The sequence below is a fragment of the Pristis pectinata genome, chromosome 21, assembly GCF_009764475.1.
Source record: "Pristis pectinata isolate sPriPec2 chromosome 21, sPriPec2.1.pri, whole genome shotgun sequence".
In the NCBI taxonomy this organism is placed as follows: Eukaryota; Metazoa; Chordata; class Chondrichthyes; order Rhinopristiformes; family Pristidae; genus Pristis; species Pristis pectinata.
Window position 1 is genome coordinate 1,968,727 of NC_067425.1, and position 135,643 is coordinate 2,104,369.

At 51.4% G+C, this 135,643-nt stretch overlaps 4 protein-coding genes across 7 annotated transcripts; all 4 read right to left on the reverse strand.

The window, feature by feature from the left end:
- Positions 1-8,656: 8,656 nt before the first annotated feature.
- On the reverse strand, positions 8,657-19,290 carry unc119a (unc-119 homolog a (C. elegans)). Its single transcript, XM_052035489.1, has 5 exons — positions 18,390-19,290; positions 14,129-14,242; positions 12,012-12,114; positions 11,083-11,255; positions 8,657-8,802 (listed from the first exon to the last, which is right to left on the reverse strand). Exons 1-5 carry the CDS (start codon positions 18,559-18,561, stop codon positions 8,690-8,692), a joined length of 675 nt encoding a protein of 224 aa, XP_051891449.1. The 5' UTR covers positions 18,562-19,290; the 3' UTR covers positions 8,657-8,689.
- A 4,036-nt stretch (positions 19,291-23,326) lies between these two features.
- Positions 23,327-60,557, reverse strand: pigs (phosphatidylinositol glycan anchor biosynthesis, class S). Its single transcript, XM_052035468.1, has 11 exons — positions 60,430-60,557; positions 55,356-55,495; positions 51,112-51,226; positions 50,617-50,706; positions 48,221-48,547; positions 46,728-46,870; positions 45,256-45,370; positions 32,261-32,406; positions 28,288-28,388; positions 27,364-27,574; positions 23,327-26,666 (listed from the first exon to the last, which is right to left on the reverse strand). Exons 1-11 carry the CDS (start codon positions 60,461-60,463, stop codon positions 26,403-26,405), a joined length of 1,686 nt encoding a protein of 561 aa, XP_051891428.1. The 5' UTR covers positions 60,464-60,557; the 3' UTR covers positions 23,327-26,402.
- Positions 60,558-71,540: 10,983 nt separating this feature from the next.
- Positions 71,541-91,174, reverse strand: aldocb (aldolase C, fructose-bisphosphate, b). 4 transcript variants are annotated; one of them, XM_052035479.1, is made up of 10 exons: positions 91,022-91,130; positions 85,979-86,143; positions 84,802-84,941; positions 80,743-80,954; positions 78,580-78,634; positions 77,402-77,562; positions 76,627-76,710; positions 73,954-74,128; positions 73,175-73,374; positions 71,541-72,389 (listed from the first exon to the last, which is right to left on the reverse strand). In XM_052035479.1, exons 3-10 carry the CDS (start codon positions 84,911-84,913, stop codon positions 72,294-72,296), a joined length of 1,095 nt encoding a protein of 364 aa, XP_051891439.1. In that variant the 5' UTR covers positions 84,914-84,941; positions 85,979-86,143; positions 91,022-91,130; the 3' UTR covers positions 71,541-72,293. The 4 variants fall into 4 exon arrangements, with proteins under 4 accessions (XP_051891439.1, XP_051891438.1, XP_051891440.1 ...); XM_052035478.1 differs by having other exon boundaries at positions 85,979-86,167; positions 91,022-91,118; XM_052035480.1 differs by having other exon boundaries at positions 85,979-86,041; positions 91,022-91,090.
- A 6,155-nt stretch (positions 91,175-97,329) lies between these two features.
- Positions 97,330-126,796, reverse strand: spag5 (sperm associated antigen 5). The gene is made up of 23 exons (XM_052035933.1): positions 126,636-126,796; positions 126,047-126,123; positions 124,204-124,353; positions 121,168-122,792; positions 120,100-120,292; positions 118,892-119,011; positions 118,557-118,649; positions 117,710-117,844; positions 116,408-116,501; positions 115,170-115,317; positions 114,278-114,337; positions 111,555-111,729; positions 108,615-108,727; positions 107,977-108,151; positions 106,128-106,221; positions 105,652-105,741; positions 104,923-105,046; positions 103,728-103,860; positions 102,754-102,855; positions 101,911-102,063; positions 101,294-101,368; positions 99,536-99,616; positions 97,330-97,964 (listed from the first exon to the last, which is right to left on the reverse strand). The coding sequence occupies exons 1-23, from the start codon at positions 126,649-126,651 to the stop codon at positions 97,878-97,880; spliced, it is 4,113 nt and encodes a 1,370-aa protein (XP_051891893.1). The 5' UTR covers positions 126,652-126,796; the 3' UTR covers positions 97,330-97,877.
- Between the last annotated feature and the right edge of the window lie 8,847 nt (positions 126,797-135,643).

The window sequence follows — 135,643 nt, forward strand, 5'->3', positions numbered from 1 at the left end:
TGAACCTGCTTCAGGGCCACTTGCTTCACCCCGATGGAACACCTTTGACCCCTGGGCTGGAGGCCTGGCTTGGTCTCAGCTAATTGGAGTCAGGTGCTCCCAATCCACCAATCAGTGAGCTGGTGGGGGGGGGGGAAGGTCACAGTTCCACCATCTCCCTTGTAGTGGGGGAGAGGAAGGAGGGGCTTCCTTCTGAGGTGAAGGACCCTCCTTGTATATAATGTTGGTGGGTGAGGGCAGAAGACTGGAGGCCAAACAGGCTGCGAGGTTGCTGGGGTGGGGTTGCAAACCTACGTCTCTCCCCTCAGCAAGGACTGTGTATCTAAGTTCAACACCAGAGAACTCCCGGCCCAACCATGGCCTGGCCCAGGTCAGCTGGGTCTGTCGGTGAACAAAGCTTTACTTGCCCCTCTGCCCCTCTGCACTTAGGCCTCGGCAGCCTCCAGTTGACCTGGATGAAGAGGCCTCCATGCCTGACCACCCCCCCCGCGCCCCCCCCCCCAATCAAGGAGCTTCCCCAACCCCATCTCCCCTCTCCTGTCTTTGTCATAGTCACACGGCATGGAAATGGCCCTTCAGCCCAACTGGTCCATGCTGACCAAGATGCCCCATCCAAGCTAGTCCCATTGTCCTGTGTATGGCCCATAACCTTCTAAACCTTTCCTATCCATGGACCTGTCCAAGTGTCTTCTAAAAGTTGTTGTTGTACCTGCCTCAACCACTTCCTCTGGCAGCTCAGTCCACACACCATCCTTTTGTGTTTTTTTAAAATTGCTTATTAAATCTCTCCCATCTCACAGTAAACCTATGCCTCTGGTTCTTGCTTCCCCAACCCTGGGAAAAAGACTGAGTGCATTCACCCTGTCTATGCCCCTCATGATTTTATTCACCTCTATAAGATCATCCCTCAGTCTCCTTTGCTCTAAGGAACAAAGTCCCAGCCTGTCCAACCTCTCCCTATAACTCGAGTGCTGGCAACATTCTCTTAAATCTCCTCTGCACTCTTTCCAGTTTAATAACACCTTTCCTATAGCAGAGTGACCAAAACTGAAGACGTGTGGCCTCACCAGCACCCTGTACAACTGCAACATAACCTCCCTACTTCTGTACTCAGTGCCTTGACTGATGAAGGCCAGTGTGCCAAAAGCCTTCACCACCATCTCCCTGTCTCTGTACTTCCAGGGGACCATGTACCTGAACTCCAAGGTCCCTCTGTCCTACAACACTCCCCAGGGACATGCTATTCACTGTGGAAAGTCCTGCCTTAATTTGACTTTCCAAAATTTAGCACCTGGTACTTATCTGAATTAAACACCCTTTGCCATTCCCCGGACCCCTTACCCAGCTGACCAAGACAGCCCTATAATTTTTGAAAACCTTCACAGTCAATGTTTGGGTGTCATCTGCAAACTTACTAACCATACCTTGTACATTCTCATCAAGTGATTGACAAATGACAAACAACAATGGGCCCAGCACCAACTCCTGACGCACACCACTGGTCACAGGCCTCCAGACTGAGAAGGAACCTTCCACCATCACCCTCTGCCTCCTGCCATCAAGACAACCGTGTGCCCAACTAGTTAACTCTCCCTGGATTCCAGGCGATCTGACCTTGGAGCAGCCTACCATGTCAGAACTTATGAAAGGCCTTGCTGAAGTCCAGAGAGGTGACATCTACGGCCATGCCCTCATCGACCTTTGTCACTTAATCAACCGAAATGAGTTTGTAAGAAGTGATCTTCCATGCACAACATCGTGCCGACAACCTGGAATTAACCCCTGTCTTTCCAGATGAATGTTTATCTTATTCCTCAGTCTTCTCCAGTGACTTGCCTACTACAGATGTTGGGCTTGCTGGTATATAGTTCAGGTTTTTCTTTGCAGCTCTGAGGCACAGAATTTCCCACCCTCTGTGGCACCTCCCCTGATGCAAATATCTTGGCTAGGTCTCATTCAATTTCTTTTCCAGCCTTGGTGTTCTTGGAAATACCTGATCTGTCTGCCCTCATACCATGCACAGGGTCTGTACAGGGCAAGCTCATGTGCTGGGTCTTCTGAGGAGGGTAAGTTCACATGCCCTGATGGCATCAATCTCAATATTAAAAGAAGCAAGTCAGGAGATTGCTGGGGCTTTGACAAAGATCTTTGTGTCCTCACTAGCAACAGGCGAGGTTCCAGGAGACCGGAGAGCAGCAGCAACTGTGCCTTATTTCAAGAAGGGAAATAGGGATAATCCAGGTAACTATAGCCCCGTGAGCCTCAGGTCAGTGGCAGGGAAGCTTTTGAAGAGGTTACTGAGCGATAGGATTTCTGCACATTTGGAAAGGCATGACCTGCTTGGGGACAGTCAGCATGGCTTTGTATGGGGCAGGTCATGTCTTTGAGGAGGTGACAGAGGTGCTTGACGAGGGGAAGACAGTGGACATTATCTACATGGACTGTAGTGAGGCATTTGATAAGGTCCCTCGTGGTAGGTTGACTCAGAAGATAAAGGTGCAGGGGATCCAGGGTGAATTGCAAGTTTGGATTCGGAACTGTCTTGTCCACAGAAGACAGAGGGCAGTGGTGGAGGGGTGTTATTCTGGCTGGAGGTCTGTGGCCAGTGGTGATCTGCAGGATCAGTGCTGGGACCTCTGTTGCTTGTGATGTATGAAAATATAGACGGGTGGATTAGAAAGTTTGCAGATGACACCAAGATTGGTGGAGGTGTGGACAGTGTAAAGGACTATCAGAGATTACAGCGGCTTATAGATCCGTTACAGATATGGGCAGAGAAGTGGCAGATGGAGTTTAATCCAAGCAAGTGTGAGGTGTTGCACTTCGGGAGTGCAAATAAAAGGAGAAGGTATACAGTTAACGGTAGGCCCCTTCATAGCACTGAGGTACAGAGGGATCTTGGGGTCCAGGTCCATCATTCACTGAAAGTCACTACGCGTGGATAAGGTGGTGAGGAGGGCATGTGCAACACTTGCCTTCATTGTAGGGTGTCGAGCATAAGAGTAAGGAAGTCAGACCACACTTGGAGTGTTGTGTGCAGTTCTGGTCACCCCATTACAGGAAGGATGTGGAGGCTTTGGAGAGGGTGCAGAAGAGGTTCACCAGGATGCTGCCTGGATTAGAGGGTATGAGCTATAAGGAGAGGGTGGACAGACTTGTTCTTAGTGTCAGAGGCTGAGGGGAGATCTGATAGAGGTTGTTAAAGTTGAGAGGCATAGATAGGGGAGGCAGTCAGAGTCTGTTCCCCAGGGTAGAAATGTCAAACACCAGAGGATATACTTTTAAGGATAGAGGGGGAAGTTTAAAGGCAACGTGAGGGGCAAGTTTTTTTATGCAGAGAGCGGTGGGTGTCTGGAATGGGTCACCAGGGGTAGCAGTGGGAGCAGGCAGTTTGGTGAAGCGTAAGAGGCTTTTAGACAGACACATGAATAAGAGGGGAATGGGGGGATGTGGATGATACACAGGAGGGCATTTAGTATAAATTGGCATCAAGATCGGTACAAAGCAGCGTGGGCCGAATGGCCTGTCCCGTGCTGTTCTATGCTGCGCTGGTTGATCGGGGCCTGAACTGTGGGGATACCAGTGCGGGTGTGTGAGGGAGCGCCGAGCAGCGCTCCGGTGCTGCCGCTCCCTGCGGATCCGGCAGTTTGTTCTCCACATTGCAGCAGCGGCCGTCTCTCTCTCCCTCTGTTGACCGTCTGTAGCCGCACCGAGCCGTGCTGGCGTGTGATGTAGAGCAGCCAGGGCAGAATGTTCCAGAAGCCGGGGCTGCCGGCATCTCACTGACTGCACTCAGCCCACCTTCCACACGTCCAGCCAGTTAAACCTGCCCCTCCTCCGACAAAGGGCTGGAACACGGAGGGTGGCGGACGCAGTAAACTGCCGCCGCACACTGTTGTACACCGTGGGAGCGGCTCCACCGCGCCCTGTGCGGGCACGATGCATTCACCCGTGCTCAGCGACAGTGCTTCTGTCAGAGCGTGTGACACCGTGTGTGCCTGTGTGTGTGTGTGTGTGTGTGAGAGAGAGAGAGAGAGTGTCAGTGTGTGTGTGTGTGTGACACCGTGTGTGCCTGTGTGTGTGTGTGAGAGAGAGAGTGTCAGTGTGTGTGTGTGTGTGACACCGTGTGTGCCTGTGTGTGTGTGTGAGAGAGAGAGTGTCAGTGTGTGTGACATCGTGTGTGCCTCTGTGTGTGTGTGAGAGAGAGAGAGAGTGTCAGTGTGTGTGTGCGTGACATCGTGTGTGCCTGTGTGTGTGACACCGTGTGTGTGTGTGTGTGAGTGTGTGACACCGTGTGTGTCAGTGTCCCTGTATGTGCGTCAGAGTGTCAGTGTGTGTGTGTGTGAGTGTGTGTCAGTGTGAGACTGTCAATATGCGTGTGTCTGTGACTGGTGTGTCGGTGTGTGACTGTGGAAGACTGTATCGGTGTGAGACTGTCAGTGTGCCGGTGTGGGACCCTGAGTGTGAGGGTGTGTGACCGTGGTGCGGCGTGTGACGGTTGAACCAGAAACCCCCCCACGCCCTGGGCTGCCGGGCCGAGGTCTGAGACCCGCCGCTCGGTTTAACGTTGATCTCCCCCCGCGGGAGGAGTGAATCACGGGCGGCAGGAGCCCGCAGCCTCCCCCGGTCGGGCACTGATACCGGGGGCTCCCCGTGCGCGCCACGGGCGAACGGTGCCTCCTTCCCCGGGTCGGAAGGGAGCGGCGCCCCGCTTCACGTAGAACCGGCACCGGAGGCCATTCAACCATCCAATCTGCGCCTAGCAATTGTGTCAGTCACATCCCCGCGAAATGCGGCGAGGTCAGGAAGAGGGGGGAGGGTCAGTGAATGTGGGGGGGGGGGTGAGACAGAGGTCCGGGAGAGACAGTGGGGGGGGGGGGAGACAGAGGTCCGGGAGAGATAGTGGTGGGGGGGGGGGGGGAGACAGAGGTCCGGGAGAGACAGTGGGGGGGGGGGGAGACAGAGGTCCGGGAGAGACACTGGGGGGGGGGGGGGAGGAGAGACAGAGGTCCGGGAGAGACAGTGGGGGGGGGGAGACAGAGGTCCGGGAGAGACAGTGGGGGGGGGGGGGAGAGACAGAGGTCCGGGAGAGACAGTGGGGGGGGGGGGGGGAGACAGAGGTCCGGGAGAGACAGTGGGGGGGAGGAGAGACAGAGGTCCGGGAGAGACAGTGGGGGGGGGGAGACAGAGGTCCGGGAGCGACACTGGGGGGGGGGGGGAGGAGAGACAGAGGTCCGGGAGAGACAGTGGGGGGGGGGGAGAGACAGAGGTCCGGGAGAGACAGTGGGGGGGGGGGGAGACAGAGGTCCGGGAGAGACAGTGGGGGGGAGGAGAGACAGAGGTCCGGGAGAGACAGTGGGGGGGAGGAGAGACAGAGGTCCGGGAGAGACAGTGGGGGGGGGGGGGGAGAGACAGAGGTCCGGGAGAGACAGTGGGGGGGAGGAGAGACAGAGGTCCGGGAGAGACACTGGGGGGGGGGGGAGGAGAGACAGAGGTCCGGGAGAGACAGTGGGGGGGGGGGGGGAGACAGAGGTCCGGGAGAGACAGTGGGGGGGGGGGGAGAGACAGAGGTCCGGGAGAGACAGTGGGGGGGGGGGAGACAGAGGTCCGGGAGAGACAGTGGGGGGGGGGGGAGAGACAGAGGTCCGGGAGAGACAGTGGGGGGGGGGGGAGGAGAGACAGAGGTCCGGGAGAGACAGTGGGGGGGGGGAGAGACAGAGGTCCGGGAGAGACAGTGGGGGGGGGGGGGGAGAGACAGAGGTCCGGGAGAGACAGTGGGGGGGAGGAGAGACAGAGGTCCGGGAGAGACAGTGGGGGGGGGGGGGAGAGACAGAGGTCCGGGAGAGACAGTGGGGGGGGGGGAGACAGAGGTCCGGGAGAGACAGTGGGGGGGGGGGGGAGAGACAGAGGTCCGGGAGAGAGGGGGGGGGGGAGACAGAGGTCCGGGAGAGACAGTTGGGGGGGGGGGGTGGGAGGAGAGACAGAGGTCCGGGAGAGACAGTGGGGGGGGGGGGGGGAGAGACAGAGAGAAGGTCAATGAGGGGAGAAGGATTGGGGTCTCAGCCAATGGTTGTCCGGTGCGGGACGAGCTGGGGACGCGACTGGTTCCGTTGGAGGTGGAGCCCCGGGGCCGCTCTCGGACTGTTACAGAAGAGTTTGGGAGCCCCTCCGCTTCCCCCCCCCCCTCCCTCCCCGGACACGCGGCGTGTGGGGCGGCGGCTGTGGGCAGAGCGGTGAATGCGGGTCCGCCAGAGGCGGCAGCGACCGACCACAGGAGACCCGGGCAGTGTGAACACGGCGCGTCTTTATTTGTCCTAATTCCACAATCACCGTCTGTGTCCACGGCAGGACCTGCCCGCGACACCGGGGTCCCCGTGCACCGTGCCCGTGGAGCACTCTCCCCCCCCAACACCGCCATCCCACCCACCCCAGGACACAGGGCAGCCCCTCCCCCCGGACACGCGGCGCAGAAGGTTCGCCCGCCCGGACCCCGGCCCGTTCTAGCGGGTTACATACTGTGACACTGTTTGCAACGCGTGAACTAACGCGCCCTCTAATTTCTGCTCCCCACCCCCTCCTCCCGCCACCCAGTCCACCCCCAGAGGGGGCCGGGAGCCGGGCAGGTTCACTGGTTACGTTAACTTTCTAACCGAGCGAATCGGTTGGCCGGACCTCTGCCCCGCTCAGTGGAGCTAAAACAGAAATAGGCGCAGATACTGCCCTGGTTAATCGGGGCTTGAAAGGTGGCGAACCCCCTCCCCTCCCCTCACCACCCCCCCCCCACAACCCCCCCCCCCCCCAACCCCCGGCTACCTGAGCCATCTCCCGATGCAAGTATTTGGATGAGGGGGCGGGTGTGTGAGGGAGCGGGGTGAGAGGGAGCGCGGGTGAGAGGGAGCGGGTGTGTGAGGGAGCGGGGTGAGAGGGAGCGGGGTGTGAGGGGGCGGGTGTGTGAGGGAGCGGGGTGAGAGGGAGCGGGTGTGTGAGGGAGTGGGGTGAGAGGGAGCGGGGTGAGAGGGAGCGCGGGTGAGAGGGAGCGGGGTGAGAGGGAGCGGGTGTGTGAGGGAGCGGGGTGAGAGGGAGCGCGGGTGAGAGGGAGCGGGGTGAGAGGGAGCGGGGTGTGAGGGAGTGGGGTGTGAGGGAGCGGGGTGAGAGGGAGCGCGGGTGAGAGGGAGCGGGGTGAGAGGGAGCGGGTGTGTGAGGGAGCGGGGTGAGAGGGAGCGGGGTGTGAGGGAGCGGGGTGTGAGGGAGCGGGGTGAGAGGGAGCGGGGTGAGAGGGAGCGGGGTGAGAGGGAGCGGGGTGTGAGGGAGCGGGGTGAGAGGGAGCGGGGTGAGAGGGAGCGGGTGTGTGAGGGAGCGGGGTGAGAGGGAGCGGGGTGTGAGGGAGCGGGGTGTGAGGGAGCGGGGTGTGAGGGAGCGGGGTGAGAGGGAGCGGGGTGTGAGGGAGCGGGGTGAGAGGGAGCGCGGGTGAGAGGGAGCGGGGTGTGAGGGAGCGCGGGTGAGAGGGAGCGCGGGTGAGAGGGAGCGGGGTGTGAGGGAGCGGGGTGAGAGGGAGCGGGTGTGTGAGGGAGCGGGGTGAGAGGGAGCGCGGGTGTGAGGGAGCGCCGAGCTGCGCTCCAGTGACTCGGCGACGCTCCGTTGGGGCTGACGGTGAGCAGAGCCCCCGGCGAGGGCACGGGCTCGGGGGTGGGAGCACCGGGAACTGGAATGGATTTCAGGGGCAGGTTGAGAGGTTTCTGCACCGCGGGGGTGTTCAATCCTTCACAACCCACCGGTGGGGCCGCAGCTGGAGCGGCCCGGACCCGCTGCCTCCTCGGACTCAGCGGCCCTGCCCGAGGAGGTAACTGCGCCTCAGGCCGGGTAACAGCGAGGGTCCGGCCCTACAACACCCCCGACACCGCCAGAACTGGGGTCACCAACAATTTAACGTTTGTGAAGCTGCCCCTGAGCCCGTCGGCCAAGAACCTCACGAAATGGGCCGTCAGACTGAGCACCGTGACCCGGGTGGGGCGGGGCGGGGCGGGGGGGGGGGGACCCGAGGGGCAACTCTTTCACCTGGGGGCAGGGAACAAGCTGCCGGAGGAGGTGACGGAGCGGGGTACAGTTACAGCGTGTAAGGGACATTTAGACAGGTTGGGGGATAGGAAAGTTTTCGAGGGATATGGGCCAATCGCGGGCCAATGGCACCTTGGTCAGCATAGACGAATTGGGCCGAAGGGCCTGGTTCTCTGCTGTGATTCCCCGGCCCCGCCCAAGGGCAGACACGGCGGGGCGCTCGGAGGGAGCCGCTGAGTGTTCAGGGTGTTACCGGGCACCGAGCCCACAAGGGGACACAGACCTCGGGATGGAGACGTCTCGGGTTTACACGGCTGAAGGGAGGGAGCGTGTCCCAGATGTGGGGGGCGAGGGGAGAACGTGCCCCAGATGTGGGGGTGTCGGTCCCAGATGTGTGTGGGAGGGTCCGGGCTCAGGGACCCGGCCCAGTGCCGGGGGAACCTCACCTCCAGCCCGGAGCCGATCACCGGCTAACGGAACAAGGCGGGCGGCCCGGGAGTGATCGGTCGCGCCCGGTAACTCCCGGTGCGTCCCCGGGCCAATTCCCGAGCAGCTGCAGCCGGAGCGGGGGACGGGGTCGATCACCGAGACTCCCCGCACTGCCGTGCGGTCTGGCGCCGGGCTCCCGGGCACCTCAGGGGCCGTTCCCGTACGAGTAGTCCGCCTTGTTGTGCATCACCAACTGGTTGTCCACGAAGTAGAAGCTGTCGGAGCGGGTCTGGTAGGGTCGGCTCACCATGTCCCGAACTGCGGGCAGGAAGGAACAGCTGCATTTAGAAAGCGCCTCTGACTCGCTGAAGCCACCTGGTGGAATCGACGGGACACGGGAGGCCATTCGCCCCATCGAGTCTGTGCAGAGGGGTCCGGCCCCCGGAGATCACCCCCCCCCCGCCCCGGATCCCTGCCCCCAGTCCCACCAGCCAGGCCACAGTTGGATCATTGCGTCCCATCCCTGAAAGGGGGGGGGGGGGGGAGGGTTCACTGGACTGGGGGAGGGAGGAGCATCCCGCCGTGGAGAGGGGGACAGAGGGGAGCTGCTCCCAGGGGAGAGGGTTCAAGGTCAGGGGACAGAGGTCTGAAGCTCCGGAGGTGAGGGAGATAGCTTCACTGGGGCTGTGGAAGGACCCAGAGGACGGGGGCGGGGGGGGTGGGGGGGGGGGGGACACAGAATCAGCCGGAACTGTCCCAAGGAACCAGACACCCCGCCGACACAACACTTCACAGGGAAAGGGACCAGGCCCCATGACCTTCTCGCCCGCCACAACCGGTCACCGACCATCCAGGGGCCACAGAAATGACAGCTGCTGGAACCGGGAGCAACACCCAATCTGCTGGAGGAACTCAGCGGGTCGGGCAGCGTCTGAGGGGGGAAATGGACAGTGGGTGGTTCTGGTTGAGACCCTTCATCAGGACTGGAGAGAGAGAGGGGAGGGGAATGGTGTCAGGAGCTGGCAGGTGATGGGTGGATTGGGGTGAGGGAGGGGATGGGCAGTGGGGAGGGGAGGGGATGGGTGGATTGGGGTGAGGGAGGGGATGGGCAGATGGGGAGGGGAGGGGATGGGTGGATTGGGGTGAGGGAAGGGATGGGCAGTGGGGAGGGGAGGGGATGGGTGGATTGGGGTGAGGGAGGGGATGGGCAGATGGGGAGGGGAGGGGATGGGTGGATTGGGGTGAGGGAGGGGATGGGCAGATGGGGAGGGGAGGGGATGGGTGGATTGGGGTGAGGGAGGGGATGGGTGTGGAGGTGACAGAGGGCTGAAGATGGTGAAATCTGATAGGAGAGGAAGGTAGAGTGTGGAGGGAGGTGGGGAGGGGAACTGGTGGGGGGGTGGGTGACGGGCAGTTGGAGAAGGTGGGGGAGGGGAAAGAGACAGGGTGATGGGGGCCGGTGGAGGGAGAAGAGGGACAGGGGGGAGCAGTTACTGGAAGTCGGAGACTTCAGTGTTAACACCGCTGGGCTGTCGACTACCCAGGCAGGATATGTGGAGCCCGTCTATTCCAGGCTGGGACCCTGACACAGTCACTCTCTAGGTCCAGGGAGGGGTTGGACAGGCTGTTCTCCCCCCCACAGGGCCAGGATATCACCCAGAGGGTCAACCACCTTGTTGTGGACTGGAGTCACGGTGAGGGTGGGGTTCTAACACCCCCCGGGCTCATTCCGCACTGACACCAGCAGTTTAGTAAAACCTGAATTGCAGATTTGGAAATGGCCACAACGGGTCAGGGGCTCACTTTCTCGGGACCATTGGACCCCAGGAACAGGGGGCACCGGGCAGTAGGCACTGTCTGCACTGGCAGCTGCTGGGAAACTTCTGAGGCAATGAAAGGGTTCAGCTGCCTGGATGGGTTTCCCAGGACTGGGTTTGGGATTTCTGGAATGTTGAGAACAGGAATCAAACTCAGGTGTTGTGAAATATCCCAGGAATTATCTCCTCCAGGGGTTTATAAACTCATGATGGGCTTGGATAAGGTGGGTGGTCACCATCTTTTTCCCAGGGTCGGGGAGTCTAAAACTAGAGAGCACAGGTTTAAGGTGAGAGCGGAAAGGTTTAAAGGGGTCCTGAGGTCAACTTTCTCACCCAGTGGGTGGTGGGTGTGTGGAACGAGCTGTCAGAGGAAGTGGTAGAGGTGGGGACAATTACACGTTTGAACAGGTACCTGGATAGGGAAGGTTTAGAGGGACATGGGAGTAGGTCAGGTAAGCAAATTGGTCAGCACAAACAAGATGGGCCAAATGGCCTGTTACCCATGCTCCCCACTCTATGCTGAGGGTTCAGGTGCACCCTTGCTGGAAACAGAGAGTCTCCCTCAACAGGAGGGGAGGCTGGTGGCCAGTCAATGACCTTTGTTGGGCAAGGGGGCAAAGGATGAGCAAACCAAGTGTAGGCCGAGGGTACAGGTTGAATGCCCGACCAAGCTGAGGGGCTGAAGGGCCTCCTCCTGGCTGACTGCTCTGCCATCTGCACTAGACTGTGGGCAGAGTGAGGGGGAGGTGCCGGAGAAGGCAGACAGCCCAGACATACTCACTCAGCTCCTCGGACAGCGGGGGGAAGTCGTAGATGTGCTCACACGTGTTCTTGCTGCTGGGAATGCAGAAACCAAACTCAAAGTCAAAGCTCTTGAGCAGCTGGTCCTGGAAGTAGTGCCTCTCGATCATTCGGAAGTTGTTGATGGGTTTGTCACCCACAGTGAACTCCACCCTAGTGAGAGGAGGAATAGAACGGTCACCCGGCAGAATATCACAAGGCCAGCACCCACCATCTGATGCTCTGAGCCCCTCCCTGGGGTGGAGCTCCAAATCCCGAGCTGGGTAGCGCCATACTGCAGGAGGGGCGGCCCTCCCCGTGGAGCAAGGTTAAGGAGCATGTGTGAATGTTAGGTAGGACACCTCCATACAGTCCAGAGTGGTCCCAAGTTCATGTTCTCGCTCCAGCCCAGTCTGTCCCTGACCCTCTAGTCAGGTTGAGATGACAGTCATGTGCACAGGTACAGTGAGGTACAGGCACGGTGAGGTTCAGGTACGGTGAGGTATAGGTGAGATGAGGTACAGGTATGGGCAGGTACAGGTGAGGTACAGGTACAGTGAGGTACAGGTACAGGTGAGGTACAGGTGAGGTACAGGTACAGTGACAGCATCACAAACACATGCATTCAGACAACAACTGTCTGTGGCCTCCTGCAATGAGCTCCAGAATTGGCACCTCGTTGTCCCCTGGACAAGTTACAGCCCTCAGGGCTCCGTCAGATACCCAGCTGTTGCAGTTTGTGTCGCACCTGGTGAGCAGTCTCTCCCTCCAGCGTGCCCACCAGCCTTGCCTCCTCCCACACTCTGTCCTGTTTGGCCAGCCCATATCCCCCTGCTCCCTCACAGAGAGCTGGAGCCACAGGTCAGTGATCCTATGAGGACCTTCCTCCCACGCTCTGGGGTCAGGGGTCGGCGGTCAGCCTGGACTCACGTGGCTCCGACCTGGCGCAGCCGCAGAAAGGCCGGCGTGAACTGGTAGCGCACAAACCGTCCCGCGTTGCCATCGGCCTCCTTCCGGTCGCCCTGCTCCCGCTCTGCAACAGACCACAGCTCGGAGTTAGCAGGAGATCTGCAGTGTGTAATGATCCTGAGGGGAACCCAGCCCCAGACCGGGGAATGGGCAAGGATTTACTGCAGAGGGCAGGGTGGACCCAACTCCCCCTCCCAACGGCAGTGCCCCAGGAGCGGTGCTGAGGGTCCGGAGCAGCTGAGGCTTCAGGTCCTGGGCTGGTGACGTGGTAGGAGGTACCACACCAAGAAGCTCGACACCATAGCAGCCCACTCGACAGACACCCCATCCACACCCACTCACTCACTCACCCCACCACCCACACACAGCAGCAGCAGTGTGGACCATCTACAGGACGCACTGCAGCAACTCACTGAGACCCCTTAGACAGCACCTTCCAAACCCACCACCTCTCCCAGCTGGAAGGACCAGGGCAGCAGAAGCCCGGGGGACACCACCCCCTGGGAGCAGCCCTGCCACCCACACCCCATCCTGACTTGGGAATATATCACCATTCCTCCACCATCACTGGGTCAAAGTCCTGGAACCACCCCCCCCCCCCCCACGAACAGCACTGTGAGTACACCCACACCTCAGGGACTGCAGAGGTTCAAGCAGGCAGCTCACCGCCACCTTCTCAGGAGCAACTAGGGACGGGCGACTAACGCTGGCTCAGCCTGTGAAACCCACACCCCTTGTGTGAATAGTTAAAAAAAAGGTAATGATCCACAACCAATTTGTTTTTGCTCAGGGTCTTTTATTTATTTAGTGTTTGCAATCCAGGCCTCAGTAGCAAGGGCAGCAGTTGTTGCTTCTCAGAGAGTAGGGGTGAGCTACCTTCTTCAGCCACTGCGATCCGTTTGGTGCAGGTGATCATTAACGATAGGGAAATGGAGGCTATGTGGGAGGGAAGGGTTAGGTAGATAATGGAGCAGGATAAAATGTCGGCACAACATCATGGGCTGAAGGGCCTGTACTGTGCTGTAGTGTTCTATGTTTAAGGTGTTCCCACAGTGTTCTTGAGTAGAGGAATCCAGGAATTAGACCCAGTGATGAAGGAATGGTGATATGTTTCCAAGCCATTGAATGTTAAGGGTAGATGGTTAGATGCTCTCACGTTGGAGAAAGTCACTGCCTGCCATCTTTATGGCCACTTATCACCCAGTGCTGGAATGCTGTCCAGATCTTGCTGCGTCATCTGCTGAGGAGTTGTGAGTGAGATTGAACAATGTGCAGTCTTCAGTGAACATCCCACTTCTGGCCTTCTGATGGACGGAAGGTCAGTGATGAGGCGGCTGAAGATGGCTGGGCCCAGGACACTGCCCTGAGGAACTCCTGCAGTGATGTCCTGGGACTGGGGTGATTGATCTCTGACTCCCACACCCACCTTCCTCTGGGTGAGGTTTGACTCCAGCCCCTGGAGTGTTTCCCCTCGATGCCCACTGACCTCAGCTTTACCCGGGGCCCTGGGTACCACACTGGGTCAAACACTGCCGGGTGTCGAGGGCAGTCCCCTCACCTCACTGCTGGAGTTCAGCTCTGGTCCGTGATTGGACCCAGGCTGTGACGGGGTCTGGAGCCCAGTGGTCCTGGTGCATCGGACAGCAGGTAATTGGGGAGCGGTCCCGCTGGATCACATTGTCGGTGACACGCTGCATCACTTTGCCGAAGATGGAGCGTGCACTGATTGGGCAGTGATTAGTCGGAGAGGCTTTGTCCTGCTTTTTGTGAACAGGTTGTACCTGGGCAGGGTTCTACGGTGTCGAGTAGATGCCAGTGCTGTAACTGGACTGGAACAGGCTCCTGTATGGGGGTGTTGGGAGGGAGCGGAGATGGATCCCTCATGGTGCTCCTGGCTCGCCGTGGCTCTGATTGTACCTGGGGAGTGAGCAGAATCCCACACTGCCTTTGGCCCACTGTCTCATCCCAAGAGACTGCCCACCCAGACATGGCATCTTCAGGGAGAGGCATCCCATCTCCTGCCAAGTGGTGTTGCCGTGACGACAGCCATCTCTCGGACGGGAGCAGCCATGACTCACCTGAGGAGGGGGGCTTGGTGATCTCGAACAGCACGGCACCCGACTCCATGTCCCGTATCTTGAACCTCGTAAAATCAATGTTGTAAACGTTGTCCTCAGGGGCACACAGGTACCCTGAGGGGTAGTGGTGGGGGGAGGAGGGTGAGGTGGGGTGGGGATGGGGATGGGGATGGGGTGGGGGGAGGAGGGTGGGGGTAGGGGGGGGAACAAACATCAATCAACACTGGCAGCCAAACAGCAACAATGCAGAAACCCAACCCCAGAGTCACTGCCCTGTCCAGGCCCGTCACTCTCGGACTCCAGCCCCAGCCCAGGACCTCCCAGACCCCAACCAGGACCTCCCAGACCGATAGAATATAGAACGGCACAGGAACAGGCCCTTCGGCCCACCATGTCTGTGCTGACTGTGATGCCACTCTAACTGACCCCATCTGCTGGGTTTCAGATAATTGGTTTAGCAGCGATTTAACTCGGGAGGATTTCATCCATCCTAGATTGCACGGAGGGACAGGAGGATCTTGCAGTGCACATCCCCAGGGTGGGGATACAAGCAAGAGAGGTGGTTACAGCAGCACAGCAGACACGTGTGTACTGGTCAAGGCTCAGCACAGAAGAGCAGAGTAGACCACAGCTCTCACCTCTCACAAGACAGAAGCGAGGGTGAAAGGAGGTTCCGAGGATCAGTCCAGGGCTGAGGTACAAGGAGAGATGTCCAGGCTGGGGTTTTCTCCGGGCCAGGAGGCTGACGGGAGGTTTCACTGAGGTGAGAGAGTCATGGATTGGGTGAACAGCAGGGGGCACTGCCCTCAAACGGGGCTGTAGCTCTGAGACAGATGGAAGAAGGACTGAAGGAGCTGAGAAAACCTCCCAGCCAGCATCGCAGCCTGGAACTCACCAACTGAAAGGCTGGTGAGGCAGAAGCTCATCATATGTACTGGGACCTGCAGGGGTACAGACCCAGGGCAGGAAGGTGCGGTTCACCTGAAGGTTGTTTGGTCGGCGTGGACGCAGTGAGGTGGCTCCTCCTACACCAGAAACATTCACAGCTCCACCTTCAGTACCACAGCGGGGGTGTTGCCCAGTCCCATAGCCTTTGCTGTGTCCAATGTCTCAGCTCTTCAGTGATATCACATGGGGTGAATCAACATGGTGGGAGACTGGATTCTGTAGGGGTTGGGGGTCTCAGGAGGGAGCTGGGATGGATCATCCACTCGGTACATACTTGGCTGTGAATGCTTCCAGCTCCTCCCGAACTCTCCCAGACGGCCCACCACCCAACACTAGGGATGATCTCCCATCATTCACAACCTCGTGCAGGAGTGTTGCAGAACTTTGATTTAATCCAGTGGTTGGGAGACGAGCCGGCTGCCAGTGGCTTCAGCACTCCCAAGGGTTAACCAGCGGCAGGTATCACTCTCAGCTCCAGCCCTGCTGGGACACGGCCTAATCTCACAGCTAAGTAGCTGTTATTTATAACTGGTGATTACACACAGCTTTATCCAAACTCTGTCCTCCAGCAGTGACGGAGCTGTCTTCAAACCCTTTGCACAGTCCCACGGTTCCACAGCCTGACTGACCACAGTTTCAACCTCTGCCACTGAAGCTGAGTTTGGGTGGCTTCCACCCCCGCTCATCCTGACTTTTCCCTCGAGGAGTCAGATCCCCCCTCTCTCGTGGGGGGTGGGGTGGGGGTATCCACATTCCTATTGGATAGACCGTGCCTGGTACTGGGTAACCCTTTCCCTTCTGACCCCAAGACCTTGTTCTGGTGCTACTAGAACAGACATGACCCACTTCACCAGAAGACCTGACACTGAGCACACTCTGGTCACCATGCAGTCTGCCTGCGCAGTCAGTCGGTCGGTGTGTGTTGGCCTTCCAACAGCCACTCTTGGAAAAGCAGTCCTGTGTGCATTTGCCACAGTAGAGGATGTCTCTATTCAGTGTCCACTTCCACAGAGACACACTCACACACACAGACACACACTCACACACACAGACACACACACAGACACACACTCACACACACAGACACACACACAGACACACACACAGACAAGCACAGACAGACACGCACAGAGACTCTCACACAGACAGACACAGACAGACAGACAGACAGACAGACAGACACACACACACACACACACACACAAGATCAAAGCGCAAGATACTGCAGATGCTGCGAATCCAAAGTAAAGCTGTGAAGGCTCAGCAGGTCAGGCAGCAACTGCAGGGATGGAATTAGAACCAACCCTTCACGTCGATGTGTTTTCATCAGAACCAGGACGTTAGAAATTGAAGACAGGGGAAGAGACAAAGAAGGGGAGGTCTGGGGAGAACAAAGGGATGTCTGTGCAGGGCAGAGATGGAGTGAGACTGGATGGCACAAGTGGAGGTGGTGCTGGCTGAGGAAGGGAGAAGGCTCATTCATCACAGACACACACAGGGCTTTGTTCAATTTCCTCCCCAAACTCTTTCCTTCCATTGTTGGAAAGTCAGCTGACTCCAGCATCCCTGGACACAACTTCCATTGGGATGAAGATGGACCTTCCCTCAGCTGCATCGCCAGGAGCCGTGATTCCTGTGGCTCCTTGCCTGTTGTTACACACCTGTCACAGGACCACACCTTTACTTTCCATTTACACCGAGTGGGGTGATCTAAGGGGAGGGCATCTGGCCTCAGCACCCTGGACATCGGCGGTCAGTGAGGATGAGTGGCCTGGCTCCTGTGGCTGATCACTTTTCTGTAGCAGTCAGGGTGTGGGCATGGACTGTGGGCAAGGCTGTCCACCATGAGGGACTACTCTTGGCAAAGGACCCTTCCAGTGACCTTCCAAAGGGCAACCTGACCCCAGCAGGAATAATCATTGGACTGGGAACCCTGGCTCTGCCCTCAAAACTCCAGCAGAGGGGCTGCAGACACTGTGGCAAGTGTCTCACAGTGTCACATGCACATGTAACCCAATGTTCCTGTTTCAACCAATGATGTCACCGCCAGCTCCTGGCAGTGAGGAAACTGTGGGAGAATCAACTGGCATTTGTTGTCAAGCAGAAACTAACCAAGTGTTTAACAGATTCACGACTCATAGACCCGTCCCCATTATACAGAGACAGTCTTGTCCCCACCTGTACTGTACCCCAGTGTTATACAGCGACAGACCCGTCCCCACCGGTACTGTACCCCGGTGTTATACAGCGACAGACCCGTCCCCACCGGTACCATACCCCGGTGTTATACAGTGACAGACCCGTCCCCACCGGTACCGTACCCCGGTGTTATACAGCGACAGACCTGTCCCCACTGGTACTGTACCCTGGTGTTATACAGTGACAGACCCATCCCCACCGGTACCGTACCCCAGTGTTATACAGGGACAGACCCGTCCCCACCAGTACCATACCCCGGTGTTATACAGCAACAGACCCATCCCCACTGGTACTGTACCCCAGTGTTATACAGTGACAGATACGTCCCCACCGGTACCGTACCCGGTGTTATACAGCGACAGACCCGTCCCCACCGGTACTGTACCCCGGTGTTATACAGCGACAGACCCGTCCCCACCGGTACTGTACCCGGTGTTATACAGTGACAGACCCATCCCCACCGGTACCGTACCCCAGTGTTATACAGTGACAGATACGTCCCCACCGGTACCGTACCCGGTGTTATACAGCGACAGACCCGTCCCCACCGGTACTGTACCCGGTGTTATACAGTGACAGACCCATCCCCACCGGTACCGTACCCCGGTGTTATACAGTGACAGACCCGTCCCCACCGGTACTGTACCCCGGTGTTATACAGCGACAGACCCGTCCCCACCGGTACTGTACCCCGGTGTTATACAGCGACAGACCCGTGCCCACCGGTACTGTACCCCGGTGTTATACAGTGACAAACGGTATCTGCGCTGTAGTTAGGTGGGGCAAAGCACTAGTTTAACCAGGATAAATTGTGCCCTCCAGCCGCTGTCACTTTATCGAGTTTCATGTATGGGTGTCAAGCGTATCCCCAGCCCCACCTTGACACCCAAATCCCAACACTCCCTAAACCCGGGGTCTCCACGCTCCCACTGCGCCTGGGACAGTCCCTCAGACCTATGACCCGGAGCCTGCTCCCTCGGTCCCGTCCCCCGGACCCCCGCTCCCTCGGTCCCATCCTCCGGAGCCCAGGTCCCAACCCCCGGAGCCCCGGTCCCATCCCCCGGAGCCCCGCTCCCTCGGTCCCATCCCCCGGAGCCCATCCCCCGGCACTCACTCTGGGTGATCCTCTGCAGCCCCAACACATCGTCGGGGGTGACCCTCTCCTTCTTCAGCAGCTCCTCCTCTGTGGTGACCCGGAGCCCCTCCGGCGCCGACTTCACCTTCATGCCGACCGCCTCCGGTGTCTGGGCGCCGCTGTTCGGGGTCCTGGTGCTCGAAACGCTCATGTCCGAGTGTCGGCCCGGAGCCGAGCCCCGCCGCCGCCGCTCCGGCTCCGCTCCCCCCGGGCTGGGATCCGGTCCCGGCTCCGGATTCTGGGATCCGCTCCCCCTGATCCACTCCGGGCTCCGCTACCCCTAGTCCAGGCGCTGCTCCCCCTGATCCGGTCCAAGCTTCGGGTTCTGGCCTCCGCCCCCTTCGACCCGGGCTCCGCGTTCTGCTCCCCCTGATCCGGTCCGGGCTCTGGGTTCTGCTCCCCCTGATCTGCTCCCCCTGATCCGGTCCGGGCTCCGGGTTCTGCTCCCCCTGATCTGGTCCGGGCTCCGGTTCTACTCCCCCCGATCCGCTCCGGGTTCTGCTTCCCCCTGGTCCGCTCCGGGCTCTGCTCCCCCCTGGTCCGCTCCGGGCTCTGCTCCCCCTGATCCGCTCCGGGTTCTGCTCCCCCTGATCCGCTCCGGGTTCTGCTCCCCCCTGATCCGCTCCGGGTTCTGCTCCCCCCTGATCCGCTCCGGGCTCCGTTCGGCTGCTCTCCGGAGCGGCCCCACTGGCTACAATGTATCGAGCACGGAGCGCCGCACTGCACGGGGGGAGGGGGGAGGGAGACGCTCACCTACCCACGCACACAGGCTCTCCTCCCAAATCATATTTGCAAATTACTACCCACTGCCTGGTTCTTGCACAGTGGGTGGGGGTTTCACAGCTGCCGGTTCCCCGCCCCATGAGACGCGGCACCTTGTCAGTCCTCTGGTCCCGGTCCCCCCCCCCCGAGCTGGTGGCGATGGTGCCGCCCGCAGGCAGCGGCTTCATTCACACAATCGGGTTTGGCGCGGCCGCCGCTGCAGCGCCGCTCGTCATCCATGCGGCAGGCGGCGGCCTTACACCGGCTCGGCAGCCAAGCCCGCAGCCGGGGAGCAGCTCCTCCGCACAGCGAGGCAGCTCGACTTCCAACCGGCCATTCAGCCCCTCAACACGTGCTGGTGTACTCCCAACCCCCAGCCCGGGGCCACCCCACACACCTGTTGGACACCCTCGACCCACATCCAAATCTGGCAGAAGCGAGGGCTGGAATCCGGCGGAGTTGGTGGGAACGAGGGGCGAACACACTGGGGTTGGTATCGGATGTGTGGTTGATGGTCGGCGCGGGTCCCGTGGTCTCCGACCTGCAGCACTCTAGAGCAAGCTCTCAATTCGAAATAAAAATAGAATATACATGGGTGGAGGGAGTAACACTTTGACATTAAAATTCACACCTTTATTATGAACCCTTCCCCCTGCAGCCCTGCACCTTCTCAGGTCTCTGTTCACCCCAATTCTGGTTCCATGATCAGGTCCGAATTTAATCTCTACAGCGAGCGCTGTCGTAGTTTGGAATTCACTTTCTTTCTTAATTTCTTCCTTTGAGATGTCCCTCAGTCTCTGCCTCTTTGATCAAGCTTGTCTAGACTTCCAGTGTGACATTAAGGACCCTCACCACGCGGGATACGCCCTCTTCTCGCTACTACCGCCGGGGAGGAGGGACAGGAGCCTGAAGACCCACACTCAATGATTCAGGAACAGCTTCTTCCCCTCCGTCATCGGATTCCTGAACGGTCCATGAACCCATGAACGCTACCGCGTTATTTTTTTTGCACTATTTATTTCTTTCTGTAATTTATAGATCCTTATGTCTTGCACTGCACTGCTGCCGCAAAACAACACATTTCACGTCATATGTCAGTGATAATAAAGCTGATTCTGACCCGGCTGGAAGCAGGGTAGGAGTGTGTGGCTGGACCAGGCCCACAGCAGGAAGTTTGTGTTAAGTACAGTCACACTCCAGTGCAGAAATGAGGGAACAATATTACCATCCGTAACTGCATTTCAGTCAAGATGTTAAGCTGAAGTCTTGAATGGCTACTACAATTAATATTAATGTTCCCTTGGCGGTATTCAAAGCTCATGGTTCCCCGCACCACACATAATTTCCCAACCAAATCCATTCTCAGCTGATCATTGTACTGTACAGAGCTCTGCCCTACTTCGATTTGACAGCAGTCATCCTACCCTCCTGTAAACCTCTGGATGACCTACAGCAGACACCAGAAAGGTACCATCACCATCTGTACAACATTCCCCAAATCCTCGGGAAGGATCAGTAAATCCGTGTCAGCATCCGCTCCCCGGTTCTCACTCGACTACGGTGAGCAGGCCACAACATTTCCCATAACTGACACCAAACTCCCGAACTGTTCCAAGCTCTGTCGTGGGAAGAGTTCACCAGACAGGAAAAGATTCAAGGGTGAATTCAAAGGCCCCTTGAACAAATGCGGCACCCCTACTGACGGGCTCGTGGGAATCCCATAACCGCTCACAGTGGAGGAGCATTCGGTACAGCGCTCAGAAGCTGAGTCCATGCACTGGCCACACACGCAATGAGTGAACGGCGGAAGGGCCACATCACTCCCACACTACCCACCCCAACAGCTTACTTCTGCCCTACCCGTGGCAGTCCCCACAGTAACATCACCCACCTCAGAACCCAGAGTGGAGGTTGGGTCACCCTCCGTCCCGAGGAGATGGCGTTGTCTGGGAATTGATTCTAATTCCAACACCCTTCCTGTTTTCCACAGGACCACATTTATGTCCGGTGGCAGGTTCTCCTCTCACTTGAAGCCCGTACCAAAGTCAGAGTGAGAAGCCCCCAACCCCCCAAGTCTCCTACAATACAGCTGAGCACCACCCAATCTCAACCCAATCTGCAGCATGAGGAGCTGAGCACCACCCAATCTCTCGTCAAACCATGATCTTCCACGATCTAGGGACTTCCCAGAATGTGTCATTACTGCTGTGATGTGGGCCACACAGGAGGGCAAATGTTGGCTACTCATTCCTTTAACCTGCTTCCCTATTCAATAAGGCTGATCTGATTTTGAACTCAATTTCACATTCCTGCCTGCTCCTCATGACCCTTCATCCATCCGTAACCTTCGTTTATCAAGAATCTGAGCCCAACAGTCTGCTTCCTCCGCCCTTTGATGAAAACGTCCGAAGATTTCCGACCTCAGAAAAACCTCACCTCCTCTGTGTATTAAATGGGCATTCCCTTATTTTTACACCATGGCCGCACTGATATGTGAAACAAATGTTTTGTTCACCAAGTTGGTTCCCGAGCTGGCAGGTTTATCCTCTGAGGAGAGGTTGAGCAGAATGGTCCCATACCCTTCTGGAGTTTAGATGAAGTCACCTCATTTAAATGTAGAAAAATATTTTGGGGCTTTGCAGGTAGATGCAGGGTGACGGTTCCCTGGATGTGGTGTGAGGCAGGGGCCATAGTCTGAGCATAATGGGTCAGTCATTCAGGACTGAGATGAGGAGAGATGCCTTCACCGAGAGGTTACTGAATCTGGAGCTCTCCACCGAGGGGTGTGGAGGCTCTGTCACTAAGTAGATTCAAGATTGGAACTGATTGATTTTTGGTGCTGGGCATCTGGTTCAGAGGGGCCGGGCCGGGCCGGGCCGTGCAACAAAAACTGGCGGGAGCGGATTGGGAAGGTGAAGCAGAAACTGGGACTGTGGGAACGGCGCTCCCTATCAATAACTGGGAAGAACCTGGTCATCAGGTGTGAGGTGCTCTCAGGGCTGCTGTACTTGGCGTAGGTGTGGCCTGTTCCTTGCTCCTCCAGCTTGGAAATCACCCTGGCCATTTTCCGGTTCGTCTGGGGATCCAACATGGAGCGGGTCCGACGGGTCACCATGCACAAGTCCCTGGACAATGGGGGTAAAGGTGTCCCCAATGTCTCCCTCATGCTGATGACCACCTTCGTCTGTGGCTGCATCAGGCTGTGCGTGGAACCCGAGTACGTGGGCACCAAGTGTCACTACGTACCGAGGTTCTACCTGTCCTGGCTGTTGCAGAAGATGGGCCTGGCCCCATGGCCACACGGCGTCCCAGTCAGCTGGACGCTGCCGCGCTACCTGTCCTTCATGGAAAAGTTCTTCCGGACCAACCCCTTGGACCACAAGTCCATCAGGAAGTGGTCAGTACGGAACATGCTGCAGACACTGCAGAAGGACTTGATGGACACCGTGGGGTGGTTCCGAGCAGACTGTCCAGACCATCTGGCAGAATGCCTCATCACCAGAGCTCACCAACAAGCACCACGACCTCGCTTGGCTGGCAGTGAGAGGGGCCCTCCCAGTCAGATCTGTCCTGCACAGTTGGGGCATCACCCCCAGCGCGCGCTGCCCCCAGGAGGACTGCGCCAGGGACGAGACAAGTCGCCCACCTCTTTGCGGGCTGTGGGTTTGCGAGGAAGGTGTGGCGAAAGATGCAGGGGTCCTTGTCACGTTTCATCCCCAGCAGCAGTGTAACAGAGGATTCTCTGATCTACGGGCTGTCCCCGGGGACACACACAGAGACGGACATCAACTGCTGCTGGAAGGTCATCAACTTGGTGAAAGACACCCTTTGGTCTGCCCGAAACTTGTTGGTCTCCCAGCACTGCGAGATGTCCATAGGGGAATGCTGCCGGCTGGCACATTCCAGGCTGCAGGAGTACGTGCTGAGGGACGCACTGAAGCTGGGTGCAGCCAGCACGAGGGCTCGGTGGGGAAGGACTACAGTTTAGGGTTCTTCTGCCACTGGAGAGGCAGGGGCGGGGTCAGGCGAGGAAGCCACTCAACTGTTGTAAATATGGGATTGGGGTATCACCCCAGGGAGCCACATGTGTGGCATCGGTGCTGTGTTTTTTATATATAAAAAGGTAACACTAAGAATTGAACTCTACACGAATGTAAAGGTTTGAACAGTTTTATTATTGTATATAGTGTCTTTTATTATGAATAAAGTTTATTTTGAATTTAAAAAATACTAATAGAATGAAACCATGAGATTAGTGAAGGAAAGTGGTGCTGAGATGAAAGATACTGAATGGTAGGACGGACATGAGGGGCTGAATGGCCTCCTACAGCTTCCACTTTGTGCGCTTTGTCATATTGAGGACTGAGTACTAGCCAGGAAACCAGCCGGAACTTCCCCCTTCTCCTACACAAACGTCCTCGGGTCTTCTACCTTACAGAGCAGCTGGGAGATAACGTCTTGGCCCAAGGTCATTAGGGGCAGTGGATAAGTCCTTCTGTCAGCCAACAGAGCGCACCTCTGCCTGTTGTACAGTCCAAATTCTCCATTAGAGGGTCTAGAGTGACTAGAACTCACAGCCCTCAGAAGCCAGAGGCAGCTAACACTATAACAGGTACAGAGTTACTGTCCTGCGGCCCAGTCACCACTGTTTGCAGCTGGGATTAGTGTGAGGAATACCATTTCAACTGCACACTCCTGAAAAAGTACAATACATAGGAAGCTACAATTGTACAACAGGGGCTTGGTGCGAGTATGTTCCAGTCTCACACTGTCCCTGGGCTGAGTTCACCTTTAACCGGAATTCAGTGCAGAAGGATGGCGGGCCGCTCCCACCAATGTGGCCTTCACTGCCCCCTGCTGACAAGGGCACTGACAGGGAGAACTGGCCGTTTAACTGAAAATCCATCCTTTTTGCAGAATCAGGTCTGCCTGGAGAAAATATGGTGCAATAAAACATTCACAAGAGAAGCCAGCCCAAAGCTGGTGTATTACATGCACAACAGCAGCAGCTGACCCTGAGTATAATAGACTATATACTCCAAGGGGTTGCACTGTCTGGGATCAATATTTTCATAAAAGAATTCATAACTTAAAGAAACTTTACAGCACTGGTGTTTTTGAAGTGTGGTCATTGTTGTAATGTAGGAAACTTTGCAGCCAATTTACACTCAGCAAACTCCCACTCCTGTGGGGTAATGAGATCTTTGCTGAGGGGACGGGAATTGTGGTCAGCATGGACCAGTGGTGCCGAAGGGCCTGTTTCCATGCTGTATTACTGTACGAGGGATAAATTGGAATCTATCAAGGGTCCTTTCCCACCCACCTCAGAGTTCAGGCAGGGACTTGTTTAACATCTCAACCAATGTGCAGCAGCTAATCCAGGTAAAACAGACAGCACCGTCTCCTGCTCTCTCTTCACACTGGTGATTGGCAGCAAAGCTCCAGAACTTGGAGCTGTAATTACCACTTTCGAGTTATCTCACACACAAAACTTTAAATATATTTGCAATATCTCCAACCGGTGATATGAGACTGCTTGGAATAAAACACACACACATACAAGGAGTGATGGGCAGGGCAACACCCAACAGCCCAGCAAGCCAGTGCCTAGTGAGACGAGTGCTGGACCCCACATCCCAGACCCCCGACATCACCCCCCCCCCCCCCCCCCCCAACCCAGAGAATCCATCTCTTTGGACATCTCATTCGGGGAGACCTGGTGCATTCGGGAGGGAACCACCTGTAATGTTCCTTCCTGCCCCCCCTCTTGAAGTGATCACAACGAGAGCAGATCAGTGGGTTCCTGGCCTATGCTGCAGTGCCACACTGCTGGCAGTGATTGCTGCCCTGGCGAGGAACATCTCGCCTGAAGGAATTCAGGGGCCCAGCAGCCTGTTCCACGGACCCACTATTGCCCCAGGAAAAGAACTGCCCACCATCTACGCTGCAGCCATGGTGAGTGGGGGACAGCATGTACAATGGGCCAACTGGTCCTGTCCTGAACTTGTCATCAATACTCAGCTCCAAGCTGAAATACCTGGGCCACAGCAGCACAGTTTAGGCTTTTTGTTATTTTATAGACCTTGATCAGATTGGACAAATGTACACTTTCTGAAGAATACAGAGCCAGTTTGTTGAGCGTGCTGGGTAAGTTGCCTCAGACTGGAGAGCAGTCCAGTGACTGCCCTGTGCAGTTTCCACAGCTTGCAAACCTCCCATCACGAGGAAAGCGAAGCTGCAGAGTTCTAACTGCCTAAACAAGGTCTGCTGCAAGGACAAATGGTAATGCTGTTTCATAAATCTTAATTAACACCTCCGTCATTACAAAGTAATTAATTGTGCTTGCATCTACAAAGCTACTTCATACAGCAGGAATTCATTAATAATGAGTTGATTAAACACAGCAATACAAGGTAGTATTTACAAAGAAGAACAAAACATTTACTATAGAGCAGCTCCATTTAATTAAAGGGCTTGCATCAGGGAGTTGGACAGATATGGACACAGGGGGTGAAGACGAGTGGGAGTGGGAGGGACCCGGGACGGGAGGGATGGGCAGATCAATGTAGTAGAGAGAAAAGGGAAGAGACACACAAGAAGAAACAAGGGCAGAGGAGAGTCCACAAGAGAAAATGACAGGTGCCAATGCGCTGTGCTTATAAAGGGCAGAAAGAAGACGAGTTGCAATGTTTAGCAGGCCTCTATCCCGGGTATACCACAGCACTCACTGTACAAAGTTGGGCTTCTGTCTGCTGTGCATACGATGCAGGCTCTGTCACAGCTCTGGACACACAATGCCAATGCTACACAGAGCTGAGTGTAGATGCGTGTTGGCCAATGGGAGAAGGATCCAGTGTAACAAACACAGATGTCAGGAGGGACCTGCCTTTGTCCTGAGTTTCCTTGGCCTGTCTCTTGTGCCAGGCATGACTGCTGTTGAGCCTCGACCTTTGGCTGGGTTTTGGGGGCAAGGAATCATACAGATCGAGCTTACAAGATCTAATTTGGTGGTGACACCTCCTGTAGTTCAATATAGAAAAGAATGTTTGAGGTAACAGAAGGCTGCATGCACTCCAGTCCAGCATGATTTCATTGCATTCAGAAGAGGGGACACCATCCCAATAAATTACATTGCACAAAATTTACAAAACCCTTTGAGCACTAACATTTAACATTCTTCCATAATTGAGATGTTGCAAGTCTGTGAGGAATCCTCAGAGTGCCTCCCCCTCAATCCACCTTCCGCCTCCACTTACAGTCCATTCCCGTCTTCAGCAGGGACAACACAATGGGGACGCACATCGGGAGGAACAAGGGAATGTAAATGGCAAACTTCTGATCATCTGGGAAATAGAGCAGGTGGAGGAGTGAAGGATCGAAGAAGGCTTTCTCTGACGAGGTGATGGCCTTCTTGCTGGCCTGAAAGGCAGGCATGAGCCTCCCAGCCTCCAGCTCCTGAAGTGATCGCTGCACAGAAGCCACAGCACTGTACACCTGTAGTTACAAGGAGAGAAAGACAAGCTGGAGATTACCCGAGGAGGCAGAGTGCTAATGCTGGAGTACATACACATGCTCTCAGTAGACGACAGGGCGAGACCATTCACTTGTGCCAGCTATTGAAAGAGCTCTCCAATTAGACAACTCTTTGCTTTTCACCCAGATTTTGCCTTTTCTTGCATTTGTTCAATTCCCCTTTGACAGTTCTTCAGTTCGGTTCCACTAACCTTTCAGTGTATTCCAGATCCCTGGAAAACAACACTCTCCCTTCTAGATGGTTTGTAGATTATCTAGGATTACCAGCCCCTTCCACCACCAATTACCATCCCTTTGGCAACAATATTCCCTTAATTACTTGATCAAGTCCCCTCATAACTCACTCTCCCATTCAGAACACCTTCCTCATCCATCCACAACCTCACCCCATCTGGAAACACTGATCCCTGACTAAAGCGGCATCAGTAACTCGGTCCTCCTGGTTCTTATCTCCTGGGACAACTGAAGAGTCTAGGGCACTGCCAGGGGCCAATCTCCACCCCACTATAATGGCAGATAGCAGGTGAGGGCAGCAGTGGCCCTTGCACCAAGACAGAGTGGAGAGTCAGGCAAGGTACGAGAGGACGGTTGGACACCAATACAACCGCACTCCAACACACAGTGATGAGAGAGAACAGCTGCTCTCTGCCCAACCCACCTCAGAGGCGATGTTGTCATTGATGACGATGTTTCCAATTTCATCGATGAGTTGCACCAGGGAAGTCAGTGTGTTTGTGGCCGTGGCGATGTTCTCCACTGTTCTCACCCAGAGGAGGCGATCAGTCTCCCAGTCAGTGACCACCATGTTCCCGGGGCTTTGGATGACTGTCTCAGGAGGGGGCTGCACCTTCTGTATGCCCATCAACAACCTGGCAGCGGGGAGAAGCGGAAGAATGAGAGTGTGCGTGTGAAAGAAGAAAGAGAAGGAAATGCAGGAGGTCATTTGGGCCTCACGCTTGTTCTGCCATTTAATAAGATAACGGCTGATATTTTACTCAGTGCCACTTTCATGCACTAACCCCGATACCTTAATATTTAAAAATCTATCCAGGTCTTGTATGTACTCAGTGACTGAGCCTCTTGAAGAGTGTCCGTACCTACGTGCCTGTGATGCTGCTGCAAGCAAGTTTCTCATTGTACCTGTACCTAAACGTACTTGTACACATGACAATCAACTCAACTTGACTTTAGCAGCAAACAATCTGCCAGAACTCAGCAGGTCAAGCAGCATCTGTGGGAGGAAAGGAATTGTCAACATTTTGAGTCGAAACCCTGCATCAGGACATCCTTGACTCTCGTGTAGAGAATTCCAAAGATTCACCACCTCTGGGAAAGGAAATTGCTTTTCATCTCAGCTCAGTGCAGTTAACCCCCGGTTCTAGATTGCCCAGCCAGGAAAAAGACAGACCAATATCTACCCTGTCAAACTCCACAGGATTTTGTACATTTCAACAGGATCACCTCTCAATGCTGCTTCTAAACAATGTGTGCAGAGGCTGGAAGGGTTACAACAGTGGATGTAAAGCACTTTCTGGTGTCCTCGAGAATGCAAGATCTGTGCTTCATTCCCCATCTTTCTTACCGCAGCTGAGCCAGGAACACCTCCATCACTCGAGCTACGTCCACCTTCACTGGAACTGGGAGACGAGTCTCGTTCAGTTGCTGGTGGTCCACATTGTAAATCTGAACAGAAAACAAGATTAACACAATGAAACAACTCCAGAAACATGATACATATCACAGACAATGTTGGTGATACGTTATCTTCAGATATTCACAACTCACGGAACACTCAGGAGGCCAAGGCCATTTGTGATGCTCCGCCTCTTCCTCCCAACCCCTTCATAAACTCCAGGCCATAGAACCATTCAGCACAATACAGGCCCTTCGGCCCACCATGTTGTGCCAACCTTCAAACCACTCCTAAAACAATCTAACCCCTTCCTCCCACATATCCCTCTATCTTAAATTCCTCCATATGCTTATCTAACAACCTCTTGAACTCGACCAACGTATCAGCCTCCACCACCGCCCCAGGCAGCGCATTCCATGCACCAACCACTCTCCGGGTGAAAAACCTCCCTCTGACCTCTCCCTTGAACTTCCCACCCATTACTTTAAAGCCATGCCCTCTTATATTGAGCATTGGTGCCCTGGGAAAGAGGCGCTGGCTGTCCACTCTATCTATTCCTCTCAATATTTTGTACACCTCTATCATGTCTCCCCTCACCCTCCTTCTCTGCAATGAGTAAAGCCCTAGATCCTTTAGTCTCTCCTCATAATCCATACTCCCTAATCCAGGCAGCATCCTGGTAAATCTCCTCTGCACCCTCTCCAATGCCTCCACATCCTTCCTATAATGAGGCGACCAGAACTGGACACAGTACTCTAAGTGTGGTCTAACCAGAGTTTTGTAAAGCTGAATCATCACTTCGCGGCTCTTAAACTCGATCCCACGACTTATGAAAGCCAACATCCCATAAGCTTTCTTAACTACCCTATCCACCCATGAGGCCTTGTCACTGACTTCATTCCCCAATGCTGGCTACCATTTATCCCTCCTCACTGAAATACTCCATTTGGTCATCACCACTTTGTTGTTTGTGGGAGCTTTCTGTGCACTTTGGCTGCTGTTCCTTACAGTACAATAATGACTATGCTTCACTGAAGATAGAGTGTTCTGAGTTAACATGAGGTGATGAAAGTAGCTACAAAAAACCTCCTGCTTTTCATGGGACTATTTACACAGGTTCAACCATTCGGCCACATACCAACAGACAAGATGAACCTGGGCCCTCGTTCCAGCCTCTGTTTCTGGGCTAGATGGAAGAGGTACATTTCCATAGCCATGGAGGGCCACCACACCTGCCACCATCAGCCGGATCTCAAGTAAATGAGGATTTACTCTGGTTTGTAAAGAATAAGGGTTGACTGATTGGTGATCTGAGATGATTAACGCAATGTAAAAGTCTGGTGCCAACAGTCAGAGCTATCAGTTTTGACACAGTTGGACATATTGTGATGAGCACCACTATCAACTGTAGCTGCACTGAAAACAAAATAGCACAGTGCATTCAAAGCTTAGAAACAATGGGCAATAAAGGGTTAAAGAGACAGTACAAGAGGCACACAGCGAGAGCAAGGGTGACAAACACAGGCAAGTCAAATGAGCAAGACTGCCCATTAAAATAATGTTCTCCTAGAAAGGGGAAATGGGGAAGTGAAAGGGGACAGCTTTTGGGGCATTTATTTTGGTGTTTGATAGAATACAGCAGCGAATGTGCACAGCTAATTTTGATATCAACTCTGTTGGTTACAAATGCAGTGATTAAATGGCAGAAACAATAATCACCCTGGATTTATGAAACTTGCCTACGTGGAGTCCTCAATGGAAAAACAGGAAATTAAACTATATGCTATTTTCAGCTGTGATGCATTCAAACCAATGCAGGGGAGTGGTTGAGGGAGCACTGTTGCTATGGACACTGTTGCTAGAACAACTAGCAACATGTGTTGCTATGGATGCTGCTTCAAGGTTACAAATCTGGGAAGCTGGCGAAGCAATGGAGCTCCTGCAACTAATGCATTCCTTTGTGCTATCATGTGTGTGCTCCTTAGGATTACTGGCCACCACCTTCAGCAGCAATGCCAAGAAGCAGTTGCCAGAGAAGGGAGCACCCCAAAATGGATGCTACTTGCAATGAAGAGGGGTTCATTCACACCAGAGATCATGTCCTCAGGTGATGCAGCTGGTGAAGACACCACCACACACAAGAACAAACCAGGGTGAAATGCCCACTCCATGCCAAGTTATCCTCGATTGCAGGAAATGGGAAAGCTCATCATGGATAGGAAGAGGGAGTGCAAGGGACCGGAGGGCTGGAAGGGGAAAATAAATCCCAGGGACTCCAGAAAACATACAAACGAGGAATGACCTGCTGCTTAAAGGCCATTAATCATCAAGGTAGGATTTAAAAAGCCATGGATTTTCACTCCAGAAAAAAACAAAATTTTAGGGAGATTTAACTGAAGTACTTAGTCTGATGAATAGACTAACCATCTGCAGAGGCAGGCTATTTCAGGTTAGGGATAATGAGAAATCTTAAGCTGCACAAGTGTAAAACTAGGTTAGATGTCAGGTGGCTTCATGAATGCTGATCGACTTTGACAGTACCAAGATGAACAGGGCAAGTGCCTTGCTGGGGCTGCAGATGCAGCATCCCTGTTTAAGAAACGCCGCAGGAAACAGTAAACAAGTTAGTTTGGCATGTCATTGGGAAAACACTGGCAGCACACACTTACAAAGTCATTAGCTGCAGAGTCAATATGGATTTACAAAAGGGACACATTTATTAGAGCTCTTTGAGTATGTAAGGAACATGGTGGATGAGGGGAACCTCTTGGAATTCACTGAATTCCAAGGTGGAAGTAGGCAGATGTTTGGTTCACAGGGGAGCTACAGGTTATGGAGAACAGGCAGGAAAATGGAGCCAAGCCAAACTCAGATCAGATGTGAACTTTCAAATGTGGGAGCAGGCCACAGGGGACCCAGAGCCAACTCCTCCTCCTGTTCATTATGTTCTATAACTTGGTAGAGAAAGGAGGTGGAACTTGAGCTTGTCATTTGGAGCCTGGTTTTGATCACCTTGGTAGGAAAGAAATTATTTTTCCTGAGTCGTTAATCTCTGGAGAAGATGGCCAGAGAGGACACAGGTGGTCAATGTGTGGCTGAAGGGTTTGTTGGACCAGTCAGCCTCCTCCCTCCTTTCTGTGGGCTATATAATTCTCTGAACCCACCATGAGCTGAGATACAAGGGGCTCAAACAAGGTACAGGAGTTATGGTGTGGGGTAAGCACAGGCACAAACCTACTTTGTGACCCAGGATGTGAGCCTATAATTGAGGCTGACACTGCACCCTTGGACATAAGGTGAGGAGCCTTGGCAGAATGATGTCAGTCAGATGAAGCGCTCAACTCTGTCACACCTGATCCAGTGAATGTTAAGATGCCATGTCACCATTTTAAGGAGAGGATGTTCTTCTGGTGTCCTAACCAACATTCCTCACTCAGTAGACACCACCAAAGGAGTTCCTTTGCTGGTGGTGTCTATTGAGGGAGGAATGTTGGTTTGCACGAGTGCCAAAGGGAAATAGATAGTGCTGTTGTCTCACAACTTCAGGGACACAGGTTCGATCCTGACCTCAGGAGCCATCTGAGGAATTTGCATATTCTATCCGTGACCGTGTGGGGCTCCCCCGTGCTGGCAGGTTAACTGGCCACTGTACATTTCCCCTGGTGTGGGTTAATGGCAAAGACAACCAAAGGTGCGTGAGAGAGAGAAAAAATAAGTTAGAAATTCAGAAAAATAAGATGGGGGAGTGGGACTGATTGGATTGCTCTTGAGCCAGCATAGATTTAATGGGCCAAATGGCCTCCTCCTGTGTCATTTGATAGTGAAATGAATAAATCCTTACAGATAAAAGCCCACACCTGTAGGAGAGGAGCTTTAGAACTACAAGAATTTCTTTACTGAAGCGTTATTTCTCCAAGCTTACCATGATTCCTCCCCAGCGGGAGCTGTGAAAGGCATTTGACTCAACAGGAGACCCACTGCTGTCACGGATATACAGAGGAGAGTGAGAATATTCAGGAACGTACAGAAGAAAATTCAAAACTGGATAGGAAGAGGCAACATTAGACCCTGGGAATGAACAGAAAGAAGGGTTAATTCAAGTTTCATGACCATTTGTCAACTCCTCACTGCCTCACCTGTAACTCTCCTGAACAACATCTCAAGTGCACAAATCCATCCCTTGGAGTGTGCTGTTTTTTTTGTACAGGTTTTTCCCCCATGACACCTCCCAGAATGTTATCATTCTGTTGAAAGTGATACACATATAGGATGTGCCTTCGTGCTCATCATTCTCACACAGGGAGTGAGATCCACTGCACTTTGTGGCATTTCCTCCTTTCATATTCATTTCACAATCACAGGAAGGAAAAAAGAAGAAAAAACGATAAACAGATAAAGGAGAAAACCAAAGAAAGGCAGAAAGGCCCCTGTATGGCTGAAACAGGGCGCAAAGGTTATCGTCGAAAATAAAAGCTCACAGCGTGGGAGGCAACATATTGGCATGGACAGAGGACTGGCTGGCTCACAGGAAGCAGAGAGTGAACATGGATGGATCTTTCTCTGGTTGGCGAGTGAGGCACTGCAGGGATTGGTGTGGGCTCCCAACAGTTTATAGTTTATTTAAATGACTTGGATGAAGGCACCAAAATGTATGGTGCCACATTTGCTGCTGACACAAACATAAGGAGGAAAATAAGCTGTAAAGAGCTCTGCAAGGTTAAAAAGGGATATACGTAGAATAAGTGAGTAGGTGAGGATCTGGCAAATGGAGCATTATGTGAGAAAATGTGAATTTGGTAGGAAAGATCACAGAAAAAAATGATCTAATTGGCGAGAGGCTACAGAGCTAACGCATGATTTCCAAATGGCAGGAACAGGAAATTATTGGGAAAGCTAACGGAATGTTATTGATTATTGCTAGGATAATGGAGTTCAAATGTAGGGAGGTCACACTCAGTGATACAGGGTACTGGTGAGACCAACTCTGGCTTACTATGGACAGAATCAGTCTTCTTATTTAAGTAACAATGTTAATGCATTGAAAGCCATTCAGAGACCGTTTATAAAACCATTACCTGGAATGGATGGGTTTTCTTCCAGGCAAAGGTAGGACAGGGTGGGCTTGTTACTGCTGGAATTTCAGAGAACGAGAGGCATCTTGATTTGTAAGTCTGTACATAATGCTACACAAAAAGTGGCAGCCAACCTGTCGACAGCAAATCCCACAAGTCGTGTGGGAATTATTTACCAGGTCATCAGTTTTCCAAGTACCCGGAGGGGTGGGGGGAATTAAAACTGACCAGAATACCTGATGAATCCTCAATCCTCCTTGAATACGGCCAGGTATTGTTTGATAACCAAACAAGAGGACAGACAAGGCATCATTTTCCCATCTCATCTGAAAGGCAGCACCTTGACAAGGGAGATCTCCCTCACAACTACACCAGGTTAGCCTGCATTATTTGCTCAAGTCGCTGTACTGAGGCTGGGTACATAGTAAAGCTCACTCAATGTCTCCAGGACAGATGCAGCGGGAGTTAGGCACAAAGTAAAGCATACCCTTTAATTTCTCTTATAATACCTCAGCACCAATCTCCACAGCACTAACACCACCGCCCACAGCTGACAACCATTGCCAAATCATTGGTAACTACTGTCAGCTTTGATGCTCACGTTCACTGACATCTGTACCAGGGAGACCCAGTCCACACAAATCATTCTGCATCTTCCTGTAGCATTTCACAATTCTTAAAGACCATAACTTTGATTCAGTCGGACAACCCACTGAGTTCCTCCAGCAGGCTGTTGCCAAAGAAAGAAAATATTTCATTTCTACAGCTCTTATCACAAATTTTAAGATATCCTAAAGTGTTATTTCACTAATGAGTCACTTTCTGAAATGTAGTGACTGCTGTGTGATGTAATAAAATTGGAAGGTAATTTGTGTAAAGCAAGTTCCTTCTTACAGCAATGTGATCACAACCACGTGATGTGTACTAGTGATATTTACAGCATTAGCCAAGATATCAGTGTGAACTCGCCTTCTCTTTGAAACAGTGCTACGGGAAGTTTTACTTCAACCTGGAGGGCTGACAGATTTGATTTGGAAGGTAGCACCTCTAACGGTGCAGTACTCCCTCATAGTACTTGCATTCAAGTATTTTGCTGCATTTTTAAAGGATAATATGGCTCAAAAAGAGCTGACAGAATAAGATTTCAGCAGCTGAACTAGACTGATTTTTCCTCGAATGACAGAAGTGTAAAGATTGGATATTTCGGTCTCTGGAGTGGGACTCGATCCCGTAATGTCCAGTCTGAAGCCTGGTGCTCCCAAATGAACCACAATCAACAGATGCGAACATGAGTACTAATCTCTGGCACAGAGTGCAATGTCTCTGGGTGCTGGGATTTCAGCAATTATACAATAAACATTACAGCAATGGATGCAACGGTTCTGGAGAGCTTCGGGACATGGTGAGACTGAACAAATCACAAAGTCTAGTTTGAATACAGATGTCTACCATCAGTTTACTTTAACAATATTTCACAAATGCAGACTGGATATTCTAAAATTACCATCTCACACTCAATTTTTCCAACTGCAATCGATGTATTCGTGTGCCAACATCTGGAATTGAGAGGATTTATTTCCACAAAGACACCAGCCACGTGCAAGAACCAGATTACAAATGCTGCACGAAGTAAGTCTCTGCCAACAAGCAGGCCTATCTAGAGGTAGAACAGATTAACCCACCACACTATTCTCCATTTCTAGCACATACCATCACACAAATTGTGTTCATAGCACAGCTCTAACACAACAAAACATCCAGTCCAGGTTCATTTCAAACACAGTCCCAGTGGTGAAAGGCTCAGTGATGGAAGAGTGATGTGTGGGTAGTCTGGAGAGAAGGGGCAGTTGGTTGTACCCCTAGGGAACACAAATGGATTCTGCAAGAAAGGCACCAAGTTGCTGCAATGACCCATCCTGTGGAAGGTGAACCTGGTACAGAAATTAGTCTGAAGATTGCCAGAAACCTCCAAAAATAAACTCCACATGGACAGCAACTAAAATTCAGATCTACCCATAATTACACATAGCTGCAAGATATTCGGCAAGCTCTAGACTTTCCTTACACTCATTTCATTTCTAACTTTTCAAAGTTCTGATGAAAGGTCATCAACTCAAAACAATCTCAGTTTCTCTCTCCACAGACGTTGCCTGACCTACACAGTAGTTCCAACATTCTCTGTTTTTTATTATAACTAAGAACTCTACTTTGGCTACTAAATTAAAACATCTTGGCAGTTTCTATCCTCACTCTGAATTCAGATCCAAGGATGGCATACACCCTGAAGGACCTCCCCACATTTCTGTTCTGGTGGTACAACTGAAACACTGGGTGCAGGACTATCGATATAAAGGGTAATGTAGCCAGCCTGTGAGTCTGATGTTCACTGAGCTGGCCCATGCAGTAGGATTCTCTAGATGGAGATCATGAACTGGGATCATGGTTGATTTCAGTCTCCACTGCCCGTTTCCCAGATACCAGTAACGCAGAGGCTGATGACTGAAGCTGGAGCCTGTGGTCTGACTATCTCAGCTGCACACTGGGTTTCACACCACTCAGCTGTTTCAGAAAAGGAATCATCCTTCCAACTTCACTTGACCTCTAGAACTGAGCTTTCTAGACACTGAAAGGAATTGTTAATATAGAAACTTTCTCACTGCTGGAGAGGGGAAAAAAATATTGTAATCAGAGCCAGGCCCTTCAGTGAGGAAAGAAAACCCACATGCAAAGGCAGAAGTGTCGACATCTCTCCCACTAACAGGAGGTGCTAATTACACGCCCTCCCTGAGTTACAAACAGTCGACTTACGGACACACAAATGGCACTGCAGTGCTCTGGAGACCAGCAGGATAGAGTTGCCGGCTGCTGCAGGACAGTAGGGTGGGAACGGGGCATTTCCCCATGCCCTCTCTCCCTACCGCCCCTCGCTGCCTCTGAGCCACAACAATCGGGGTCTGGGTGGAGCTGAGCAGAGCTGGGAGTGCTGAGCAGACTCACTCGCTCCCTCACCAAGTCAGTGAGGCCGGCTGGCGGCCGCTCTTCCCGTGCCTGCTTGCTCCCCCCTCACCGCTGTTTCTGTGACCCTCTCCCACACACTGTTTCTGTTCATTTCCAACCTTGGGTTACCAACTGTTCTCGGGAAAAGAACCCTGTCATTACCCGGGACTGCCTGTAATAAATAATTCTAAATCCCAGATACATTTTATTTATTTATTTTATTTACAGGACCAGCCACCCTTAGCTGCCCTTCAGTTGGAGGGAGGCTACTTTCTGTGGTCTGGGAGGGAACTCCAAGATTAGAGTCTTAATTATAGCACTACAGCACAGATACACGCCCTTTGGCCCATCTAGTCCATGCCGACCTGATCTTCTGCCTAGTCCCATCTACCTGCACCCAGACCATATCCCTCCAAACCCCTCCCATCCATGGACCTATCCAAACTTCTCTTAAATGTTACAATTGAACCCGCATCCACCACTTCTGCTGGCAGCTCGTTCCACACTCGCACCACCCTCTGAGTGAAGTAGTTTCCCCTCAGATTCCCCTTAAATATTTCACCTTTCACCCTAAGCCTAGGTTCTCCAGTTCTAGTCTCCACCCAACCCGAGGGGGAAAAAACCTGCATGCATTCACTCTATCCATGCCCCTCATAATTTTGTAGCTCTATAAGATCTCCCCCCATTCTCCTGCACCAGGGAGTCAAGTCTTAACCTAGTCAACCTTTCCATGTAGCTCAAGTCCTGGCAACATCCTTGTAAATTTTTTCTGCACTCTTTCAAGCTTATTGATATCTTTCCTGTAGATAGGTGACCAGAACTGCACACAATACTCTAAATTCGGCCTCACCAACATCTTGTACAACTTCAATATAACGTCCTAACTCGTGTACTCAATGCCCTGATTTATGAAGGCCAAAGTGCCAAAAGCTCTCTTTATGACCCTATCTACCTGTGATGTCACTTTCAAGGAACTAGGGACCTGTATTCCCAGGTCCCTTTGTTATACCGCACACCTCAAAGCACTACCATTCACTGTATAGGTCCTACCTGGTTTGTCCTCCCAAAGTGCAACACCTCACACTTGTCTGCATTAAATTCCATCTGAAATTTTTCAGCCCACTGTGCCTGAGTGACAGAGTGTGGCTTGGAGGGAACCTGTACATCCTCAGATGCTACTCAGCAGGATTTTCCTTTACCTTTCTGTAGCAGATGGATACAACTGAGAGTTTGACTGGCCATTATTTACATTGCTGAGGATCTGGAGACATATTTTGGCCAGACAAGGAACAAGGACACAAATCCGTGTATAACAGGATAGTCATGAGGGGAGGAATGGTTCCTGTTCCCCAGTAGTTTCATAATTAGAGAACCGGCTCAGAGTGCACCCGCTGCTCCCAGTCGACTGCCAGGGGTGGTCACAGCAAACATCACACACAAGGGTGAGCACATTCCAACGCAGCTGGGATTATCCAAGACCACAGCTCAGGTAGACTTTCCCTTTGTTTAACAGCAGGACTTGGTTAACAGTAGAATATCAAATCTGTGGCTATGCAGTAACACAAGAGTCTGAGCCTTAATTCCATGCAGGTTCTTCATCTCCAACCGACTCAGTCCTGACAAAGTGTCTCTGACCTGAAACCTTGACTCTGTTTCTCTTCCCACAGATGCTGTCTGACCTGCGGAGTGTTTCCAGCAATCTTCTGTTTTAGGTCGTAAATGAATACTTCTCGCCTATGTTCACCAAGGAGAAGGATGTGGACAACAGCGAGTTCATGTAGGGATATGTCAATAGTCAGGAGCATGTCAGTATTAAGAATGTGGAGGTGTTAGATGTCTTGGAACACATGAGGTTGGATAGTCCCCAGGGCCTGATGAGATCTATCCCAGAATGTAATGGGAAACAAGGGAGGAGATAGCTGAGGCCCCGACAGAGATTTTTTGCACCTTCATTAGCCACAGGACAGGTACCAGAAGACTGGAGGATGGCTATAGTTGTTCCTTTATTTAAGAAGGGCAGCATGGATTAGCTGGGCCAGTGAGCCTTACATCAGCGGTAGGGAAATTGGACAGGATTTATGTACATTTGGAAAGGCAGGGATTGATTAGAGATAGTCAGCAAAGTTTTGTGCAGGGGGAATCCTGCCTCACCAACTTGACTGAGTTTTTTTGAGCGGGAACAAAGGACATTGACGAAGGGCAGTAGATGTTGTCTATAGGGCATTTGACAAGGTCTCTCACGATAGGCTGGTTCAAAAGGTTAAGGAACATGGAATGCAAGACGAGCTGCCTAATTGGATCCAAAATTAGTCTGATGATGGGAGGCAGAGGGTAGTGATGGAAGAACAAACAGAACGCGGGAAGAACTCAGCTGGTCAAGCAGCATCTGTGGAGGCAGGAGGTGCAAGTTGACACTTTGGGTCCAGAATTTGGATCAGGACTGTGGGGGAAGAGGACGGATTGCAAGTATGTACAATACGATGGGAGTGGGATGGAGGCTGGGAGGTGACAGGTGGAGCCAGGTGGGGAGGCTGTGATGGGTGGATGGAGCCGGTGGGGGGAGAGGATGGGAGGGATGGACAAAAGGAGAAGAAAACCAGGTGGACGGGTGAGTGTGTGGGGGGAAAGCCCTGGAAGGAGTGTGGGTTACCCGAAACTGTTCACACCATTGGATTGTAAGCTATGCAAGGGGAATAGGAGATGCTGTTCTTGCAATTTGTGTTGGCCTCTCCGAGCAGAGGACAGAGGACAGGGAGGTCGGTGTGGGGGTGGGAAGGAGAGTTAAAATAACCTGCAGCCTGAAGCTCTTGAAAGCTTCATCCAAAACCACTTCCTAGTGCTGGATGGTTTTCTGATTGGAAGTCTGTGACTAGTGGTGTACCACAGGGATTGATGCTGGGACCTATTAATGACTTGGATGTGAACGTAGGAGGTATGATTACTAAGTTTGCAAATGACACAAAAATTGGTGTTGTGGATAGTGAGGAAGATTGTCTAAGGCCACAGCTGGATATAGGTCAGAAGGAAAGTTGGGTGCAACATTGGCAGATTGAACTTAATCCCAACATGTGCAAGGTGATGCATTTTGGGAAGTCATATAGGGGTCAGACATACACAGTAATGGTAAGGAGGTTGATGAACAGAGAGAACTGAGGTTCATGTCCATAGTTCCCTGAAAGTGGTAACACAGGTCAATAGGACGGTGAAGAAGCCACACGGCACACTTGCCTTCATAGGTCAGGGCAGAGAATACAAGAGTTGGGATGTTATATTGCAACTTTACAAAACACTGTTTAGGCCACACTTGGAATATTGTGTGCAGTTCATCACACTACAGGAAGGATGTGATTGCACTGGAGAGAGTGCAGAGGAGGTTCATCAGGATGTTGCCTGGATTGGAGGACTTTAGTTATTGGGAAAGATTGGATAGGTTTAGAAATTAGAGTCAATTCTGCAGCAGAAAATCTAGTTAGATGGTTTCAATTCAAACACACAATAAATTCAGCTGGCACAAAGCTAACTAAAAGCACTAAACCATAGAACCATAGAAAAACCTCAGCACAGAAAACAGGCCATTCGGCCCTTCTAGTTCGTGCCGAAACATTATTCAGCTAGTCCCATTTACCTGCCCCCAGCCCATACCCCTCCAGACCTCTCTTGTCCATGTATCTATCCAATTTACTCTTAAAAGTTAAGAGCGAGCCCGCATTTACCATATCAGATGGCAGCCCATTCCACGCTCCCACCACTCTTTGAGTGAAGAAGTTCCCTGTAATGTTCCCCCAAACCTTTCCCCTTTCACCCTAAAGCCATGTCCTCTCATACTTCTCTCTCCTAATCTAGGTGGAGCCTACTTGCATTAACCCTGTCTATGCCCCTCATCATTTTATAAACCTCTATCATATCTCCCCTCATTCTTCTCCGCTCCAAGGAATAAAGTCCTAACATGCTCAATCTTTCCTTATAACTCAAATCCTGAAGACCCGGCAACATTCTTGTAAATCTCCTCTGCACTCTTTCAATCTTACTGACATCCTTCCTTTGGCGACCAGAACTGCACACAATATTCTAAATTTGGTCTCACCAATGACTTACACAACCTCACCAAAACATTCCAACTCCTATACTCAATACTTTGATTTATAAATGCCAGGATGCCAAAAGCCTTTTTTACAACCCTGTCTACCTGTGACTCTACTTTCAAGGAATTATATATCTGAACTCCCAGATCCCTTTGTTCCTCCGCACTCCTCAGTGCCCTACCATTTACTGTGTATGTCCTCCCTTGATTTGTCCTTCCAAAATGCAACACCTCACACTTGTCTGCATTAAATTCCATCTGCCATTTTCTGGACCATTTTTCCATTGGGTCCAGATCCCTCTGCAAGCTTTGAAAGCCTTCCTCACTGTCCACTACACCTCCAATCTTAGTGTCATCCGCAAACTTACTAATCCAATTTACCACATTATCGTCTAGATCATTGATATATACAACAAACAACAATGGCCCCAACACAGATCCCTGAGGCACACCACTAGTCACAGGCCTCCAATCTGAGAAACAACCATCCACAACCACTCTCTGTCTTCTCCCACTCAGCCAATTTCGAATCCAGTTTACAACCTTTCCATGGATACCCATTGACTGAACCTTCTGAACTAATCTCCCATGTGGGACCTTGTCAAAGGCCTTACTAAAGTCCATGTAGACAACATCCACAGCCTTACCTTCATCTACTTTCTTAGTGACCTCCTCAAAAAAACTCCACAAGATTCGTTAAACACGATCTACCACGCACAAAGCCATGCTGACTATCCTTAATCAACCCTTGGCTGGCCGAATACTTATATGTCCTATCTCTCACAACACCTTCCAATAATTTACCCACTACTGATGTCAGGCTCACTGGCCTGTAATTACCCGATTTACTCTTTGAGCCTTTCTTAAACATGAGCTATCCTCCAGTCCTCTGGCACACCCGTGGCTAAGGATATTTTAAATATATCTGCCAGGGCCCCTGCAATTTCTACACTAGTATCTCTCAAGGTCCGAGGAAATATCTTGTCAGGCCCTGGGGATTTATCTACCTTTATTCACTGTAAAGCATCAAGTACCTCCTCCTTTTTAAACTCTCTATGTTCCATGACACTAGTGCTTGTTTCCCTTCCTTCCATATCCACAATGCCAGGTTCCTGAGTAAATACTGATGCAAAAAAACTGTTTAAGATCTCCCCCATCTCCTGAGGCTCCACGCATATATGACCACTCTGATCTTCTAGGGGACCAATTCTGTCTCTTACTATCCTTTTGCTTTTAATATACCTGTAGAAACCCTTTGGTTTACCTTCACATTATCTGCCAAAGCAGCCTCATGTCTTCTTTTTGCCTTCCTGATTTCCCTTTTTAGTACCTCTTTACTCTTCAAGTACCTCATCCGTTCCTAGTTGCCTATACCTGCTATACACCTCTCTCTTTTTCTTAACCAGCTCACCAATGTTCCCTTAACCAAGGTTCCCTATGCTTGTTACCTTTGCCTTTAATCCTGACAGGAACATACAAACTCTGCACTCTCAAAATTTCGTCTTTGAAGGCTTTCCATTTACTGAGCACATCCTTGCCAGAAAACAACTTATCCCAATCCACCCTACCTAGATCCTTTCTCATTTCCACAAAATTGGCCTTTTGCCAATTTAGAACCTCCACTCGAGGACCAGACCTATCCTTATCGATAACTATCTTGAAACTAATTGCATTATGGTCACTGAACCCAAAATGCTCACCTACACATACTTCTGTCACCTGACCTGCCTGGTTCCCTAATAGGAGATCAAGTATTGCCTTCTCTCTCATTGGTACCTCTATATATTGATTTAGAAAACTTTCCTGAACACATTTGACAAATTCCAAGCCATCCAACCCTTTCGCAGTGTGGGAGTCCCAGTCAATATGTGGAAAGTTAAAATCCCCAACTATTACAATTTTCTGTTTCTTACATCGGTCTGCTATCTTCCTACAGACTTGTTCCTCCAACTTTCTCTGACTATTGGGCGGTCTATAATACAACCCTATTAGTGTGGCCACACCTTTCCTGTTCCTCAGCTCCACCCATATGGCCTCTGTAGAGAAGCCCTCCGGGCTGTCCTGTCTACGCACAGCCGTGATCTGTTCCCTGACCAGTAATGCCACTCCTCCCCCTTTCATCCCTGCCCCTCTATCACGTCTGAAACAACGGAAGCCCTGAACATTAAGCTGCCAGTCCTGCCCCTCCTGCAACCAAGTCTCACTAATAGCAATAACATCGTAATCCCACGTGCCAATCCACGCCCTAAGCTCATCCACTTTACCTACAATACTCCTTGCATTGAAATAGATGCACCTGAGAACATTACTATCACGTACAAACCTTTGATTTCTGTCCATACCTGCAGACCTCGCACGATCATTTTCCTCCTCACTGTCTTCTCTAACACTCTGGTTCCCCTCCACCTGCAAATCTAGTTTAAACCCACTGGAGCAGCACTAGCAAACCTACCTGCAAGTATGTTAGTCCCCTTCCAGATCAGGTGTAAACCGTCCCTTCGGAACAGATCCCACCTTCCCTGGAACAAAGCCCAATTATCCAGAAACCTGAAGCCCTCCCTCCTGCACCAACTCCTTAGCCACATATTTAGCTGCATGATCCTCCTATTTCCAGCCTCACTAGCACGTGGCACTGGTAGCAATCCTGAGATTGCAACCTTGGAGGTCCTGTCCTTTAACTTTGCACCTAATTCCCTAAACTCTCTTTGCAGGACCTCTTCCTTCTTCCTATCCACGTCATTGGTCCCAACATGGACCACGACATCTGGCTGCTCACCCTCCCTCCTGAGAATATCGAGAACTTGATCTGACCTATCACGGACCCTGGCACCAGGGAGGCAACAGACCATCCGGGATTCTCGATCTCTCCCACAGAACCTCCTATCTGTCCCCCTAACTATTGAATCCCCTATCACTACTGCTCTCCTCTTTACCCTCCCTCCTATCTGAGATGAGGGTCCCGCCTCGGTGCCAGAGACTCAACCACTACAACTTCTCCCTGGTAGGTCGTCCCCACCAGCAGTATCCAGAACTGTATACTTATTGTTGATGGGAACGGCCACAGGGGTGCTCTGCTCCTTCTGTCTAATCCCCTTCCCTTTCCTAAATGTCACCCAGCTACCTGCCTCCTGACTTTTAGGTGTAACTATCTCCCTGAAACTCCTATCTATGTCTGCCTCTACCTCCCGAATGATCCGAAGTTCATCCAGCTCCAGTTCCCTAACACGGTTTGCCAGGAGCTGCAGCTGGATGCACCTTTTACAGGTGTAGTCATCAGGGACTTCCCACATACTGCATTTGGAGCACACAACTGCCCCAGCTGCTGCCTTCATTACCCAATCCGACTTTAATTAGCTTAAAGGTACTTACCGGCCTTACCTCTCAGGGTGCTAGCTCTTCCTCAGCCTCTGCTCGCCGAAGTCTCTTGAGCCAAAGCCTCAAGGCTCCACTCCTACCCTGAGCCACTCACACACTGGCCGCTCCACTTAGTTACCCCTCCTGATATTCTACTTAAATATTTATCACAGATAACAGGTAACCTTACCTTTGCCTACCTACCAGCTACTCACCTGCCTTACCCCTTTTCGCCGAAGCCCCTTGAGCCAAAGCCCAGAACACTCTGCTCCCACTCACTCCGCTGCCCACTCCGACGCTGCCCACTCTATAGGCAGTTGGCTTTTTAAACTGACCGCGCCGCGCCTGCGCAGTCCAGCCCCCACTCGACCACTAAAAACTTTTAAAACACTAGACTTTTAAACCTAGACTTAAACCCTAGCAGAGACGGTAAGAATCTCTTAATCAGATTCTCTCCTTTCATGAAAGCTACATTGACAAAGTGAGGACATCAGCAAGATTAAACTGCAATCCTGCAACTCTGTTGCTCCAACAGGACATTTGCCAGACTGTTGCGGGTTTGGGCAATGTCCCACAAACTAGCCTATAGAAACACTGACACTCAACAGGAGTACAGGTGATCCCCTTGTTACAGAGGGGATTGCGTTCCTAGAAAACAAGCCAGAGTGTGACTTTCCATAAGGCGAACCTGTGTCTGCGTCAAGAAACGCAAGGTGGGAAAAATTTGTGTTGATTTATTTACTTTTTCCTCGCCCACACAAATTCCGAGAGCCAATTTTTGGTTAGTGACTTGTGAATTCTGTAAGGGTGAACTTCTGTAACCCAGACGGCCGTAACGTGGGGGTCACCTGTACAGGTGGCTGGGGGGTGGGGTTGATATCACGGTGAGTTTGTCCACCTGGTGAGGATGTTGTAGCACTACAGCCAACTCACCAAGCAGCATAGAAACTACCGCTCAGTAGCAACAGGTGCAGTCATTAATTAACGCTTCAGAGAGCGGCAATGAATGAAACCTTATTCATTCTGAACGACTCTCACATATGCTGCAATCACAGGTTGAAACGGCTTTAGCCAATACTGGAGAAAAAGGGGAAAAATTCAAATGCTGGAAACCTGGAATAAAAACAATAAACGTTAAAATGTGTTAACACACGAATCTGAGGATCTCACTGGACAGAAGGAGGTCATTCACTCCACCAACTCTTTGACAAGCTATATTAGTCCGACTTACTTGTCCTTTCCCTGTAGTCCAGCAACTTTTCCCTTTCGCACACCTCTCTAACTGCCTTCTGAAGCTACTACTGAATCCACTCCCAGTTCCCTTGCAGGGAGCCCATTCCAATCAACATATGAAAACAGAAATATTATGTTTGTGTCTTACAAGACTCTTCAGTGGGCTGACTGTATTCTTACCGAGTTTGGCTTCGACTGGATTGATCACATGGGGCAAGCTGTCCTCAGTCAATGAAAAGCTCGATGAGGTCTTGTCGAAGCGCGGGGTTACTCCAAGAACTGCGTAATACAGTATCTGTAAAGAGAGAGCCAGTGTCACAGACAGTCAGAACCTGTAGTACACACAGGACTCAAAATCTTTTAACAATAATGAAGACCACGAAACTGCCAGATTAAACGTATCTTATTCACCAATACCTTAATGGATCCGAGAGATAGTAAAGTTTTAACATGTGACGAAGGAGTTCCCCTCCACATGACAGTCTGATTGAGATTAAAAAATATTGTGCTGACATTCCAAGTCCTTGTTACAGGATACAGTCACCATCTGTACAGTTTTGTGGCCCTAGTGAATATTAAAGAATTACTTGGAAAAAGCACCACCAAAAAAAAACTTTACTACATTCTTTTACCTCTTATTACTTAGGTAAGGGTACAAAATACAACCAAGTGTGCTCTGCCAAGGAGCAGAGGTGGGTGCATGTGGAGGTCCTGTTCCACACTCTGACCCACAAATATCAAGGTAGTATGCAGAAGCTGTAGAATGCCCAGTCACTCACAGCCAGGTGACCCAGCCCAACACCACCTTTGCAGCACTGAGGGACAGCTGCACTGTCTGCAGAGTGCACTGAAGGAGGGCAGAACCACCTGTGAAGTGACACAGAAACAGGACAGCACCAGAGGGGCAGCATTCAGGAGCACCTCAGCATTAAGAGGGGTAACACTGGTTGGAGGGACAGCACTCAGTGAGCACCTCAGTATGGGGGGGGGCAACACTGTTGGAGCACGTCAGCATTTAGAGAGGTGGCACTGTTGGGAGTGGGTGAGGCAGCACCGAAAGGGGGGCAGTACTGAATGAGCGATGAACGTTGGCAAGTGCCGTGGATTTACTGCACTGCCAGATGCGCGACATGAATCCAGTTCCTGTTTGCCATCTCAGATAGATGCAAAGCGTAAGTCAAAGAGTAGGAGAGTTCACCTCAGTGTTATTTATTCTCAACAAACATATGTCAACTTAATGGAGACACCAGAGATGCTGGAATCTGGAGCAACAAGCAATGGGCTGGAGGAACTCAGCGGGTGGAGCAACCATCAAGCTGCTCATCCTGCTGACTGTTCGTTTTATGTAAAAGAAGTGATCTGATCATTTGTTTCACTGTTGTTCATGAATGCTGACTGTCTGATGACTGCTGTCAAATTTCCTACATTACAACTGTGTCTGCTCTTCAAGTAATTACTGCATCGATTGCGAAGTGCTTTGGGACAACATGAAGCTGTGTAAGCATGATATAGATCAAAGTCTAGCTTTCTTGTTGAGTTACCTTATTTCCCCCTCCTCCCACCACTCCTCACAGCACCAATGCAGTCCTGCAGTGTCCAATCCCACACCGCCTTTTGCAGGTTTAAAGGGGGTCTTGCCCACTCAGACTTACCTGAGAGTCTACAGAAAAGTTTGCAACAAATGACAGCTTGTCTAGGAAGGGTTGCACATAATTATTCACAGCTTGTTCGATATCCCAACAAACATCATGGGACTTGGGATCAGGATTCAACAGACTGAAGGTGATTTCATATCCTACCAATGAATGAAACACAGAAATTCAAGTGGTCCGCACTTAACACACATCTAGAGAAGGCACACACTGCACCTGATCATGGTTATTATTTAAACTGTAATTATTAATGTTGTTTATATACCAGATACTTAACACAGTCAACTTGCTGACACGAGTAGGCAGTGCACTCTAAACATCTAACAGATGGAAACGCATCTGACCCCTACAGTGTGGTGAGCCCAGTGGCAGTCCTATCCCCCACATGGTCTTGCACAGAATCTAATACCTCCTCTCTTCAGATGTTCTTTGGGTATTATTAGAATGGTGTGGAGGGTGGACAGGGAGATGGTGGGGTTACTGAGGCTGGAAGCTGTAACTGTCCTTACTTTCTTGGACTGGGTGGGGTGATATAAACCAGGGCTTCTGCTCCAAACCACTATCCGGTTACCTTGAATTGTAGAATTGTACAGCACAGAAACACGTCCTTTTGCACCACCTCATCCATGTCGATTGTGATGTCTACCTACGCTGATGCCACTTGTCCACATTAGGTCCGTATCCCCCTACACCCTTCCTATCCAAGTAGGTCTCCAAATGCCTTTTAAACATTGTAGTTGTACCTGCCTCCACCTCCTCCTCTGGCAGCTTCTTCCAAATATTCACCACCCTCTGTGTGAGAAACTTATCCCTCAGATCCCCTTTACATTTCTTCCCTCTCACCTTCAACCTGTGCCCTCTAGTTCTAGACTCACCTGTCCTGGAAAAAAAGATCCTGACTGTCTATCCTATCCATGCTTCTGTAACCTTATAAACCTCAATAAGGTCACCCCTCAGCCTCCTACGTTCCAGTGAGAATAAACCCAGCCCGTCCAGTCTCTCCTTATAACTACAGCCCTCCATTCCAGGCAACATCCTGGTGAATCTCTTCTGTACTCTCTATTGCTACCACATCCCTCCTGTAGTGTGGTGACCAGAAGTGCACACAATACTCCAAATGCAGTTCAACCAATGTTTTGTACAACTGCAACACGATGTCTCAGTGAAATTGCTTTGAAGTGTTAGCTAAGAGGATCAGCATCAGCAATGATATTCCCCAGTTAACTCAACCCAACCTGCCGACCTAATGAGATCAGATCAGTTTTACAACCTATTCAACTTTTCTCTTCAGTGGTAAAGAAGATTGGGCAAGATGTAGGTCAGGAACCTTCCTGATCCCGTGGTTATGAGTTAGGTTACCATTACGCTTGTTGCGTCTCAGTTGTTAGCCAAGGCACTAGTGTATGACCTGCGGCTGTAACAGTCCACATGCTCAATACAGACAGGGAGGAAATCTGAACAAAAAATGGCAGAAAGCAAGAAGTTGTCCTCACCAAGACTGGATTTGAATGCTGTTGTACTTGCTGTGAGGCTGTCAGTGCCAATGGTTCCCGAGGGAACACGACTGGACAATGCTGCAACCACCATATCATCGGTGAAGGACATAGTCTGCAGGATCTCCTCTATACTGTCATCAATGTCCTGAAGTACGTCCTCCACACTGTGTGACCCAGTCACAGGAGACCGCAGGAAGCAGGCCCTGTGCTTCCCGATGTAAACTGTCACCTCATCCGGCAGAAGCTGGGAATCAGCAGGCACGACGTATATCACCACCAAACCAGCTGAGCTCTCGTAAACCTGGGATAAAGTGACAACTGCCCCTGAAAATACAGGAGAGAGCAGCTAACTAGGGTGCAGTAACACGGTGGTTACATTACTAGGCTAACTGCCAGAGGTTTAGACCGTGAATTCAAATCCCACCAAGACATCTGGGAAATTTAAATTCAAGAAATTAAACAAATCTTAAATTTGAATATGGACAATCTCAGCAATGGTAACCAAGAAAACAAAACATCTGGTTCACTATGGCGCTCAGAGAAAGAATCCGCCGTCCTTAATTGGTCTGGGCTTGTGTGTGACTCCAATATGGTCGACTCTTTCAGGGGCAATTAAGGAAGTACAATAGATGTCAGCAAGGTCAGTGACGAAGAATGACAATACAGCACTTTGCAAAGAACAGTAGGATTGGGAGAGTCAGCATGGACTATTGGCTTATTCTTATTATTGTCACGTGTACCAAGATACAGTGATACACTGCTGTTTGTATGCCATCCAGACCGATCGTGAACTGGACTAATAAAGCAAAATCATGTTCAACTAATTTATTGAAGCTCTTTGAGGATGTGACAGGTAGGATAGATAAGGGGGACCAGTGGGTGTGGTGTATTTGGATTTTTAGATGGCTTTGAATAAGGTCCCACACAGGAGGTTGGTCAACAAGTTTAGAGCACATGGAGCTGGAGATAATATACTGACGATGGAGAACTGGTTAACAGATAGAAGGTAAAGAATGGGAATAAAGAGATTGTTCCAGGTTGACAGGCTATGACTAGTGGGTATCGCAGGGATCAGTGCTTTGCCTCCAGCTTTTCACAATTGGCATCAATAACTTGGCCAAGGGAGCAAATATTGTATTTCCAAGTTTGCTGATAATACAAAACTAGGTGGGTTTCAGAGTAGGGAGGAAGCCACAAAGAAGGTTTGAAGAGGATACAGAGAAGCTGAGAGTGGGTGAGAACATGGCAGATCGAAAATGTGACACTTGCTGCATCAAAAAGAAGTGTATTTGTTAAAAGATGAGAGTTTGGGAAATGTTGACATTCAAAGGGATCCGAGGGTCCTTGTACGCTAAAAGCCAACACACAGGTGTAACAAGTGATCAGGGAGACAATTGGTAAACTGTCCTTCATCATGAGGGGATCTGAGTACAAGAGCAAAGATGACCCGCTGCAATTACAGAGGGCTTTGGTGAGACCACACCTAGAGTACCGAATGCAGTTTTGATCAGCTTCCCTATAAAAGGATATGTTTGTCATAGAGGGAGTGTGACAAAGATTCATTGAGACTGGTCCCAGGGATGGCAGGTTTGCCATACTAGGAGATATTAAGTAGATTAGGCCTGTATTTATCTAGAGTTTAGAAAAATGAGAGATGTCATTGAAACTTGAAAATTTCTGAGAGGGCTGGAGGTAAGAAGGACATTTCCCCTGGCTAAGGAGACTAGAACTGAGGGTCACAGAATAAAGGGCAAGCCATTCCGCACTGAGAAGAGGAGAAATTTCCACATGCAGAGGATGGTTAATCCTTGACATTAACCATCCCAACAGGCTAGAGGGGCTCAGTCAGGAGTTAATTCAAAAGAGAGCTCGATAGGTTTTGGGATATTAAGGGAATCTAGGAATATGTGGATAGGGCAGGAAAATGTTCCTAAAGTAGATCGGCGAATGGCAAACGAGGCTTGAAGGGCTGAATGGCCTTTTCCTGTCATTAGTTCTCATCTTCTTACGTAATATTTCCAAGTTTGCTGATGACAGAAACTCGGGTAGGAGTGCGAGTTGTGAGGGTGATGAAGAGAGGCTTCTAGGCCATTTTGACAAGTTGAATGAGTGGGCTAATACATGGCAGATGCAGTACAACATGGATAACTGTGAAGTTAATCACTTTGGTAGGAAAAACAGAAACAGAAAATAAAATGTTATTTAAACAGGGAGAGCACAGGAATGTACTACTTCAATTAAGGATCAGCCACAATTGTACTGAACAGCAGGGCAGGCTCAAAGGCCTGATGGCCAACTTCTGCTCTTACCTTTTTATATTTCTTTCTATTTAAGGTTTACCAGAGAAGGTACCAATATCAGCATAAAATAGATTTGAGGCAAAGAATCTGTACCTTCCACATTTTTGCTCATTATGGCGTCTTGTTCTAGCCCGGTTACAGCTCTGTACGTCTTCTCATACCTATATTTGAACCCCGTTTTACCTGTGAGGCAGACAGAACAAGGATTAAACTTTGCAGAGTAACAAGTGTGAAACAGAATTTGTACAAGGATCAGATAGACACACAACTCCAATCCTACCAGTGATACCAGACACATCAGATTCAGTGCCCACATGGAGGCCCACAGTTAAATTTCATCCTGACTTCAGGGCAGGAGCAGATGCATGCAGTCAGCAACTGGAGTAGGGACCATGGCCTGGCCCACTCAGGCCAGTAACCTGACTGTGATCAACTAATTGATCAAAAGTACCACCTCCCTGACAGCATGGCTCACTCTTGCTTGATGGGAGGTGAGTTTTGCAATGTTCCCTTTCTTTCATTCAGACATAGAACTACAGTAATCACACAAAGGTTTGAGGGGCCAATCTTTTGTTGCTACTCACTCACCATCCAGCTGATTCTGCTTCTGGCTGAACTGGGTCTGTGGCAGCAGCTTTTTCTGTTGCTCTGCTGTCAGGGTGCCTCTCGCGAAGACCACTTCCACTGGCACACTGATGTCAAGCTGCAGAAAAGATCACAACATCGAGCCATAAAGGCATACAGCACAGAAACAGGCTCCTCAGCCCACGAGGTTTATGCTGAACATTGTACTTTCTACACCATCCCCATTCACCCACATTAGGTCTGCAGCCTGCTCTGTCTTGGCCATTCAAGTACGTGTCTGGATGCTCCTTAAATATTGCGAGAGTCTCTGCCTCCACCAGCACATTCCAGACTCCAACCACCCACCGTGTGAAAAATTCTCCTCAGATCCCTTCTAAATCTCTTACCTCGCACCTTAAACCTACGCCCTCTTGTCTTAGACTCCTCCACCACAGGAAAAAGATTCTTACTACCTACCCTATCTATGCCCCTCGTAACTTTATACACCTCTAACAGGTCACCCCTCATCCTCCTCCACTCCGGGGAAAACAAGCCCAGCCTATCCAGTCTCCCCTTGTAACTGAAATGCTCCAATCTAGGCAACATCCTGGTGAATCTCCTCTGCACCCTCTCCAGCACAATCACATCCTTCCTATAGTGTGGTAAACAGTACTCCAGGGGTGGCCTAACCAATGTTTTATAAAGAGGTGAGGTGAGGTGAGGTGAGGTGAGGGTGAGGGTGAGGGTGAGGTGAGATATCTTTATTAGCCACATGTACAAAACACACAGTGAAATGCATCTTTTGCGTAGAGTGTTCTGGGGGCAACCCGTAAGTGTTGCCACACTTCCGGTGCCAACATAGCATGCCCACAGCTTCCTAACCCGTATATCTTTGGAATATGGGAGGAAACCGGAGCACCCAGACAAAACCCACGCAGACACAGGGAGAACGTACAAACTCCTTACAGACAGTGGCCGGAATTGAACCTGGGTCGCTGGTGCTGTAATAGTGTTATGCTAACCACTACACTACCGTGCCTGCCTTATATTCTCTTATATTCTATATTCTATGCTGGAATCACATTCAAGTGTGCAAAATCCAAGAATACGCAACTATTTAACAGATAGCCTGCTGGAGAAACTGCAATCTCCCATTTATATGCTGACTCTTGCTATAGCCGGCTGCCCCTAAGCAATGTATGGTCAATCGCATGTGCTCTTTTACCTCATGCCTTCCCACCAGCCAGAGACCCAGTCTTTCCAGGTGAAGCAGTGATTCACCAGCACTTCTTCCAATCTACTGCACTGCATTCAGTGTTCACACTGTGGTCTCCTCTACATCAGAGAAACCAAACAGACTGGGTGACTCTTTGGCAGAACACCTTGTTCAGTGCACAAGGATGACCAAGTTTCCTGTTGCCTGTCACTTTAATTCTCCAGCCCATTTGCACTCTTACCTCCGTCTTTTGCCTCCTGCACAGTGCCAATGAAACTCAACACAAACTCAAAGAATAGCCCTCAGAACCCAATATTGAATACAAACATTTCAGACAACCACTCTTCCCCGTCAAAACCATTCAATTTGAATGCAAGGTCATTCATCTTAACTCAGTTTGCTCTCTCTACAGATGCTGCCTGATGTGCTGGGTATCTCTAGCTCTGTCTTTTGTTTCACGTTTCCAGCAGCTGCTGTGTTCTGCACCTCACAGTTCCAGTGTGTCCTTTTATTTTCTGTTCCTAACTCCTTCATTCATCTACTAACCAGATAGGTCTGAAAGCATCGTGTCACCAGGACAATCTTGGTCTCCACCTTATCACAGACATGCCCTCTGTTGTCCCCACCTTTTCCCTCTCAGCAAGTTAAGACACACTTGTTTTCTCACTTCTAGTGAAGGATCATTGACTTGAAATGCTAACTCTCTCTCTTCACAGAATACTGCCTCACCTGATGAGAATCTCCAGTATTTGCAGTTTTTTTGTACAGATTTCCCATGTCTGCAGTTTCTTCAGTTTGTAAATTACTAGATAAATATTGGCCAGGACACCAGGGAGAATGCACCTCGCCGTTGAAAAGCACTTAGCGATCTTTGACCTCAACCTAAATCAGTGCATGGAGGCTTGATTTAACTCTCATCAGACAGACAAGCCATCAGCAGTGCACTGAAGTGTCAGGTAAACTCCCTGGAGTGGTAGCCAAGCCAAAAAAAACTGCAAACGTTGGAAGTCTAAATAAAAACAGAAAATGCTGGAAGCACTCAGCAGGTCAGGCTGTATCTGTGCCAAGAGAAACAGAGTTAACATTTCAGGTCGGAGATGCCTTGTCAGAACTGAAGAGGAGATACAAGAAGCTTTTAAAGGTGCAGGCAGGGTGAGGGAGGGGGATGTCTCTGATAGAGTAAAACCGGGGTGGCCATGGGGATAAGTTGTAAACAAGATGAAACATAAAACATAGAACAGCACGGCACTGAAACAGGCCCTTTGGCCCACAATGTCTGTGCCAACCATGACACCAATTTAAACCAATCCCCTCTGCCTGCATGTGGTCCATATCCCTCCATTCCCTGCCCGTTCACGTCTGTCTAACACATGGTATCTGCTTCCATCATTCCCCCCGACAGCGTGTTGCAGGCACCTACCACTGTGTAAACAAAAAAAATTCCTTGTAAATCTCCTTTAAACTTTTCCCCTCTCACCTTGAAGTGACGTCCTCTAGTACTGGACATGTCCACCCTGGGAAAAAGACTCTTTGCCTCTCATAATTTCATAAACTTCTTTCAGGTTGCCCCTCAGCCTCCGACGCTCCAGAGAAAACAATCCAAGTTTGTCCAACCTCTCCTTATAGCTAATACTCTCTAATCCAGGCAATATCCTGGTGAACCTCTTCTGCACCCTCTCCAAAGCCTCCACATCCTTCCTGTAATACGGCAACCAAACTGCATACAATATTCCACATGTGGCCTAACCTGAATTTTATACAGCTACATGACTTCCTGACTCTTATACTCAACAACCCAACTGATGAAGGCAAGTATACCCTACGCCTTCTTTAACACTGTATCTACTTGTGTGGATACTTTCAGGAAGCTATGGACTTGCACCTCAAGATCCCTCTCCATCAATGCTGCCAAGGGTCATGCCATTTACTTCACATTTTCCTCTTACATTTGACGTCCCAAAGCGTATACTACACACTTGTTCAGACTAAACTCTACCTGCCATTTCTCTGACATTTCCAACTGAATCTTTGACAACCTTCCTCACTGTCCTCAACACCACCAATTTTTGTGTCGTCTGCAGACTTACTAATCAGCCCACCTATATTTTCTTCCAAATCAGTTATATATATCACACACAACAGAGGTCCCAGCACTCATTCTCATGGGCCTTTACACGACTCCCACGTCAGATGTGGACTTACCCAATAACAGCTGCTCCCAATCTGCCCTCCTTAATACTGTTGTAATTAGCCTTTCCCCAGATTAACACTTTCCACCAAGGTCTCATCTTATCCTTATCCATAACTATCTGAAATCAAACAGAGTTATGATCACTGCTCCCAAAATGCTCCCCCACCAAAACTCCAATTACCTGGCCAGGCTCATTTCCCAATACAAGGTCTAGTATGGCTCCTCCCACTGCTCCTCATTCTCTCCATCACATAACCTGCTGCTCCTTTTCCAAGGTTTATCCAGCTCCTGCAGTTTGGTTACAGCAGGAGTCCTTGCCCTAGAGATTGAAAGCAGAGTGCACACATCCTATGTGGACTTTTTAAGCCTATGTCCCTCTGCCTGTATTGGGTTGAACACAGGCTGCAGAGATTAAAGAGGTCTCAGCACACCCAACCCTATTAAATAAGACTCCTCTCAAAGATTGTGCATCTACGCAAGGTAACATCAGGTGCAAATACTTCAGAATGGTTTAGTAGAGTTATATTGTAATACAGCACGGAAACGGGCCCTTCAGTTCAACTTGTCCATGCTGACCAAGATGCCCATCTGAGCCAGTCCCACTTGCCCATGTTTGGCCCATATCCCTCTAACCTTTCTTACCTACTCTAGCCACAGTCCACTGACATTGTCCACTCCTGTTCAAACTCTCTCCACACTAGCAGCAACTTTCTATCCCTAACCACAGTGCCAGTCTGGCTGAGGTACTTAGAATCATCCACATTGTCCCGTGCAGCACAGCTCATGGGGTCACTCCACAGTTCAGGCACTCATTGTTAACCACAGTGTTTCAGAAAAGCTGCCATCAGAACGATCTCTTACCAAGAGCAAGTCCAGCTCACTGATCTGGCTGTAAGGCAGTGAGGCACGATAAGTCTCTGTTGTCTTCCACCAGAGAGGCAGCCCAACCAGTACCACTACCACAGCGATGCAGCTGGCAGATAGCTTTCCTCGGAACTTCTCTGAGCAAAAAAAGGGTAAAAGGTTTGTGGGTTGCTGACACCTGGGTTGCATAGCATTAATTAGAAACTACTGTTTTTTGGAGCAGTCCAAATATTACTTAGTCTCTATAAACTAGTTAATGTGTTAAGCCTCACCCACCTCCCAGATTGAATCAGTCACTATGAACAAAACTCCATCAGGTTTTCCCCATCCCTTGGAGATCCAACTATACTCTGCCCCACCATCCTTGATAATGAAAGACTTGCATTTCTAGAGCACCTTTCCCCCTCAGGTTGTCCCAAAGTATTTTACAGCTAATGCAGGACTTTTGAAATATAAGCATAGAATGATAGCATCGTTACCGCACGGATTGGTGACTATTTGGCACATCATCTTCTAATGGAGCAATCCTGTTGATCCTATTCATCAGCACCTTCCCCAAGGCCCTACAATTTATTCTCTTTCAAGTGCTATCCAGTTCCCTGATGAATGAACATTGTCTCCAGCAACCCTAGACGGTGCACTGCAGAGCATAACTATCCCTTGAGTAAAAAGAAAGTCCCCACATTCCCAATGCAAATATTTTAAATGTATGCTCCCTGGTTCTCGAACCATCTTCTGATGAGAACAACTTCCCTCTAGCTACCCTAATTAAACTCATCATAATCTTTGCTCCAGGGAGAGCAAACTCAATTTCTTCAGTCTAACCTTCCACCTAAAATCCCTCATCCCTGGAACTATTTCAGTAAAAATGAAGTTAACATTTCCGGTGAATGGTTCTTCACCCGTGTTTCTGTCACTGATGTTGCTTAACCTGCAGAGAATTTTCAGTGTTTTCTGTTTTATTTCAGAGTTCCATAAGACATAGGAGCAGAATTAGGCCACTCGGCCCATCGAGCCTGCTCCACCATTCCACCATGGCTGATTTATTTTTCCCTCTCGACCCCGTTCTCCTGTCTTTTCCTTGACACCCTTACTAATCAAGAAACTAACCAACTTTGCTTTAAGTATACCCAATGACGGCTTCCACAGCCATCTGTGGCAATGAATTCCACAGATTCACCACCCTCTGCATAAAGAAATTCCTCCTCACCTCTGTTCTAAAGAGATGTCCTTCTATTCTGAGGCTGTGCCCTCTGGTCCTAGACTCTCCCACTACTGGAAACATCCTCTCCACGTCCACTCTATCCAGGCGTTTCAATATTCAGTAGGTTTCATTCATCTAAACTCCAGCGAGTACAGGCCCAGAGTCATCAAAAAATCCTCATATGTTAACCCTTTCATTCCTGGGATCATTCTTATAAACCTCCTCTGGATCCTTTCCAATGCCAGCACATCCTTCCTTCAATATGTGGCCCAAAACTGCTCACAATACTCCAAATGTAGTCTGACCAACACCTTATAAAGCCAATTACATTTCCAGTATATGCATTTTTGTTTTGATTTTCAATCACCATTCTACTAAATCTGCCTGGTATCCTCCCTGAGGCCTTCACTTCCTTCCTAAAGTTAGGTGACGAGAATAAGATACAACTGTGCCCTCAATGGCTCAAAAGAACATTTGTACTCTGTGCCTTCAGTAAATGAATCACAGTTTAACATATCACAAAATCCCTCTCCTTGCTATGTTCAGAATTAACATTTAAAAAGGAAGCTGCAATTATAGTGGGAGCAGCACATAGCAATAAAGTGCAATTCTGCAATCTGGTGCTCTCAACCTTGCTGCTATGAAGAGCCACTGACAGTTCAAATCACATCACCAAGATCAGAGCCGCTTTATCAGACTCCATCCGAAAGGTGCTTCACAGGAAGACAAAAAAAAACCATGGAAACTGCATTGTCTTAATTTGTTCACGTCAAACATTTTCCATTAACTAATATATTCTTTCAGGGGCCCTCGTTAGGAGTGAGTTACTCAAGCAAACAGCAAGATTAACACCAATAGTGATAGCAGCTGTGCTGGGACTGGTGTCAAAGAATTACAATGAGATTATCTCTACTGATAACGCATTATCAACAGAGATAATCTGCAGATAATAATACAGCAGCACAGGAGGGTACAGGGCAGAGCAGGAAGAGTTGCCACCTCACAGCTCCAGCAACCCAGATTCAACCCTGAATCCAGTGCTGTCAGTGTGGAGTTTGCACATTCTCCCTGTGACTCTGTAGGTTTCTCCCAGGTGCTCTCTTTTGCTCCCATATCCCAAAGGTGTGCAGGTTGGCACATTGTGTGTAGATAACTGGTAGATTCTGGAAGGAGTTGATGGGTCTGTGTGGAGAATTAAAAAAAGGGTCAGTATAGGATTAATGTGACTGAGTCTTTGATGGCTAGCAAGGATTCAGTAAACAGAAGGACCTGTTTCCATGCTGTATGGCTCCCTCAGATAGTCAGTAACATTGTTATGGAGAGAGTTTGCCTGCGATGAGATGGAGGACCATGACTAGAGATAAATGAACAGGACAATGGGGGAGAGGGGTTACAGAAATGACAGGGGTGGTGGGGGATAATTAACAACAATTACAGTCTGTGGGACAGGGTCACCAAGTGACGAGGAAGCTGTAGTAAGACGAGTACAAACATGGCGACAGAGGGCTGACTGCCTCTGGGGAAGAGTATGTGAATAGGGTAAGGGAGTAACAGAAATCTGAGCAGAGAAAGGAATGAGTTTATTGATGCCACGTGGCGGGGGTTTGTTACATGTGTCCGAGTGGTTAATGAGGAGCTGGCAGGGTGATTAAGATGCCGGTGGGATGGTTAAGAGGACTTTGAGTGGCAGTACAGGGCAGGCTATGACAATGCAAGGCTCCTTATCAGGAAAAGTGGGAAGAAGGAATATGGGTACCGAGGTGACTAACAAACCAAGCCCTGTGGGCAGACAGTGTCAATACTCCAGCCCCCAGGTTGGGTCACTGCACTGCCAGGTGTGGATGCCAGGTCACTCTCTCACCCCCCCAACAAACAGGCTCCCAGGCCGCTGGTCCGGAGACACTGCCAGAACCTATGTCACAGAGTTATACAGCAAAGACACAGGCCCTTCGACACAACTGATCCATAACAACCAAGATACCTCATCCAAGCTAGTCCCATTTGCCAGCATTTGGCCCATAATCTTCTAACCTTTCCTATACATTTACCTGTCCAACTGTCTTTTAAAAGTTGTTCTTGTACCTGCCTAACCACTTCCTCTGACAGCTCATTCCACACACATTAACCTTTGAGTAAAAATATAAGTTTCCCCTCAAGTTCCTATTAAATCTCTCCCGTCTCACCTTAAACCTGTGCCCTTTAGTTCTTGATTCCCCAACCCTGGGGGAAAAAGAGAGTGCATTCACCCTATCTATGGCCCTCCTTCTTCAGAACACTTCTGCATCACCAATACTCCTCCAGGGATTCACTTCATCCCAACTTGTACCTGACCGATACCTCCCTCTTTTCTCTATCACAGCCTCAGTACCCCTTGTCATCCAGGGTTCTCTACCCCCACCCCCCTCAGTACCCCTGGTTACCAGCGTTCCCTATCCCTACCAGCCTCTGTACCCCTGGTTATCCAGGGTTCCCCAACCCCCTCAGTGCCCCAGGTATCCCGGGTCCCCACCCCCCTCAGTGCCCCGGGGTATCCCGGGTCCCCACCCCCTCAGTGCCCCGGGTATCCCGGGTCCCCACCCCCCTCAGTGCCCCGGGTCCCCACCCCCTCAGTGCCCCGGGTATCCCGGTTCCCCACCCCTCAGTGCCCCGGGTAACCCGGGTCCCCACCCCCTCAGTGCCCGGGGTATCCTGGGTCCCCACCCCCTCAGTGCCCGGGTCCCCACCTGCTCAGTGCCCCGGGTCCCCACCCCCTCAGTGCCCGGCTGCCCCGGGTCCCCACCCCCTCAGTGCCCCGGGTATCCCGGGTCCCCACCCCCCTCAGTGCCCGGGTCCCCACCCCTCAGTGCCCCGGGTATCCCGGGTCCCCGCCCCCTCAAAAGTGCCCCGGGTATCCCGGGTCGCCGCCCCCTCAGTGCCCCGGGTATCCCGGGTCGCCGCCCCCTCAGTGCCCCGGGTATCCCGGGTCGCCACCCCCCTCAGGGCCCCGGGTATCCCGGGTCGCCACCCCCCTCAGTGCCCCGGGTATCCCGGGTCGCCACCCCCCTCAGTGCCCCGGGTATCCCGGGTCGCCACCCCCCTCAGTGCCCCGGGTATCCCGGGTCGCCACCCCCCTCAGTGCCCCGGGTATCCCGGGTCGCCACCCCCCTCAGTGCCCCGGGTATCCCGGGTCGCCTCCCCCCTCAGTGCCCCGGGTATCCCGGGTCGCCACCTCCTCAGTGCCCCGGGTATCCCGGGTCGCCACCCCCTCAGTGCCCAGGTATCCCGGGTCGCCACCCCCTCAGTGCCCGGGTCGCCACCCCCCTCAGTGCCCGGGTATCCCGGGTCGCCGCCCCCTCAGTGCCCGGGTATCCCGGGTCGCCGCCCCCTCAGTGCCCGGGTCGCCACCCCCCTCAGTGCCCGGGTATCCCGGGTCGCCGCCCCCTCAGTGCCCGGGTATCCCGGGTCGCCGCCCCCTCAGTGCCCGGGTATCCCGGGTCGCCACCCCCTCAGTGCCCCGGGTATCCCGGGTCGCCACCCCCTCAGTGCCCAGGTATCCCGGGTCGCCACCCCCTCAGTGCCCGGGTCGCCACCCCCCTCAGTGCCCGGGTATCCCGGGTCGCCGCCCCCTCAGTGCCCGGGTATCCCGGGTCGCCGCCCCCTCAGTGCCCGGGTATCCCGGGTCGCCCCCCCCCTCAGTGCCCGGGTATCCCGGGTCGCCGCCCCCTCAGTGCCCGGGTATCCCGGGTCGCCGCCCCCTCAGTGCCCGGGTATCCCGGGTCGCCGCCCCCTCAGTGCCCGGGTATCCCGGGTCGCCGCCCCCTCAGTGCCCGGGTATCCCGGGTCGCCGCCCCCTCGCCCTTCACTCGAACACAACATTAAATCTCACACCTTCCGCCGCGGCCGCAATTTCGGCCGCCGCCATTTTTCTTCCTGAATGCCCCCGAAAACGGAAGTACTACCCAATCTGACAGATCAGTTCACCAATCAACAGGTCACTCGGTTTCCCACCCTTAGCCAATCACATTGAGGCGGGGGCGGGACTATCAGGAGAACCGCTTCAGGGCGGGTAACATCCGGGGCTGACGATTCGGTTTTCCGTTGCTCAGGGCGTGCGTCTTGGCGTCACGTGCCCTGATCTTGTCACGTGCTGCAGTCTTGGCGGGAGGAACGGCGGCGGCAGTGAGTAGGAGACGTGCTGGTTGTCCGGGGGTTTGTCCTGGACGGTTGTGGTTCTCTCCCCTGAGGCGGTGGGTCTTCAGACCCTGTCAGAGTGCGGGTGCCTCCCACCACCTCAACCTTCAACCCCTGGTTACTGCCTTCTTTTTCTTTTATAATTATTTTTATTAATTCCAGATAGAAAGTACATGAAACAAAAGAAAAGACAAAATGCACTGTATTGAGTCACACTTGAAATCACAATACCTCATATTGATAAACAGAAATTATAACTAATTAATATTAATAAATTGGAATAATCTTATTATTTAAAAAAATCTAAACCCACTACCAAGACTGAAGCTGTTTGGTTTTAAAAAAAGACCAAAAAAAAGCCCTAAAGACATAATAGTATTAGCCAGTATCTGTACTTTTTAAGCACCAAATCAATGGTTTTGAAAGTAGTTCAGAAAAGGTCCCCACAATATTTGAATGTCCAGATTAGATCCAGAAATTGAACAACGGATCTTCTCTAAATTTAGATGTGACATAACATCCCGTAACCATTGAACATGAGTGGGGGGGGTAACTTTCTGTCTTCTGAGAGAAATAAATCCTTCCAATTGACTGTCAGGCTGGATGGAAGTTGACAGCAGTGTTCCCAAAGAGTCTGAACTAAAACCATTTCTCCCAGTGCTGTGCACCCTCCACGTACTGTGGGTGTCAGGGGACAACTTTAACACCGATGCCATAAGTCACCCATGTAGTAAGTGAAGTAACATTTACCCAGCTTTGGAACCCCTCACTTTATATAGTCAAGTACAAAGACCATTTGAACAGATTTCCCCAATGCCCCCAGCCCCATTCTTTCCACTCAATCTCCACTGCTGTATCCCACAGTTACATTTTCAGGAGCATCCCCTGGTGCTGGATTGCTGATTCTTTTCCAAAATCGGCTGATCCCGCCTCAGTACTGTTGTTGTCAGAAGGACTTTCACAAACAAATTTTTCATTCAGCTAGGAATATTACTTCCACACTGTGACCCAGAAATATCAATGCCTCAGGAGGCAGGAGTATGTTACTGCCTGTGGCATATCTGAAACTGATATTACGTGGCATGTTATTATCAAGGTTGCACTTTATATATTAATAATTCAGACTTGGATGTAAAGAGCACAATTTCTAAATATGCAAATGACACTAAAACAGGCTTAGTGAGCGGCATAGTAATGGACCTCAGGGAGCTCTACATAATAGAACAGGCAGACACATGGCAGATGAAATTTAATGCTGAAAAATGGAAAGTGTTATGTTAGGGAGAATGGGATAGCAGACTAGAACATCAGAGAGTATACATGTTCATAGAGCAAGCTGAAGAAGTAGTTATTCGAACCTACAGGATTAGGGGCTTTATTAATAGAGGTATTAGGTACAAGAACAAGTAAGTCACACTGAATCTTTAGAGAAAAAAGAACTGTGTCCTGCTCTGGTTCCCACACTTTAGGAAAGATGTTAAGGCTTTAAAGAGGCTACAGAGATTCCAGGGATGAACTATTTTACTTACTCGGGTAAACTGGAGAAACTGGGGTTGCTCTTGGAACAGAGCAGCTTGTGAAGGAATCTGATAGAGAAAATTAAAACCATGAAAGGTCCAAACAGAAAAGATAGAAACTGTACCCATTGGCAGAAAGATCAAAAATCAGAATCAGGTTTATTATCACTGACATATGATGTGAAATTTGTTGTTTTTCGACTGTAGTACAGAGCAAGACATAAAAATTACTATAAGTTACAAAAATAATTAAATTGTGCAAAAGAGGAATAATGAGGTAGTGTTCATGGGGTCATGGACCATTCAGAAATCTGATGGCAGAGGGGAAGAAGCTGTTCCTGAAACGTTGAGTGTGGGTCTTCAGGCTCCTGTACCTCCTCCCTGATGGTAGTAATGTGAAGAGGGCATGTCCCGGGTGGTGAGGGTCCTTAATGAAGGATGCCACCTTCTTAAGGCACCGCCTCTTGAAGATGTCCTCGATGGTGGGGAGGGTTGTGCCCGTGATGGAGCTGGCTGAGTGTACAACCCTCAGCAGCCTCCTTCGATCCTGCACATTGGAGCCTCCATACCAAGCAGTGATGCAACCAGTCAGAATGCTCTTCAACGTACATCTGTAGAAACTTGCAAAAGTCTTTGGTGACGGACCAAATCTCCTCATGAACCAGTGGATGCAAAAGTGACATGAGAGAAAACTTTTTATACAGCAAGTGGTTCGAGTCCAGAGTGTACTACCTGCATAATAGTGGAGGCAGAATAATTTATAGTATTCAAATGGGAGTGGAAAAGTATTTGCATTGCTGAGGGGAGAAGACAGAGGAGTGGGACTAGCGGGAACGTTTCTGCACAGAGCTGCCACAGTCTCAACAGGCCATAACATCTTCCCACCACCTTACTAGCCAAAAAACACAATCTCATTCAATCTTTCCTTAATGCTGCATTGATCCTGTCAGGAGATAAACCTCATAAATCTAAAAGAAAAAAGAATGCAAAATCATTAATATATAGAATACCACAAATTGCAAATTTATAATGCAAAAATGAAACTTAAAAAAGAAAAATGCTGGAAATAGTAGGTTAGGCAATGTCTGTGGAGAGAGATGAGAATTAATGTTTCAGATCAACAACCAGCATTTTCAATTTTGATTGTTATAAATCTGTTCATCCCGTCCAGTACAATCGCAAATTTATTGTAATGTGATAGAAGTGTACGTATTATCCAGGCTGTGACCTAATTATATTTTGCCTGGTTCTGTATAATCTCCCTGCTTTCGTATTCTAAGCCTTGGTAATGAAGGAAAGCACCCTTATGCATTTTTAACCACTTCATTGATCTGTCTTTTACCTTTCAGGATCTGTGGATAGATCACACCTCTCAGTATCCACCCCCCCCCCACCCCGATATTTTGTATTCCACTGCCTTAATTGAATTCTGTTTGTCATTTGTCTCCCAATCCTCCTCATTGTAAATCACACTGACAATTTTTGTATCATCTGCAAATTTCTTTATCATACACTTTGCACATTTAAGTCTAAATCATTAATATACACAGTACTACAAACAGCAAAGGACCGAGTACTGAGTCTTGTACAACCCTGCCATAAACATCCTTCTGGTTGCAAAAATATCCATTAACCATTGCTTTTTGCTTCCTGTCACCAAGCCAATTTTGGACAAGTTTTCCACCCTCCCTTGAATCCCATCAGCTCCTTCCTTGCTTACAAACTCCCGACTTAGGTACAGCCCATACATACAAACAGGTGTTTGGGAGACAGGTGGTATGGATTTGCTGGCGGCTGTGGGGCTGGAGGTACCTCCTGCCGCCTGGGAACTTGGTTTGTGGCTGCATTTTGGACTGGTGAACTATTCAGGTTATGAATGGTTCACAGCAACAGAACCCTGCTGTAACCTGGAGGTGACCTGTACTTTTTTGATTAGCCTGTCACATCGGACCAGGTCAAAAGTTTTGCTAATGGCCATATAGACGAAATGCATGGCCTTCATCCATTTCTTGTTACCTGCTCAAAAATTTCAATTTTAATCAAATATAGTTTTCCCTGAACTAATCAATGCTGTTTTACCCCTTTTTAAACAAAACAAACATACAATCTTATTGGTCCTCCAATCTATTGGCACCATTTCTGTAGCCAAGGAGAATTGGAAAAATGATGTTTAGTGGCACTGCAGTTTCTTCCCTTGCTTCTTTTAATGATCTGGGGTGCATTTTCTCTGGTTCTGGTGATTTATCTACTTTCATAATGGTAAACCTGTAAATATTTCTTCTTTTACTTTGTTTATCCATTCTTTCCCCTTAACTACAACATCTGCTTTTTTGTGAAAAAAGCCACAACATATGAAGAGTCCTTTCTAAATCCTACACACATAGAAGACCTTTTTTGGTCCATAACAGACCCTACCCTTTTCTTAGTTATCCTCTTGTTCCTAATGTAATTATAAAACACCTTTGGATTCTCTCTGATTGGAATTGGTTTATTATTGTCACATGTACTGAGGTACAGTGAAAAACTTGTTTTACATGCCATTCATCCAGGTCATTTCTTTATAACAGTACATTGAGGTAATACAAGGGAAAGCAAAAAAAGAATGAAGAGTAAAGTGTTACAGTTAAATTTACAGTTACAGACAAAATGCAGTGCAGGCAGACAATAAGGTGCAAGGCCATAACGAGGTAGATTTTGAAGTCAAGAGTCCACCTTATCGTACCAATATTTTTTCTTGCTCTCTATTCGCTTTCCTAACTTCCTTTTTAATTTCACCTCCACATTTTCTAGACTCCTCGTGGCTTTCAGTAGTTTGGGCTTTCAGTGTCTGAAATTAGTTTCCATTATTTCCCCTTTATCTTACCCTCTCTACACTGGAAGGCTTCCAGGGGGCTCTAGATCTAGCAGCCCCACCTGAACCCCTTGAATCTCCTCTTGACTGCCACTCAACGTTCTGCCTCACATTGCTGTTTGCAGTCCACTTTTACTAAATAATTTTTCAACACCTGAAGTGAATCAATTGGCTGAAGATTGGTTTCTGTGACAGTGGGAATCTCGAGGAAACCAACAGGGATCATCCATTTGGCACTTCTGGCTGAACGTTATTACAAGTGTTTTGTCCCTTTCCTTAGAACTCACAGGCTGACCCCATCAATGTCGACAGTGGGGACGTTCCTGAGCCTCCTCCTCCCGTTAGCTGTTTAATTGTCCACAATCATTCATGACTCCACATGGTAGGACTGCAGATCTTCAAACTGACCCATTAGTTGTGAAATTGCATAGCTCTGTCTAGTGCATGCCATTGCATGAGTATTGCAGTTTCACCAGACTGGCATTTAATCATTTTCAGCTGAAAAACTGAATGTGTTTCTGGGAGGCATTGTGGCACAATAATTTGTGCTGCTGCCTCATAGAACCAGGACTTAGACCCAGCGATGATGAAGAACCAGCAACCTCCTGTGGCCTGCACAAGTACAACTTACCCTAGAATCAATTGCAATGTCCCAGGGATCTAAGGCTCTTCCTCCTGCACCATCTCTCCAGCCACACGTTCATGTATACTCTCCTAGTTCTGTTCTCACTGGTGTGTGGCACTGGGAGTAATCCATAGATTATTACCTTGAAAATCCTATTTTTTAATCCCTTTCCTAATTCCTTAAAGGCTTCCTGCAGGGCCTCTTTACCTTTTCTGTAAGAACCGTAGTGTTCTATGTCATTGGTAAAGATATGGAACATGGTTCTTCAACCTTCCCCTGCAGGATGCTCCGCAGCCACTCAGTGATGTCCTTGTCCCCGGCACCAGGGAGCCAGTCTACTTGCCTATAACTGTCTCTCTCTCTATCTTTCTCTTCTAGCATTGTACATCTGGTTCTGACTGCACTCCCCAGGGTAACCAGGGTAACCAAGGCATGTTTCAGAATCACCGCTAGTGGACATGGCTTCTGATGTTCTTGAATTCTCTTTCTGTAATATATAAAGAGAGACAAACTCTATCCAAATTGAATTATATTTAAATGCCCAAGCCCTGATAATTATCTCTTGAAACCAAATTCCATACCCCGCACCACCTAACCACACATTGCCTCCCCATTCCCACAGCTTTCCAACCCTGACACTTGAAGAGCACACATGCTATCCGTGAGCAATGAAAGTCAGTGACATTAATTTACCGTGCTCACTGGACAAGATGCTTATGGAGCACATAAAATTGAACAAAAAGAACAACATTTATTTTCCCAGCAGCTATAACATCCCAAGACAGTTCCCAGGAATATTATCAAACTGAATGTGATGTAAAGAAGAGGTCAGAGGGTAGGGAAGGACAAGTCATCAAGAAGTTAATAAACGAAGATTTCAAAATCAAGGGTTTTCTGGACTGGAACAAGTTTGGGGACATTGGCAAATGGGAATTGGTACCAATTAGACACTGCTTGTGTAAACATGTCATGTGGTGGGGCTGTTTTGTTCCAGTGGAGGGAATGAACCACTTGAATTGTAGCTGGCTTCTCAACTGTATTGACCATCTATGGTGGTGGTGGATCTTGAACCATTATAGTCCTTGTGGTGTTCTGTTAGGGAGAGAACTTCAGGATTTCAACCCACCAATGAAGAAATAACAGCAAATTCCTGAGGATGTTGTGGCCATTACAGACACCTGGCTGTCGCAAGGGCAAGATTGGCTGCTTGATATTCTGGGGTTTAGATGTTTTGAAAGGGACAGGGAGGGAGGTAAAAGGAGGGGGGGGGGTGGGTGAGTGACATTGCTAATCAGGGAAAGAGAACAGATGCAGAAAGGGAGGATGTTGTGGCGTGTGGGTGGAAGTCAGAAACAGGAAGGGAGCAATCCCTCTATTGGGAAAATTCTATAGGCCCCCCCCCCCAATAGCCACCAGGACACTGAGGAGCAGATAGGCAGATTTTGGAAAGGTGCAAAAATAACAGGGTTGTTGTCATGGGTGGCTTCAACTTCCCTGATATTGATAGGCATCTCCTTAGCGCAAAAGGTTTAGATGGGGCAGAATTTGTTAGGTGTTTCCAGGAAGGATTCATGACACAGAATGTGGACAGGCCGACTAGAGGAGAGGCCATACTGGATCTAGTACTAGGCGATGAACCTGGTCAGGTGACAGACCTCTCAGTGAGCATTTCGGAGATAGTGACCACAACTCCCTGACCTTTAGCATGGCCATGGACAAGGATAGGAGCAGACGATAGGGGAACATTTTTAATTGGGGGAGGGCTAATTATGATGGTATTAGGCAGGAACTTGGGAACATAAATTGGGAACAGATGTTCTCAGGGAAATACACAGCAGAAATGTGGAGGCTGTTTAGGGACCACTTGCATGGGGTTATGGATAGGTTTGTCCCACTGAGACAGGGAAAGGATGGTAGGGTGAAAGGTGGAACAAGAAAGGTGGAACATTCAGTCAAGAGGAAGAAGGAAGCATACTTAAGGTTTATGAAGCAAAAATCAGATGGCTCTTGAGAATGATAAGATAGCCAAGAAGGATCTTAAGCAGGGACTTAGGAGAGCTAGAAGAGGACATGAGAAGGCCTTGGTGAGTAGGATTAAAGAAAATCCCAAGGCGTTCTACACGTACATAAAAAAACAGGAGGATGAATAGAGTGAGGGTAGGACCACTCAGAGATAAAGGGGGAAATGTGCCTGGAGGTAGGGGAGATCCTTAATGCCTTGCTTCAGTGTTCACCAGGGAGAGGGACTTTGACAAATGTGAGGTCAGCGTAGAACAGGCTAATGCGCTGGAGCATTTCGAGGTTAAGAAAGAAGTAGTGTTGGAGCTTCTAAAAAACATTAGGATAGCTAAGTCTCTGGGGCCGGATGGGATATACCCCAGGTTACTACGAGAAGCAAGGGAAGGGATTGCTGGGACATTGTCGATGATCTTTGCATCCTTTCGGGTCACGGGAGTGGTATCAGAGATTTGGAGGATGGCAAATGTTGTTCCATTGCTCAAGAAAGGTAATAGGGATAATCCTGGGAATTATAGACCAGTGAGTCTTATGTCAGTAGTGGGCAAACTATTGGAGGGGATTCTTAGGGACAGGATTTACGAACATTTGGAGAACCATAGCCTTATTAGGGAAAGTCAGCATGGCTTTGTGAGGGACAGGTTGTGCCTCATGAGCCTAATCGAGTTTCTCGAGGAGGTGACAAGACAAATTAATCAAGGTAGAGTGGTGGATGTAGTGTACATGGAGTGTACTAAGGCGTTTGATAAGGTTCCCCATGGTATGCTCGTCCAGAAAATCATGGGGCATGGGATCCATGGAGACGGCTGCATGGATTCGGAATTGGCTTGCCCACAGAAAGCAGAGGGTGGTAGTAGATGGAGTGTATTCTGCCTGGAGGTCGGTGTCCAGTGGTGTTCCGCAAGGATCTGTCTGGGACCCCTGATCTTGTGTGATTTTAACAAACAACTTTGATGAGGAAGTGGACGGGTGGGTTAGTAAGTTTGCAGATGACGCAAAGGTTGGAGGTGTTGTGGATAGTGTAGAAAGTTGTCGTAGGTTACAATGGGATATAGACAGGATGCAGAGTTGGGCGGAGCAGTGGCAGATGGAGTTCAATCTGGACAAGTGTGAAGTGATATTGGAAGATCGAACTTGAAGGCGGACTACAAGGTTAATAGCAGGATTCTTAGCAGTGTGGAGGCACAGAGGGATCATGAGGTCCAAGTCCAGAGATCCCTCAAAGTTGCCATGCAAGTTGATAGGGTGGTTAAGGTGTGCTGGCCTTCATTAGTCAGGGGATTGAGTTCAAGGGCCACAAAGTAATGTTACAGCTCTATAAGACTGGCAAGACCACAGAGTACTGTGTTCAGTTCTGGTGACCTCATTATAGTAAGTATGTGGAAGCTTTAAAGAGGGTGCAGAGGAGATTTACCAGGATGCTGCCTGGATTAGAGAACATGTCTAATGAGGAAAGGTTTAGCGAGCTAGGGCTTTTCTCTATGAAGTGACGGAGGATGAGAGGCAACTTGATAGAGGTGTACAAGATTATGAGAAGCGTAGAGTGGACAGCCAGCACCTTTTTCCCAGGGAAGCAATGGCCAACACCAGAGGACATCTGTTTCAGGTGAATGGAGGAAAGTTTAAAAAAGATGTCAGAAGTAGTTTTTTTTTACACAGAGAGTGGTGGGTGCCTGGAAAGCACTGCCAGGGGTGGTGGGAGAGGCTTATACAATAGGGACATTTAAAAGACTCTTAGATAGGCACATGGATGTGAGAAAATTCGAGGGTTATGGGCTGTGTAGGAGGGAAGGGTTAGATTGATCATGGAGTAGGTTTATATAGGTTGGCACAACCTTGTGGGCTGAAGGGCCCATACTGTGCTGTACTGTTCTCTGTTCTATGATGTGGTCTTACTTAAAATGTGGCTAGTAAGTGATGGTATTCCAGGAATTTCATGTTCTTAATAAGATTTATACATGATTTAGGCTACCCAAATGCTTAACTACCTCAGTTTCACTGCTTCTCATCCTCCAGTGCACTGAATTCAGTATCCTAGTTGTCATTTATTCATGCCTCCTTAGCCTTGCCCTGGGCTGGGGAGACCGCATCAGGAGAAGTCTGATCTCCCCACACAAGGAAGGATATACTTGTGATAGAGGGAATGCTGCAGAGGTTCACCAGGTTTTATCCTGGAATGGCAGGTTTGTTGTACAAGGAGAGATTAAGCAGTCCATGTGTAGTGTGTAGAAGATTGAGAGATGAACTCATTGAAACGTGCAAAATCCCTACTGAGTTTGAGGGGGTAGGTGTGGAGCTGATGTAGTCCCCTTGCTGGGATGTCTGGAACCACGGGTCAAAATTTCAAAATAATGAGTCAGCCAATAGCGAAGAGAAGAAATTTCTTGACCCAGAACACAGCAAATCCATGGAATTCTGTACCCAAGAGGGCAGTGGAGACTCAATGGCTGAGTTCATTCAAGATAGATTTTTAGATATTAACAGAATCAAGGAATATGGGGTAGGTACAGGTAAGTAGCACTGAGGTAAAAGACCTTACTGAAAGGCAGAGGAGGCATAAGGGGCAGGTGTGCTTACTACTTTTTAATCAGCTGATTTGTTTCATCTGTCAAAGAAACTGGAATAGGGAGTAATACCCAGAATCACTTGGGAGCAAGGTTCAAACCAGTGTTACTCCAAAGCACCCAGTATATTTGGGTAACACTGGAGGATACACTCAGTTACAAACAGCATACATTAAATATCAAAGCAAAGGTCAACACAAAAAATATTCTGCAAATTCTTGCAAATTCCAATTGCCTGCTCCACTGAGAATAGTTTATTGTCACAGCAAGCATTGACACTGCCCTAAATGATACATACAGAATTCTAACACCCTGAACGAAAAGACATTCCTGTTCCCTGCCAGTCATTATTTAATGTGATGTCCCCCATGATCAGGTGGCAAATAGCTGGTGACAATGACTGCCTCCCATTATATGGATAACAGACACTGTCAGTTCTTCTTGAGAAACTGATTTTTTCCCCTACTGTCCAACTGAATCAATAACTGGAATCAGTCAGAACTAGCCTCTGGCAAAGAGAATAGGAGACAATAGGGTCAAGGAAGCTGAATGAAATGGTGAGGATTTACTCCTGTAAAGAATTAGCATTTTGCCTCAACTACAGTTGGCAGATGTGCCTGAAGCTGTACAGATTGGAATTTGGCAGGTGCAACTCTCATGAAATCACAGGGGCTGTATGCATTTAACCACACTACACATCAGGAAATGGAGCATCTTCCCAAAGACCCAGCAACACCATAATGTACACTGATATCCAGCAGAAGTTAGAGCAGTGGCCAGTGCAGAACAGTGGGAGCAGACAATGTGAACCGGCTGGACCAGTGAACTGACAATAAAGAATGAGGATTTATTTGTGGCTTTATCCAGGGCTCTCTTATGTCAACAGGGCATCAAGTGAAGGGAAGAATATCAAATGAAGGTCAAAATATGCTGGGAAATCTGAAATAAGAACAGAAAATGGTAGAAACACTCAGCAGGTCAGGCAGCATCTATGGGAGGAGGAATGGTTAATGTTTTAGGTCCAGGACCTTTTGGGAAGAATATAAGAGGACACAACAGTGGCAGGAAAAAGTACAAAGAAGAGGAACTGGATGGAGATGATGGTGGGGGAGAAAGATTTTGTTTTGTAGAGAGGGGTGATACACAACGTTTAAGAAAGGAGCAATGTTGCTTGGGGATTTTCTACCTTACAAATAAATGTAAAAATATTTAAATTGAGTAACAGACAATAATACTAGGGTTTTTTCCCCCTCTGTTTATTGTAACTATTAGTAGATGTAGAGTCAGTACAGTTATATATAACAAAATACTTTTAAACACAACACTCAATGCTCCCACATAATTGCATCTACAGCCATGTACTCATACCACACAAAATACACAAACAGCGCATCCTCTGCTGTGCAGAGAGAGAACACAGTGAGCACTGTCCGGGACCAATTTCAGTTTGTGGTGTATGTATATATTAGCAATAATGAGTGTTAAATATTCAAGTGTACAGCCACCTCTTGTGAACTCACTTGACAAGCTACAGTTACATCTTCACGTTATGACACGGCAAACTGCAGTGAATATCTGATCTACAAGTGATTATCAGAAATATTGGTTGTTCATCACAAGCCTAGGTGATTAAAAGGCAAGGCAGCTAACATAACAAGGTTTAAGTCTTTCAGGGAAGCAGTGAAACACTATTTATATCGGAGGTTGCAGTACATCCAATAAAAGGATCTGTTCATTTATATTGAAAGGTCACAATACATCTGGTAGTGGGTATTGTAAACTGAAACAAAATGAAGCTTGATTGGTTTTTGGGGTTGGAGGGAGAGGGAGTAGTGTTGACCGTACTCTTAAGCTTAAATCACAGCTACACAGTTAAACAATGCAGGCAGTGAAAGCACGATGTACAAGGCAGCAGAGGCTGTGGGTCAGCTGATTACAAGAAGCCTATTGGAGAATTTTTTGTCATTGACTTTATTACTTGTTTCCTTTCAGTAAGCATGATTTTCTATGTAGAGAGACTGGCTGGCTGCACCTTCACTGTCACTGCTTGGTTCATACTGTCCAAGGGAGGCCAAGCTGTTAACCTAAAAAAAAATAAAGGTGATTGAAGCAGAAAGTATCTAAAGCATACATTGTTTAAAAATAGGCCAGAACAATGGAACCGTTAAGCCCTGAAGAAAACCAGACTGCAACCATTATAATAGGGTGTCTAAAATACTACTGTCCTCCTGGCCACTGAAACAGGACCCACGCCCCTCACTCCCCATGCTTGTTGACCCTCATAAGCTCCTAGAATAGCAGCACCTCACATTTTAAAATCCTTATTCTGTACAAATCTCTCCACAGCTGTTCCTCCAGTCCCACATCTTTTGAGTACATTTCATTTTGTGGCAGCCCGTCTCTTTCAACCCAACCCCATTGGTGCCCATGTTTTGATCTGCCAAGACCAAACCTCTCTTCGACCAAGCTTTGGAACACCTATCTTAGTATCAATTTATGAGGTCCCGTGTCAAATTTTGATATTACTCCTGTGAAGCACCTTACGACATTTTACCTTGTAAAGGGCACAGGGTAAATGCAACTTTAGCTTATTGCAGATCCAGGTGCCAGTAAGCTAAATAGCTCTTCAAAGAGTCAGTAAAGCATCAAACTGGAGCAGATTTGATTACCACTAAATATCTATAGTGGTGATGGATGGTGATCAAGGGCATAATCCCTACCTCACCCACCCACAAAACCTGTGTTCCACCCAATGTGTTAAATGTTTTCTTTGACGTGGTCCATAGGTTCCTGCTACAATCCCTGGTCCATGTACACTCTGGGGAGCCATGGCACATGGGGAAACACCATTCCCTGAAAACATTGTTACCTCAGCACGCTTCATGAACTCATCCTGTGCAGCCTGCATGTTCTCTTTCTCCCCACGCCAGGCATTCAGTGCAGAGGCCTGCAGAGCTCGGCCATACGAGAAAGTCAGTGCCCATGGTTTTGGCAGTGGGCACTTATTGATAGCATTGAGGTTGATGGTGGCTTCCTCCTCACTCTGCCCTCCAGATAAGAATGTGATTCCTGGGAGAAAGCAATGACAGTATGTAAAACGAAGTCTGACCTGTACCTGCATCATCCTGCTATTAGCGACAAGGCTGAAGGATTGTGTGTTCTAGCAAGTTAGTTTTGTAGAAATGGTGAGTGGGCTGCAACACGGGCTCTCGTACAATTTCATTGATATTAATTGTTATTTACTTATTTAAAATATTTAAAACTTAGAGCACACTTTAATCTGGCACTTGGAGATAAGGAGAAAAAGTAAGTGTAAGTTTTCTGCTAAGTTTGTTCCCTGAAGGTGCAGGCCTCTGGTACTGTGGTAGTAACCTGGCAGCTGCATGTAATGTGATCCACATCGACTATTTTCCAAGCTTCCTAGATAATGGCTAAACATCACTTCAAGGATTTGCACATCTCTGCTTTCTATCTGACAGTATTACCATACCTAGGTCAGGTTTGTAGAAAAAGAAACACCAGATTGTAATTTTGTACACCAATGCCACTCGTTGAAACAACAAATACTCTGCTCCCCACTAATATCAGCTAGCTCACAGGCAAATGGCAGTCATGCCACTGCTTGTCCCTGATCAAGGATCTACATACCTGGAACAGCAGGTGGGACAGTGCGCCTCAGTGCAGTGACAGTTGCAGTGGCAATCTCCTCAGGACTGTACTTGGTAGGGCAAGAATGGCCAGGAGTCACCATGTTGGGCTTCAGCAAAGTACCTTCCAGGTATATATGGTGATCGCTTAGTGCTTTATAGACAGCCCCCAACACCTAAAACACAAAGAGAACACTTCAGATTTTAGCCATGGCTTAGTTCAGAGGAAGGTTTCTCTTCCCACTATTTAGTCCTTGTTATGATATGGAGATTAGGGTAGAGATTCACCTGGGCCAGTGTCTGCATTGATTCAGAACTGCAGACACAACCAAGAGGCTCGAGACTGGCCACATATTGATCAGCAGATCAGGTTAACCATCCTGCCTGCACAGGGTCTGAGCTGCACCGTTCAGGTACAGAAACAATGGAACAGAGAAGGAAAGGAAAATCTTTGGTTTACATTCCTTTCCAAAATTTAAAAAGCATTTTTATTGTCAACTAATTGGTTGCATCCACATTTGGAAGCACCACAAACCTGCTCCACTCCCGAAGGTCAGTCTCTCAGGGGGCACCCAAACCAGGCTAAAATGTGTATTAGGCCCTCTGTAGGTGTTACTGAAGGAACAGGCCTAAAGCCTGTTTCAAACTGCTTAGAAAATTGTCTGCAATATCAATATGGGATTGGATAGTTCTTTACAAAGAAACAGGTGTCCTTGGAGCACAGCAATTAGCTCCACAAAACTGCTGATTTTCATCTCCAGAAAAATAGATGCAATGGTGACCAATTTAACAGATGGCTTCAGAGTATAAAATGTTCATCTCTGCTAACACCCTTACACTTGGATCATTCTCATTTCATTTTTCTCTGTGAACACCAATGTTGTAGACAATCATAGAAACCCATAGTGTTTATGTTGGCCAAAACAGAGCAATTGCACCTCAGGACTACAGCACATCTGGTGATCAATCCTCCAGTGGTCTGGTGGCTGTAATGTACATTGTACACTCAAATAAAATCCAACCAGTGTGTTGTACAATCTTGGCAGAGCTGCACCATGCTGTCATAGCCATACCCAGCAAATGGGTCAGTGTGAATTGCTTCTGCACAACAACAGGTAAACATCAACAATCAGGATCAGGTTCATTATCACTGACATATGTTGTGAAATCTGTTGTTTTGCAGCAACAGCACAGTGCAAGACAAAAATCTATAAGTTACAAAAATAAATTAAGTGCAAAAAAAAAGGAATAATGAAGTAGTCATGGGTTCATGGACTGTTCAGAAATCTGATGGCAGAGGGGAAGAAGCTGTTCCTGAATTGTTAAGTGTGGGTCTTCAGGCTCCTCTACCTACTCCCTGATAGTAGTAACGAGAAGAGGGCATGTCCCGGATGGTGAGGGTCCTTAAAGATGGATGCCGCCTTCTTGAAGATGTCTTCGATGGTGGAGGATTGTGCCTGTGATGGAGCTGGCCGAGTCTCTAATCCTCTGCAGCCTCTTGCAATCCTGCACATTGGAGGCTCCGTACCGGGCTGTGATGCAACCAGTCAAAATGCTCTCCACCGTATATCGATAGAAACTTGTAATTTGGCAATGTACCAAATCTTTTAACGAAGTACAGCCACTCGTGTGCCTCCTTCATGATTGCATCAATATGTTAAGCCCAGGATAGATCCTGAGATTTTGAAGCTGCTCACCCTTTCCACCGATCACCCCTCACTGAGGACTGGTGTGTGTTCTCCCGACTTCCCCTTCCTGAAGTCCAAAATCAGTCACTTAGTCTTTCTGACATTGAGTGAAAGGTTGTTGTTGCGACACCACTCAACCAGCTGATCTATCTCACTCCTGTACACCTCCTCATTCTACCAACAACAGTGGTATCATTAGAGGATTTATAGATGGGGTTTGAGCTGCGCTTAGCCACAGTCATGAGTGTAGAGAGAGCAGACCAGTGGGCTAAGCATGAGTCCTTGAGGTGTATCTGTGTTGATAGTGAGGAGGAGATGTTATTGCCAATCTGCACTGACTGTGGTCTCCCTAAAAGGAAGTCATGGATTTGCAGTTGCAGAGGGGAGGTACAGAGGCCCAGATTTTGAAGCTTGGTTATTAGTACAGAGGGGATGATGGTGTTGAACACCGAGTTGTAATCAATAAACAGCAGCTTGACATTTGTCTCACTGTTGTCTAGGTGCTCCAAAGCCGAGTGGAGAGCCAGTGAGATTGCATCTGCTGTAGACCTGTTGTGGTGATAGGTGAATTGCAGCAGGTCGAGGTCCTTACTCAGGCAGGAGTTAATTCTAGCCATAACCAACCTCCAGAAGCACTTCATCACAGTAGATGCAAGTGATACCGGGTGATGGTCATGGAGGCAGCTCACCCTGTTATTGATGAAATGATGAAACCTCTATTACTTGCAATAATTCTATTACTAGATGTATTCATTGAGCACTTCTGTTTTCTGTAATTCCTTACATACATCAGTTTGTACTTCATTTGTCCCAATTTGTATCCTCTGCTTTTAATTCTCCTCATTTTAGAGAAAAATCTCTGGTTCAATCTCAGTTTTGATTGATGGGTAATATTGCAACAGTGGCTACACTTTGGATGTAATTCAATGTCCAGGAAAGGTTTGGAGTGCCCCCTGGTCACAAGTACTGTGTGTATGCAAACCCACCTTCTCTGTGACGTACTGGCATCGCTTCAGATCATGGTCACCGTCGGGTAGGATCTCGGGCTCCACAATGGGAACTATGCCATTCTAGAACACAAAATGGAAAACGGTGAAGGAATACAAATCCCTATAATTCTGGAAATTCCAGTTTATAATCTGTTTGCTTATGCTTTCCGTGTTACTCTGCCTATCAATGGCTCAATGGACACCACTGAACTGGATTGGTTTTGACAGCTGCCTTCTCATTTGAGCACTGAGCCACATCCAAAATCCAGGGCAACATAACATGACCCACCTCTCTGCCACCACCACTACCTCCACCCACACTGCCACCCCCCATTCTCACAAAACCACAAATTCTTTTGAGAGGCCATCACCTGCCGGAATGTCCAGTCTGTACACACAAGGCAGGTATTCAATCATGGAAGGAATCATGACCAAATCTAATCACCGGTTCCTACAGACTTCTGAAGCAGCACCACTGGTCAGCAATTGAAAGAGTCCTGATTTTTCTCCTTCTAATCCAAATTGCAAAGACCATGCTACTTCTCTGGCTGATCTTAACTCATTTAGAACATGCCTTCCTAATCTATAGTGCAATTTCAAACTGGATGTAAACTTTACCAAGAGCATCCATGGAGAATCTGCACTGCTGTTCACTTAGGGAGGAGCTTGTTGAGTGAAAGAGATTAGAACACACATGTAGCAATGGGAATAAACTCTTACTCCAGCTTCATTAATACACTGGAGCTACTCTCTCAAACTTTCTCCACTTTACCTGCTGGCAGATGCTCGCATAACGGGCCAAAACATTAGCATTCTCCATGACAGCGAGTGCAGATGGGGTTGTCGCACTGATTTTCAGTACACAACGCCACTTTGCAAAGTCCGCTCCGTCCTTCTTGTACTGAGCACAACGCTCTGCTAATCCATCCAAGCCTTAAAAATCGAAACACACCATTAGCCACCAAACTCAAACCACTTCTTCTCAGAAAGAAAATATAAATGCAAATCTTCCATCTCTAACAAATAATACTGTTTTAATTTTGTAATGCAAGACATGATAGATAAGATTAGAAATTATCTTCAGCCAACTATATTTAGAATGACCCCATTCCTCTGTTTCAACAGTGACTATTACCAGCAGATAAAATGGCTGCACTGATCACATTTCAGCACATTCTATGTAAACATCCATATTCAGTAGTTTCTGAAGGCAGCACTGAAATAAGAGCAATAAATTATGCAATGGAAAAATTGCCAAAATAAATAATCAGCAATGTTGGCTTAGTTTCATCTCTGTTGATTGGTTTTGGTCAAGTCCCACCCCAGAAATATGAGCATATACCTCAGGCAAACGCTCCCTCTGCAGTGCAGAGAGACTGCTCCACTATCACGTGGCATCTGTTGGATGGGATATTGTACCAGGGCCCCATCTGCTCTCTCAGGTAGACATAAAAGATCCCCAATGTTATTCAAAGAAGAGCAGAAGAGTTATCCCTGTTGTCTTAACTGCCAATGTGGTACCTTTAGATCACAGTCACTGTTGTAAACATCAGGATCCCACAAAAGCATAGAGATAATTGGATGAATTATTTTAGTGCTGGGAATGCTTAACAGGTTTGATGGCATCTATGGAGAAAGAACCAGTCCACGTTTCAGGTCAATGACCTCTCTTCAGTTAGAGATAAGCAGGTTTTAAACTGCAGAGAAAGGGAGAGGCAAGGAGAGAACAAAAACACAGGGAGATGGGTAATAACAGTGGCAGGCAGGAGAGATTAAACAGCAAAATGTGCTGGTAAAACAAGCTGCTACTCTCCTCCCCCTCAAACACCCCTCTCCAACCACAGCACACACATCTTCCACCCTCTTGGAGCCTCTCCAACCACAGCACACACATCTTCCACCCTCTTGGAGCACCGCTAGGGTCCCGTTCAGATTGCACAGATCCTCTACCTTGAGTGGTGGTCTCTCCGTTGGTTCCAGCCAAGGGGACAACACCTTTATCAACCTGGAAATACAGGAGAGTTTAGTCCAAGGACCCTCGGGTTCCAAATTCGACATCGACATTTATAATTTGTGCACAACATTCAGCACATCACTCTTAAAGTATCACTCCTTATCATACAATAGGATTTGCCCTGGCTACAGTGTGTGATCATAAACACCACTTTGATGGAGCTGATTCAACTCAATTTAAAGGAAAGCTTCCCTGCCGTGACCTACAGATCCCTTGGTTGAAGGGTAGTCAAACCACAAGCCTGGTGAGGAGTAGGTTGCTGTCTGTGACACAGAAAGATCATCCTCACCCCAACACTGAGGAGTGAAAGAGCTACTACCTTAGAAAGACATTTTGGGTAGGGGATTCAGGGATGTGGTGAAAGACAAGAATTAAGGCACAGATAACACATGATCTAAGAGGACAATTGAACAGATTCGGGCATAATTCCCATGAAAACCACATTGTCTGGATTTAGGGGGAATGGATCAATAAGCCAGTGTTCACACCACTAAACCTGTCTTTCCTATACCTGCCTCTAAAATCACGTATTAAAATCCAAGAATCTAATTTGAAAGTGGGAGAATTTAGTAGAAGCACTCGGAGCAATAAATATTGTGAACTGAGTTTAGAAAGGACATGGCAACCAACTACTTATCCTGCATGAGAGAGACAGTCACACAAAGGGTCGAGGCATGGGGAAGAAGTGCACCCAAACAGAGTCCAATTTTTTGCCACCCTGTTGTCTACAAGTGTTCTGAATCTATTCCATCTAACACAGTGCCACTCAACACCATGGAATGTATCTTTAATGTGAAGACACCATTTTGTCTGCTCTAATATTGTGCAGTGGTCACTTCTATCAGTGCCATCATGGGCAGATTTACCCATGTCAGGTAGGTCAGTGAGAGCAACGTCAGGTAGGCTATTCCCTCATGCTGGTTCTTCTGCACGCCTAGTTTGGCAGCTCTGTCTGTCAGGACTCAGGCAGCAGTGGTGTTAAGAAGTCATTCTCTGCAGTGGGCATTTAAGGCCCCACCCACAGTAACACTCTGCACCCCTGCCACATTCTCCATTTTCTTCAAGTGAAGCTACACATGACCAGCACTGATTGAACACCCGATGGAGGGTGGCTGGTGGTAATCAGGAAGCTCATGTTTCACCTGATACCAGGATTCAAGGTATTCAGGGTCGATAATGAGGGCCACTGGCTCTGACAGTATGCTGCTGTGCCACCCGGCACTCCAAGGACACAACTACAGGTCACAATGGAGCAGACCAGAATGTTGGCTGAATGCTATCATCACGCTGTGGCTTTACAGTCCTCCCCATGCAAGCACAAGTCTCCAGGTGAAGGTCGGACGTCCCTCTGTCATGGTTCAGGCAACACCAGGGGTCGGTTATAGCAGTTTGATAGAGTCGGAGTCTTGCCGAGCAGTTTAAGAACCAGCCACACTGCAGTGGGGCTATGGTCACATTAGGTCAGACCGGTTTGACGGGTAGTCACCATGGCGGAGACTAGCCTTTCATTTCAGATTGATTTCTTAAATTATACTTTTCCAGGGACATAGGAGACAGCTGTTCACTCACCGTGAGTGCCAGCTCTCCGAATGATTCCATTCCCCCACTTACTTCCATTAATTATTTTCTCTCACTTCATCATCACGGATCATCCAGATTCTACCACCACTTGAGGGGCAGTTTACTGCAGCAAATTAACCCACCAACCTGCATGTCCCTGGGATGTGGGAGGAAACTGGAACACCCCGGAGAAAGCCGTGGTGATGGAGAGTACATGCAAACTCCACACAGATAGTGCACGAGGTCAGGATTGAACCCAGGTCACTGGAGCTGTAAGACATCAGCACTACCACTGTACCACCCCAGTATAAATTCCTCAGCTGCTTTGGTGTGCGTTGAACTACACTGCCTGTTTCATGCTTTACAGACAAACATTTGAATGGTAACCACCAACCATGAACTAATACAGACACATTCCCCGTGTGGTACCCACTGGTCAGGAGTACTTTTTGCCTCATCTCATTCCTCCCACTAGGAGAGACATTGATCATTTACACCACATCCCATGGGTTGCCCCAAAAAAGACCCTGGCTACATACCTTGATCCCAGCCAGAATGTTCTTCTCTTTGACAATGTTAATAAAGGGTGTCCCGTCATCAGCATTCTGGTACAGAGTCTCGTGGAAGAAGATAATGCCCCCAATATAGTTTTTGACCCGGTCATCAGCTGTCATCAGGATCTGCCGGTAGAGACGGCGGTTTTCCTCGGTATTCTCCACACCGATTTGGGTCAGGCGCTTGGACATACTCCCTGGGAAAAGGAAGAGAAGGACTCTTATCAAAACTAAAACCTGCAGAGTATTCACTGGGCAGCTACAGTGTGTGTGGTACCAGGTTGTACTCAGCAGGATCCAGGTTCACTTCCTGAACTTAATCACAAGTTTGTTGACCTCAGCTATAATACTGGCAAAATCAGTTGGTCCCAGTACCCTGGTATAAAGAGAGGCTACAGTCACCCAATGGAAGGTGACCATCTGCCACAAGCCTCTCAACTGCAGCTGAAACTCAGCATGTCCACTCATAAAGTCCAGGGGAGGCAGGGAGAAGAGCTGAGACACTACGTACATATACCCTCCATCCCAGTGACACACAAAGTCGCAGTTACCAAATAACTACCTGGTTCTTCTACTGGAAGTGCACACCCCCCACTGAACACAAACTTGCACAAACCACAATGTCTCTGCCGTTAATTTGATATTGAATGTGAAAGTTTCAATACTGGAGCTGAATACAAATTCAACATTTTTATTCCTTCAACTACAGTTGGAAATTCCTGTGTCTGCCTGCTGCAGGGGAATGGAAACCCACAGTATAATGGGTTTGGTGAACTTGAGGCAGATCCTTTGTTCTACATCAATATTCCCATGTTGGAGAACACCACTAGGTAGGAACACACTTGGTTCAGCAGGTGCAGTCAGGCCAATGGCATGGGGAATGTTTCTAATCGAAAACATTTCCCCGTTACATGTCTTTACAGGTTCTGTTGCTTCAGGACTCTGACCCTCCCTTAAGTCAGCCCTCAGCTCCCGTTTCCCCTGCTGCATTTCTTCAGTGAAGATGAATGCACTGGTTGTCGACATGGATTTATGAAAGGAGAATCATGTTTGACAATTCTGTACAGTTTTATTCGAGGATGTAACCTGCAGCATGTCGGCTCTGCCCAATCCAATTACTATTTTCCGAATGCTCTGTCGTCACTTCATTAATAATCAATTCTAGCATTTTCCCTACCACTAGGGTGAGGCTAACTTGTCTGTTTACCCCCGTTTCTTTTCTCTACATGCTCAAAAACTGGAGTTGCATCAGTTACCATCTAGCGTGGTTCCCACAGATTGGAATATGGAATTTTAGAAAATGACAACCGTTTCCACCACCACTTTCAGTCCCACTGATTTCTGCAGTTCATCTTTTTTTAAATTAATATGAATTTCTTTCAGTTCCTTTCCTCTAGACCTGCTGTTCTCCAGAGGTTTATTTGTTTTCTTCTGTGAAAAAAGACCAAAAGTTTTAATTCCACTGCCATTTTCTTACTCAATATAACTTCTCTGAGACACACAGGACCCACATTAACTGTTGTTCCTCTTTTATACATCTGTATGGGTTTTGGTCCGTTTCTATGTTTGTCATTAGCCCACTCCCATGTTCTACTTTCCCCTACCAATACCTTGGTCCTCTTCTGCAGGATTCTGAAAACATTCCCAATCCTCAGACTCACCGCCCTCTCAGCAATATTTTCCTTCACAGGAGCACAAGCAATAGCAGGACGAGGAGATTACCTGCCCCTTCAACCTGCTCCATCACTCGTCAAGATCATGGCTGATCTTCAGCGATATTGTCCTCACTATCCCTTGCCCTCGACTCCTTGCGTATCCAGAGGTTTACCAGCAACTGATCCTTCACAGCTCTCCAGGGTAGCGAATTCCAAAGATTCACTACTGAGTGAAGGAATTTCTCCTCATCTCAATCCTAAACAGCCGACCCCTTGTTCGAAGCCTGTGACACTTCAGGCAGGGGAAATATCTCGCCTGTCAAGAATGGGATATCCTTACATTTCTTCTAAACTCTAGGGAGTACAGGCCTAGTTTACACAACCTTTACTAAACTACAGACCCTCCATCCCCAGAGCATGTCTGCTGAATCTTCACTGCCTCCCTTCCTGGTAAGTATAAGGAGACCAGAACTGTACACGATCCTCCAGGTGCAGTCTCACCAAGGCCCTATACATATGCAGTAAGATATCTTTACTCTTGTACTCAAATCCTCTAATACTGTCTTTAATGTCTCTTGTTGCTACAGTGAGGCTACTGTTCCATAAACAACACATACATCTCTTGTAAACTATGAAGTAATTAATTACAAGATCTTTTACTAACTCTTCCTCATTACACAATGCTATATTTAAAATAGCCTGTTGACTTTTTGGTTTCTCAACATCCCAATCTAGAAAACTGTCCCATTTGCACAATAATATTGCTAATTTGGTTTTTCTAGTCTATCTGCAGAGTAAGGACCCCATGATTACAGTTCAGCCCTTCTACATATTCCTCTATTGATTCACCCTACATTCCCACTACTCTTCAGGGACCTATATACAAATCCCACTGATGTTTTCCACTTCCTGCCACTTCTCAGCTCCACACAAACTCTACTTCGTCATTTTCTGAGCCAAGATCATTTCCGTCTACTGCCTTTTATCAGGGATACTCCTTTTCCATAACTCTAAAAGTTAAACATCCTGGAATATTGCAGCATCTGTGGAAGGATAGGAATTGTCGACATTTCAGGTCAAAACCATGCATCAAGGTAGCAGCATCCATCACCACCTGGGATATGCCCTCTTCTCATCACTACCAGTGGGGAGGAGGTACAGGAGCCTGAAGACCCACATGATTAAGAAACAGCTTCTTGAAATCCGCCAGCAGATTTCTGAAAGGTCCATGAACCAAGAACACTCCCTCGTTATTCCTTTTTTGCACCATTTATTTTCGTGATTTATAGTAATTTTATGTCTCTGCACTGTACTGCTGCCACAGAACAACACATTTCATGTCATCTAAGTCAGTGATGATAAACCTGATCCCAATCCTGATTCTGATGCAGAGTCTCGACCCAAAGCGTTGACAATTCCTCAATTCCTCACCCCCACCGCCCTCCCCTCACAGATGCTGCCTGACCCACTGAGTTACTCCGGCAGATTGTTTGTTGCTCCAGATTCCAGTATCTGCAGTCTCCTGTATTCTGGAATATTTGCTTCCCAACCTGGTCACCTTGTAACCACACCTCTGTGATGACTGTCGGATCAGGCCCTTTTATTTGGTCCAGCCTGCTATGAATGTGGCACAAATTCAGATGATGACTTTTTTAATTTCACCTTTTGAAAAGTGTTTTCCCTGCTCTGGCTGTAATTGGTGTTCTGGCCACCTTGTAATCTCTGTTCATTCCTGGTTATCATTACTGGGCATGCATTTAAGGTGAGAGGGGGTAGGTTCAGAACAAACACGAGGGGTATGTTTTTTTACTGAGAGAGTGGTGGATGCCTGGAATGCGTTGCCTGATGGGGTGGTGGAGGCACATTCATTGGGGGCTTTTAAGAGGGGCTTGGATGGGCACATGAATGAGAGGAAAATAGAGGGACATGGGCATTCTGTGGGTAGGAGGGAATAGCCATGTCGGCACAACATTGTGGGCTGAAGGGCCTGTTCTGTGCTGTACTGTTCTCTGTTCCATTACCTTTTTGTTATTCTGCACTATTGTCGGGTCGCCACTTTAACTTTCTAAATTCCTCCTCTCCACCCAACACTACCATTTGGTGTTGTGGAGTTCAGTGGTTTACCTGGATGGGCACAGCAGGCTAACATAGTTATGGATCAGGAGGGAGGGGAGGGAGCTCAGTGCTACCAGACAGAAAATGTGGAGGTGGGTCTGTATATTGTTGATCAGTGAGGAAGACTTTCACTGATGCTCCCCTCCTCTGCCAGCCTGGTTTTCGCAGCTGTCTGGCCTGAAGAGGAGATTGTATAAACACACACATTACACACGTTACTCTAACCTTCACCAATGCCACACATGCAGGAAACCAAATGGCAGCATGCACTAACCCACAGATTCATCGGCAGCCAAGATGCCCTTTCCGGGTGAAACAATCTGCAGGGCGATCTCATTTAACTCCTTCTTCTGCTCAGGAGTGAGTGCTGGAGCCTGGTGCGTCATCTTCTAACCAAAGGCTGTGTGCCCAACGCTGCAAGAAAGTACAACATCTACAGGTAAGTGCTATGTTGGTGATCCAAAAACAGTCCCCTCCATTTCCCACCCAAACAGCAACAGCAAGAACCTCAGAAACCAAACTAATGGAGCCCGCCCGACACACCACATCACAGCAGCTGCTGGGAACCAAAGGTAGCAGCAAGAAAGGGCAGACTGACTGGGGTTTTCATTTGAGGGCTGGGAGGGTTGTGGCACTTGTAATGCTACCTCACATCTTCCCAAACACAAATTATGTGTATTTCCTGGTAAAATTTCCCTTCTTGCACAAGTATAAAGTAAAACAATGGGACAAGAGCATTTACATTGAAAGTTGGGGGGAAGGAAGAGTAATCGATCGGGTTTACTGAACCTTGATGGGAGGTCACCGGGTGACAAACTTACAGATGCTGTTTCACCTGCTGAGTGTTCCCGCCACCTAGTTCTTATTTCACTTCCCCGACACTGCCTGGATTTTGCCTCCGTATAAATGGGTTGTTTTGTGAAGTTTACAAGGTTGAGGTCCAAGCAAGGGGTTTAAGAATGATAAATATTAACAGAGAAACCATTTCCGCTGGTGCAGGGTTTAGAACGAGAGAGAATATGAGACACAGGTTGTTCAGGAATAAAATGAGGAAATGCAAAGTCCACACAGAGGGGTGAACAACACAAACAGAGCAGCATTTGGCGCCTTGTGCCCATCCTGATCCTTGTGCCAATTCTGCCTTTCACTAACGTCACGGCTGGTCCGATCTCAGCGCCACCTTCCCGCACCAATTCCCCCAACATCTGTAACTGTGACACTTTACTCTGCATTCTGTTATTGTTTTACCCCGTACTACCTCAATGCACTGTTGCTATTAAATGATCTGTACGTACGGCATGCAAAACGAGATGTCTATTGAACAAGAATCCTCTTGCAATAAAAAAGCAAAATTCCATCCTAATTGTTTGCTAAACTTCCAGCGGTTTGTGTACAAGTACATTCTGCACACAACAATAACACACATTTATAAAATGCCCCAGTGTACTCACAGGAAGATTACCCCACCCTACAGGAGGGATATGGTGTAGGTGGTTGTAGGTTTCAAAGACCATCTGAAAAGGAGCAACAACAGTAGCGGAGCTTCAGGCAGGAGATTCCAGAGGTTGGAACCATGGAGCTGAAGCCACTGGCGGCCAATCATGAAGCAGCGAAATCTGGAGAGGATCCAGATGTCAGAACTGTGAGAACACAGAAGTGGGAGACGGAGAATGGTGGAGATTACAGAGAGCGGAATGGGCAAGGACATACAAGGATTTGCAAAGGAGGATGAGAATTTTAAGTATCAGTGGTTTGCTGAAGTGTGACTCAGCACAGATCTATAAATAAGTAAGGGGGTTAGAACGGAACAGGACTTACACAAGCGCGCAGCGACAGCAGAGATTTGAATAAGTTTATAAATGGATAGAGAATGAGAGGCTGGGGTGTGCAGAAACTCCGTGGAGGTTGAAGCAAGACATGGATGGAGGTGGCTGCAACAGACAGGAGAATGGCACAGGGTCAGGTGGAATCGACGGTCTTGGTGCAAACCAGGGACGTACCCCTGGGCCAGCTTCACACGGCGGCCAGCGAGCGGCAGGGAGTCACCAGAGCAGAGTCGGTGACAGGATCAAACACCATCGCATTTACCGCAGGAGATTCTGTTCACCCAGAACCGGACGTTGGACGCCACAGCCGGGTGGAGGGGAGATGGTGTCCAGTGTCGCCAGGACTCCGCTGCCATCTGCATCTTGTGACCAGCTCACCAAGGGAAGTAGGTACCACAAGGTAAATACGAACAGAAGCAGGCAGCTGGCTAGCGATGGAGGGATGCTGGAGGACGATTGAGTTCTGTGTTCGGACAGATCAGGAGTGGAGATGTGGGGCTGGGGGGAATGATTTTCCACAGTCACGTGGGACGCTTTAAAACAGATTCCCGAAACAGGCAATGTTCTCCAAACCATGTCACAGGAAACGATTCAAGGTTTCTCCGCTGGGTCCTGGCAATCTCTGGCCCATGGGTGTCGACACGGAAGCCCTGCATAAATGGTGGAAGGAGGGGACCACCTCACCAACTACCCCCCCCCCACCCCACTCCATCAGTCACCTCCTGACCTGTCAGTGGTTCCCACGTCAGCCTCATCACCCAGCCCAGAACCACAGGGAGCAGTGGGTCCCAGGGGCAGCCCAGGGACAAGCAGGACGTGCAGCAAGCAGCTGGAATTCGGGGGTTGGGATCTCTCGGCAGGATCCAAACGCAGCAGCTCGGGAGGAGGGAGCTCATTCCAGGACACCAGGAACCGTGAAGTGGGAATGGTGGTTGGGAAGAACGGATGATTGATGGGTCTCCAGGAGAAAGAGTACAGCTGGTAGAAAGGAGGAAGCTGGAACGTTTTCCAGCGGGAGGATTGCAGGTGCTGGAGAGGAACTGAACCCGTCAGCACATTACAACAATTTACGCAGCATCTTTAGCATTGCCAAACATCACCAAATCAAAACGGAGGACGTCGGAAACACCCAGCAGGCCGAGCAGCGTCTGTGGGTAGACGAGCAGTTCAGTTTGATGGCCCATCAATGGAAAGTCAAACAAAATTTGACACATTACAAATTTAAAAACAACAAGGTGTTGATGATCTGGCACATCCCGTCACTGAGAGTTGGAAACAAACTCAGAAGATTCAAAAAGGAGCAGCATCTACTCTTGAAAGACAGTAACTCAGGGCTACGGTGACCGGCTGGATTGCCTTACAAGGAGCTGGCATTGACTCCATGGCCAAATGGCTGTCGTTATGATGCTATAAAGTCGTTTCTCCATTTTGATGACTAAAGCTGAAGCAGGCAGAGTAAACCCGGCGTGACCACAACTGAAGCAGCTCCGGTACCGGAGGCTGTGGGTCGGAGGTGGGGAGGGAGGAGGCCAGGCAAGTGATCAGGTTACAATGGGCGCATTGATGAAGTGGGAGCCAGTGTCGGTCCGGCAGTAGATGGATGCTGAGAGGGGAGGGTGGCGGCGGAGGGGTGAGAGGGGGGAGGGGGAGGGGGAGGGGAGGTGGCGAAACGCGACCCAACCTCACTGCCCCAAATCACCGAAGGAAAATGCTGCAGGTGAGACAAAAACAGAAAAACTCTGATCGTCTGAAACTTCATCCATTCCCGAGGGCAAAAACCGCCGGGGGAGCTCGGCGGGTCGGGCAGTGAAGGCAGAGGGCTGGTCGATGTTAGGGGTGGCTGCTTCAGCCAGAGTGCGTTCGGGTCCCGAGGCGGGGAGCTGCGGCCGGAGGGGCGCAGCACCCCGAGGGGCAGTGGTCAGGGGCGGGGAGCTGATATTCTCTGGAGCCCCCGGGACTGAACCTCAAGCTGCTCAGGGGAGAGGGGAAAGGGTTAATAATAGAAAGCCTCCCCGCCGCTGCAGCGTTCCGCAGGGACAGAAGTCTGCCCTGAATGCGGAGTCTGGAAGGTGCTGATGGTGCACAAGTCCCGACCTGTTTGCATCCTGGTGCAGTGTGTCTGCGCACAGCTCCCTTCCCCCTTCACTCTGCGCTTGGCAGAGCCTCAAACGCCATCCGTGTGCCCAGCCTCTCTCATTAATACGGATCACCGACTCCCCGCAGCGCCCACCATTTTCTAGGTCAGGCAGACATTTTAACAGCTTGTCCTGTGGCGGTCAGTTGTGACCACCTTGTGTCCGGTGCAGGGGTGAGGGGTCGACCGATCTCGGGCGCATGGGACGTCCGCCGGGTGCCAAGGGCAACCCGCAAGGATAATCCAGACACAATGCAGGGTTGAGCATTCCTCCCTCCCCCTCCCCCCCCCCCCCCCCCCCCACAGACGCTTCTCGACACAGACAGGGTCAGAGAGATCCGGGATCAAGGAAGAGAACATTAGTCAGTCCCGGGCAGGCAGGCGGAGTGATGGGCCGAGTGGAACCTGGTGCACAGGCAGGCGGGTTTCACCCTGAGGGAGGATGGAAGTGGTCAGGTCCGACGGTAGTAAAGACCAGGACGAGTGAGCAGGCGGGGGGGGGGGGGGGGGGGGGGGGGTGGAGAAGGACCCAGGGACTCGGAACCTACCCCGAGCAGCGGCTTCCCCTGCAGAAAGTTCCCAGGACGGGCGGTAAACAGGGAGAGGGCGGTGGGGAGGGAGGCGAGGACAGAGTCTGGGGTCTGCACCGCAGGCAGGGTCTGGGGTAGAGCCCATTGGGGACCCATTGGTACTGTCCTCTCAGACTGCCCCCCCCCCCCCCCCCCCCGCCGCAGACCGCTCTCCAAATGCGACTGAGCAAAGCCGCCGTGTGCTGCAACATCAGGGGGTGGAGGGGCAGTGGGTTTCGCTGGTCCAGGACACCGGGGACGGAGCTGCATCAGCGTGGTCGGCAGCCGGGAGAACCAGCTCCTGCCTGCGGGCACATGGCAGCGAGAAAACCCCCCGCTGATGTCCGGGACGGTGGCGAGGACGAGATGGAAGCGTCGGGGTTGTTAAACCCCACACAGACTGGGGGTGATGGACCGACCGTCACGGGGCAGGCAAACGCCCACCCTGACACAGCTCCCACCCACGTCCCGAATCGCTCAATAGCCAAAGCACAGCAAGATCCCACAAAGGGCAATAGACCGATGTGTATTTGCCACTGTCTGGCGCAGGACGCGGGGAGGGGACCCAACGCCCTCCCCGGACGTTTACGGAGCCCGGACTTGGGGTTTAACAATAAACGTGAGCCCAGGCTTTGTGACACTGCCGCACTCCCCGGGCACTGCCCCGAGGTTTGGGTGACTGTGTCTGCAGTGGGACCCGACACCGTGCAGACAGCGCCGCGGATAACTCACCGCAGAGCAGCCGCGGGGGCAGAGCAAGGTGAGACTGGGAGGCACGGAAAGGCCAGCAATGTTCACACCACAAACGGGCCGCAGCTGATGGGAGGTCTGGGGAACACCAACGCTAAAGCCCCCAGAACACTACACAAAAGATGCGTTTCACTGTGTGTGATAAAGGAATCTTATCTTATCCTAGTCACTGCTCACACACCAGGGCAGGGACTCTGACGCTGCAAATACCTCCGCCAGTCAACTGGAATCACAATGGCCTTGTTAAACCAACCGAAACCTCGTGTCATCCGCCAGACTCTCCCCACCCCCACGGGGCTCAGACGCCGCAAGTGCTGTCTGCGGTTTAACCGCTGCTGCGTCCCCCAAGGTCACGGAGTGAACCCGGTGTCTGCAGACTGACCTCACCGGCGGCAGAGCCCAGGCTTCCCGTGAGCTGCGGAGGAGCCTCGTCTGTTCTCCCGGAGGGATGAGGAATGTGGAGACTGCGGATAATTCTCGACCCCCAAACCCAACGCCGATGTGGCTCTGGGGTCAGACATGAGGGGGTGGGGGGGTGCTGAGTGGGTCATGGGTGCGGGGAGCAGGGTGATGGGTTTAATGAAACCCAGGAGCTTTTAGGTTTTAATTTCACCGAATTATTTGACTTTTACCTGCCCACACTGAGCTGGGATTTAACATTCTCCCGATCAGGGGGTACCGGTCCATAACCTCACCCCCTCCTCACTGCAGAGTCCCAGAGAACGAGAGCGCACGCAACACAGTCTAACTACAGATCACTGGTGGGCATCCCATTGCGGAATCGAACTATTCACTTCAGTTGTCTGTGGATCCGACACACTGACCCTTACTTTTAAAATAGAAAATAATTAACTACTTTCATCAGAATATCTGCAAGTTAAAACACAACCGTCCTTGTCCAAGGTGCACTCCAGCCCCTGCGGAGCCCACTGGTCCTGGCCGGGAGTGTGTGACGGGACAGTGTAGAGGGAGCCTCACCCTGTGTCTGACCCCGGGAGTGTGTGATGGGACCGTGCGGATCCCTTTTACCGGATTCCGCAGCAGGAGCGCCGGGTTCGAGCGATGTTGTGGGAAGATGCGTGAACGAGTACGGCAGAGGTGCCCGAACCCTCCATCGTTAACACAACCACCCGCCCGGGACCCAGTGGTACAGAAGCGCCGCCGCCGAACGCCGCACCCATCCAGCACCCCCGGCCCCGGCCCCGGCCCCCTCACCAGACGCCGCTCCCTGTGGCCGAGCTCCCCGCTCCGCTCCGTGTCCCGGGCCGCCGGTGCCCTGAATGCGTTTCCCCACTCTCCGCCCCGGTTAATAACGCGATTGTGATGCCGCAACATTACGTGACTCCCGCAGACTCCGCCCCGGGCCCCGGCGGAGCGAAGGAGGGGGTGGGGGAGCCCACAGGCCGGCCCCCGCTCTGCCTACCCCCGCCCACCGGGAACCGAGGGGCGGGCAGCCCTGCGGCCGAATGGGAGGGGGCGGGGGCTGAAATAACCCGGGCGGAAAATCCCGGTGCTAGGTAAAGTCAGCGCCGGGGTACGGGGGAACAGCGGGGGCCCGGAGGGGAGATCCCTGGGTGGGACGGTGGGTGGGGGCTGGGATCAACAGGAGGAGAATGTTTAGACAGGGAGGGGGAGGGACCATGTGCAGGGATCAGTTACATTTGGCACCATGGTCAGCACAGACATGGTGGGCCGAAGGGCCTGTTCCTGTGCTATATTCTATGTAAGTTGCGGAGTACAGGGGGAGGGGGCAAGTTTACCATTGACAAGGAGGGGGAGAACCCCCTGCGGGGCAGGGGTGTTGGGATTCTGATGGAATCCTTCACTCTTCGCTGCCCCACTGAGGTGGGGGGCAGCAAATGTGGTGCCGGTATCAGGAGGGGCAGCAGGGATTCGCCTGGTAGCTACGGCCCAGTGAGTCCAACCTCAGTGCTGGGGCAGTTATTGAAAAAGTATCTGAGAGACAGATTTACTGTGCAGTTGGAAAGGCAGGGTTTGATCAGAGAGAGGCCGCACAGGTTTGTTGCTGGGAGATCCCGTCTGACTAATTGGAGAGTTTTTGAAGAAGTAACGAAGTCTATCGACGTGGACTTCAGTAAGGCCCTCGACTAGGTCACACGTGGGAGTCTGGTTCGAGCCCAGGGGATCCAGGGCAAGTTGGCAAACGGGATCCAGAGTTGGTTTGGTCGGAGAGACGAGGGTGGTGGTTGGGGGGGGGGGGGGGGGGGGGGGGGTTGTTTGGTGATTGGAGCCTGTGACACAGTGGGTGCCGGGACCCCTGCCCTTTGCCCTGTACATTAAAAGTGTGGGTGTGGATGTAGGAGGAATGGTCAGTAAGTGTTGTTGATGGTGAGGGGACAAGTCTTGGGTCATCCAACCATATTGGGCAGAACAATGGAATTTAATCCTGATTATTGTGGGGTGATGCATTGTGGGAGGTCTCACAAGGGTCGGACACACAGGGTGAATGGCCTACCCGAGGGAGTAGTGAGGAACAGAGGGACCTTGCTGCAGGAGTCCATGGATCCAAAATGATGGCAGCACAGTTAGATAAGTTAGGAAAGAAGTTGCACGGGAGGCATTCCTTCATTAGTCAGGGCGCAGAGTACAAGAGCAGGGAGGTGTTTGTACAACTTTATAAACCATCAGTCAGGCCACAGCTGGAGCTCTGTGTGCAGTTCTGGTCACCGCACTACAGGAAGGAGGTGACTGCACTGGAGAGGGTGCAGAGGAGATTCACCAAGTCGTTGCCTGGGATGGAGTGGGTCAGTTATGAGGAGAGGCTGAGAGCGGACGAGACTGGGGGGGGGGGGGGGGGGGGGCCTGACAGAGGACTACAAAGTTATGAGAAGCATAGATAGGTCAGATAGTGTGGAACTTTCCCCATAACAGAGGTGTCTAAGACCAGAGGACCCAGAGTTAAGGTGAGGAGTAAGAGGTTTAAAGGGGATCTACAAGGGATAATTTTCACCCGTGGGGCGGAAGGTTGGAGTCTGGAACACACTGCCCCAGGGGGCAGTGGAGGCAGAGACTCTCACATTTAAGAAGTATCTAGATGAGCACTTGAGTCACCAAGGCAGAGAAGGTTACAGATCAAGTGCTGGGAAATGGATTAGTATAGATGGGTATGATGGTCAGAATGGATATGATGGGCCGAAGGGCCTGTTTTTCAGCTGCTTGTCTCTATGGAAATGCTGGAAAAACTCAGCAGGTCAGGCAGGACCTGTTCTATGATAGGCCATCATCGGACAACATTGGCTCTGCTTCTCACAGCACAGATGCTGCCTGACCTGCTGAGTGATTCCTGGTTCATTAGAGCAGCTTGTTATTGGTATTTATGGGATGAGGTAACACTTTCTCCACAATAGCACCAGGAAATGACCATCTGCAGCAAGGCAGAGCCTAACCACGTATACGGAGTGGCATCACCATCACCAGGCCCCTCACTGTCAACGTCCCGGGGTCACCACTGACCATTCACTCAACCAGACCAGCCACATAAAACACCACGGTTACAGGAGCGGGTCAGGGGCAGGGGATCCCACAGTGAGTGACTCACCTCCTGACACCCCGAAGCCTTTCCCCCATCTAGGAGGGACAAGTCAGGGGTGTGACGGAATAGTCTGCATGTGCCTGGGTGAAGCTGCACACCATCCAGGACAAAGCAGCCACTCAATCGGCTCCCTGTCCTCCGCCCTCTACACTCCCACCGGCACACTGTGGCTGTAGTGTGCACCACATTCAAAACACACTGCGGTAACTCACCCAGGCTACTCCAACAGCACCTCCCAAACCCACTACCTCTACTGCCAGGAAGGACCAGGGAACACCACCACCTGCAGGTTCCCCTCCAGTCACACACCATCCTGTCTTGGTAAAATAATGCCATTGCTTCATCGTCACTGGGTCCAGATCCTGGAACTCCTACCGCAACAGCACTGTAGGATCGCCCTCACCAGAAGGAGTGCAAGAAGGTGGTTCACCCTCACCTTCTCAGAGGAGTTAGGCAAGGGCAATAAATGTCGGCCTGATGCCCAGATTCTACAAGTGAATTTTTAAAAATCCAGACTATGGTTTTAAACTGCAATCCGTGTGTTTCAATGGAACAGGGCAGGCTGTTCAACTCCGGATACCTGCTCCACCATTCAACAAGCTCACTGTTGATCTTTTACCCTGGTCCCACTGGATGGACCTTGACCTCACTGCCATGGTCCCACTCTGCCCTCACCAGTAGATGACTTTTATATCCAGAAATCAATGAACCTCCTTTTAATTACGACCAACAACTTACATATATTCAGCACCTTTGTTTTTCCTTCCAGAGTGGGAAACGTAACATTTACCAACATTATTATGCATTTTCCAAGCATCTTATTAGATCTCTTTATTAGTCACATGTACATCGAAACACACAGTGAAATGCATCTTTTGTGTAGAGTGTTCTGGGGGCAGCCCACAAGTGTCGCCACGCTTCTGGTGCCAACACAGCATGCCCACAACTTCCTAACCCGTACATCTTTGGAAAGTGGGAGGAAACCGGAGCACCCAGAGGAAACCCACGCAGACACGGAGAGAATGTACAAACTCCTTACAGACAGCGGCCAGAATTGAACCCAGGTCGCTGGCACTGTAATAGCGTTATGTTAACCACTACACTACCATGCCACTCAGTCACCCAAATGAAAACTCACCAGCACCTCTACTTCCTCAGGAGGCTAAGGAAGTTTGGCATGTCCCCATCAACCCTCACTCATTTTTATCGATGCACCATAGAAAGCATCCTATCTGGATGCATCACGGCTCGGTATGGCAACTGCTCTGCCCAGGACGCAAGAAACTGCAGAGAGTTGTGGACACAGCCCAGCGCATCACGGAAACCAGCCTCCCCTCCGCGGACTCTGTCTGCACTTTCTGCTGCCTCGGTAAAGCAGCCAACATAATCAAAGACCCCACCCCGGACATTCTCTCTTCTCCCCCCTCCCATTGGGCAGAAGATACCAAAGCCTGAAAGCACGTACCACCAGGCTCAAGGACAGCTTCTATCCCACTGTTATAAGACTATTGAATGGTTCCCTAGTACGATAAGATGGACTCTTGACCTCACAATCTATCTCGTTATGATCTTGCACCTTATTGTCTGCCTGCACTGCACTGTCTCTGTAGCTGTAACACTATATTCTGCATTCTGTTATTGTTTCCCCTTGTACTACCTCAATGCACTGATGTGATGAAATGATCCGTACAAAACAAAGTTTTTCACTGTACCTCGGTACATGTGACAATAATAAACCACTTGCAAAAAGGCTTCAATATGATTAAACATTCTCTCCACAGCACCGCCCAGTTTTGGGTCGTCAACAAACTCAGAAACATTACGTTTGGTTCCCTCACCCAGACCGTTGTGTACATTGTGAATGGTGGGGGTCCAAGCACTGATCCCTGCCGTACCCCACCCGTCACCCTGAGAAAGTACTGATTAGTCCTACTCTCCATCCTACTCAACCAGTTCTCGGTCTGTGTTGGTGTATCTCCCAACCCACAGGCTTTCATTTTGTACACCACCTGTTTACGTGTATCAAAGGCCTTCTGAAAAGCCACTAGTTTTTCCTTTTCCAACATTCTTTCCACTGATGTTAATCTAACAGGTCTGAACCTTCCTGCTTTCTCTCCCCAGGATTTTCTAAACAGCAGGGCTACAGTTGTAACGTCCAATCTGTGGGAACTGTTCCAATAGGCCATAGAATGATGCAAAATGACAACCAATGCACCTGTTATTTCCAACACCACCACCAAGATGCAGATAATCATCCACTAGGGATTTATCAACTTCACTGCCATTAATTTCTCCGGCTTGATGCCCTTTGACAGAACTAACTTCTTTCTGTTTTGTAACTTTATTCTCTAACAATTCAGGAAAGTTAAAGTAAAAACAGAAAGCCTCAGCAGGTCGGGCAGCTTGTGTGGAGAGGGAGCTGATGCTTCAGATTCCAGTGTGTGTGAGGTGAGAAAAGTTCTGAAACTGGAAAATTACTTTTGTGAAGATGAACCAAAGTATTTAAGAGCTCTGTACTTCCTCGTTCAGTCAGAATGCTCCTGTTTCTGACCCACACGTCATGATTCTTTTCCTTTACACTTGTTTCTTAGAAGACAATACTGTCTGTTTCTACACTCCCTGCAAGTTCACTCATTCTCTCCATTTCTGCTCCTTTAATCAATTACTTTGATTTCTTACTGAAATCTAAACTTTTCCCAATCCTCAGTTTGCGAGCTTGACCGGATCTAATGCAGTCCTTAACTTCCTCTGGCAGGAGGCATGTTTAGCTGCTACAGATCCTGTGTTCCTTGGTTAAATGAAGCAGCCGGCATAATCAAAGACCCCACCCACCCAGGTCATTCTCTCTTCTCTCCTCTTCCATCGGGTAGAAGATACAGGAGCCTGAGGGCACGTACCACCAGGCTTGAGGACAGCTTCTACCCCACTGTGATAAGACTATTGAACGGGTTCCCTTACACGATGAGATGGACTCTGACCTCACGATCTACCTTGTTGTGACCTTGCACCTTATTGCACTGCACTTTCTCTGTAGCTGACACTTTGTACTGTTACTGTTTTTACCTGTACTACCTCAATGCACTTTCTACTGACTCAATGTAACTGCACCGTGTAATGAATTGACCTGTACGATCGGTTTGTAAGACAAGCTTTTCACTGTACCTCGGTACAAGTGACAATAATAAACCAATACCAATAAATGTGAGCTCCTTAAATAACCTCCCCACCTGTGGATTCAGATTGTGCAGAGGAACGATCAATAACAGGGCTGCGGCGATTTAAGGAAATGGGCGCGACTGGACTTCAGGCAGTGGGTGGTGGCAGGAACACAGGTTGAACCTTGGCACATTCACCTTGGACTGCTGTCATCTCTGAGACCGCACAGAGCTGGACAATGGATTAGACTCGACGGCTGGTTCTATAGTTGTGGACGGTTGGTCAAGTGTCTTTGTGACCTTAATTACCAAAAGTCTGTAAGTACAGGTCCTCCCCAGGTATCCGACGCGCGATTTATGGACACCCCGCACACACAAACCAGTGTTTCGGAGACCGGTGGGATGGATTCGTCGGCTGCTGTAGGACTGCAGGTATCTTCTGCTAGGTAGGAACTGGGCATTTCTGTGCAACCTCACTCCCCACATCCCCCCGCCACAACAGCTGGGGTCTGGGTGGAGCTGAGCAGACCCACACTCGCTTGCTCTCCTGTCGACACTGTTTCTGTGACCCTCTCCCACAGTTTTTGCTGTGAACAGTTGTCAGGAACAGAATCTGTCGTAACCCGGGTCCTGCCTGTAGATGCTCCCGCCTGAGGCTCTGTGCCCCCGGGCGTGCATCACCAACCCCCAGCAGAAGTGCGCAATTAGCAAGCTGCCTGTGTCCATCAGCAATCTCACAGGAACAAGGACGGGTTATTCAACCCATCGGAGCACAATGCTGAGGTTCAACGTCACTGCAATAACTAACACTAAAATTCACAGATGCAACTTTATTGTATACCGAGGAAATATTCCCCTCCGAAGGCAGAGGAGGGAGACCTCCACAGACAGAAGCAAGACCTTCACAGACAGGAGCACTGCAACATGAACAGAGGCAGTGAAACGCAGAACAGGGTTACAACACACAGCTCTATACAACTGATAAATAAATACTTTGCACAATGTTTGGGTCAGAGGTTTGGGACCTCACATGTTGGGGATTAGCACTGGAGACCCACAACTAGAGAAAAAAAGTCAACCTGAACATTTTTAATAGAAGCAAACTGCTGGAATAATTCAGCTGGTCAGGCTTTGTACATTGGTACAATACAATACAATGTACAATCAGTACATTGGGTGGACGCACTTCTTCACTGTCAGGTCTTCTGTACAAAGTAGAGATGCTCAGCTTTTGACCTTAAGGTGCAGTGAATGCTGGCCTCACTGGGAGGCCCCCCCCCCCCCCCCAAACATTCATTCCTCCTTCGTAGCGACACCCCCAGGGAGAGAGAAAGACAGGGGGCCACAGTGGCCCAGAGACGCACTAGGTTCCCAGATCATCTCCCAGATACTCCAGGAGACCCTTCAACTCCACTGAGCAGGCCACCACTTCAGGCACCGACCGGAGAGTCTGAAACACAAAAGGCAGACGAGGTGAGCACAAGCTGGAACACAAGGCAGGCCACAACAGGCAGGTGCTGGAGGAGCTGTGCAGCAGGCAGCTGCCCTGCTGGGATGGCCCTCGTACAAAAGCTGCCTGCACACATTACCTTTTTAATTGACTTCTAATTTTGGATTTCCTTTATGAAGTAGGTAACCAGATCATTATCCCAGGAACTCCCAAGTCCCCCTCACCTCACAGCACCTTATAATATCTTACACATTTCATTTAAGTGATGAACAACTGAAAACAGGGGCAGCCAAGGAGGGGTCAGTGTGTGTCGATCAGTGCAGAGAACGACCAAAGGGGGTGCAGGTCTCTGCAGCCAAGGACTGGGCTGAAAAGGGAAAGTCAGGTCAAGACCAAGGAGTCTCAACACAAGACCACAGCCATTCAGGCCGAAATGGGGAGAGGTCTTCACCCAGGGAGCGGTGAATCTTTGGACATCTCTACCCAAGAGGCTGCGGAGCGTAGATGCGTAGATTTCGGGTACTGAGGGGGTCTGGGGATGTGGGGCTGAGCTAGAAGATGAGTCACAACTGAACAGCAGAGCAGACGAGAGGCCAAATGGCCTCCTGCTGCTGTTCCTTACTCCACAGCTTTGGTCACAGACAGCTGGAGCAGGGAGAGCTGTTGCCCGAGTCACCTCGGTCTAGGAGGAAGGACAGCAGGAATTCAGCAACACGATAACTGACTGAGGGGGAAACTATGAGAAATGATACAAACTCGTGCTGTATTACTGAAATCAGGGTCTGAAGCTCGAGTCAGGACCCGGGACAGAGGCCAGAAGTCACCAGCAGGGTTCCTGTGCTGAAGCTGTGAAACACTTCCCCACACACACAGCTCTCCAGTGCAGGTTATTTTAAGATCTGAATTTGACCAGGTTTCGATGCTCTACACTGCCCAGGCAGGGAATCGGTGCACGGCAGAGCAGTGCAGCCTCTCCCATTCCCACAGCCCACACTGACTGATTCCGGGAGCCCACTAACCACAGTGTGACCTTCAGCTGGGCCCAGGGGTCACAAACCCACCTGAGCCTGTAACCAGCAGCTCGCCGAAGGTCAGCAGGGCGGGAGATGAAACGGATCTCAGTCACTCCCAGTCACACATCAGCCGTACCAGAGCTGCACGCTGGCATCCTGGGCTGTACCCACAACCAAGCAGGTACCTCGTGCAGTGGACACGGGGAACAGGGCAGTCGGGGACCTCACCCACCACCCGATGGGACCATGGCTAATCCTCTGTCCACACTCCCCCACAACCCCTGTACCTGAATATTCCCGGCAGTGCCCCAGAATTTCCCTCAGTGTCCGTGCAGCCACAGCCTTCTCTGTTGTCCCATGACTTCTCCTCAAGACCGTGGCCTCAGGGAGCTGATGCCCAAGGTGGCAGGGCAGGTGCAGGGAGGGGACAGGATACACCCTGGCCTGTGGGTGCTCCACCAGCGAGGACGAACAGTGTCCCCCAGATGCTGTCACCTCTGAGACTGAACAGAAAGCTCCAAGTGTTGACGGGTGCCACCCCTGTCCCCAAGCACTTACACTTCTGACGTGCTCAATCAGACTGTCCAGTTTGGCCACCTCAGCTTCTGCCTTCTCGTTGTTTTCCTCCAGGATGGATCTCTAGACAGTGGGGAAAGGAGGTGTCACTGACAGAGGAACTGCCCCGGTTGGTGAGCAGCACAGCAAACACCTAGTGCACGGGCACCCTTGGTGCAGCCTCCTGGTCTGGAGGCTGCAGCACCCTGCGACGACCAGCACCTTTACGCAGGGCAGACACTGCAGGAACAGCCAGGTAGGACTTTCACCGAGGGGAGGGCAGGTGACCGATGCTTTGGACAGTTTGAGTGGGGAGAGGGACAGAGAGGTGTAGGAGGGGATTGCAGAGCTGGGAGCCTGGGTCACCATGGGTGGTGATCAGCCACAAGGACGCAGAGAGAGGTTTCCCACAGCCTGGCAGTGGGTCAGTGATGGTTTGGGTACGGAGAGGGAACAAGGCCGGCAGATGAAACCAGGACCGGTGCAGAGGTGCCGGGTTCAGGGAGAGAACCTGGGAACTACACCTCCAGTGGGGTCACAAGGGCACGAGTGCAGTCCGAGCTCAAGGGTTGAGGGAAGGGAATGGAGTCCATCGGTCTGAGAGACGGGATGGGATTAATCTCCCTTTGGCTGCACTGATCAACGAGGCACAGTCCTCATGGACGTGGAGGGAAGGTTGGAACAAGATCAATTGATCCAGTTTTTTTGAGCAGATAAAGAGGGTCGGTGAGGGCCTTGGCTTCAGTGCAGTCCATGTGGGCTTTGGACAGGCTACTGAGAAGGTCAGAAGATATAAACCCACACATCCAAGATCCAAACCCAGCTTGGTGGCAGGAAGCAAAGGGTAGTGGCTGTTGGGACAAAAAACAGAAAATGCTGGAAACACTCAGCAGGTCGGGCAGCATCTGTGGAGAGAGAAAGCAGTCGATGCTTTAGGTCATTGGAACTTCCTCGGTGCCTGGCTGGTGAGTTCTTCTTCCAGCATTTCTGCTTTGGTTTCACATCCCAGCGCCTGTGGTTTTGCTTGTTTTCCATAGGTCGGTGGGAGGGTGAGACTGGAGGGGTGTTCCCGGTGTGGTCATGCAGGCTCAGCACTCAGCCCCTGCCCTCGGAATACACAGAGTAATGATGTACAACGATGTGTAGGGGACACAGCAAAGAGGTTTTCAGCCAATGCACTGGGCTGTGTGGATGGCGATGAGAGGGAGGAGGACTCCAGACGGCAGTGGGAAGTGACAACTGGAGTGTAAAGCAGAGAGGCGATGCATTGGGAGAGGTGAGGGGGCAGACTGAGCGCCACACCTCACTGCGCTGGAGTTTGGGGGGGGGGGGGGGGGGTTCACTGGGACTGCAAAATGGTAGCGACGAGGAAAGGTTGGATGGGTTGGGGATTTCCCTGGAACAGAGGAAGCCCAGGGGAGGTGCAGAATAAATGGGAAAGATCCAAACCCGGGCCAGAGGATGTATCCCACCCCACCCCAGAGTGGTGAGGTGTCTGACTCACTGCCCCAAAGGGCACTTGAGTGTAGTTGGAGCCAAGAACTGCAGGACCCGGTGCAGGGAGGTGTGATGAGGCTGGGCAGCTTGTCCCCTGCTGGAGCCCAGATACAGTGGACCAACGGGCTCCGATCCACGAGACAACGATGGTGGCAGGGGGCTGGGACAGGGGCAGAGTGTGGGGGGGGAATGGCTCTGGGGAAATCGAGGACAGAGTGGAGGATGGGCCAGGGAAGCAGAGGCAGGCAGCACGGGGGTACTCACATGTCTGATCATCCTCTCCCTCAGCTGCTCGATCTCACGGTCCTTCTGCAGGTAAGCCCCTTGCAACTTTCGGACCTTGAATTGCAGAAGTCAAGAGATGACACACTTGGTGACCTCCAGTCAGGGGGTGGGGGTCACTGCTGATGTTTTCTACACTGGGGTTGGGGGGGAGTGGTGGTCACCAATTTCTGAAGTCTCACAGTACGTCTTTCATCACCTTCTACGTCCGTACGCTGTCTCGGCCTTGGACCAGAGCAGCACGACACCGTGCTGAAGCAACAGACAGCATCTGCTGAACGCCTGGAGGCAGCGAGCAGGAAGGGACGGACTCACTGTCCCTCAGACTTTTGTGTGATGAGGTCTAACAGCCCTCGATCATCGTGAATAAACTGTCCTTGAGTGGGGAGGCTGGCACAGACACAACAGGCCAAATGGCCTCCTTCTGGTCTTTCTCCATTGGGCCTGGTTGCCCCACGGAGTGACCCATGAACTGGCCAACACTGTGATGTGGGAATGGCAGTAATTGGCCACCTACCCCTGGGATTCACTTGTTCCAACATTAACCCTCGCCCGGCCTGCACTGAGCCCAGACCCCATAGCACACCCCACACCATTACCTGATACTGCAGTTCCACCTTCTCCTGAAGCCAGTCCTTGCCCAGAGTGTCACCGGGGGCGTGGAGCCTGGCCATCTCCTCACGCAGGGTGCTGGCCTCCGTCTCAATCTGCTGCAGCTGCCGCCTCAGATCCATGACCTCCTGTTTCATCGCCTGAAACAGGTTGATCCAGTTACTGACACCATCTCTGACCCACGCTTCACCTCTCGTGCAGCCAGCAAACATCCCTGGTCTCTTACCTCTGCTACAGTGCAATTGTTTAATTGACCTCAGGGGAAAAGCTCCCTCCACACCGTCCCGTCACACACTCCCGGGGTCAGACACAGGGTGAAGCTCCCTCCGCACCGTCCCGTCACACACTCCCGGGGTCAGACACAGGGTGAAGCTCCCTCCGCACCGTCCCGTCACACACTCCCGGGGTCAGACACAGGGTGAAGCTCCCTCCGCACCGTCCCGTCACACACTCCCGGGGTCAGACACAGGGTGAAGCTCCCTCCGCACCGTCCCGTCACACACTCCCGGGGTCAGACACAGGGTGAAGCTCCCTCCACACCGACCTATCACACACTCCCGGGGTCAGACACAGGGTGAAGCTCCCTCTCTGCTGCCCCAGTGCTGAGCCTTCCTCACACACTCAGGGTGTAGATATGACCTTCTATTTCCCAGTAAACAGCACGATGGTTTGATTGAATTTTCAGTCCTGCTGTAACTGGGGCACCTGTGGTACACGTCTGGTAGCCTGTCCTGCTACCTCTGTGGTAGGGAGAGAGGCGGGGGTACACAGAGAGGTCAAACCTCAAAATCCAGTAGGTGAACATGTCTCTACACGTGTGGCAGTCTTACCAGATACTGAGTATGTTCCTCGAGATTCGCATCCAAGATTTGATGAAATTTGAGGATGGTCTCATTCTGATGGCTCAGAGTTTCCTCCAGCTCACATTTACCCTGCAAGGGAAGGAAAGCCCGTGAGTTGGGGACTCCCCCTCGCCACATGTAGCAAATCCCACTGAAGGACAGTCAGCTGCCCAGAGCATCATTTCCAGCTGTAACGGTACCGATCAAGCACGTCCCATCTGCTAACATAGAACGTAACACTTCACTGCTGCAATATCAGCACCCACCCCGCCCCATAGACAGGGGAAACGATGTCCAGTAACAGAGACAGTGGCAGCCCTGTGTGCACACAGCTGCAAACGAGGCATGAACACAACTGAACAAAGTACATGGAAAGCATCAGTGGAATGTGGTTGAATCAGCCCCAGGGGAGGAACGGACCGAAGCATTCAATAGATAAGAGGACTAAATGGGTGTGTTGAAATGGAGGAACGGGCACAGCACATACTGACAGGGAGCAGTGGGACAGGGCAGGGACTGAAGCAGAGAGCGAATCTGAAGCCACAGCCCATTACCGAGGTCAACGTTTCACCGGGGGGGCAGAGGGAGGAGATGTGGTGTTTAAAACTAACAGTAAATGTCACAGGAGCAGTGTTGGACACCCAGGTCTCATGAGGGGGCTGTGGAAGGCAGAGGGGAGTTAAAGAGACAGGCCAGAGGGACGGGCAGAGGATGGCATTGTGTGTGCAGTGTACACAGAGGCGTCACAACTGTCGTCAAACGCACGGCGTCACAAGGGGCTGGTACCAGCTCCAGCCCAGTCAGATGGCACAGTTGGCACCGGAGGCTTTGCTCTGCACCAGACCTCTGCATACAGCGACGTGCACGTACACCTGTCCGCACCGATTCCAAGCCCGCGCACAATTGCACATTCCCGGGAGCGTGCACGCGGCCGTACTCTGCGGCCGGGCTCCGTTTCGCACCTTGACGTGCGCCTGTATGTCCCGGGCCAGCTGCCGATTCTCTGCCTCCAGCTCCACCACTCGGCCCTGCAGACTGTGCAGCTCCAGCAGCTTCTTGCTGCTCCTGGCCTCCTGCTGCTCCCGGCTGTCCGAGCTGAGGAAAGGTCCAATGAGAGGATCTTTAAATTCCCACCCACAGCCAACCACATGCACCGGCCCGGGGTGAAGCGGGGGCTCTCCACCCAGTTGCGACGGGAACGTGTGCGAGGCAGGCCACAGTCGAGGAACAGTCCCTTGCTCACCCTTCCCTGGGAGGCTCCCAGCTCCCACAGGCTGCGGTCAGCTCACTGATGTCGGACTGCGAGCAGGGGTGGGGTACCCACCCCAATGATTTACGCTGGTGGCAGAGGAGTGATTTAATTCCAGCACGAATCGTTGGGAACCACGGACTGTCGGGATGGCAAACGAGGAGAGGGGATAGAAGGATCCCACACCCCCTCGGCCGGCCTGAACAAAGACCGGGGCCACTTACAGCCAGGGTTCCTGCACAGAACTGCCACAGAGGATCAGGGGTCAGCGAGGTGGTGGGCTCCGCACGCACACACACTGACGGCTGGGGGCAGCGGAGGAGAGGACCCGACCTCCTGGTCCCCACCAGCGTGTCCGTGAGACCACCCCCCCACATACAGTGTGAAGCAAGAGCTTCTGGGTCCACAGCAGGACATCCCGTCACTTCAGGGGAGCTCCACATGGTCATCGTTGTATACAGAGGCCACACAGTCCTTGCACAGCAGGATTTAACACAAAGTAGTGACCAGATCAGCAGCTTCGCATTGGTCAGAGGACAGACACCAGCAGGACATTGGAGAGAAAGTTCCACTGACCTTTGTTCAGGTCAGCGGCCGCCAGGCACACCCATACCATCCACCTCGATACCCCCACCTCCCTGGAGCCCCTCACTCACTCCACACCCCCAGAACCCTCAACCACCCTCCCTCCCTCCCTGGGACCCCTCACCCTCCCCAGAGCCCCCCACCCACCCTCCCTCCCCAGAACCCCCACACAACACCCTGTCCATGGGCTGACAATTGGCAGCCTAGAGCTACCCAGAGCCGTGGTGTGTACCTGGGGGGCCCTTTAGGGACCCCAGTGACAGACACCTCCACCCCCACCCACAGGCCACCTGCCGTTGACCCCCCCACCCAACCAGACTCACATCTCCTGGCGCAGTGCCTGCACCTGCCGGAGCAGGGTGCTGTCGGTCAGGGAGCGGATGGCGACCAGTTTCCCCAGTGCCTCTCGCAGCTGGCTCACCCGCAGTAACAAGGTGTCCTCACCACCTACAGCAGGAGAAAGCATGGGGTCCGAGTCACACCATCACTGAGCAGAGGATACCTGGACCCCGGGGCAGCCCCACCCCAACCACACCAGCCCCACCGGCCCGACCCCAAGAACACCAGCCCCACCGCTCTGACCCCAACCACACCAGCCCCACCGCCCTGGGGGCAGCTCCGACCCCAACCACACCAGCCCCACCGCTCCGACCCCAACCCCAAGAACACCAGCCCCCCTGCCCCGGGGGAAGCCCCTGCTCCCATCAACAATTGATCCAGGGGGTGGGGGGGGTGGGGTGGGGAGGGGAGGGGGTGGTGAGGAGGAGCAACCTCTGGTGCCAGGGAATCACCACGTTCAGGGACGAAGGGCAGCAGTGGGGAATATCCCGGCAAGGTTTGCAATGCACCAGCATTGAATCATAGAGCACAAGCTGGCCCTTCGGCCCATCTTGTCCATACCAACCATCTACACTGGACCCAAGTCCCTCTACACTTTCACAGAGTGAAGCTCCCTCTACACCGTCCCATAACACACTCCCGGGGCTGGGTCTGATGATCACCCTTGTAAACAGGATGGTCTGGTTAGTTCAGTGATTTGACCATGAACCTACCTGCTGTGTCCGTGCATGTGGGTTTGATAGGGGCGAAGGCACTCTGCTCACTCCTGATGTCACATGGAGCTGCTTCCTGATGCTCTGAACCTGATGGCAGGAAAAGCAAGAATGAAGCAGAGTTGTGCAGAGAACCAGCAGGTCCCCATGGATGGTGCGGCCACCTGCACTGCTGGTTCCAGCAGCCCGGCCGCACTCTGCTGCCTCACCCAGCAGCTGCTGTGGGTTGGAGCATGGGATATCACACCCCGGCTGCCCCCACCTGCCCGCGCGGCCCCTGGCTGCCCCGACCCCACCTGCCCCCCGGCTGGCCCCCACAACACCCCCCACCGCGCACACACTGGCTGGCCCTCCACCACCACGGATATTACAGCCCACAATGACTTGTGGTTGTGGAAATAAGTTGCTCTGATGTTGTGAGAACCTGCCCCCCACCACACCAGTCCAGCTCCCCCTCCCTCCCCGATCAGATTTACCTCCGCTGGGCTGGGTCACCTCCGCTGCCTCACCCGATTGGACAGCTGGGGCCTGTTGTTCTGGTTTGGCTTCACCAATGGTCTTGGGCAGATCCTGGAGTGAGGGAAGCTGGGAGTTGGTCACATTTCAGGTAAAACATGGGATCCCAAAGTTAACCGGCACCAGACGTTACAGTGGCAGGTCACCTTCATGTTACCATCTCCTCCCACACCCTGGTCATCTACCCTGAGGCCAGATAATAAACCGAGTCTTGTGACCCTCCACCCCCTCCCCAAACAGATGGAGGAACAGCCTTAGAAGGAGAAAATCTGGGTCCGTGACCCCACACGCCGTCCCAGCCATGACTGGTCCTCACCCCACACACTGACCCGGCAGTGACCGACCCTGACCCCACACACTGACTGGTCCTGACCCCACACACTGACCTGGCAGTGACCGGCCCTGACCCCACACACTGACCAGTCCTGACCCCACACACTGACCCAGCAGTGACCGGCCCTGACCCCACACACTGACCCGGCAGTGACCGGTCCTGAACTGGACAAGATGGGATTGTGCAACACCGGTACGACAGTCCCATACACGGGGCCTTCACAACATTGCTCTCATATCTGACACAGCCACAAACATTTGGACAAATGAGTGAAAGGAGGAAAGTTTTGAGGACAGAGACACAGCGGTACGTGTGTTTCAGGAGTGTCCTGCGATTCATGTTCAGGCAGGAGGCAGTGGGAGTGAGACCTGTAGAGGCAGAAGTGAAGTGTGGAGCTTGCAGGTGTTGTGAGACAGCCGAGGTCACGGAGGGATTCACTGCACAGATGACAAGTTGATGGACAAAGGTGTTGCTGGAGTGGGAGGCGAGGCAGGGAAGCAGGCACAGAGGGTCAGGTGAAGAGACCCGTGTGTGACGTCCAACATGGGGCTTCAGGTGACTCCCCTGCATTTACAGAGAGCAGATCGATAAGCAGGTCATTTTGGGCGTGAGAGGCTCCAGTTGTCCACATCAGTGATTCGGACGAGGGGATCGGGTGCAGTGTACCCGGGTTTGTTGACAATTCACTGAGTGGTATCACGGGTCACGATCAGAGAGTCATTCAGCACGGAAACCACGGTGGGCATGCCAGCCATCAACACTAATCCCATTTCCCAGCACCTGCCCCTGGCCTCCTGAACCATGACATTTCAATGCTCGTCCAGAGTGTTAAATGTTGTGAAGTCTCTGCCTCCTCTCAGCCTGTGCGGTCCAGTACTCCAACTGCCCCGTGGGTGAAAAAGCTCTTCCTCAACTCCCCCAAACTCTCTTCCCCTTTCCTTAAACTTACACCCACTTTCAGATGGCTCAACTTCAGGGAAAAGGTTTTCACTTTGTCCTGCCCAGGTATCTCAGAAGTTACTAATCGTATCTCCTAAATTCACATCAACATTCTTCTTGTGGTTAACAAATAACTAGAAATAAGGAAGACAGGGAAGTGGTGCAAAGGTAAAGAAAAAAAAAATTGGTCACCACCCTACTGAACAACAGCAGGGTCAGCACGTCTCTTGTGTCTGCTCCAGGTGACTGGGCAGTGAGCAGCACACCAAGGCTCTTCACAAGTTTATCATCGGTTTTCCAGGCTCCAGGCATCACTGCCAATCCCAGCATTTATTGCCCATCGTCGGATCCCCTTGAATCCAGGGACTCGCTGGACCGGCTCAGTGCCAACCACACCGGAGCCACAAACAGACCAGACAGGGCAGATTTCCCCTTCTGAAGGAAATGAATAAATCAAGTGGGACCTCCAACACTTGGTCACCACTCCTGAGACGAGGTGGGTGGGTGGAGACCCAGGCGCAGAGATCAAGACCCACCTGTTGCCAAATCTTCAGGGAAGTCTCGGCTGACCTGGTGACATTTTGTATTTGACTTTCCATATCCATAATCTGCACGATGGCCTGGTTCATCTGCTCCCCCATCTCCATCAACATCTCCCTTGCATCCTTCTTCACGGTGTCCAGCTCCGACCGGAAGTGGTCGCACTGAGCCCTGGTGAAGAGAAACATCCTCACTGGCACAATATGGTGTAGAGGGGGTGGAGAGGGAGGAGCCACAGCCACCCGAACGAAGGTCCCCACCCCAACCACCCTGGTCCTCGAGCTCCCCAACCCCCTCCACACCAACCTCTGGTCCCCGCTAGGTTAAATCCCCACAGCAGCCATAAGCTGCTGAGAGCCCAGTTTGTCCGTGCTGGAACCCGTCCCACTGCCTTGCACTCCAGCCGAGGTGGCTGTGGATAACATCACACCTCCTGTCCTCAACCCTCCCCACGGGAGCTTGGCTGAGCCCAACAATTCTTCCCAATTGGAGGAAGATACACTGGAATAAAACCCGGGGCAAGGATTTATCCCAGCGTTGAGTGGGTCTCACTGGTTCCATTGTCAGCATCAGTTCAGCACCCAGGGACCCCATTGCACAGGCTGACCCAGAATCCCAGGGCGAATGCACTCACCGCAGCTCCTCACACTGCAGGTTGCGATGGTGCAGAGAGCGGATCTGCTCACTGAGCTGTCCCTCCGTCTCTGCCAGCTGCTCGCGGGAAACCTTCAGCTCCTGTTCCATGAACTGACAACAAGCACAAATGTTCACAGATCCACACACCCCGCCGTCACACTCCCCGCCGTCACACACCCCGCCGTCACACTCCCACACACCCCGCCGTCACACACCCACACACCCCGCCGTCACACACCCACACACCCCGCCGTTAACACACCCACACACCCCGCCGTTAACACACCCCGCCGTCACACTCCCACACACCCCGCCGTCACACACCCCGCCGTCACACTCCCACACACCCCGCCGTCACACTCCCACACACCCCGCCGTCACACACCCCGCCGTCACACACCCCGCCGTCACACTCCCACACACCCCGCCGTCACACTCCCACACACCCCGCCGTCACACTCCCCGCCGTCACACTCCCACACACCTCGCCGTCACACACCCCGCCGTCACACACCCACACACCCCGCCGTCACACTCCCACACACCCCGCCGTCACACACCCCGCCGTTAACACACCCCGCCGTCACACTCCCACACACCCCGCCGTCACACACCCCGCCGTCACACTCCCACACAGCCCGCCGTCACACTCCCACACAGCCCGCCGTTAACACACCCCGCCGTCACACTCCCACACACCCTGCCGTTAACACACCCCGCCGTCACACTCCCACACACCCCGCCGTTAACACACCCCGCCGTCACACTCCCACACACCCCGCCGTCACACTCCCACACAGCCCGCCGTTAACACACCCCGCCGTCACACTCCCACACACCCCGCCGTCACACTCCCACACAGCCCGCCGTCACACTCCCACACAGCCCGCCGTTAACACACCCCGCCGTCACACTCCCACACACCCCGCTGTCACACTCCCACACACCCCGCCGTCACACTCCCACACACCCCGCCGTTAACACACCCCGCCGTGACACTCCCACACACCCCGCCGTTAACACACCCCGCCGTCACACTCCCACACACCCCGCCGTCACACTCCCACACACCCCGCCGTTAACACACCCCGCCGTCACACTCCCACACAGCCCGCCGTCACACTCCCACACAGCCCGCCGTTAACACACCCCGCCGTCACACTCCCACACACCCCGCCGTCACACTCCCACACAGCCCGCCGTCACACTCCCACACAGCCCGCCGTTAACACACCCCGCCGTCACACTCCCACACACCCCGCCGTCACACTCCCACACACCCCGCCGTCACACTCCCACACACCCCGCCGTCACACTCCCGCACAGCCCCACCCGCCATTACACCCCCACCCTCACCCACCATTACACCCACCCGTCCCCCTCCTCAGCCATTGCTGGCACCAGCCAATGAGCCCAGGGACTTCACCCACCACAGGGTCATGGCACCCCAGCACACGGGAGCCCTCACCCTCTGCTGCCAAGAGGACACAGCGCCCACCCAGTGGGAGGTGACAGGACCCCCTCAGGTCAGTGGGCTGCAGTCCTGCCTGAGACCGAAGACTCCCCATCGAGAGCTCAAGCTCTCCAGTGTGGCGATGCCACGGAGGGCCGTGAGTGGGGGTGGCTGTTCTCACCAGAGGAGGAGAATCTCCCTGTATCCTGGGGCTGATGCTTATCCCTCAAACGTTATCCCTGGACCCCACTCCCCAGCCATCATCACACTGCTGATGGTGGGATCAGCTGCCTCAAGGCAGTGGTGACCACAGTCCCAGACACTCTGGGAGGCCCAGGGGCCTGACTCAACCTACTCACCAGTCGGAGTTGGAGAGTGCTTGGAGAGGTCGGGGCTGGAGGGACCGATTAATATGATTGGGGCAGGGTAAGCGAGTGCATCGGGAGTGGTGGTGGCGGGAACCGGGAGAGAACACCGAGCACAGGATAAAACACTCCCGGCTGGAGACAGAGCAGGGCAGGAGTCAGCCAGAGCTTCACAGCACAGCTCTAACAGAAGGGCAGAGAGCAGGAGCGTCCCCCAGCACTGTACTAGGGATTGCTCTGTTGCCACACACCCAGACGTGGCCCTGGGTGTTGGAGATTCACGACCTTTGGAACGCTCATAACTAGAGCGCAACCCAGTTTCGGGAGAAAGACTGGAATTCAGGACACGGCTCAGGAGTGCAGTCCATAAGTAGGGTAGGCTAAAAATGGCAGGAGTCAGTCTGGTGGGAAGGGAGGGGCTGGTGGCACAGAACCACTTACTGCTGATTTAATGCTCCAGCAGCCCAGGAGGGACTCTCAGTCGTGGCAATTTTAATCAAATAAAAGATGTAATTTGGAACCGGACGCTGGAGAAACGAAACCTCACGGAAATCAGGGGAAGGAGGGCAGGGCCTAATTTGGGAATGAGTGGCTGAGAGATGCTGAGTGCTGTGGGTGCATCCTGTGGAGGGGGTGTTGCTGGGCAGTGGTGAAGGGTCTTTCCACTGCTTGAGTGTAACTGCAGTCAAACGCTCGAGACTGGCTCCCGACACCCGAGGCAACTGCCCACCCCCCAAAACTCTTCTCCAACACCATGCACAAGAGCCAGAGAAACAAAGAGTTCAGCCGGTTGTGACTATCTGGAATTCTCTGCCTGAAAGAGCAGTGGGAGCAGATTCAGTGGAGAGTTTCAGAAAGGAATTGGACAAGGTTTGAAGGGAAGGAGTCACAGGGCTCTTGCTGGCATGGGCTGGAAGGGCCGAACAGCCTCCTTCCCTGCTGGAAAGATTGCAATGCTAGGACTGCTCCTGCAGAAATGCTCTGCGTGCCAGCTCCCTCTTGGCGAAGGGGTGGGGGAATCTCCGCTGCCCCTCCCTGCAGGAACCTCCGATCGAGCAGACGTGGACCACGCCCGCCCTCCCACACAGCCCGATCCCCTCTCCCCCTGCTGCCCGGTTACCTCGCAGTTATCGGAGATCAGTGCAGCCTGAGCCCGGATGTCGGAGAGTTCCTGCAGCTCCTTGTCCTTCAGCTGCAGTGCTTGGGTAAGGCTGAGGGCACGGCCCTGAGCCTCGGACAAAGCACCCTCCAAACCTTCCTTCTCCTTCCTCAGCTCGTTCACAGCCTCCTTCAGACTGAGTGCAGGCAAAGGAAGCAGAGAAATCAGACAAGGAGCAGGAGAAGGCCACTCGGCCCCTCAAACCACCACCACCGTTCAATGTGACATGGCTGATCTACACTGGCCTCAGTTCCTCTTCTGTGCCAGCTCCCCAGCACCCTCAATCTTATAAATATTTATCCATCTCCACCTTAAATCTATCCAATGCTCCAACCTCCGCCACCCTTGGGGACAGAACTCCAGAAGTTCACCTCCCTGTGAAAAGAAATTTCTATGTCCCTCAATGACCAGTTGCTTTTTGTAACCATGGCCCTTTGTTAGCGAATCCCCCACTGGTGGGAACATCCCGACACCCACCCTGTCAAACCCCCTTAGGATCTTACACGTTGGAATAAGGTCACCCCTCATTCTTCTGAACTCTACAGAATACAGACCCAAACTGTCCAGCCTCTCTTGATAGAACAATCCTCATCCCAGGAATTACCCTGGGGAATCTCCTTCGGACTATCTCCAACTACTATATCCTTTTTTTCAGGCAAGGGTTTAAAACCGTGCTCAGTGCTCAGGGTGTGGCCCCACCCGCGCCCTGTACACTTGGAGCACGACCTCCCTGGTCGTAAACTCTTCACAATAAAGGACAACATGCTGTTTCCCTTCTTAACTACTTGTTGGTCCTGCCTGATATTGTTTTATGGTTCATCTAGATCCCCCACAAGCCACCATTGCAGTGTCTCCCCATGTAGGCAATAATCTGCCTTTTGATTCCCCTTTACTGAAGTGCACGACCTCACACTTCCCCACATCAAACTCCATCTGCCAGTCATTCAATCTATCTGTATCCTGCTGCAGAATCAGTGTCCTCATCACAACAGGCCCTTCACCTATTCTCATTTCATTGGCAAACCTGGAAACCTTACGCTTTGTTCCCTGCTCCAGGTCATTAATGTAGAAAGTGACCAACTGAGGGTCAGGAACCGATCCCTGGGGAACTCCACTGGTTACATCCCTCCAGACTGACATGGATCCACTTATTCCAATGTTGTTTTCTGTGTGCTGGCCAGTTTTCAATCTATGCTAACACACTTCCTCTGATACCATGGGCTCTTAATTCATGCACCAGTCTCTTACGTGCCACCTTGTCAAATGCCTTTTGGAAATCTAAATACACTGCATCTACAGGTTCCCCCCCCATCAAACCTCTCTGCTACATCCTCAAAGAATTTGAGCAAGTTTGTCAAACGTGATTTACCTTTTAACCACGTTGACTAAATTTGATAAAGTTCAGCTTTCCTAAATGATTAGTTATTTCCTCTTTGATCATTGACTCTGGCATCTTGCCAGCCATGGATGTTAAACTAACTGGATTATAGTTCCCTGCCTTCTGTCTTCCTCCTTTTTTGAACAGAGGAGTCACACTGGCTGCTTTCCAACCTTCTGGTACCTCCTGGATTTCAGCAAGTTCTGAAAATATTCAGCCAGTGGGCCCACCAACTCTGCAGTCACTTGCTTTAAACCCCTGGGATGCAGGCCATTGGGTCCTCGCGACTGATCCACCTTTAGCCCCAGAAGTTTCTCTATTACTTTATTCCTTGCGATTGAGATTTATTTTGTTTTTTACAAGCTCCTTCCTGTAATTTAAGATCAGCCCATCTGTTGCGTTAGGGATATCTGCATCTGTTGCGTTAGGGATATCTGCATCTGTTGCGTTAGGGATATCTGCATCTGTTGCGTTAGGGATATCTGCATCTGTTGCGTTAGGGATATCTGCATCTGTTGTCCAAGGTGAAGACTGAGGCAAAAAGGTGATTTCACATACCTGCCATTGCTTTGTTTCCTGCTGTTAATTCCCTTCCCTCGCTCCCCAGCCACCCACCTAACCACCTTCACACGTCCACTGAAACCCTGACTGTTTGTTTTGACATTACACACACATTTTCCCTCAAAATCAATTTCCTCCCTTCTTATGAGCTGTTTAAAAATTTTCACTGCTGGATCCTAAAAACTTCCCACCAGCCCTTGCTACGTTGTCTGCCCTACTCTGTGCCCCTTCCTCATGGATTCCCTCTTTCTAATTGGGATCAGTACCTGCTGACATTACGGACCAGCGGTTCGCACATCTGCCACTGTTCATCTACTGACTTGTCCTTGAGCTTACTTTCCCAGTCCACCCGAGATAACTCCTGATCCCAAGCCAGGCTCCGAGTTGAAGGTTCTGTTTGTACCTGCCCCACCCCATGAATTGGACTTCCTGCCTACTCTTCAAAGGGATCGCCAGCCTCAAGCCACGATGAACCCACCCCGTAACCAGCCACACCCCAGGATACTATCCAGCTTCAGAACCAACCCCCATATTTAACCCTCTCAGTGCTAGGATCATTCTCACTAATCTGCGCTCAACCTCCTCCGAGGACAAACCACCCCCAAGGTCAGCAACCTGTGAGATTGCCCCTTCAGATGAAGGCATTAGTGGGGGAGGGGTCCCACCAGCTCAGCCCTGCCTGTGAAATGTGTCCCAAAGTGACTCCAGGGTTGCAGTGGAGGCGCTGAGCATGCAGCACTGTTACCTCTGCACGTTTTCCTGCAGCGAATCGATCAACTTGATCCGTTCTTCAGAGGCCTGCAACCTACAGGGGAGGCAGAAAGGGCAGTGCACATGGTTAAAGGGGGGCAGGAAGGGCAGGGCGCATGGTTGGGGGAGGCAGGAAGGTGTTGTGAAACAGATTTGGGGTCTCAGAGGTGAGGACTCTAAACACAGTCTTAGAGATAAATGATTTATTTACAAAAGACAAACGCGTGGAAGGGGTAAGGGGAATAACACACACGCACACGGTTGATAGCGAGCGTGGGGAAATTGCAACGGGGGTAAAATACACACACACAACAAACTGGGTACAGACAACCAAGGAAAAACGATACGATACCCGCCACCCCTTGACTCAGTGCAGGCATGGCTCTACGCTACCAGGGATACTAACTAAGATGCTCCCAACCCTATTAACAGTGCACACCTCACCAATGAACTCTCCAGCACCGTCCCACGGTTCCTCGGCCTGGAATGAAGCAGGGTGATCCCTCCGGACAGGTAAAAGAGAGCAAACCGAGCACATGTGGCACTCTTCATAGTGCTGGAGGGCTTGGGGTCCAGCCCAGGTAATTTACAGGGGGTCAATGGCCCGGTGCCAGCAAGGACTAATCGATTACAAAGGCCAATGGCCCAAGGCCAAGTACAAAGGTGCTTAAAGGGGCCAATGGTCAGGTGTGCACTGATGGGTGGGGGGGAGCCAAACCTTGATTGGCAGTGGTGTGTCTTTTGACCAAGTAATGGGCAGTGCTGTCACATGATAGCCACAACCCTCCACAATACAGAAGGGCTGGGCGCACAGTTGTGGGGACAGGAAGGGCAGGGCCCATGGTTACAGAGGGATGTTCATCGAACCACCGTGCAATTACACTCACCTCTCCACCTTCTCGGCCAAAGCAGCCTCCGAGAGTTTCAGCGAGGCCTCTGCTGTTGCCAGCTCCACAAAGTACCGGCCGTTTTCCTTCATCAGCTTGTGCCGCTCCGCCTCTGCTCCCACCAGCTGCTCGGTCAGTGCTGCCAGGCCTGGGAAAGGGATCAAAGGGTTAACCAGGGCCCCCCGCCACGGCTCACCACCCACCGCCGCGCCACTGAGACATCATGTTACAGGAGACAGGGAGGAGGAGATTCACCAGGCCGGTGCCTGGGCTGGAGCATTGTCACTGGGAGGACAGATGGGGTGGGGTGGGATTGCTTCCATTGAAGCAGGAGGCTGAGGGGAGATTTATCAGTGGTGTATAAACACCAGGGGCCAAGACAGTAAATAGCAAGGACCATTTCCCCAAGCAGAGGGGTCAAATGCCCCGGGCAGAGATTCTGTGATCTTTAGAAGGATTATGGGGGAGACGAGGAAAAGATGTTCCTGCCAGAGCGCGGTGGGGGGTCTGGAACCCACCCACCAAGAGGATGGGAAAGGGAAAAGCCCCCATCACATGTAAACGGTACCTGGGGCTGTACTTGGAGGGCAGTGACCTGCAGGGCCACACCCAGTGTGGGAGATGGGAAAAGACTGGGAAGCTTGTTCCCAACAGCACAGACAGAGGACTGAGTGGCCTCCATCTGCATCATAACCCTCCCCGGGTCCGTTTCCAGGCTGGGTGGGATGGCTCACGTACAGGGAGACCACCTGTGGGAGCTGTGAAGTCACCAAATTCTAGCACTTGTCCTGTAGTACTAGCCCTCCCCCCCACAGTGCTCCCTCCGCCCCGCCCCACTGCCCCCCCACACCGCTCCTTCTGCCTCCACTTCCCCCCCCAACAGCACTGCGCTCCCTCCACACCGCCCCACTGCCCCCACAGTGCTGCGTTCCCTCCTCACTGCCCCAATGCTCCCCCCACACCGCTCCCTCCGCACCACCCCTCCCACAGTGCTGCGCTCCCTCTGTACCGCCCCCCCCCCGCGCTGCACTCCCTCCTCACTGCCCCCCCGCATCGCCTCTCCCACAGTTCAGCTTTGGAGAATCAGCAGGATTCAGCCTCCAAGTGAGATGTGAACCCACGACCATTTGCCTCGTGTGTCACCCAGACCCGGTCAGCACCGGAACACCACCTGCAACCTGGGCGCACACCTGTAACCCGGGCACACACCTGCCAGTGGTCTGCACCTGACGACCTACCAGACTTGAGCTGCTGGTTCTCGCCGGTCAGCTGCTTCACCTTGCCCAGCGCCTCGCGCAGCCCATCCGCAGTATTCTCCATCTCCTGCTGCATCTGTAAAGAACACCTGTACAGTTTAGTTTGAGGCAAGCCTGGCACCTCAGCTGAGAGCACAGCCAACGGCACGGACCCCTGCCGCAGCGGTGCGGAGAAGGCGATGCTTGGACCCATCCCAATGTAACAAGGATCCCCAGGAAGCGTAGTTGTGACTCTGTACTGCCCAACCAACAGAACCAGCAGGGAAGGAGTGGAGCTCTACAACCGGAACCCAGTCAGTCCCCTTCCCCTGCTCTCTCCTGCAGCAGGATCTACAAACTCCTCTGCAGCTGGTGCATCTCAACGTGCAGTTGCTCTGTGACAGAGCACACCAGGCTCTGGTCTATAGGCTGGCACCCCACAGCAGAAGCAGCTGCGTGAGGTGCCCATGTCAGTGCATCGAGTTAACTCAGTGATGTCCACTGTAGCCTTGCATCTGACCAGGAGTCCTGATGCAGCCAGTCGTGTGCCACCTCAACACTCAGAGCTTGCAGGGCCATTACTGCCTCTGTACATGGGCTGGCAGAATGGCAAAAGCAAAAAAAAGAGTGTTTATTAATCGCTGCGTATTCCCTCAGTTATTGAAGAATAAGAAATGTATCCATAATTATCGATGGGTGAGGCAGTTGCGACTTCAATTAGCCCTCGGGTCAGAGCACAGAGCCCTGTTCCCTGTTCCCACACTGGGGTGACACGGGGCCTGCCGAGGGAGGTTGGTTGGAATTGGTTTATTATTGCCACACATACCGAGGTACAGTGGAAGACCTACCTTGCGTACTGTTCACACAGATTTACATGCAGAAACTCATTGGGGCATGCATTTAAGGTGAGAGGGGGTAGGTTCAGAACGGACGCGAGGGGTACGTTTTTTTACTGAGAGAGTGGTGGATGCCTGGAATGCGTTGCCTGATAGGGTGATGGAAGCAAATTCATTGGGGGCTTTTAAGAGGGGCTTGGATGGGCACATGAATGAGAGGAAAATGGAGGGATGTGGGCATTCTGTAGGTAAGAGGGATTAGCTATGTCGGCACAACATTGTGGGCCGAAGGGCCTGTTCTGTGTTTACGAGGAATGCAGAGTAAAGTGTCACAGTTACAGAGGAAGTGCAGTGCAGGCAGACAATAAGGTGCAAACGAGGTAGATTGTGAGGTCAGGAGTCCATCTTATCGCACAGGGTTTGAGTTCACGGACAGGAAGCCGTGACGGACCAGCGGGGAATCACTTACGTTCACCTGCTTCCACTCGACGTCCGCAGCTCGGCTCCTCAGGGCTGCGGCCTCCTCCAGGGCTCTGGTTCTTGCCCGGTCCATGGCCTGGAGTGTCCTGGTGCTCTCTCGGGCAAACTCCCTAGCTTCCTGCAGCTGTGCTAACAAAATACCACCTCTGGAGTAAAACTGTCCAAGACAACTTCCCATCCGGACAGAGGGGCAGGTCTCCCACCTGATGGGGAAGCTCAGTCCCACTACAGGCTCCTGATAGCCCAGAGTACCCCTGAGACTACCCCACCCGGCGAGGACAGGGACACCAGAGCCAAGCCCAAGGGGTCTCCCTGATCTGCCAGCTCAGAGGATGGACGGGGGGAATGCCCCAGGCATCAGGTCAGAGGTGGATCACTGGTGATTGCAGTGTTCGGTTCTACTCCTCAGTCAGTGAAGCAGCCCACACCTGTACGCAGCAAGACGTTGGGAACATCTGGGCACAGGCCCATAGTGGCAAAGAACATCTGGGCACACCGTTCCAGGCAAGGACCGTCTCCAACACGAGGGAGTGTAACCCCCCCCCCCCCCCCCGAATACACATGCCATCCCCACCATCTACATCCAGAGGGCCGCCAGCCACAGTGTGAGGCAGTGGTGGCCGTGTACAGCAGCACAGCTGGTGAGGCAGGGAACCACAGGCACAGCTGCTGTGGTGGGAGGGGCAGGAGCTCCACCCCCCGCCCCCAGGGACGGCCCCACTGGTGGATCAGCTCGCGGGCGGCCAATGCTGACGGGGAGAAGGACGAGGAGGCAGTCCCAGCCCCCTCCTCAGAGATCCCACAGAAGACGGGACCTCTGGCCCCCACTCACTCACCTGCTGAAACATCCGGGCTCGCTCTCTCTGCATCTCCTCACAGGCTCCGTCAGCAGCGGACAGGCCGTCGTCCACTTCCTCCTGCAGGGAATGCTGCAGGGAAACCACAGAAACCACTCAAACACAACGCCGTGCGGGACACAGGCACCACCCAGTCCCCGCGCCCACCCCAGGCCCCAACTCTTGCGTAGACCCAGAAATCACCCAGACCACACTCCTTCCTGGGTTGAAGCAGGGACTACCTGCTGAGACCCATAGAACACTACAGCACAGAAAACAGGCCATTCGGCCCTTCTAGTCTGACCCCCGCAGCGGGTCAGCCCGCGGACACTCACCTGCTGCTCCTGGCAGGCTGCGATGGTGGTGTGCAAGTGTCGGTACTGCTTCTGCCCGAGCTCCAGCTCTCGCACCCTGCTCAGCTGCTGCAGGTACAGCTGGCGGTAATGCTCCTCCACCTGACGGACAAGGCACAACAGAGGGTGAGCATCTTGGAATTCCCACTGGAGGGGCTTTGGGGGGGCAGTAGGTCATCCGGCAAGATGATGGGGGATGTAAGGAAGGTTAAGGAAGATCCCAGTTGGGGAACTCAGTCCCTGTGTTGGGAAGCCGGGGCCCCAGTGGAACATGGCAGTTGTATGCGGGTGGAAGAGATCAGTGGGGAGGTGTGGAGGAGCAGGTGGTCTCATGGGTCCAACAGAAGGTGAACAGCCCTTTCACCAGCAGTGTGCCGAAGGCAGGCGCTGGCCCACCTGGGGCAAAAGGTGGCCGGAATTTAAAGGTTCTCATGGCCCGTACAACGAGGTCCCCCTCAGACACTGCAGTTGTCTGGGATGGGGTTTGAACCAGAGACCTGAAGTGGAATCACTGCCACCGAGGCACCCGTCACTGCCACAGTGCGTACACAACGCCGCCTCACCATCTGCACCAGACACCGTTCCTCAACTTAAACCTGACAGAACTTAGGTTCATTAAAACTGGAGGAACTGGCAGGTTGTAATAAACCGGATTAGTCTGCACCAGGGAACAGCGTGATCTGCCCTGGTGTGGGAGCTCCCTGACCAATCCTGATCTCTGTTACTGCCACTGCAGCACATTTACTCTGCTGAAAACGGAAAATCGGGACAGGTCAGGAAAGATTGGACAGGGTGGGCTCTTTCCTCTGGGAGGGGGAGGCTGAAGGTTGGCCTGATGTGAAGATGTCCACGTGGGCAAGACCAGAACCAAGGGCAATAAGCACACACTTCACATTCAGTTGGGAATTCAGAAGCGCTGCTCCCTGGAAGAGAGAGTGCGGTGCTTGCTGGCTGAGGCAGCTGAAGAGATGGGTGTCAGAAGGATAAATGGACATGGGGTAGAAGGCAGTGGAGATGGGGTGTGATGGAACAGGACACAGTGGCTGATGTAGAAACACTGGTACAGAACGGAGGGGCCAAATGGCAAGTTCTTGCATAATAATGTTTCCAAGACAATGAGATGTGACCCCTGGCACTGTATGGGGAGCCCACGGGCCACCCCTGGGTACAGACCCCATCCCCCTACTTACCTCGGGGGCCTGGGTACTGGTGGTCTGGGTGTAGGTCTCCCTCTGGTCCGCTGGCCCCACACAGGCCCTCAGCCCCTTGCTGTTGGACAGCTCGCTCAGCCGGCTGGACAGGACCTCGTTGATGAGCAAGGCTGTCTCCAAGCGGCGCTCCAACTGGCCCCGGGGAACGGACTCCAGGTCCTCACGGGAAAAGCTGCAGGGGGCAGATCGACGAGCCAATCACACTCGGGGGTCACAGCAGAGGTTCACCCCTTCACTAACGCACCCCCGGGTTGTGCACAGAGGGTTAGGGTGGAGGGGCAACGCTGTCAGAGCAGAGGTTTGATGCTGAAAGTGGGACGAATTCAGGATCACACCGGCCACACCTTCAGGGCAGGCCCAGACCCAGAACGATCAACCCACTCATTCACTTCTTTCCCCAATATGAAAGTTTAGTTTGACCCTCCGAAACCTCCTGTTCTCTCAACCATCAGAAGCTGCATACCTGTCAGTCACACTGCACGGAAGCCGAGGGCAGCACCAGTGCATGCTCATTGCCAGAAAGGTCTGGTGCTGTGCCCCATTTGTCTGGTCATCGAAGGTCAGGACCTGGGGGCTCTCATTCCCCAGCAGAGGGAACACGGCCGCAGACAAAGGCAAGGAGGAGAAGCACAGAGGTGGAGGAGAATCAGCTTGGGGTGACTTTGGCAGTGGACGGACCCCATCGTGTGGAAAGACTTGAATTCTCTCATGGGCATGGACTTCTCCAGTAGGACCAGCAGTTCCGCCCTCTGGAAGCCGTGCAGAGGAGCTGCCCGCACTCCCCAGCAGGCAGCAGTCGTGTTAATACACCGAGTGTCTTCGCAGTTAAATGGCCACTCACCCCTGTGGGGTGGAGTCGTACACAAGCCCAGGGAGGTCCCAACCTTGGAAGGAACAAGAGTGGACCACTGGCCTTTAGGCGACACTAACAGTTTCACAGTGGCTTCACCCCTGACCTTCAGTGTCCCACAGACACTGCTGTCTGGGTGCAGAGTGGCTCCACTGCATCGCTCCCGGTTACTGCCCAGCACACGCTCCCCAACTTACTTCCAGAGCAGGGAGTCCGTGAGCACCGCGCTGTCCATCACTTCGCACCGCGCGCCCTCCAACACCGATGTGTTGACGTCCTTCTCGGCCAGGCTGACAGGGGTCATGCAGGTCATGGCACAGTGCGATCCCACAGGAGTGACCGCTGTGCCGACATCGCGGCAAGTGACACGCCTCGTGCCAATTTGTTCAGCCAGCAGCTTCCAGGTGTCTGCGGGAGTCTGCACGCTGGCCGAGTGGATGAGGCAGGTCAGCGCACACGGCACTGGTGCTGCCAACAGGCTTGTGCCCACCTCCACCTGCCCTGCTGCCCCCTCCACCTGCCCTGCTGCCCCCACCACCTGCCCCGCTGCCCCCACCACCTGCCCCGCTGCCCCCACCACCTGCCCTGTGCCCTCCACCTGCCCTGCTGCCCCCTCCACCTGCCCTGTGCCCTCCACCTGCCCTGCTGCCCCCTCCACCTGCCCTGCTGCCCCCTCCACCTGCCCTGCTGCCCCCTCCACCTGCCCTGTGCCCTCCACCTGCCCTGCTGCCCCCTCCACCTGCTCTGCTGCCCCCTCCACCTGCTCTGCTGCCCCCTCCACCTGCCCCGCTGCCCCGCCCAGGGCAGGGAGCCCTTCTGATGCCGGCTGCCCCTGGATCTCTGCCCGGGGCTGCCCCAGGTCACAGACATCAATGGGAGGGAGGGCATCGACAGCAAGGATTTCTTCAGGGCCCCCCAGTACCCCCACTGGATCCTCCTCCTGGGGCTGCTCCCCCTCGTCCACAGCCAGGACCCCCGGCACCCCGTCCGTCACTCCTGGCTGGTCCCACACTCTTGCTATTGACAGCTGCTCTCCCTCCGCTGGCAACAGTACCCACTGTTCCCCCTCGTCAGACTTCGCCCCGTCTCCGGCCGCCGGACACTCCTCCCCGTCCGATAGACCCCCCTCCCCGTCTCTGGCTGTGGAAAGCCGCTTCCTCTTTCCTAACCTCACCCCCTCTTCCCCGACGGGTGACTCCTCGCTCTCTCCAGCGGTGTGGAACTGCTCCCCTTCCTCTCCCCCTCCCCCCACCGTCACCGATGCAGAGGCACAGGGCTGGGCCGGCCAATCAGGGGCCCCTGGGTTCCGGGGGAGCACCTCCTGCGACTCCCCCTCGGTACCCTGGCCTGCCCCCTGACCAGGGCAGCCGCCACAGGAACTCTCAGCCACAGGGCAAGACTCCAGCGAGTTCACACCAACCGCTAGGGATCGGGGAGAGCCTGCATTCTGCCCTGCTGCAGTATCGACATGAGTCAGCAGCCCGGGCTCCAGCTCCACGGTTTCAGCTGCGGTGATCGACGGTTCGGGATCCTCTTGTGCCTCTGCAGTGATCACCTCTGCCACCTGTACAGCGTGATTATCTGCTCTCTGAGGCAAACCGTCACGGTTTATCTGCGGAGGCCGGGGGACCTCACCCCCCGCAGGTTCAGCCGTCTCTGTGACCAGCGAGCTCACCTCCCTGAAGCCCCCTGTTCTGGGGGGTGTCTGGGTCGCTAATGGAGTCAGGCCCTGCACCCAGGGAGCACAGGCATCCTCTTCCTCCACAAAGATGTTCTTACAGAGATCGTTGTAAACCAGAGTCGAGACAGGCCGGTGAGCATCCTGCAAACAAAGCAGAGACTCTCAGGAGAGAGACATCATGTTTCCCCACACACCAAGACCACAGAGTCGGCAATGAGCAGCCAGAGGCGACTCAGGAATCATTTCCTCAGCACCCTTCACGGCCTCTGTACTTCACAGAGCACCTTCACAGCCAATCAGGTATTTCTCAAACCTTGTTACTGTTAGTGTAGGAAGTCGCCAGCCAATCGGTGCAGAGTAAGATTCCACTAATCTGTTCCGAGGTGAATGCAAATGGTCCCATGGATTTCTCACAAGAAACCAGGGATCATTCCCAGCCCTCATCCTCGATTTATCTGGAACTGAACAGCACAACTCACCTGGTTGTTACCACAATGCTGTCTGTGCAAGCTTGCTGTGTACAAACTGGTTCTTGCTTTCTACATTACTGCACCATCAAAATCTATTTTGTTGGCCAGAACCATTTTAGTTTTAATTCGGAGGGTGCAAAGTGCACATTTGTTTCTGCCCAGTGGGAACGATCAGCCAGAAGCAGGGCTGGGAGGCACCCAGTTACCCCGGTCCCACATGGATCCCAACAGGCCAACGTAGCTGTTGTCCTCGCACTGCACTGCTGATGGGAACCCTCAGGCAGAGAACTCAGCCCAAGCTCCAGTTTCCTAACCTGACCACTGGGGTAAAGAACCAAGCTGCTGATCTTTGGGAGACACAGGCTGAGGATTTATCCTGCACATTGGCCAGGTTACTGGGCTCACTCAACCTCCAGGGTAGTGTTCCAGCCACTGTCCAGGTGAACAGCAGAATGGGTTCAAGGGGCTGAATGGCCCAAATCCCATCGGTGTGCTTAGAAGGAAACAATGTAAAGCTGCTCCACGTTAAGCTCTAATGAGAAAAACACACCAAGGTCCTTGTTGGCAGCACGGGCAGACTGCCACAGGGAGTCAGCAGAAGACATTATGATAAGTGACCACAACTGCATGTGGGCTGGACACAGAAATTTGGTGGGGGGCTGGAAGTCCCAGTGGATTAGAGATGGGCTGTCAGCAGGGGACCAATTAAATTCGAGGATGTTCAAAGGGCCAGTACAGAAAGAGCAATGGGACATCTGCTGAGGGATAAGTGGGGGAGACAAGACCACAGAGGGATGAGGAGTTACTAACAGTAGCATTGCTTAACTGGGTTCTGGCATAAACCAAGGAAGAATTAGGATGCAGTCAGGAGTTTTGGACAACCTGAATTTTACTGAGAGTGGGATGAGAGGCCAGCTGGCAGGAAGTGTGTGCTGGAACAGGGTTAGATAACAGGGACTAAGGTTTGGGCAACTGATGAGCTGAGGCCGAGGTGGATGGTTTTGGATGGTGTGTGCATTGTCGTGATCGCACCGAGTGCGTGATACCGACCGCGGACCCGGCACCCACTCCCGCACACTCACCTCCAGGTGCAGCCTGTGCAGCAGCGGAGTCAGGCTGCTCGCCGGCACCCCCATGCAGCGGGCCCTGCTGCTGGAACTCTGCACGTCCCGCTGAGTGCCGCACTGCAGCGACACATCCTGCAACGGGACCCGGCCGCATTTCCTGCCTGGCTGCGTGGGAAACAAAGGGAACGGTCAGCACCAAGGGAGCAACACACAAAACGCCGGAGGGACTCAGCGGGTCAGGTAGCATCCACGGAGGGAAACGGACAGTCGACGTTTCAGGTCGAGACCCTTCGTCAGCACCAAGGGAAGAGCAAGCAATAGATTCGGGCAACGTTGGGACAAATCAGCAGATCTGACAATGGGTCTGCTTCCTGAAACATTAACTGTTCCTCTCCCTACAATTGCTGCCCGGCCTGATGGGTGTTTCCAGCATTTTCAGTTTTATTTCAAGTTTTCATCTCCTGCACTAAATGTGTGCCAAATGGCCAGTCTTCACCCCTGACTTCCACAGACCATTGGATACTCGACTGGAGGGCTGTCACACCCACACTGCAAGCCCTACATACGACCAGAAACTGAGTTCCTGACTCGGTCCCTCTAACCTCCTCCGCTACTTAATGGCTGAACCAATTGTAACTTCAACGCCACGTTCCCATCTACTGGTAACCGCTCATTCCCTTGCTCATCATGAATCTAATTCCCTGTCTTAGAAATATTCAAAGACTCTGCCTCTACTGCCCTTTGAGGAAGAGAGTTCCAAAGATTCACCGCCTCGACAGAAAAAAATTCCCTCATTTGCCTTAAATAAACCCCCTTATTTTTAAAGTAACTTTTCTAGTTCTAGATTCTCCCACAAGAGGAAACATCCTCTTCACATCCACCCTCTCAAGATTCCTCAGGATCTTTTGTTTCAATCAAGTCCCCTCTCACTGTACTAAACCAGCAGATACAACCCAAGCCCGTCCACCCTTCCTTCTTGAGGCAACCCTCCTGCACTTTTGTAATGAATTGATCTGTATGAATGGTATACAAGTTTTTCACTGTACCTCAGTACATGTGACAATAATAAACCAATTTACCATTCCAGGTATGAGTGCAGTAAACCTTCTCTGAACTGCTTCCAACACATTAAAGTTCTTCCTTAAATAAGGAGAAAAATCTGGTACACGGTACTCTATGTGAGGTCTCACCAATGCCCTATATAGTACAGTCTATTTACTTTTATAATTCAATTCGCCTCGAAATAAACAATTCCACTTGTTTTCCTCATTACTTGGCTTACCTACACACTAGCCTTTCGTGAATCACACACCCAGATTCCTCCGTATATCCGAGCCCTACAATCTAGCATCCTCTCTCTCCCTTTCCTGCTTTAAAACTTGACTGAGTTGTGGAACAAAGTTTTGCCCTGATGTGGCTCAGATTGAAATTTTGTCTAACCACTCTACACTGGAGTATCATGGGTCAATTTACTGCTATCAAGACACTGTACGTGTTTGATGGTGCTCACCAGCTGTTGACTCCACAACTGGATGACCATAGAATGAGCAAGAGCAGCAGCCAGGGCAATGAACCCAGTTACAGGTCTTCTAACCTGGAGCAGACCCCATGATCTGAAGGAATCTGCCCCAGACACAGCCCAAAGCTCGCCGACACTGTCACATTGTAAATATTCTTCCCCCATAAAAGGATGCAATTTTTAGGAACACCATCACCAGATGTGGCACCACTGCCAAAGCTGGTATCTGATAATATAAAGGAGGCTGCGACCCCTTCCCCACAGCACAGCACCTCCTGGAAGCAATCCACTTCTCCCCCACAACCCTACCCCGTCTCCTTTCACTCCCACATCACCTACAGTGCTCAGGAGCTGGTCGTCATTCTCCGAGGACGAGGACTTCACCGATGGCCGCCTGTTGAACATTTCCCCCTCACCTGGAGAGGAGAGGAGAGGAACACCGTGAGCGAGAGAAGGGGAGGGGGGAGAGCCCCAAGCAACCGGCCCCGGTTACTTCTCCCCCCACCCGTCCACATCCTCTTTCGCCCCTGGTCAGTTTCCCCCAGATCCTCCCCCCCACCTCTCACCACACACCCCTCACCTACCTACCTCCCTCCCCCACTTCTCCCTCCCTCTGCTATCCTTCCCCCTTCTCCCCTCCCCCGCCCACTCTCTCCCCCACCCCCCTCCTCCCACTCTCTCTCCCCCCTCCCCCCCTCCCTCCCCCTCCCCCTCCCTCCCACCCTCACCCTCACCCTCCCTCCCCTCCTCCCCCCACTCCCCCTCCCTCCATCCCTCCCTCACCCTCACCCTCTCCCTCCCACCCTCACCCTCACCCTCCCTCCCCTCCTCCCCCCACTCCCCCTCCCTCCCTCCCTCCCTCACCCTCACCCTCTCTCTCCCACCTCCGTCTCTTCCTTCACTCCGGTTCCGCCAATTTCAAATTTACCCGCCCCTTCATTCATTGGCTCCGCCGCCAACGGGACCTGGTGACGAAATGACGCAACGCCGAGCGCAGGGAGGATGAAATGAAATCAAGCGGCGACCGCCTGCTGCAGCGCCGCGACCGGTCGGAGGCCGTGCTGGCCGCTCCTGCTTGTGTCCTGCGCCCGGAGGCTGCGGACCCTTCCCCGCCCCTTCCCCAGCCCCAGCCCCCGTCCCAGCCCCCGCCCCTTCCCCAGCCCCAGTCCCTTCCCCAGCCCCCGCCCCTTCCCCGTCCCAGTCCCCGCCCCTTCCCCAGCCCCAGTCCCTTCCCCGTCCCAGTCCCTTCCCCAGTCCCCGCCCCTTCCCCAGCCCCAGCCCCCGCCCCTTCCCCGTCCCAGTCCCCGCCCCTTCCCCAGCCCCAGTCCCTTCCCCGTCCCAGTCCCTTCCCCAGTCCCCGCCCCTTCCCCAGCCCCAGCCCCCGCCCCTTCCCCGTCCCAGTCCCCGCCCCTTCCCCAGCCCCAGCCCCCGCCCCGTCCCAGTCCCCGCCCCTTCCCCGTCCCAGTCCCCGCCCCTTCCCCGTCCCAGCCCCCGCCCCTTCCCCAGCCCCAGCCCCAGCCCCCGCCCCTTCCCCAGCCCCAGCCCCAGCCCCCGCCCCTTCCTGGTCCCAGCCCCCGCCCCTTCCCCAGCCCCCGCCCCTTCCCCAGTCCCCGCCCCTTCCCCAGTCCCCGCCCCTTCCCCAGCCCCTTCCCCAGCCCCAGTTCCTGCCCCAGCCCCTGCACCATCCCACCCTCGGACACTGACACTGACCCTGCCTCCACCCTTGTGTTGGTTCACTTGGTTTCACTCTGCGCTCCCCAGCTCCTGATCCCTCCAATGGGAACGGCTCCGTCCAGTGAGTCCCGATGGTCTCGACCCGAAACGTCAACTGTCCATTTCCCTCCACGGATGTTACCCGAACTGCGGAGTTCCTCCAGCATCTTGTGTGTTGCTCCAGATCTCAGCATCTGCATGATCTCCTGCGTCTCCGTCCATCCCTTCCTGGTTCTGAACACCTCCATCAGATACCTTCACAGGCTCCCCTGTTCCAAGGAGAACCTCCCAGTGGTCCAGTCTGTGCTCATCCCTGGGACATTCCAGTAAATCTCTTCAGAATCAGATCCATTATCACTGACATATATGACATGAAATGTGTTGTCTTGCAGCAGCAGTACAGTGCAAAGACATAAAAATTACTACCAGTTACAAATAAATAAATAGTGCAAAAAAAAACTAACAAGGTAGTGTCCATGGGTTCATGGACCATTCAGAAATCTGATGGCGGAGGGGAAGAAGCTGTTCCTGAGTCGTTGAGTGTGGGTCTTCAGGCTCCTGCACCTCCTCCCCAATGGTAGTAACGAGAAGAGGGCATGTCCCAGGTGGGGAGGGTCCTCAGTGATGCGCCCTTTCTAAAAGCTTTACAAATTCCCTCAGGTTAGGGACCCAGAACTGGACACAACGCTCCAGCTGAGGCCAAACAGTGGTTTACGAAAGTTCATCATGACTTCCTTGCCCCTGCACTTTGTCCCTCTATTTATAAAGTTTTGTGTGAAATGTTCTTAACCTGCCAATTTCAGTGCACGTATACCCCTAGATCTGTCTTGTAGGAGTGTGACCTCCACTGTACATTGTCTCTTATTCATCCTTGCAAAATGTAACAGTTCACATTTTTATCAGCCACCTACCCATCCATTCCACCAGTCGATCTGCATCTCCTGAGATCGATCACAGTTCCCTACACCTCCAAGTTTTGCAGCATCTGTGGCTTTGTACGTTTGTGCACCTAAGTCCGAGTCACAAATAGTATATATATAAATGCCTGGAAACTCCATTGTATTCTCTCTCCAGTCCAAAAGACAATTTCTCACCAGCACACTTTGCTTTCTGTCACTTGGCCAACTTTGTATCCATGCCACTGTAGATCCTTTTATTCCATGGTGTTGAGTATTAACACCTTATCAAATGCCTTTTGGCAGTCCTGGTACTGCATGTCCCTCACTCTCTGTTACTTCCTCAAAAATCTTTATTGTTTGGCATGATTTGCCTTGAGAAAAGTCATACAGACTTTCTTTAATGAATTCAGACTTGTCTAAGAGCCAAGGTTTTATAGCCTAAAGCCATCCCAATGTGTTCTACAGTGAATGAAATAGAGTCATAGAGTTATACAGCACCAAAACAGGCCCTTTGGCCCAACTCGTCCATGCCGACCAAGCTAGTCGCTAGTCCCATTTGCCTGTGTTTGGTCCATATCCCTCTAAACACTCCCCTACCCTGGGGAAAGACTGTGACCATCCACTTTATCTATGCTCCTCGTGATTTTATAAACCTCCATAAGGTCATCCCTCAGCCTCCTTCGCTCCAGGGAAAACAGCCCCAGCACGTCCAGTCTCTCCTGATAACTCAAACCTTCCAGTCCTGGTAACATCCTTGTGAATCCTTCCTGCACCCTCTCCAGCTTAATCACAACCTTCCTATCATGTGGTGACCAGAACTGAACACAACGTTCTGGGTGGGGTTTCACCAATGTCTTGCACAGCTGTAACATGACATCCTAACTCTTGTACTCAGTGCCCCATCCAATGAAGGCAAGCTTGGCATACACCTTCCCCACCACCCTGTCTCCCTGTGTCATCACTTTCAGGGAACTATACCCCTTGGTCTCTCTACAACATTCCCAGGGCCCTGCCATTCACTGTGTAAGTCCTGCCCTGGTTTAACTTCCCAAAATGCATCACTTTGCACTTGTCCAGGTTAAATTCCATCTGCCACTCCTTGGCCCAATTCCTCGGTTGATCCAGATCCTGTTGTGACCTTAGACACCCTTCTTCACTGCCCACCACACCACCAGTGTTGGTGCCATCCACAAACGTACTGCCTTCTATGCCACTGACATTCCCATCCAAATCGTTAACGTATGACAACCTACGGTGGACCCAGCACCGATCCCTGCGGCACACCACTGGTCACAGCCCTCCACTCCCACCCTCTGCCTCTTACCACCAACCCAATTCTGTATCCAACTGGCTAGCTCATCCTCGATCCCATGTGTTCTCACCTTCAAGACCAGTCTACCATGCGGGATTTTGTCGAAAGCCTTGCTAAATTCCATGTAGACGACGTCCACCACCCTGCCCTCATCAATCCTCTTGGTCAACTCTTCAAAAAACTCAATCAAATTCGTGAGACACGATTTCCCACACACAAAGCCACACTGACTGTCCGGAATCAGTCCCTGCCTTTCCAAATGCTGGTAGATCCTGTCCCTCAGAATCCCTTCCAGTAACTTACCCACCGCGTGTTAGGCTCACCAGCGTATAGTTCCTTGGCTTGTTCTTGAAGCCCTTCTTAAATAAAGGCATCATAATAGCCACCCTCCAATCTTCCAGTACTTCACCCGTGGCTAAAGAAAATACCAGAGTCTCTGCCAGGTCCCCAACAATTTCTGATGCAGGGTTCTGACCCAAAACATCAACAATCCCTTTCCTCCCACGCACGCTGCTCAACCTGCTGAGCAGATTGCTCGTTGCTCCAGATTCCAGTGTCTGCAGTTCCCCAGCTTCTCACAATATCCTAGGATACACTTGGTCAGGCCCTGGGGATTTATCCACCTTTATGTGCCACCACCAACACCTCTTCTGTAACATCGATATCTTTCAGGACATCACTGTTCTCCTCCCTGAATTCCCGTGACCTTCTACACAGTAAATACAGATGAGAAGTATTCATTTAAGACCTCGTCCATCTCCCTTGTCCACACTGGGGACCTATTCTCTCCCTACTTACCCTTTGGTCTTAATACACATATAGAATCCCTTAGGATTCTTTACCTTATCTGCCAGGGATATCTCATGTCCTCATTTTGCCCTCCTAATTCAAGCGTACTCCTACATCCGTTACAGTCCTCAAGGGACTCGCTTGATCCCAGCTGCCTCAACTAATGAAATGCTACCATTGTAAAGACAGTACCCACAAGTACGTAGGTGCATTGAACAAACAGTGGGGCATTCGCTGTTGGTTCAGGAAGGAAGAGGACACACTTCCCACCCCTGTGGCAGAAGAACAGCCAGAGATGATTTATAATTATATAAAGAGTACAAGGATAATTATGGAAAGAGGAGGACCTGTTAGGGATCAAAGTGACAGTCCATGCATGGAACTGCTGCATGTTGGTAATGAGTGGCTGTATTCACTGAAGTGGGGACAGTGCTAACAGTTCAAGAGGAAAAGTGTTAGAGGTGGGTACAATTACAGTGTTTAAAAGACATTTAGCCAAGTAAATGGATAGGAAAGGCTTAGAGGGATATTGGCCAAACGCAGGCAGATGGGATGAGCTCAGGAAGGTACCTTGGTCAGCACGGATGAGCAGGGCTGAAGGGCCTGTTTCTGTGCTGTATAACTCTATGAGGTGTAAAGTATTGGATGGGAGAATGAAAAGGGGATATCCCGGTGCTTGGTGCCTTTTAAATTTGAGAAGTTGTTAGGTCCAGATGGAATCCAGCCCAGGAAGTGAAATAAAGCGGTGGAGTGAATCTGAGGAGACTCTGCCCTCATTTTCCGATCCTCCCTGGCCTGAGGAGCCGAGGCAGCAACCTGCTGTACAACGTTGTTCAAAAAATGAGGGAGAGATAATCCGAGAAATTACTGCAATTAGTTGAACTTCAGTGGTGGGCAAGTCATTGAAGTCAATTCTCAGGGATGGTACAAAAGGCAGAGTAACCAGGAGCAGTTGGCACAGGTGCTGAGAGGGAGGGCCAACGAGGGCGGTGCGTTTGATGTCATCCACTGATTTCAGCCAGGCTTTTGACAAGGTCTCATGTGGCAAACTGGTCATAACAGCAAAAGCCCATGGGATCCAAGGGAGAGGTGCATTGAGTTCAAAACTAGCCTGGGGCAGGAAACAGAGGCTAATGGCTGGCAGGTGTTGTGGAACAGACTCTGACCAGTGTGTTCAACGGTGTCAGCACTGGGTTACTGCCCTGGGGGAGGGGAGACAACAACAAGGGAAACAGTGTGTGTGAGATACTAATGATGTGGTGTGAACCCGGGTAACTGCAGAGGAAATTTGCCTGCATGCTTGGGAGTTTGTTGTGTGACCTGCAGATGGAGACAGTGGATCACACTACAGTTCAAGACACAGAACATGACACGCAGTGGCTGAATCCTCAGTGAACCACACACTGTCCTCACGCCAGTCACTGGCAGCCCCACGGGTCTGCAGAAAGAGGGCTAAAACCTAGACACTGGGGGTGATTGTACTCACTGTGGTACTGAGTCAAGCACCACTGACAGAAAGGGCATCCAATTCATTGAAGGCCGTTCACATGCTCCAGATGTCACCAACACCTGGCAAGCACTTGCCTCTGTTCACTGATGCAGGAAATGCAACCAACCAATACACAGTGCGATCCCACAAACAGCATCGTGCGAGTAATCTTCAGATATTCATTTTTGGGATCTGGGCAACATCAGACCAGCATTTACTGCTCACCCTCATTTGCCCCTGAGAGGGTGGGAGGTGAGTGTCCTTCTTGAACAACTGCAGTCCCCCCCCACCCCGGGTGAAGGTGGCCCGACAGGGGAGGCAGTTCCAGGGTTTAGACCCAGTGATGGTGAAGGACCACTGACATATCTCTAAGGCAGGATGGTGTTGCACTATTTATTTATTTTTTGTAATTTATAGATTTTTTATATCCTCGCACTTGTACTGCTGCTGCAAAACAACACATTTCTCAGCATATATTCATGATAATAAACCTGATTCTGAAATTCTGATTCTGATGTGGAGGGGAACTGGGAGGGGAATCTGCGGGTGGTGCTGTTCCCCTTACCCGTCAGCCTGTTGAGTGATGATTAGCCAATGTGGGACCATCTCCCAGTGAGGGTCAGTGTGTGTGTGTGGGGGGGGGGGAGAGCGGGGGAGACCTGTCCCCCAGTGAGGGTCAGTGTGTGTGTGGGACCCGTCCCTCAGTGAGGGTCAGTGTGTGTGGGATCCCTCCCCCAGTGAGGTTCAGTGTGTGTGTGGGACCCGTCCCCCAGTGAGGGTCAGTGTGTGTGTGGGACCCGTCCCCCAGTGAGGGTCTGTGTGTGTGTGTGTGAGTGTGTGTGTGTGTAGGACTGTCCCCCAGTGAGGGTCAGTGTGTGTGTGGGACCCGTCCCCCAGTGAGGGTCTGTGTGTGTGTGTGTGTGTAGGACTGTCCCCCAGTGAGGGTCAGTGTGTGTATCTGGGATCCCTCCCCCAGTGAGGGTCAGTGTATGTGGGACCGTCCTTCAGTGAGGGTCAGTGTGTGTGGGACCCGTCCCCCAGTGGGGGTGGTGCTTCCTGTTTCGGACAGTGTTTCAGGCTCTGGGTCTGACCGCACCCTCTGTGATGGTCTGGGTCTGACCCCTCCCCCCCCCCCCCCGTGACCGTCTGTGTCTGACTCCTCCTTTTGTGACCATCTGTGTCTGACCCCCCTCTGTGACGGTCTGGGTCTGACCCCCCCCCCCGACGGACTGGGCTCTGTTTGACGAGCAGGGGTGTGACCTCTGGCAATGTACTGCATCTCTGCACCTGAATAAATTTCTGTCAGAGTCTGACAAGAAAACGAAATGCTTGTGTGGAACAGAAGGCTTAATTACTACTGAGACTCTGCCAGTGATGAATGAGGCAGGGGTGACGGCTAATTAGTGCAATTAACTAGAAATAGCAGAGGTATGCACCCAGCTCTGTTCCAGTTCATAGCCCTCAGTTCCAACAGGGAGCTCCCACTGTGGGCAAGTCACAGGAGTTGGGACACTGAACCCCAGCCAATGTGCCGTTGCTGGTGATGTCCATTCACCCTCCAGATTCCCAATAAATCAGGAAGATTTGGTTTTTTCCAGCCAGAATATTCCTGCTTATAATGAAAGCGTTAAACTCAAGCCTCAACTATGGCCACCTGTCAGCATCACTGGGTCAGGGAACTGGTGAGGCACGGAAGGCAGCCATCAGCCCCGAGTTTGTGCTGGTTCCAAATATAATCATTCCATATGTCCATTCCCCACTCTTCCAAGCCCGTGGAACTGAACTGGATACTTAGTGGAACCATTCTGAGAAAAATAGAGGGCTATGGGTCTCTAAGGTAGGGACATGTTCGGCACAGCTTAGTGGGCCAAAGGGCCTGAATTGTGCTGTAGGTTTTCTATGTATTGTGTGAACCGCTGATTCACGTCTACAATCCGACACACATCAGTCACAGTGCCGTCGAGAATACATCGGTGTACACAGGACCTGCGCAGTTCTTGATGGAACCTCACTCAATTCAACACAGCTCCTAGCACTGTGTGGCAGTGGTTAGAGCTGCAGCCCCATAGATCTGGCAACCTCAGCAGCCAGGGTCAGGTCGAAGCATGATTCAGGTATTTGGATCACTTGCGCAGTAATGTGATCACACACACCCAGTCCACCACAGTGAGGATCACTCCCTGTGTAACTGTAGAGTCACTGTTTATTCAGGGTGAGGGTCACTCCCTGTGTAACTGTACAATCACTGTGGACCACAGCTCCCCTCTACTGCTGCTGTGATGAATTCCACACACCCCCAATTTGACACATTTCGGGTTCCTTGCAGGATGACAGAGCACCCTCCCCCTCCCCCTCCCCTCAGCCATACAGAGCCAAATCCATTCCACACGTTGCATGTGCATGGTGGTGATGTTTTCCTTCATTCATTCAGCAGGACTGGGGTCCCTGCTCCTGGTTTGCTGGTGTTGACCACTTTACTGCACCCCTGACCTGCTGTGGTGATCAGGAGATGGGGTCTGACTGAGGGGGTGGTCCCACTGACCCAGGACTGGGGCTGAGCTCAGACCCCTGCTGAATTAGCAATGCCCTTATTGAGTGTGCCCTTCCAACTGCCCATGGAGTATAGGCCCCAGTTCACCTTTGACCTCAGCCCTTCTCCTACAATGGGGCCTGTGGAGTTTTGTGGGGGGGGGGTGTGGTAGTGGGAGTTAACCCAATGTGCCCCCTCCACACCCCCAGCTGGAGCCCCCCCAAAGGCCCCAACCCCCAGCTTGCCTGACTTATTCCAGAGGTTCAATTTACTTCAGAGCCTCTCCGTGCCTGCACAAAATTCCAGCCCAGCATTCCCGCAAACTGGGCAACATTCTTCACTGGATCACAGTGGGGCAGGGACAATGTGGGGGGGGGGGGGGGGGGGGGTGGTTGGGTGCAGGAAAGGTGGGGAGATGTGTGGTCAGTGTTGGGGTTATGGGCAGGACAGCAGACCACAAGGGAAGAGCTATTAACCAGGAGAGCAGAGTGACAGAGTGTGGCGATGAGAGCGAGGGACAGACTTTGGGGGTTTGTTTCCACCATAGGTTGGAGGGCCCTGGGGTACACAGTCCAAACTCAGTCAGACTCCACCCTCCTGTGACTCCCAGCACCCACAACTGGAGGTCTGGAGCAACCAATAAAGTGACAGCAAAACAATCAAACACAACATCATCTAACAGACAACTAACCCTGGTATTGGACACCAGCAGGTTTACTCTGTCTCCAAGGCTGAGAAACTTGTCCACCTCCCCATCCCCCATGACCAAGGGAGACACCGGGCTCCTCCACACCACCTTTATTGGCCACCTGTTTCCCTGGGAGGTTGACGGCGAGTGTACAACAGCAATGTACATACATACAGAACAAACCATTTGCTGGAACATCTCAGTGGGTCAAGCAGCATTTGTGGGAAGAAAGGAATTGTTGACCTTTCAGGTTAAAACCCTGCAAAATATGTTGACCATTCCTTTCAGATGCTGCTCGACCTGTTGAGTTCCTCCAGCAGACTGGTTGTTGCTCCAGCAGACTGGTTGTTGCTCCAGCTTCCAACTCTGCAGTCTCTTGTATCTCTACAGCTGTGTGACACTGACATTTTTTAGCCGTTTCAAATTTAGGCATCATCCTCACTTTGTGTACTTGCTTTTCTAATGGCATAAATTTCAAAATTCAGGGTGATTTTGGAGGTGGCACCAAGACAGTGG

Excerpts from the sequence above, each read along its gene's own strand:
- unc119a (XM_052035489.1), bottom strand. The coding sequence starts at position 18,561 with ATGAGCGTTTCGAGCACCAGGACCCCGAACAGCGGCGCCCAGACACCG. Across the intron at positions 12,115-14,128 it reads CACCAAGCCCCCCTCCTCAG|AGCGGGAGCAGGGCGACCGG; the intron begins GTGAGTCATGGC and ends GGTCTGTTGCAG. Across the intron at positions 11,256-12,011 it reads CTGCGCCAGGTCGGAGCCAC|GGTGGAGTTCACTGTGGGTG; the intron begins GTGAGTCCAGGC and ends TCCTCTCACTAG.
- pigs (XM_052035468.1), bottom strand. The coding sequence starts at position 60,463 with ATGGCGGCGGCCGAAATTGCGGCCGCGGCGGAAG. Across the intron at positions 46,871-48,220 it reads AGCATTCAAATCCAGTCTTG|GATATGAAATCACCTTCAGT; the intron begins GTGAGGACAACT and ends ATTCATTGGTAG. Across the intron at positions 26,667-27,363 it reads ATGACAACATCGCCTCTGAG|GTGTACAGTGCTGTGGCTTC; the intron begins GTGGGTTGGGCA and ends TTGTAACTACAG.
- aldocb (XM_052035477.1), bottom strand. The coding sequence starts at position 84,913 with ATGACGCACCAGGCTCCAGCACTCACTCCTGAGCAGAAGAAGGAGTTA. Across the intron at positions 74,129-76,626 it reads GCCAGTACGTCACAGAGAAG|GTGTTGGGGGCTGTCTATAA; the intron begins GTGGGTTTGCAT and ends TTTGTGTTTTAG. Across the intron at positions 73,375-73,953 it reads TGTCCCACCTGCTGTTCCAG|GAATCACATTCTTATCTGGA; the intron begins GTATGTAGATCC and ends GCTTTCTCCCAG.
- spag5 (XM_052035933.1), bottom strand. Across the intron at positions 102,856-103,727 it reads ACATACAGGCGCACGTCAAG|GGTAAATGTGAGCTGGAGGA; the intron begins GTGCGAAACGGA and ends CTTCCCTTGCAG. Across the intron at positions 101,369-101,910 it reads AGGTGGAACTGCAGTATCAG|GTCCGAAAGTTGCAAGGGGC; the intron begins GTAATGGTGTGG and ends CTGCAATTCAAG.